Raw genomic sequence first — 144,179 nt, 5'->3', positions numbered from 1 at the left:
GGTCGGTGGCCGCCACGCGCATGACGCAGCAAGAAAAGAGTTCCTAGCTACAGGGTTTTTTTATTTATAGTGCCTGTGATTGCGCAATCGACCCCATTCAAATCGTCATCACGTAAAGGCATCCAGGGGAAGACGTAAGCAGTGTCCGTATACTCATAGGAATAACATTGGCCTTAAAACTGACTCCAGAACAGGGGCCAACATTTCTGAAATCTGACTCCATGTCAGGGAAATTGCTGTAGAATGACTTCTGTTCCACTTAGAGACAAAATTTCAACTCCTATAGAAACTATAGACTGTTTTCTATCCAATAATAATAATAATATGCATATTGTACGATCAAGAATTTTGTAGGAAGCCGTTTCAAAAATTACACGATTTCCATAAATAGTGACAACAGCACCCCCTAGCCTTAACAGGTTTTAACTAGGGATATTGTGTCACTTCTCTTGCGTTCTGTGCAAGCAGAGTCAGGGTATATGCCACAGTTTGGGCTGCCTGGCTTGTTGTGAACTGTGTGAAGAACATTTCTTCCTAACAAAGTGTTCATTTAGTATTGTTGTAATTGTCATTATTACAAATATATACACTGCTCAAAAAAATAAAGGGAACACTTAAACAACACAATGTAACTCCAAGTCAATCACACTTCTGTGAAATCAAACTGTCCACTTAGGAAGCAACACTGATTGACAATAAATTTCACATGCTGTTGTGCAAATGGAATAGACAAAAGGTGAAAATTATAGGCAATTAGCAAGACACCCCCAATAAAGGAGTGATTCTGCAGGTGGTGACCACAGACCACTTCTCAGTTCCTATGCTTCCTGGCTGATGTTTTGGTCACTTTTGAATGCTGGCGGTGCTCTCACTCTAGTGGTAGCATGAGACGGAGTCTACAACCCACACAAGTGGCTCAGGTAGTGCAGCTCATCCAGGATGGCACATCAATGCGAGCTGTGGCAAGAAGGTTTGCTGTGTCTGTCAGCGTAGTGTCCAGAGCATGGAGGCGCTACCAGGAGACATGCCAGTACATCAGGAGACGTGGAGGAGGCTGTAGGAGGGCAACAACCCAGCAGCAGGACCGCTACCTCCGCCTTTGTGCAAGGAGGAGCACTGCCAGAGCCCTGCAAAATGACCTCCAGCAGGCCACAAATGTGCATGTGTCAGCATATGGTCTCACAAGGGGTCTGAGGATCTCATCTCGGTACCTAATGGCAGTCAGGCTACCTCTGGCGAGCCCACGGAGGGCTGTGCAGCCCCACAAAGAAATGCCACCCCACACCATGACTGACCCACCACCAAACCGGTCATGCTGGAGGATGTTGCAGGCAGCAGAACATTCTCCACGGCGTCTCCAGACTCTGTCACGTCTGTCACATGTGCTCATGTGCTCAGTGTGAACCTGCTTTCATCTGTGAAGAGCACAGGGCGCCAGTGGCGAATTTGCCAATCTTGGTGTTCTCTGGCAAATGCCAAACGTCCTGCACGGTGTTGGGCTGTAAGCACAACCCCCACCTGTGGACGTCGGGCCCTCATACCACCCTCATGGAGTCTGTTTCTGACCGTTTGAGCAAACACATGCACATTTGTGGCCTGCTGGAGGTCATTTTGCAGGGCTCTGGCAGTGCTCCTCCTTGCACAAAGGCGGAGGTAGCGGTCCTGCTGCTGGGTTGTTGCCCTCCTACAGCCTCCTCCACGTCTCCTGATGTACTGGCATGTCTCCTGGTAGCGCCTCCATGCTCTGGACACTACGCTGACAGACACAGCAAACCTTCTTGCCACAGCTCGCATTGATGTGCCATCCTGGATGAGCTGCACTACCTGAGCCACTTGTGTGGGTTGTAGACTCCGTCTCATGCTACCACTAGAGTGAGAGCACCGCCAGCATTCAAAAGTGACCAAAACATCAGCCAGGAAGCATAGGAACTGAGAAGTGGTCTGTGGTCACCACCTGCAGAATCACTCCTTTATTGGGGGTGTCTTGCTAATTGCCTATAATTTCCACCTTTTGTCTATTCCATTTGCACAACAGCATGTGAAATTTATTGTCAATCAGTGTTGCTTCCTAAGTGGACAGTTTGATTTCCCAGAAGTGTGATTGACTTGGAGTTACATTGTGTTGTTTAAGTGTTCCCTTTATTTTTTTGAGCAGTGTATGTAAAAATCGACCGATTAATCGGTATCAGCTTTTTTTTGTCCTCCAATAATCGGTATCGGTATGGCATGGAAAAATCATAATTGGTCGACCTCTAGTACACACTATATCAGTCACTCATTCAGAATTTGACAAGCACTTGATAATGGCTAGAATTTCACGGCGGCATCCCCTTTGTCTGACCGTAATGCACCCTAAAAAAATCCATGCCTTTTGCGGCCAGTGGCCGTTGTGCCCTTCTCTCTGAGTGCTGCGCGCTCCACACAGACACATCAGCGACGCAACTGCACGAGTCCTTATCCAATTCCTAGGTGCATATTGAAGATATTGGATAGATAACTGTCCACATTTACTTTTCGTCAGACAACAAGATGAGCAGGCCTAATGAACAGCAAAAGCACGAGCCTATGTCAATCTACTATTCCCCATAGTACAACGGTCGACCTATTCTATTCTGTGCGAGAAATAAATATTCCACAGTTGTGGGATGCGATAGATCCCAAATTAATACAACCACGAGCATTTATAAAACTTTTTTACACAATGTGGTTTACCCAACAGATGAGAACGTTTAGCTTAAAATGTTGATGAACTATTAGGCTATTTCTTCAAATTATAAGCACAGCAATGCACCCATGTTAATAAGCTATAAGCGCTAATGTTCCATTAGCGGAAAACACCATTATTAAAAGTGACTGCAAATGCAATTATGCATGTAATGCTTTTATTATAAAGGTGCATTTTTATGGTGAAAATTATCTTCCCCAAACTTGAAACTCACGTGCTGCTTATGCATGCCAGTTAGGCGCTACACCCCTTGTAAAGCAGATTCATGTGGTTAATTTTAAGAAGTTATTTGGCCACTTTAGTTGTGATACAAACCTTATTAAAACATATAGGCCAATGGGCTAGGCTACATGAGGTGTGCAACTATGATTCGAAAAAGTCACAAAAAAATGCATTGTTTCTTATGCTGGGCATCATTCACAAGTGATAATATATCATTCACAAGTGATAGGCTAATATTGTCACCCATCAGACTATGCTTGATTAATCTTGTCTTTATATATACTAAATAATATATGTGTGAAATTTGTTTTGATTTAGAATGGACCATTATCATGCACCTGTATCGATACAGGGGCAGCGGGAAAAATACATGTCATCTATGCACTTAAAAAAGTGAATGGAGGTCGCTTTTCCCCGTGGTTTATTTTCATGCCAGCCAGGTAGGCTATACTCCTGTTTTTAAATATAAGCAATGTGCTTAATATTAGGAAAGTTGAAAAATAAATATAGTAGGCCTAGCCTATAGAAGCTGATTCTCCTCTTTAATAGAGGCCATCAATCTGTTTTCTCTTGCAATTGCATAGCCTATTGAAATTTTGCACAGCATGAGCTCATGGAGTGTTTGATTAGATTGATTTGCATTTATGTCAGAGTGATTAGAGGGACAACAGAGTTCTGAGTACCAGGCAGTTAGCAAGTTTGGTAGGCTACTAATGACCATCAGCAGCATCAGAGCTTGGAGAAGCCTAATTACCGTGACTAAACAGTCACGTGGAATTTGACTGCCTTCATGACTCGTGAATGCCAGTGTGGCGGTTTTACGGTCACCACAACAGCCCTAAGTGTGTCCCTTGAGAACCCATTTTAAAACCCCACCTGTTTTGTTCTCATTTGTAAGTTCCTGATCTCTGTTTAGTAACAGTATTTTTGGTTTCTTATTGGGAAACGTAACAAGTATACAGAGACCCGTGTGTTCACATAATACACATTTTATGCTGAGTTATTCAGAATGAAGGGGGATCAGTAAGATTTCGGGGTTTGGATGATGGTAAAAAGGACCCACTGACTTTTTCAGCTCTCTCACCTAAGGCACTGGCTCTTTTCCCCAGAGGGATACACAGGTGTCACAGAAGGACACTGACTTGAACTTTACAGATAATGTGAGTATGCTTTGAGGCTTATTAACCAAAAGGGCAGAATGACAGACCTTTCATTCCTCTGGGACAGCACCTTAAGGGAGGCCTGATGACTGTGACCAAGTATTCAACTGGAAGGATCACAGCACAAAATAAATTAGGCTATCTGGTTTATTGGGAGAAATGATGAACAGACATGAAACAAACAGCGAATACAATGTAGGCTATATTGTAAAGTACAGCATATTAATTTATAGTATCATTTTGAATATGCCCCATTACTTTCCTTGGTGACTGCAGATGGAATTTAGCTAGATTTATAACTCAACATACTATACAACACACAAGTTATGCAAATAAAACACAAATAAATAAAATACATGTATTAACAGACAATTTACAACAAGGGACGAAAAGGTATCGTGCATGCAATTTCTAGACCACACATTTTGTATTGGTCCTCAAGTGCCCTATAACGTCAGTCCTTGAAATCCAGAGCTCCCACCCAGACCCTATACAAGCTGCCTGTGCAGATGTCCTGAATCATGACTACTAATTGATACTTAGAATTGGAGTGCCCTTCCTATGATGCTCTGAGAGGAAGGGTGGGAAAGGCTATGGCTGAAAATGGAGAACACTGTTCTGCTGGATATTTTATATTCTGGATTTGGCAACAACAAGGAACATCGATGTGATCAGTCAAAGGGTTCCATCATGTCAATATTAGCCTACTTCATGTCAATATTGTCAATATTCTCTCAAACCTTTCAATATCACCTGTAAAGACTCATGATTTACATATGTTGAAACCAATTGTTGGTGCAAAAATTGTTTTTTTACAGTCTAATGCTATTGTTGTTGCAAAATGGTTTTATTACTGTCACTGGTAATTTTCCACAGTCACTTTTAATTTTCCCTTTGCTGTAGAGTAACCTCTTCATACACCCCACAAATGAGTGATTTGTTATTTATTCTTATCGCTGGGCACTAAAAGCCAGCCAGGTTGAGTTCACCTGTCTGTTTAGGCTCTAAAGATCTTATCACACCCCTATCTTAGACACATAGGTTGTTAGACCTGGTTAGAACCTGCTTTTATTTGTTTTACTGATGTAAGGGAGTAGAGCTAAATACCCCTTATCTCTCATGTAAGCTTGCCTCCCTCTTTGAGGGTTAAGCAGCTCTTTGTGTAGGTGGAGTATATGAAGACTGAGTGACTTGTAATTAATCGAGATCCTCTCCGGTATATTCTGAGAATTCCTTTCCGGTGTGTCCTGAAGGTTACTCTCAGGGTTCATCCTGAAATCGTGATCTTCCTTGCAATTGCTCGAATAAACATCTTATTGCCGGCGCCGACAGAGATGGCCGCCTCGCTTCGCGTTCCTAGGAAACTATGCAGTATTTTGTTTTTTACGTGTTAGTTCTTACATTGGTACCCCAGGTAATCTTAGGTTTCATTACATACAGTCGGGAGGAACTACTGAATATAAGGGCAACGTCAACTCACTATCATTACGACCAGGAATATGACTCTCCCGAAGCGGATCCTGTGTTTTGCCTTCCACCCAGTAAAATGGATCTGATCCCAGCCGGCGACCCTAAACAACGACGTTGTAAAAGGGGCAAACGAAGCGGTCTTCTGGTCAGGCTTCGGAGACGGGCACATCGCGCTCCACTCCCTAGCATACTACTCGCCAATGTCCAGTCTCTTGACAACAAGGTTGATGAAATCCGAGCAAGGGTAGCATTCCAGAGAGACATCAGCGACTGTAACGTTCTTTGCTTCACGGAAACATGGCTCACTCGAGAGACGCTAACGGAGTCGGTGCAGCCAGCTGGTTTCTTCACGCATCGCGCCGACAGAAACAAACATCTTTCTGGTAAGAAGAGAGGTGGGGGGGTATGCCTTATGATCAACGAGACGTGGTGTGATCATAACAACATACAGGAACTCAAGTCATTCTGTTCATAATCAAATGTCGACCGCATTATCTACCAAGGGAATTCTCTTCGATTATAATCACAGCCGTATATATTCCCCCCCAAGCAGACACATCGATGGCCCTGAACGAACTTTATCTGACTCTATGTAAACTGGAAACCACACACCCTGAGGCTGCATTCATCGTAGCTGGGGATTTTAACAAGGCTAATCTGAAAACAAAACTCCTTAAATTCTATCAGCATATCGATTGTGCTACCAGGGCTGGTAAAACCCTGGATCATTGTTATTCTAACTTCCGCGACGCATATAAGGCCCTCCCCCGCCCTCCTTTCGGAAAAGCTGACCACGACTCCATTTTGTTGCTTCCAGCCTACAAACAGAAACTAAAACAAGAAGCTCCAGCGCTCAGGTCTGTTCAACGCTGGTCCGACCAATCTGATTCCACGTTTCAAGACTGCTTCGATCACGTGGATTGGGATATGTTCCGCATTGCGTCCAACAACAACATTGACGAATACGCTGATTCGGTGAGCGAGTTCATTAGAAAGTGCATCAGCGACGTAATACCCACAGCAACGATTAAAACCTTCCCAAACCAGAAACCATGGATTGATGGCAGCATTCGCGTGAAACTGAAAGCGCGAACCACTGCTTTTAACCAGGGCAAGGTGACCGGAAACATGACTGAATACAAACAGTGTAGCTATTCCCTCCGCAAGGCAATCAAACAAGCTAAGTGCCAGTATAGAGACAAAGTAGAGTCGCAATTCAACAGCTCAGACACAAGAGGTATGTGGCAGGGTCTACAGTCAATCACGGATTACAAAAAGAAAACCAGCCCCGTCGCGGACCAGGATGTCTTGCTCCCAGACAGACTAAATAACTTTTTTGCTCGCTTTGAGGACAATACAGTGCCTCTGACACGGCCCGCTACCAAAATCTGCGGGCTCTCCTTCACTGCAGCCGAGGTGAGTAAAACATTTAAACGTGTTAACCCTCGCAAGGCTGCAGGCCCAGATGGCATTCCCAGCCGCGTCCTCAGAGCATGCGCAGACCAGCTGGCTGGTGTGTTTGCGGACATATTCAATCAATCCTTATCCCAGTCTGCTGTTCCCACATGCTTCAAGAGGGCCACCATTGTTCCTGTTCCCAAGAAAGCTAAGGTAACTGAGCTAAACGACTACCGCCCCGTAGCACTCACTTCCGTCATCATGAAGTGCTTTGAGAGACTAGTCAAGGACCATATCACCTCCACCCTACCTGACACCCTAGACCCACTCCAATTTGCTTACCGACCCAATAGGTCCACAGACGACGCAATCGCAACCACACTGCACACTGCCCTAACCCATCTGGACAAGAGGAATACCTATGTGAGAATGCTGTTCATCGACTACAGCTCAGCATTTAACACCATAGTACCATCCAAACTCGTCATCAAGCTCGAGACCCTGGGTCTCGACCCCGCCCTGTGCAACTGGGTACTGGACTTCCTGACGGGCCGCCCCCAGGTGCTGAGGGTAGGTAACAACATCTCCACCCCGCTTATCCTCAACACTGGGGCCCCACAAAGGTGCGTTCTGAGCCCTCTCCTGTACTCCCTGTTCACCCACGACTGCGTGGCCATGCACGCCTCCAACTCAATCATCAAGTTTGCGGACGACACTACAGTGGTAGGCTTGATTACCAACAACGACGAAACGGCCTACAGGGAGGAGGTGAGGGCCCTCGGAGTGTGGTGCCAGGAAAATAACCTCACACTCAACGTCAACAAAACAAAGGAGATGATTGTGGACTTCAGGAAACAGCAGAGGGAGCACCCCCCTATCCACATCGACGGGACAGTAGTGGAGAGGGTAGTAAGTTTTAAGTTCCTCGGTGTACACATCACGGACAAACTGAATTGGTCCACCCACACAGACAGCGTTGTGAAGAAGGCGCAGCAGCGCCTCTTCAACCTCAGGAGGCTGAAGAAATTCAGCTTGTCACCAAAAGCACTCACAAACTTCTACAGATGCACAATCGAGAGCATCCTGTCGGGCTGTATCACCGCCTGGTACGGCAACTGCTCCGCCCACAACCGTAAGGCTCTCCAGAGGGTAGTGAGGTCTGCACAATGCATCACCGGGGGCAAACTACCTGCCCTCCAGGACACCTACACCACCCGATGTCACAGGAAGGCCATAAAGATCATCAAGGACAACAACCACCCGAGCCACTGCCTGTTCACCCCGCTATCATCCAGAAGGCGAGGTCAGTACAGGTGCATCAAAGCAGGGGCCGAGAGACTGAAAAACAGCTTCTATCTCAAGGCCATCAGACTGTTAAACAGCCACCACTAACATTTAGTGACCGCTGCCAACATACTGACTCAACTCCAGCCACTTTATTAATAATGGGAATTGATGGAAATGTATGTAAAAATGTATCACTAGCCACTTTAAACAATGCCACTTAATATAATGTTTACATACCCTACATTACTCATATAATATGTATATGTGTCACGTTCCTGACCTGTTTTCTGTTGTTTTTGTATGTGTTTGACGGTCAGGGCGTGAGTTTGGGTGGGTAGTCTATGTTATGTGTTTCTATGTTGGTTAAAGGGTGACCTGATATGGCTCTCAATTAGAGGCAGGTGGTTTTCATTTCCTCTGATTGAGAGCCATATTAAGGTAGGTGTTTTCACATTGATTGTTGTGGGTGGTTGTCTCCTGTGTCAGTGTATGTTACGCCACGCGGGACTGTTTCGGTTTTGTTTGTTTGTTCGTTTTATGTAGTCAGTTTTCCTGTTCTTGCGTTCTTCGTGTTTCATGTAAGTTCGTCGTCCAGGTCTGTCTACGTCGTTTGTTGTTTTGGTAATTATTCAAGTGTTCGTCGTGTTTTCTGTTTTGTTGATTAAAAATCATGTCTTATCACAACGCTGCATTTTGGTCTAATCCTTGCTACTCCTCTTCGGATGAGGAGAAGGAGGAAGCCCGTTACAGAACCACCCACCAAACCCGGATCAAGCAGCGGGACCACGAACAGTGGTCCACGAAAAAAGGATTGCAGGATTTCTGGAGTTGGGAGGAAATCATAGAGGGAAAAGGACCCTGGGCTAAGGTGGGAGTGAATCGCCGCTTTGAGGAGGAGAAGGAGGCAGCCACAGCCCAAAACCGCAGATATGAAGGTACGCGGCTAGCAAGGAAGCCCGAGAAGAAACCCCAAAAATTTATTGGGGGGGGGGGGCTAAGAGGTAGTGGGCCAAGGGCAGGTAGGAGACCTGCGCCCACTTCTCAGGCTAACCGTGGAGAGCGGGAGTACGGGCAGACACCGTGTTACGCAGTAGAGCGCACGGTGTCTCCTGTACGTGTGCATAGCCCGGTGCGGGTTATTCCACCTCCCCGCACTGGTAGGGCTAGATTGAGCGTTGAGCCGGATGTCATGAAGCCGGCCCTACATACCTGGCCACCAGTACGCCTCCTCGGGCCGGCTTACATGGCACCAGCCTTACGCATGGTGTCCCCGGTTCGCCTACATAGCCCGGTGCGGGTTATTCCACCTCCCCGCACTGGTCGGGCGACGGGGAGTATTCAACCAGGTAAGGTTGGGCAGGCTCAATGCTCAAGGGGGCCAGTACGCCTGCACGGTCCGGTATTTCCGGCGCCACCTTCCCGCCCCAGCCTAGTACTACCAGTGCCTACACCACGCACCAGGCTTCCAGTGCGTTTCCAGAGCCCTGTTCCTCCTCCACGCACTCTCCCTATGGTGCGTGTCTCCAGCCCAGTGCCTCCAGTTCCGGCACCACGCACTAAGCCACCTGTGCGTCTCCAGAGCCCTGTACGCACTGTTCCTTCTCCCCGCACTCGCCCTGAGGTGCGTGCCCTCAGCCCGGTACCTCCAGTTCCGGTACCACGCACCAGGCCTATAGTGCGCTTCGAGAGGTCAGTGTGCCCTGTCCCTGCTCCCCTCACTAGCCTTGAAGTGCGTGTCTCCAGTCCGGTGCCTCCAGTTCCGGCACCACGCACCAGGCCTACAGTGCGCCTCATCCGGCCAGAACCATCCATCTGCCCAGTGCCATCTGAGCCATCCGTCTCCCCAGCGCCGTCTGCGCCATCTGTCTGCCCAGCGCCGTCTGAGCCATCTGTCTGCCCAGCGCCGTCTGAGCCATCTGTCTGCCCAGCGCCGTCTGAGCCATCTGTCTGCCCAGCGCCGTCTGAGCCATCTGTCTGCCCAGCGCCGTCTGAGCCATCTGTCTGCCCAGCGCCGTCTGAGCCATCTGTCTGTCCAGCGCCGTCTGAGCCATCCGTCTGCCCAACGCCGTCTGAGCCATCCGTCTGCCCAACGCCTTCTGAGCCATCCGTCTGCCCAGCGCCTTCTGAGCCATCCGTCTGCCACGAGCCATTAGAGCCGCCCGTCTGTCCCGAGCCATTAGAGCCGTCCGTCAGTCAGGAGCCGCTAGAGCCGTCCGTCAGTCAGGAGCTGCCAGAGCCGCCAGCCAGTCAGGAGCTGCCAGAGCCGCCAGCCAGTCAGGAGCTGCCAGAGCCGCCAGCCAGTCAGGAGCTGCCAGAGCCGCCAGCCAGTCAGGAGCTGCCAGAACCGCCAGCCAGTCAGGAGCTGCCAGAGCTGCCCTACAGTCATGAGCTGCCCTACAGTCATGAGCTGCCCTACAGTCATGAGCTGCCCTCCAGTTATGAGCTGCCCTCCAGTCATGAGCTGCCCTCCAGTCATGAGCTGCCCTCCAGTCATGAGCTGCCCTCCAGTCATGAGCTGCCCTACAGTCATGAGCTGCCACCCAGTCATGAGCTGCCACCCAGTCCGGAGCTGCCACCCAGTCCGGAGCTGCCACCCAGTCCGGAGCTGCCACCCAGTCCGGAGCTGCCACCCAGTCCGGAGCTGCCATTAGTACAGAGTTGTCCCTCTGTCCGGAGCTACCTCTCTGTCCTGAGCTACCTCTCTGTCCTTAGCTACCTCTCTGTCCTGAGCTACCTCTCTGGCCTGAGCTACCTCTCGTTCCTGAGTTGTCTCCTCTATGTAGGAGGGGCCTTAGTGAAGGTTCCTGGACCATGGTCGGGGGCGAGGGTCGCCACTCAAAGGACGCTAAGGAGGGGGACAAAGACAGTGGTGGAGTGGTGTCCTCGTCCACCGCCGGAGCCGCCACCGCGGACAGATGCCCACCCAGACCCTCCCCTTGAGTTTTAGGGGTGCGCCCGGAGTTCGCACCTTGAGGGGGGGGTTCTGTCACGTTCCTGACCTGTTTTCTGTTGTTTTTGTATGTGTTTGACGGTCAGGGCGTGAGTTTGGGTGGGTAGTCTATGTTATGTGTTTCTATGTTGGTTAAAGGGTGACCTGATATGGCTCTCAATTAGAGGCAGGTGGTTTTCATTTCCTCTGATTGAGAGCCATATTAAGGTAGGTGTTTTCACATTGATTGTTGTGGGTGGTTGTCTCCTGTGTCAGTGTATGTTACGCCACGCGGGACTGTTTCGGTTTTGTTTGTTCGTTCGTTTTATGTAGTCAGTTTTCCTGTTCTTGCGTTCTTCGTGTTTCATGTAAGTTCGTCGTCCAGGTCTGTCTACGTCGTTTGTTGTTTTGGTAATTATTCAAGTGTTCGTCGTGTTTTCTGTTTTGTTGATTAAAAATCATGTCTTATCACAACGCTGCATTTTGGTCTAATCCTTGCTACTCCTCTTCGGATGAGGAGAAGGAGGAAGCCCGTTACAATATGTATATACTGTACTCTATATCATCTACTGCATCTTGCCATCTTTATGTAATACATGTATCACTAGCCACTTTAAACTATGCCACTTTATGTTTATATACCCTACATTACTCATCTCATATGTATATACTGTACTCTATACCATCTACTGCATCTTGCCTATGCCGTTCTGTACCATCACTCATTCATATATCTTTATGTACATATTCTTTATCCCTTTACACTTGTGTGTATAAGGTAGTAGTTGTGGAATTGTTAGGTTAGATTACTCGTTGGTTATTACTGCATTGTCGGAACTAGAAGCACAAGCATTTCGCTACACTCGCATTAACATCTGCTAACCATGTGTATGTGACAAATAAAATTTGATTTGATTTGATTTTGAAATGAGTTCTACCTGATTCCTCTAATTAATTTTCCTCAACACAATAATAACCAATCAACCAACCAATCAATTATATCATCAAAGAAAATATAAATGTCCTGTATACATGCAACTTATTGGAAACAATGCTGCCTTCCCTATTCTGTAATCTTCAAATCAAATTGTATTAGTCACATGCGCCAAATACAACAGGTGTAGACCTTACAGTGAAATGCTTACTTACGAGCCCCCAACCAACAATGCAGTTTAAAAAAATAAGGATAAGAATAAGAGAGAAAAGTAACAAGTCATTAAAGAGCAGCACTAAAACAACAATAGCGAGACTATATAGGGGGGGGGGTACCGGTACAGAGTCAATGTGTGGGGGCACCAGTTAGTTGAGGTCCTATGTACATGTAGGTAGATTTATTGAAGTGACTATGCATAGATGACAACAACAGAGTAGCAGCGGTGTAAAGAGGGGGAGGGGGGGGGGGTGCAAATAGTCTGGGTAGCCATTTGATTAGATGTTCAGGAGTCTTATGGCTTGGGGGTAGAAGCTGTTTAGAAGCCTCTTGGACCTAGACTTGGCGCTCCGGTACCACTTGCTGTGCGGTAGCAGAGAGAACAGTCTATGACTAGGGTGGCTGGAGTCTTTATAATGAATGTTGGATGAAGCCAAGCCAGATGGAGTCCATCTGTGCCCAGGCCTGCCTGCCTGCCGCCAGCCAGCCAGCCACCACAGGAGGTTTCAGGCTCTGATATTGTCAAGAGAAGGTTTTCTATAGGTGAAATTAACCTGGCTCAGGTCTGCAGCTGGAAACCAAGAAAGGCCTTGCTGAATCACATGAGACTTATGTAAAGATGAAAGGGGCCATATGATCTGGGATGGCAGGTAGCCTAGTGGTTAGAGTGTTGGGCCAGTAACTGAAAGGTTTCTAGATCAAATCCCTGAGCTGACAAGGTAAAAATCTGTCATTCTGCCCCTGAACAAAGCAGTTAACTCACTGTTCCTAGGCCGTCATTGTAAATAAGAATTTGTTCTTAACTGACATGCCTAGTTAAATTAAACTTTATTTTTTATTTTTAATCTGGCATTGAAAAAAAAAGATAATCTGAAGTACATTTAAGTGTATGACAGTATTTGTGGGCCTACCGATCATTTAGGACTAATTTGAATCCTTGCTCACCCTTGTTTCCTGCTGTCGCTGCAGTCCATATCAACATAATGACATAGGGGAAACATCACCAGGCTGTGTTATCCTTACATAATCATAGTGAAAGAAGGCTGCTGGATAAGTGTAGTAAATGTAAACCTACCCAGGTGAAGGTGTGGACTAATTCATATTCAATAAAATGTAAGTTAGTCAACACTTTCACTGGGGTAAGTTTACACTTTAATCTATACAAGTACAAATAAGGCCTACCTCTGTCTCGAGTCATTTTACCGAACCCACAGTGTTGTGGATTGGCTGGTTTTTATGACTTCTTGCAAATGCTGGTGGAGGCATACGTTATCAGGTTTCCACTAGTTCTTGTATCCACAAAATCTGATTTCACAGCCACAATGTCAGATTCCTCAAACACAAAGTCAGATTCTACCGCCACAAAGTCAGATACTGCAGCCACAAAGTCAGATTTCACAGCCACAAAGTCAGATTCCTCAAACACAGTCAGATTCTACAGCCACAAAGTCAGATACCTTAGCCACAAAGTCAGATTCCACAGCCACAAAGTCAAAATTGCCCATACAGAAAAGTAATATATGGCAATATATTTATATTACGTATATGTATTATATGGGCATATATGGTGGAAACATACATGTATCCACACATATAAGTACATATAGTGCCTTCAGAAAGTATTCATACCCCTTGACTTATTCCACATTTTGTTGTGTTACAGCCTGAATTCAAAATGGATTTTATAGATTTTTTTTCTCACTCATCTACAAGCAATGCCCCATAATGACAAAGTGAAAACATGTTCTTTGGAATTTTTGCTAATGTTTTGAAAATGAAATACAGAAATATCTAATTTACGTAAGTATTCACACCCCTGAGTCAATACTTTATAGAAGCACCTTTTGGCAGCATTTACAGTTATGAGTCTTTCTGGGTAAGTCTCTAAGAGCTTTTCACACCTGGATTGTACAACATTTGCCCATTTATTCTTTTCAAAATTCTTCAAACTCTGTAACATTAGTTATTGATCATTGCTAGACAACCATTTTCAGGTCCTTTTGCCATCGATTTTTTTATGTAGATTTAGGTCAAAACTGTAACTCAGCCACTCAGGAACATTCACTGTCTTCTTGGTAAGCAACTCCAATGTAGATTTGGCCTTATGTTTCAGGTTATTGTCCTGCTGAAAGGTGAATTAATCTCCTAGTGTCTGATTGAAAGCATACTGAACCAGTTTTTCCTCTAGGATTTTGCCTTTGCTCCATTCCATTTCCTTTTTATCCTGAAAAACTTCCCAGTCCTTAACGATTACAAGCATACCCATAACATGATGCAGCCACCACTATGCTTGAAAATATGGAGAGTGCTACTCAGTAATGTGTTGTATTGGACATGCCCCAAACATAACCCTTTGTATTCAGGATGAAAAGGTAATTACTTTGCCATATTTTTTGCAGTATTACTTTAGTGCCTTGTTGCAAACAGGATGCAAGATTTTGAATATTTTCATTCTATACAGGCTTCCTTCTTTTCAATTAGGTTAGTATTGCGTGTAACTACAATGTTGTAGATCCATCCTCAGTTTTCTCCTATCACAGCCTGTGACTATTTTAAAGTCACCATTGGCCTAATGGTGAAATCCCTGAGTAGTTATCATCCTCTCCAGCAACTGAGTAAGGAAGGAGTCGAACGACGCCTGAATCTTTGTAGTGACTGTGTCACGCCCTGATCTGTTTCACCTGTCTTTGTGCTTGTTTCCACCCCCCTCCAGGTGTCGCCCATCTTCCCCATTATCCCCTGTGTATTTATACCTGTGTTCTCCGTTTGTCTGTTGCCAGTTTGTTTTGTTCGTAGAACCTACCAGCGTTTTTCACCTTGCTCCTGTCTTGTCTAAGTTCCTGTTTTTCTAGTTTTCCCGGTTTTGACACTTTTGCCTGTCCTGACCCTGAGCCTGCCTGCCATCCTGTATCTTTGCCCCACTACTCTGGATTACTAACCTCGGCCTGACCTGACCCTGAGCCTGCATGCCGTCCTGTACCTTTGCCCCTGTTGTTGTAATAAACATTGTTACTGGGTCTTACGTGATAGACTGGGTGTATTGATACACCATGCAAAGTGTAACTAATGACTTAATCATGCTCAAAGGGATATTCAATGTCTGCTTTTTTTTTTACCCATCTACCAATAGGTGCCCTTCTTTGGGAAACCTCCTGGTCTTTGTGGTTGATTCTGTGTTTGAAATTCACCGCTCAACTGAGGGACCTTACAAAAAATGATGTAAAACAGAGTGAGGCCATGCAACTTGTGACTTGTTAAGCACATTTTTTAATCCTGAAATAATTTAGGTTTGCCATAACAAAAGGGTTGAATACTTATTGATTCAACACAATGTAGCTTTTCATTTTTTATTAATTTGTACAAATGTTGAAAAACATAATTCCACTTTGACGTTACGGGGTATTGTGTGTAGGCCAGTGACAAAAAAATCTGAATATGTTCTGAAGGCACTGTATATGTCGCATATACAGTACTAGTCAAAAGTTTGAACACACCTACTCATTCAAGGGTTTTTCTTTATTTTTATTATTTTCTACATTGTAAAATAATAGTGAAGACATAGTGAAGACATCAAAACTATGAAATAACACATATGGTATCATGTAGTAACCAAAAAAGTGTTAAACAAATCAAAATGATCCTGTTGAAAAACAAATGATAGTGCCACTAAGCGAAAACCAGATGGGATGGCGTATCGTTGCAGAATGCTATGGTAGCTATGCAGGTTGAGTGTGCCTTGAATTCTAAATAAATCACAGACAGTGTCACCAGCAAAGCACCCCCACACCATCACACCTCTGCCTCCATGCTTCACGGTGGGAACCACACATGCAGAGATCTTACGTTTACCTACTCTGCGTCTCACAAAGACACGGCAGTTGGAACCAAAAATCTCACATTTGGACTCATCAGACCAAAGGACAGATTTCTACCGGTCTAATGTCCATTGATTGTGTTTTTTTGGCCCAAGCAGGTCTCTTCTTATTATTGGTGTCCTTTAGTAGTGTTTTTATTGTTGCAGCAATTACACCATGTAGGCCTGATTCACGCAGTCTCCTCTGAACAGTTGATGTTGAGATGTGTCTGTTACCATTTATTTGGGCTGCAATCTGAGGTGCAGTTAAACTCTAATGAACTTATCCTCCGCAGCAGAGGTAACTCTGGGCCTTCCTTTCTGGTGGCGGTCCTCATGAGAGCCAGTTTCATCATAGCGCTTGATGGTTTTTGCGACTGCACTTGAAGAAACTTTCGAAGTTCTTGAAACTTTCCGCATTGACTGACCTTAACTTCTTAAAGTAATGATGGACTGTCGTTTCTCTTTGCTTATTTGAGCTGTTCTTGCCATAAAATGGACTTGGTCTTTTACCAAATAGAGCTATCTTCTGTATACCACCACTACCTTGTCACAACACAACTGATTGGCTCAAACGCATTAAGAAGGAAAGAAATTACACAAATTAACATTTAACATGGCACACCTGTTAACCTCTCTGGGATATGTGGGACGCTAGCGTCCCAACTGGCCAACATCCAGTGAAAATGCAGAGCGCCAAATTCAAATAAATTACTATAAAAATGTAACTTTGATCACACATTCAATATACAAAATTAAAGCTACACTTGTTGTGAATCCAGCCAACGTGTCAGATTTCAAAAATGCTTTACGGCGAAAGCAAACGATATCTGAGGATAGCGCCCAAGCAAACAAACACAGACCATCATATTTCAACCCTCCAGGCGCGACACAAAACGCAGAAATAAAGATAATTCATGCCTTACCTTTGACGAGCTTCTTCTGTTGGCACTCCAATATGTCCCATAAACATCACAAATGGTCCTTTTGTTCGATTCATTCCGTCGATATATATCCAAAATTTCCATTTATTTGGCGCGTTTGATCCTGAAAAACACTGGTTCCAACTTGCGCAACGTGACTACAAAATATCTCAAAAGTTACCTGTAAGCTTTGTCCAAACATTTCAAGCTACTTTTGTAATACAACTTTAGGTATTTTTTTAACGTAAATAATCAATCAAATTGAAGATGGGATATACATCTGTGTTCAATACCGGAGGAAAACAAAGTGTAGCTAGCTTTCAGGTCACGTGCCTCTAACAAAGAGTACACTTCCCTCGAGCATCATTCTGAACATGGCTACTTCTTCATTTCTCAAAGGAAAAACCTCAACCAATTTCTAAAGACTGTTGACATCCAGTGGAAGCGATAGGAACTGCAAGAAGGTCCCTTAGAAATCTGGATTCCCAATGAAAACCCATTGAAAACAGAGTGACCTAAAAAAAAAAGAATCTGAATGGATTGTCCTAATATGCATATCTTAGGTTTTGGGCCTGAGTAGCAGGGAGTTTACTTTGGACATGCTTTTCATCCGGACGTGAAAATACTGCCACCTATCCCAGAGAAGTTAATTGAAATCGAGGTGACTACCTCATGAAGCTGGTTGAGAGAATGCCAAGACTGTGCAAAGCTGTCATCAAGGCAAAGGGTGGCTATGTTGAAGAATCTCAATTATAAAATATATTTGGATTTGTTTAACACTTTTTTGGTTACTACATGATTCCATATCTATTATTTCATAGTTTTGATGTCTTCACTATTATTTTACAATGTAGAAAATAGTAAAAATAAAGAAAAACCCTTCAATGACTAGGTGTGTTCCAAACTTTTGACTTGTACTTTATGTCCCTTATAGGCCGATGAAACGGGGGGATAGTTTATAGGACTCTACTCGGAGGGGCAGGTCCAGAGTGGAAAGCCATACCCTCTGCCTGAGCCGATAGCGGGGAGCATGGGTCCGGTGGCGATCCACCTGTCACTGATACCTGGATGTGGTCTTCAGAAGAGCAGCCCGGGCTCTCTTCCAGGTATGGCGACAGTGGCAGAGGGTATGCTGACTTCTTCCTCTTGCTCAGGGATGAGCGGGGGCTGATTTCCCAAGGAACACTCGAAGGGCGAGAGACCAGTGACTAAGCAGGGAAGGGTGTTATCCCCCGTGCATCCCACAAAGGCAGAGGTGTTGCTAACATTTACAATAGCAAATTTCAATTTACAAAAAAAAAAAGACGTTTTCGTCTTTTGAGCTTCTAGTCATGAAATCTATGCAGCCTACTCAATCACTTTTTATAGCTACTGTTTACAGGCCTCCTGGACCATATACAGCGTTCCTCACTGAGTTCCCTGAATTCCTATCGGACCTTGTAGTCATAGCAGATAATATTCACATTTTTGGTGATTTTAATATTCACATGGAAAAGTCCACAGACCCACTCCAAAAGGCTTTCGGAGCCATCATCGACTCAGTGGGTTTTGTCCAACATGTCTCTGGACCTACTCACTGTCACAGTCATACTCTGGACCTAGTTTTGTCCCATGGAATAAATGTTGTAGATCTTAATGTTTTTCCTCATAATCCTGGACTATCGGACCACCATTTTATTACGTTTGCAATCGCAACAAATAATCTGTTCAGACCCCAACCAAGGAGCATCAAAAGTCGTGCTATAAATCCTCAGACAACACAAAGATTCCTTGATGCCCTTCCAGACTCCCTCTGCCTACCCAAGGACGTCAGAGGACAAAAATCAGTTAACCGCCTAACTGAGGAACTCAATTTAACCTTGCGCAATACCCTAGATGCAGTCGCACCCCTAAAAACTAAAAACATTTGTCATAAGAAACTAGCTCCCTGGTATACAGAAAATACTCGAGCTCTGAAGCAAGCTTACAGAAAATTGGAACGGAAATGGCGCCACACCAAACTGGAAGTCTTCCGACTAGCTTGGAAAGACAGTACCGTGCAGTATCGAAGAGCCCTCACTCCTGCTCGATCATCCTATTTTTCCAACTTAATTGAGGAAAATAAGAACAATCCGAAATGTCTTTTTGATACTGTCGCAAAGCTAACTAAAAAGCAGCATTCCCCAAGTGAGGATGGCTTTCACTTCAGCAGTAATAAATTCATGAACTTCTTTGAGGAAAAGATCATGATCATTAGAAAGCAACGGACTCCTCTTTAAATCTGCATATTCCTCCAAAGCTCAGCTGTCCTGAGTCTGCACAACTCTGCCAGGACCTAGGATCAAGAGAGACACTTTAGTGTTTTAGTACTATATCTCTTGACACAATGATGAAAATAATAATGGCCTCTAAACCTACAAGCTGCATACTGGACCCTCTTCCAACTAAACTACTGAAAGAGCTGCTTCCTGTGCTCGGCCCTCCTATGTTGAACATAATAAATGGTTCTCTATCCACCGGATGTGTACCAAACTCACTAAAAGTGGCAGTAATAAAGCTTCTCTTGAAAAAGCCAAACCTTGACCCAGAAAATATAAAAAACTATCGGCTTATATCGAATCTTCCATTCCTCTCAAAAAAATTTGAAAAAGCTGTTACCTTTTAATGGCGTCAGACCGAGGCTCTGCATCTGTCCTCGTGCTCCTAGACCTTAGTGCTGCCTTTGATATCATCGTTCACCACATTCTTTTGGAGAGATTGGAAACCCAAATTGGTCTACACGGACAAGTTCTGGCCTGGTTTAGATCTTATCTGTCGGAAAGATATCAGTTTGTCTCTGTGAATGGTTTGTCCTCTGACAAATCAACTGTACATTTCGGTGTTCCTCAAGGTTCCGTTTTGGGAACTCTATTGTTTTCACTATATATTTTACCACTTGTGGATGTCATTCGAAAACATAATGTTAACTTTCACTGCTATGCGGATGACACACAGCTGTACATTTCAATGAAACCTGGTGAAGCCCCAAAATTGCCCTCGCTAGAAGCCTGTATTTCAGACATAAGGAAGTGGATGGCTGCAAACTTTCTACTTTTAAACTCGGACAAAACAGAGATGCTTGTTCTAGGTCCCGAGAAACAAAGAGATCTTCTGTTGATTCTGACAATTAATATTGATGGTTGTAAAGTCATCTCAAATAAAACTGTGAAGGACCTCGGCGTTACTCTGGACCCTGATCTCTCTTTTGACGAACATATCAAGACTGTTTCAAGGACAGCTTTTTTCCATCTACGTAACATTGCAAAAATCAGAAACGTTCTGTCCAAAAATGATGCAGAAAAATTAATCCATGCTTTTGTTACTTCTTGGTTAGACTACTGCAATACTCTACTTTCCGGCTACCCGGATAAAGCACTAAATAAACTTCAGTTAGTGCTAAATACGGCTGCTAGAATCCTGACTAGAACCAAAAAGTTTGATCATATTAATCCAGTGCTAGCCTCCCTACACTGGCTTCCTGTTAAAGCAAGGACTGATTTCAAGGTTTTACTGCTAACCTACAAAGCATTACATGGGCTTGCTCCTACCTATCTTTCCGATTTGGTCCTGCCGTACATACCTACACGTACGCTATGGTCACAAGACGCAGGCCTCGTAATTGTCCCTAGAATTTCTAAGCAAACAGCTGGAGGCAGGGCTTTCTCCTATAGAGCTCCATTTTTATGGAATGGTCTGCCTACCCATGTGAGAGACGCAGACTCGGTCTTGACCTTTAAGTCTTTACTGAAGACTCATCTCTTCAGTGCGTCATATGATTGAGTGTAGTCTGGCCCAGGAGTGTGAAGGTGAACGGAAAGGCTCTGGAGCAACGAACCGCCCTTGCTGTCTCTGCCTGGCCGGTTCCCCTCTCTCCACTGGGATTCTCTGCCTCTAACCCTATTACAGGGGCTGAGTCACTGGCCTACTGGTGCTCTTTCATGCCGTCCCTAGGGGGGGGTGCGTCACTTGAGTGGGTTGAGTCACTGACGTGATCTTCCTGTCTGTGTTGGCGCCCCCCCCCCTTGGGTTGTGCCGTGGCGGAGATCTTTGTGGGCTATACTCGGCCTTGTCTCAGGATGGTAGGTTGGTGTTTGAAGATATCCCTCTAATGGTGTGGGGGCTGTGCTTTGGCAAAGTGGGTGGGGTTATATCCTTCCTGTTTGGCCCTGTCTGGGGGTATCGTCGGATGGGGCCACAGTGTCTCCTGACCCCTCCTGTCTCAGACTCCAGTATTTATGCTGCAGTAGTTTGTGTCGGGGGGCTAGGGTCAGTTTGTTATATCTGGAGTACTTCTCCTGTCTTATCTGGTGTCCTGTGTGAATTTAAGTATGCTCTCTCTAATTCTCTCTTTCTCTCTTTCTTTCTCTCTCTCGGAGGACCTGAGCCCTAGGACCATGCCTCAGGACTACCTGGCATGATGACTCCTTGCTGTCCCCAGTCCACCTGGCCGTGCTGCTGCTCCAGTTTCAACTGTTCTGGCTGCGGCTATGGAACCCTGACCTGTTCACCGGACGTGCTACCTGTCCCAGACCTGCTGTTTTCAACTTTCTAGAGACAGCAGGAGCGGTAGAGATACTCTTAATGATCGGCTATGAAAAGCCAAAAGCCAATGACATTTACTCCTGAGGTGCTGACTTGCTGCACCCTCGACAACTACTGTGATTATTATTATTTGACCATGCTGGTCATTTATGAACATTTGAACATCTTGGCCATGTTCTGTTATAATCTCCACCCGGCACAGCCAGAAGAGGACTGGCCACCCCTCATAGCCTGGTTCCTCTCTAGGTTTCTTCCTAGGTTTTGGCCTTTCTAGGGAGTTTTTCCTAGCCACCGTGCTTCTACATCTGCATTGCTTGCTATTTGGGGTTTTAGGCTGGGTTTCTGTATAGCACTTTGAGATATCAGCTGTTGTAAGAAGGGCTATATAAATACATTTGATTTGATTTGTTATGTTACGGGCGTATTTCACCCACACGAGATGCTGGCTCCAGGTGGTGGAGTTGGTGGAGACGAGGCAACGAAGAGCCGTCTCCAGGTCCTGATTGGCTCGCTCCAACTGGCCGTTAGATTTGGGGTGAAAACCAGAGGACAGGCTGGCCGACGACTCAATGAGGGTGCAGAACGTCTTCCAGAAGCGGGATGAGAATTGAGGACCATGACCAGAGACCATGTCGAACGAAAGTCCAAGGACCCGGAAGATGTGCTGCACCATGAGCTCAGCCGTCTCCTTGTCTGAGGTGTGGTGTTGCTATCTGACGGAGGAAGAACAGTAACAAAGTCCAGGGATATATGGGACCTGTGGCGGTGAGGAGCAAGGAGTGGTTGTAGAAGGCCAGCCGTAGCTTGCCTCTGAGTCTTATTTTGTGCACACGTAGCTTGCCTCTGAGTCTTATTTTGTGCACACACAGTGCAGGCGGCGACGAATGCTGCAACATCAGGAACCATGGAAGGCCACCAAAAGCGTTGTCGGATGAAAGCCAGGGTCCGACCGGAGCCTGGATGGCAGGTCCATCTCGAGGAATGTGCCCATTCCAGGACCAGAGAATGGGCAGACTCTGGGACAAACATTCGGTTAGCCAGAGCCCCCCCTGCGCCTTACGGACCAGGCACTCTACCCCAGAGTGCAGCCGGTAGACAGGATGCAGGGGGGATGGTCTCAGGGTCAGACGGAGTAGCAGCGGGGATATACAAATGTGAGAGTGCATCAGGCTTCACATTCTTAGACGCCGGGCGGTAGGGGAGAGTGAAATTGAACCGGGTGAATAACAAGGCCCAACAAGCCTGCCTAAAGTTGAGGCGTTTTGCGATGTGTAGATATTCCAGGTTCTTATGGTCAGTCCACACTAAGAATTGGTGTTCCACCCCCTCCAACCAGTGCCTCCTCTCCTCCAACGCCATCTTGATGATGAAGTGTTCTCGATTTCCCACATCATAGTTCCCCTCAGCAGGGGTAAGACAATGGGAGTGAAAAGCTCAGGGGTGCAGCTTTGGGTCCTGGGCAGAAAGCTGGGACAGGGCGGCCCCCACGCCGACATCCGAGGCGTCGACCTCCACCACAAACTGAGGGGACGGGTCTGGATGGATTAAGATGGGGGCTGTAGTGAATCGATTTACACCAAGACAGTCGTAAAGCGGGTACAACAAAACCTATTCCCCCTCAGGAGACTGAAAAGATTTGGCATGCGTCCTCAGATCCGCTGCACCATCGAGGGCATCCTGACGGGTTGCATCACTGCCTGGTATGGCAACTGCCCGGGCTCCGACCGCAAGGCACTACAGAGGGTGGTGCATTCGGCCCAGTACATCACCGGGGCCAAGCTTCCTGCCATCCAGGACCTCTATACCAGGCGGTGTCAGAGGAAGGCCCTAAAAATCGTCAAAGACTCCAGCCACCCTAGTCATAGACTGTTCTCCCTGCTACCGCACGGCAAGCGGTTTCGGAGCGCCAAGTCTAGGTCCAAGAGGCTTCTAAACAGCTTCTACCCCGCACGGCAAGCGGTTTCGGAGCGCCAAGTCTAGGTCCAAGAGGCTTCTAAACAGCTTCTACCCCAAAGCCATAAGACTCCTGAACATCTAATCAAATGGCTACCCAGACTATTTGCCCCCCCACGCTGCTACTACTCTCTGTTATTATCTATGCATAGCCAATAACAACCCTACCTGCATGTACATAATTATCTCAATTACCTCGACACCGGTGCCCCCGCACATTGACACATTGACTCTGTACTGGTACCCCCTGTATATAGCCCCGCTATTGTTATTTACTGCTGCTCTTTAATTATTTGTTTTTCTTATCTCTTACTTTTAAAAAACCTTTTTAAAGGTATTTTCTTAAAACTGCATCGTTGGTTAAGGGCTTGTAAGTAAGCATTTCACTGTAAGGTTTACACCTGTTGTATTCGGGGGATGTAACAAACACATTTTGATTTAAATTGATGTTTGAGGTCAGAGAACGCCCGGTCAGCTGCTGGAGACCACGTGAATGGAACCTTTGGAGAGGTGAGTGCTGAGAGGGGGGAGGCCAGTGTTGTGATGTGACTGTCATTAATCTGATGACTGTTATTATATTTTATCAACTAACTATGTTTAATTGTTACTCGATTAAATTAATCATGTAACAATTAACTCATTAGGTATGGGGCACCACGGGAAACAATGGGATCTCCCGACTTAAACTCTAAAGATATATAGATATCTCTTACATCAATAACAGTCACTTATTAATCATTATTACCTCATATCAGTCTCATTCTGAACGTCGCATACTCCTTGATATCTGCAACAACCCTAACCTTATTGATGAATCATCAATACACAAATTGGCTTAATTATTTATTTACTAACTATCAACATAATAACACAGAAAACATAAACGTTGTAGGTTATTGATTACTAACGTAATACAACTTATTTTACCAGGTAAGTTGACTGAGAACCCGTTCTCATTTACAGCAACGACCTGGGGAATAGTTACAGGATAGAGGAGGGGGATGAATGAGCCAATTGTAAGCTGGGGATGATTAGGTGACAAATGATCGTATGATGGACAGCTTGGGAATTTAGCCAGGATACCGGGGTAAACACCCCTACTCTTACGATAAGTGCCATGGGATCTTTAATGACCTCAGAGAGTCAGGACACCCATTTAACGTCCCATCCGAAAGACAGCACCCTAGACAGGGAATTCTTTAGACCAGAGGAAAGAGTGCCTCCTACTGGCCCTCCAACACCACTTCCAGCAGCATCTGGTCTCCCATCCAGGGACTGACCAGGACCAACAATGCTTAGCTTCAGAAGCAAGCCAGCAGTGGGATGCAGGGTGGTATGCTGCTGGCTTACAACGAAACCAGGTCCCTAGTGGACTAACGAAAGCATGACCGTTTGATTATAAAAGATGGAGGGATGGAAATAGAGGGAGTGGGAGAGACAAAGATAGTCAACTATCGTTGTTATATTTGGAAGCTACGCTCACGGAAATATGAATACTTAGCACCCTAACCACCGCTCCATTCGGATTAGAAATGCAATATATATTTCCACGTAGCTGTCTTTCTCTTGAACTCGATGGGTCCTATGGTGAAGTTGTCGAGGGATGTAAGACTCTGATTTGTTTACCAGAGTTCACAATGTCCTTTGTAGAGATTCTCTGGTAGTGGAGTGGTTGTTTGACAGATACTTCAGATGTACCAATGGTTGTCTGAGAGGGATCTGTTCTTCCCCTCGTGTCTTTGTTCAAATGTCCTAGACTACTTTACATGCCAGTTGCAGACTGGTAAATGCTACGGTCTAGTGAGTTTCTTCTTCTTGTGAGAGAGTTTCAGAGTTTCACCATTTCAAACATATGGACTAACGTCTCACGTTTTCTGGTCTGTAGAGTTTAAACCATTTGTCACATTCAGCTCGCGCTGTATGTTGGCTGGTCTCGTAGTGGTCTCAAGGTTGATTATTCAGGTTCAGGCTCCCGACCACTTTACACGCCAGCAGCAACCCGGTATGTTTTGGTCTCGTTGTGGGGGTTATCTCCTCATCTAGTGTTGGTTTTCAGAAGTTCCAACCATTTCGTAACGTAAGGAGGCATTCCGTCATTCTTACACAAACTCTGAGCTCACTTGGGCATGGCTACTGACTGTGCATATGTGAAAAACAATTATCTCATTAGAATACTAAAATCACATTTCTATCTTTTCAAAAATACTCTCATACTTAATAATTTATTTTACACAACATTTAGATGTAAACTTAACAGATAGGAATTCTAACTTGCAGTATTTGTGTTATACAGTTTTTAATGACATCACAAAAGCATAAACAATGTGACAGGATTATTCTTTAGATCCCCAGGACCATTTTTAACATTCCTATCTTATGAATATTGTTCCAAAGTCCATTATCTTGGAGAAAAAGGTTTTGGCAGCAAAAGTCTTTCTGTAACAAATATATTTCAGTCTTCCCATAATAGAGAGCCAGAGGGAGTTTCTGTAAACTCCCTCTGTTAAGTCATAAAACCGTCCCAACTCCCCCCTCTCCTCTCCTGTGGGAGAGAGAGGGGGCGGGGAGGGGGGGGGTCTGGCTATCTGTCAGGCTTTGCCAGCTGATCTGGCACCTTTGATCCTCACCAAGGAGAGAGAGTCAAGACACCAGGGTGCTCTAAAAGTTTGCAAAACCAGGAAACGTTGCAGCTGCATTCTGGATGTGGGTTGAGGCCAATCCCCTACCGCTCTCACCCTGACTGGATCCATTTGTATATGTCTTGCAGCGAGGACGTATCCTAGGAAGGAGATGGTGGAGAGATGGAATTCACACTTCTCTGCTTTAACGAAAAGCTGGTTCTCCAGGAGACGCTGAAGGACCTGTCAAACGTGGAGGACGTGCTCTTGAGCTGAACGGGAAAAGACAAGGATGTTGTCAAGGTAGACAAACAGAAACCGGTTCAGCATGTCCCGGAGCACATCTTTGACCAGGGCCTGGAACACAAAGGGAGCATTGGTCAGTCCGAATGGCATAACCAAGTACTCGTAGTGCCCGCTAACAGTGTTAACCTCTACTTCATCACCATCCCTGATCCGGGAGCATCCTCATCAGTAAAAAAGATGACTAACATAGCCTAGCATAGCGCCACAAGTAAATACTAGCATATAAATATCATGAAATCACAAGTCCAATACAGCAAATGAAAGATACACATCTTGTGAATCCAGCCATCATTTCCGATTTTTAAAATGTTTTACAGCGAAAACACAATATGTATTTCTATTAGCTAACCACAATAGCAAAAGACTCAACCGCATATTTTCACCATTTTTTTACCGCATAGGTAGCTATCACAAAACCGATAAAATAGAGATATAATTAGTCACTAACCAAGAAACAACTTCATCAGATGACAGTCTTATAACATGTTATACAATAAATCTATGTTTTGTTCGAAAAATTTGCATATTTCAGGTATAAATCATAGTTTTACATTGCAGCCACCATCACAAATCTCACCAAAGCAGCTAGAATAACTACAGAGACCAACGTGAAATACCTAAATACTCATCATAAAACATTTATGAAAAATACATGGTGTACAGCAAATGAAAGATAAACATCTTGTGAATCCAGCCAATATTTCAGATGTTTTAAGTGTTTTACAGCGAAAACACAATATAGCATTATATTAGCTTACCACAATAGCCAAACACACAACCGCATTCATTCACCGCAAAGGTAGCGATCGCAAAAAAACATCAAAAGATATCAAATTAATCACTAACCTTGACCAACGTCATCAGATGACAGTCCTATAACATCAGGTTATACAATACACTTATGTTTTGTTCGAAAATGTGCATATTTTGAGCTGAAAACCGTGGTTATACATTGTGAAAATGTAGCAACTTTTTCCCAGAATCTCCGGATATATTTCTGACAGTCACCTAATCTGACCAAATAACTCATCATAAACTTTACTAAAAAATACATGTTGGACAGCAAATGAAAGATACACTAGTTCTTAATGCAATCGCCGTGTTAGATTTTTTAAAATAACTTTACCATAACAAACAGCTTACGTTATAGCGAGACAGCGCCCGCAAAAAGGAAGGAAAATACGACTAAACATTTTCCACAGAAATACGAAATAACATCATAAATGGTTTTTACTTTTGCTGAGCTTCCATCAGAATCTTGTACAAGGAGTCCTTTGTCCAGAATAAATCGTTGTTTGGTTTTAGAATGTCCTCTTCTCCTGTCGAATTAGCAACCTTAGCTAGCCAAGTGGCGCGAAGATGTCCATCTTCACCTAACGCAGAGAACGGAAAACTCCAAAACTCCCGATAAACGTTGAATAATCTGATAAAACTATATTGAAAAAACATACTTTACGATGATATTATCACATGTATCAAATAAAATCAAAGCCGGAGATATTAGCCGTCTATACCGAACGCTTTTCAGAAGCCAATGCTGATGTCCTTCCCGCGCCTTCGAAGACAATGAAATTTTGGTCACGTCATTCCAAGAGCTCTTGTTCGACCTCAGATCAAGCTAGACACCCCATTCCACCTCCCACTGCCTGTTGACATCTAGTGGAAGGCGTATGAAGTGCATGTATATCCATAGATTTCAAGCAAATGAATAGGAAGGCCCTGGAACAGAGCCTCGATTTCAGATTTTTCACTTCCTGTCTGGAAGTTTGCTGCAAAATGAGTTCTGTTTTACTCACAGATATAATTCAAACGGTTTTAGAAACTTGAGAGTGTTTTCTATCCAATAGTAATAATAATATGCATATTGTACGATCTAGAATAGAGTACGAGGCAGTTTAATTTGGCCACGATTTTTTACAAAGTGAAATCAGCGCCCCCATATTGACAAGAAGTTAAAGGCTGTCTTCCACTCGTTTCCTTCCCGTATCCGAACCAGATGGTAGGCATTACAAAGGTCCAACTTTGAGAAGATGGTTGCTCCCTGAAGAGGTTTGAAAGCCGAGGAGATGAGTGGTAGAGGGTAACGGTTTTTAATTAATGCCTGGTAGTCGATACACGGGCACAGGGTTTTGTCCTTCTTCTCCACAAAGAAGAACCCTGCTCCGGCTGAAGAGGCAGATGGACGAACACTCCCTGCAGCAAGAAAGTCCTCAATGTACTCCTCCATAGCCTCGGTTTCCGGACCCGACAGGGAGTAAAGCTGCTCCTGAGGTGATGCAGTGCCCGGGAGAAGGTCAATGGCGCAGTCTTAGGGTCAATGCAGAGGGAGAGACATAGCGCGGGCCTTGTTGAAGACCCACCCGGAGGTCCAGGTACTCTGCGGGAATGGTGGAGAGATTCAAGGCTTCTCCCAAGTCTGCAAGAAGACGTCCCGAGGCAGGTTGTGCCGACTTAAGACACTGCGCATGGCAGAACGCAGTCCAACCCACGATAGAACCAGTAGCCCAGTCGATCAGAGGATTGTGCTTCTGGCTGTGAATATCCCAAAACCGGGGTGGTTTGGAGAGGGGTACGAGTAATGGGAGATTGGAAAATCCTCGAAAATGCTCACCAGAGTACTCGTACCTACACGTGAGCCTGGTCTTTTTAATGGACAGGTAGAAATAAAATGTTGTGTAGTCCCGCAATACAGACAGCTCCTAGTGCTCAACCTGTGTAAACGTTCATCCGGAGACAATCTAGCCCTTCCCAGTAGCTTGGGTTCTGGAGGATGCGAGTCGACCACCCTCTGTGATTCCTGTGGGCACTCGGGTGACCTCGGATTCTCTCGGGAAGGTAGACATCAGGAACTTCCGGGATTCCTTGATAGGTGAGGGGTGAGCAGTGAACGAGCGAGTGTGACCGGGAACAGACCTCCTCTCCCTCCTACGTTCCCGTAGCCGCCCATCGATCCATACGGTCAAGGCGATGAGGGAGTCGAGGTCCATGGGAAGCTCCCGGGCTGCGAGCTCATCGAATCCGTGAAGGAACGTGTTGAAAGGGGCTTCTGGGTGTCTGGCACTCTCAGCCGCCAACGTGCGAAAATCCACTGCTTAGTCTGCCACACTACGGGAGTCTTGACGTAGTTGGAGCAGCTTACGAGCAGCCTCTCTCCCGGACAAAGGAGAATCGAACACTTTTCGTACCTCTGCCACTAACTCCTCGAGACTGAGGCAAACGGTGGACTGTTGCTCCCACAGCACCGTATCCCAGGCATGTGCCCTCCCGGACATAAGCATTATGCGGTACGCTATCATCGAGTGGTATGAGGGGAATGAAGAAGGCTGCATCTCGAAGATGAGGGAGCACTGGGAGAGAAAAGCCCGGCAGGTTCCAGAATCTCCAGCGTAGCTCTCCGGAGGAGGTAAGCGAGGTTCTTGGGACACCGGGGTAGGCTGGGAAGAAGCGCCGCTTGTTTGGCGGGGTGGCTGAGAGTCTGGGGGATTACTGTTGTGGCTTGCTTCCTAGTAGGGAATCCACGGGAATTGCTCAAGCAATGTATTGAATGCATGGTCATGGCGTTCTACCAGGGTATGGAGTCCCTCCCTAAGGCTTTGCAGTAACTCCTCGTCTTCCAATGATGGCTCCTTGGGAGGAGACAGCGTTGTGGAGCTGGTCCAAGTCTGCTGAGCCAGTTCGTACTATCAAGTCTCAGGCTAAGACCCAGATGCAGACACAGGAGGCGGAAAGTACGAGTCTCAGAGTTTATTATAGTACAAGGGGCAGGCAAAAGGTAAGTCAAGCCACGCAAAGAGTCATCGTTTTTTCTTAAGTCCTCAATCTGGATCCCTGCACATTGAAGATCTTGATCACTTTTCTAGCCTCTTTGTACTAAAACCTAATTATGACAAATATACCATATTACGTATTGGATCGTTAAAAAACACAGTGTTTACACTACCTTGTAGTTTACCAATAAAATGGGCGGATGGTGAAGTAGACATACTTCCAAATCAAATCAGACTTTATTTGTCACATGTGCAGAATACAACAAGTGTAGACCTTACCTTGAAATACTTACTTGCAAGCCCTTAACCAACAGTGCAGTTCAAGAAGAGTTAATAAAATATTTACCAAATAAACTAAAGTAAAAAATAATAGGAAGTAACACAATAAAATAACAATAACAAGGCTATATACAGGGGTCAGTGTGCGGGGTACAGGTTAGTTAAGGTAATTTGTACATGTAGGTAGGGGTGAAGTGACTACGCATAGATAATAAACAGCGAGTAGCAGCAGTGCACAAAACAAATGGAGGGGGGTGTAAATGTAAATAGGTGGCCATTTGATTAATTGTTCAGCAGTCTTATGGCTTGGGGGTAGAAGCTGTTAAGGAGCCTTTTGGTCCTAGACTTGGCGCTCCGGTACCATTTGCCGTGCGGTAGCAGAAAAAACAGTCTATGACTTGGGTGACTGGAGTCTCTGACAGTTTTATGGGCTTTCCTCTGTCACTGCCTATTATATAGGTCCTGGAAGGCAGGAAGCTTGGTCCCAGTGATGTACTGGGCTGTACGCACTACCCTCTGTAGCACCTTACGGTCAGATGCCGAGCAGTTGCCATACCAGGCAGTGATGCAACCGGTTAGGATGCTCTCGATGGTGCAGCTGTATAACTTTTTGAGGATCTGGGGACCCTTGCCAAATCTTTTCAGTCTCCTGAGGGGGAAAGGGTTTTGTCGTGCTCTCTTTACGAATGTCTTGGTTGGTGTGTTTGGACCATGATAGTTCGTTGGTGATGTGTACACCAAGGAACTTTAAACTCTCGACCCGCTCCACTACAGCCCTGTCGATGTTAATGAGGGCTTGTTCGGCCCGCAGTTTCCTGTAGTCCACGATCAGCTCCTTTGTCTTGCTCACATTGAGGGAGAGGTTGTTGTCCTGGCACCACACTGCCAGTTCTCTGACCTCCTTGTAGGCTGTCTTGTCGTTGTTGGTGATCAGTCCTGCCACTGTTGTGTCGTCAGCAATCTTAATGATGGTGTTGGAGTCGTGTTTGGCCATGCAGTCGTGGGTGAACAGGGAGTACAGGAGGGGACTAAGTACACACCCCTGAGGGGCCAATGCTTGGTATTCACATCTCAAAAAATATAAATGAACTTACCACAATCAATTTCAAAAGAAAGTTAGCAAAAATAGATAAGATACTGTAACCATGGAGAGGTAAATACTTGTCTATTTATGGAAGAATCGCATTGATTAACTCTTTGATCCTATTACAGTTTATTTACTTTCTAATGGCACTGCCTACTCAAGACGACTCGTTTTTTAAATCATATGAGCAAAAAATATTTCATTCCATATTTGGAATGCTAAGCCAGACAAAATTAAACGTGTCTATTTATATAATGAATATGAGTTTGGGGGGTAAAAATGATTAAATATTAAAGCTTTAAACCTCTCACTAAAAGCTTCACTCATACATAAAGTATACTTAAACCCGAAAGGGCTCTCCAGTAGATTATTAATAAAGGCTCATCCTTTGTTAAAAATGGCCTTTTTGCCTTTATACGGTGTCGTGTCTTTGGCATCATTAAAACTGAAGACTTATCTTTATCAAAAATTCACTGTAATTATTATTACGTGATTAAACTAACTTAATCATGTAACTGTAATTAACTAGGAAGTCGGGGCACCAAGGAAAATATTCAGATTACAAAGTTATAATTTTCCTAATATAACTTTCAGATATTTTAATATCTGATCACTTAGTCTTCTGATTAATGAATTATTATTTACCTCACTTTAGTCTCATTCCAAAACGTCGTAAATTGTTGGTTATCTGCACGAACCCAGTCTTCACTATGAGTCATCCTGTCACGCCCTGGCCTTAGTATTCTTTGTTTTCTTAATTATTTTAGTTAGGTCAGGGTGTGACATGGGGAATTTATGTGGGTTTTGTAGTGTCTAGGGTGGTTGTAAGGTTTAGGGGGTTTATTTAGAGTAGTTGGGTTTATGTTTAGTATAGTTGTCTAGCTGTGTCTATGGTTGAGTGTAGGTGTTTAGGAAAGTCTATGGTTGCCTGAATTGGGTCTCAATTAGAGACAGCTGGTTATTGTTGTCTCTGATTGGGAGCCATATTTAAGGTAACCATAGGCTTTAGCTGTTTGTGGGGAATTGTCTATGTCAGTGTGTAATGGTCAGTGTCAGCACCATTTTGTATTTATAGCTTCACGGTCGTCTGTTTGTTGTTTTGTTTTGTTAGTTTTTGTAAGAGTGTTTCTTTTCGTGTTACGTCTTCGTCATCTTTATTAAAAGGAAGATGTATTTCTCACACGCTGCGCCTTGGTCATCTCTCTCTACCTTTGACGATCGTGACACATCCATACATCAATTGTCTTAAAATCATTTATTTACTAACTAAGTAATTCACAGAAATGCATCACACAAACAAACAAAATAGATATGTTTACAAAGAAATGATAGGGGGATGTGCCCTAGTGGGCTAAACCGGTATGGCGGCTTGATAATTATAAACCGGTATGGCGGAGTGATAATTATAACAATTGAAATGCTAATCCTTTGCACATGAACGCTCACTCATTCGGGAACAATTGCAATCAATATATATATTTACGCTCAGTGTGTCGTCGGGATCTCTGTTGAAAAGTTCATTTCTGTTGGAGAGTCTGTCCTCCCTCTCTCTCTCTCTCTCTCTCTGTCATGGTTAGAATGGATAGTTCAGAGTGACATTCATTCATGTCGTTATAGAATAGATGTTTCGGCAGTTGTCGGTCTTCGCGTTCAAGGATACCGAATTCCTAGCTGCAGACTAGCAATTAATATCAAAGACTTGTTCTTATTCTGTCGGTATCGATAGTCTAAGAGTTTAACCACGTGGTATGGTTAAAAGATTCAGCCATCTACTCCAACCTTGGCCCTCTCGTGGTAAGCTGGTCTGCAACCTTTAGCCATCTCGTAATTGAGGTAAGCTCGGTCTTCTCTCAAACCTTGGCCCTCTCGTTATCGAGGTAAGCTGGTCTGGTGATAGAAAACCCGGGTGGGGGTTTTATTCGGAAGAGCAGAAAATGGCCTGTCCCATGGCGCCAGACCTTAACCTGTACTGCTCTGGCGTTCCGCCAGCGGAACTCCTCCCACATTCCACTGAAAAGGCAGAGCGCGAAATTCAAAATATATTTTTTAGAAATATTTAACTTTCACACATTAACAAGTCCAATACAGCAAATGAAAGGTACACATCTTGTGAATCCAGCCAACATGTCCGATTTTTAAAATGTTTTACAGCGAAAACAGCACGTATATTTATGTTAGCTCACCACCAAATACAAAAAAGGACAGACATTTTTCACAGCACAGGTAGCATGCACAAAGCCAACCTAACTAACCAAGAACCAACCAAACTAACCAACAAACAACTTCATCAGATGACAGTCTTATAACATGTTATTCAATAAATCTATGTTTTGTTTGAAAAATGTGCATATTTCAGGTATAAATCATAGTTTACATTGCAGCTACAATCAGAAATTGCACCGAAAGCAGACAGAATAATTACAGACACCAACGCCAAATACCTAAATACTCATCATAAAACATTTCTGAAAAATACATAGTGTACAGCAAATGAAAGACAGGCATCTTGTGATTCCAGCCAATATTTCCGATTTATTAAGTGTTTTACAGCGAAAACACAATATAGCGTTATATTAGCTTACCACAATAGCCAGAAACACAAGCCATTTCCCAGCAGCAAAAGTTAGCGATCGTAACAAACCAGTAAAATATATATAATTTTTGACTAACCTTGATAAGGTTCATCAGGTGACAGTCCTATAACATCAGGTTATACATACACTTATGTTTGTTCGAAAATGTGCATATTTAGAGCTGAAATCAGTGGTTATACATTGTGCTAACGTAGCTACTTTTTCCCACAACGTCCGGATTTTTTTCTGACACTTTTTCTGACACACATATTCTGACCAAATAGCTATTCATAAACATAACTAAAAAATACATGTTGTATAGGAAATGATAGATACACTAGTTCTTAATGCAATCGCTGTGTTAGAATTCTAAAAATAACTTCATTACCACATAAGGCTTACGTTATGGCGACCGAGTGCCCAAAACCTGGGCGCAAAACTAATAGTACACAGTTCGACAGATATATGAAATAACATCATAAAATGGGTCCTACTTTTGCTGATCTTCCATCAGAATGTTGTACAAGGTGTCCTTTGTCCAGAACAATCGTTGTTTGGATTTATAACGTCCTTTTTCCCTCTTGAATTAGCAAGCGCACTAGCCAAGTGGCGCGAAGCTCTCCTTTCTGAACAAAGGCACACAACGCAACACGCCTAACGTCCCGAATAAATTTCAAAAATCTAATAAAACTATATTGAAAAAACATACTTTACGATGATATTGTCACATGTATCAAATAAAATCAAAGCCGGAGATAGTAGTCGCCTATAACGAAAGCTTTTCAGAAGGCAATTCCAGGTCCAACCTCGCGCCTTCCTGAAAACAGGAAATGGGTGACACGTCATTCCAAGAGGACTTATTCCATCTCAGACCAAGATAAACACTCCATTTCTTCTCTCACCGCCTCTTGACATCCAGGGGAAGGTGTATGACGTGCATGTATACTAATACGTATCATGCCCATTTATAGGCAGGACCTAGAAGAGAGCATCGATTTCAGATTTTCCACTTCCTGGTCAGGAAGTTTGTGCCAAATGAGTTCTGTTTTACTCACAGATATAATTCAAACGGTTTTAGAAACTAGAGAGTGTTTTCTATCCAATAGTAATAATAATATGCATATTGTACGAGCAAGAATTGAGTACGAGGCCGTTTAAATTGGGCACGTTTTTCCCCCAAAGTGAAAACAGCGCCCTCTGTCCTCAACAGGATAACTGTGCTCATGGGCGGTCCTCTGATTTAGTTAAACTACAAAGGGAATTGGAGTTTCCTTCATTAAACAGTCCAAAATCACATTACACAATTTCACAAACAGTATCATCCTCACTCATTCATCTTATACAACAATTAGATGTAAGCCTCATAGCTTAGGCTATTGTATAAACAGCGTTATGGTAATGTGGCCGTATTGTCTCTAATGAGTTTCACAAAATTGTACCAAACGGACCCGTTCGGAGCTGGATTCTTCACCGATCTTTTATACATTCTCCAGAACATAAATATTGTTCGGACCTCAAGTTCTGTGGGGTGGAAGAAATTCCTTTGTTCTCTCTATGAAAACTCACTCTCTCTATATACTGTGGCCATGAGGAGATAATCTCCTCCAGGAATTTATAACCTCTCTGACCACAGCAGCAAGGGTGTAGGAGACAGGGAAGTAGTGGGATGGTGCATAGAAAAGGGCTGGTGCAGAGGGAGGGGGAGTAGTGCTCGCTGTACCCAAAGAGGGCAACATCATGACAACAGATTACGACTTCTCATTTCCGACCAATTGAAAAATAAATGTTGTTTAAGTATCGCCCTTTGTTAACCTTTCTAGGACACACGTTCCACTAGCGGAACCCCCCCCCCACAACATTCCGCTGAAAAGGCAGTGCGGGAAATTCAAAAATATTTTTTTGAAATATGTAACTTTCACACATTAACAAGTGCAATACAGCAAATTAAAGATAAACATCTTGTTAACCTCTTGGCGCACGGATCCCTTTCGCGGGATAATTTTCATCAACAACCGCTGAATTGCAGAGCGCCAAATTCAAAGAAATTGCTAAAAATATTTATATTCATAAAATAACAAGTGCAAAACACAGCTTAGCTTGTTGTTAATCCACCTGTCGTGTCAGATTTTGAAAATATGCTTTACAGCGAAAGCAATCCAAGCGTTTGTGTGAGTTTATCGATCACTAGACAAAACATTACGAACAGCTAGCAGCAATGTAGATTGGTCACGAAAGTCAGAAAAGCAATAAAATGAATCGCTTACCTTTGATGATCTTCGGATGTTTGCACTCACGAGACTCCCAGTTACACAATAAATGTTCCTTTTGTTCGATAAAGATGATTTTTATATCCAAAAACCTCCATTTGGTTTGCGCGTTATGTTCAGTAATCCACAGGCTCGTGCCGGTCATGAAGGGCAGATGAAAATTCCAAATAGTATCAGTAAAGTTCGTAGAAACATGTCAAAGTTTTTTATAATCAATCCTCAGGTTGTTTTTAACATAAATAATCGATAATATTTCAACCGGAGGGTAAACTATTCAATACAAGACAGAAATAAAATGTTGAGGTACCACTTTCGCGCGCAAGAACTAATCAAGGACACTGACGCGATTTGATAAATCTCGCTCATTTTTCAGAATAAAAGCTTGAAACTATGTCTAAAGACTGTTCACACCCTGAGGAAGCCATAGAAAAAGGAAGCTGGTTGATATCCCTTTAAATGAAGGAAAGGCAGGCAATGGAACAGGGATTTTTCAAAATAAGAGGCACTTCAGGGTTGGATTTCCTCAGGTTTTGTCCTGCAAAATCAGTTCTGTTATTCTCACAGACAATATTTTGACAGTTTTGGAAACTTTAGAGTGTTTTCTATCCTAATCTGTCAATTATATGCGTATTCTAGCATATAATTGGGTGGGACGCTAACGTCCCACCAGGCCAACATCCGGTGAAACTGCAGAGAGCTAACATTCTAAATACACCATTCGTTATATTAAACATTCTTGTAAATACATGTATCTTACATCATTTAAAAAATGAACGTCTTATTAATCCAGTCGCTGTGTCAGATTTCAAAAAGGCTTTACTGCGAAAGCAAACCATGCGATTTTCTGAGGACGGCGCCTCGCAAACACAAGTATTACTAGAATTTTCCAACCAAGCATTAGCGTCATGAAAATCAGAAATAACAATAAAATAAATCGCTTACCTTTGAAGATCTTCCTCTGGTGGCAATGCCAAGTGTCCTACCTACACAGTGAATGTTCGTTTTGTTTGATAAAATACATTTTATAGCCTAACACGAAACATTTGTAAACCACTTGCGTCGTGATTTCCGTCTCATTCAACTTTGGACGAAGCGTTCGTGGTAATTACACACACTAAACAAACGTTTATCCAGTCATGGTTAGTTTCATTGCAATCCTCTGGTTGTTACTAACACAACCATACTTGATGGTTCTTTTCCCGGGACGTATTGACCGAAACAAACCGATTTGAAGACACCAATCAATGACCTCATTGCGCACCAATGGTAGGACCGGTCTATCGTTGATTGACTGTATTTTGGCCCAATGACCACTGATCATCTTGAAATCTATCTTGGAAGATAGCCAATGAGCTGAGGTAAACTGCAATATGTAATGGGTATACGTTCGAAGACCAGCCTTTGTCGTAAACTCTGGCGTAAAAGAGGTTCATTCGCCATTGCAAATCCTACTTGACGGAGCCACGAGTGTTATGCATAGCAGTACATAGTCAATAGCATTTTCAACAAGTTTATATATTTAAATTATGGTGAATAAATCAGGAAAAGCTAAAACAAAGTCTAGGTATACAGATTTAACCCAAATTATAGAGGAAATTGATAGAGACAGCGAGACCGAGTTGCTTCAGGAAGATGAATCTTTCAGCGAAGCTAGTTTTGACTCCCAGGCGGAAGACATGTTTCTGCACGGCGAGGATGCCATGCTGGATTGGTGAGTTCTAATGCTAATGTCATTGTTTGAAATAAATAATATCAAATATTATTCATTTGAGATTTTTGTTGTTGATTTTCTTATTTTATTTGCAATATATAAAAATATAATCTGTAATGAAATGTGTAAAGTACACATTGGCTATACTGTGTGTGTGTGTGTGTGTGTGTGTGTGTGTGTGTGTGTGTGTGTGTGTGTGTGTGTGTGTGTGTGTGTGTGTGTGTGTGTGTGTGTGTGTGTGTGTGTGTGTGTGTGATATATATTTTTAATTTATTTTACATAAACATGGAATGGAACAGCACTTCACCATAGTGATTATGTTCCCTTTACTCTATATATATATGTTTATTTTACGTGTTGATACAGGGCTCATACGTGAAAGTTTTGTTACTGATTTTTAAAATCTTTCACAGTGGCAGTGATTCTGATTATGAGCCGCCAATGTCTAGGTGTCCATCTCCCTCTGAAGCTGGTTCATCCAGCCGGACCCCCGCTGTCTCCGGCTTCACACCTACCCGGCCATCTAGAGGTGTGAAGTCAGTGACAAAGAAGCGGAGGTGGGGAAGAGAGAAACCTGCAGTCAGAGGGCCAGAGGGTCGTTGGCACTCTGTGTTAGAAGATGATGTGGAACCAAATCCACCAGTTTTTAGACCCAAAAGGCAGCCAGGACCTCAACTAGACATGACTGCAAAGTACAGCCCCCTTCAACTTTTTCAACTGTTTTTCACCTCGTCAGTTGTTGATTCCCTGGTGTCGAACACCAATAAGTACGGGGCTAAGAAGCAGGCAGGAAAGAAGGAGGCATGGAAGACCATTTCCATGTCAGACCTTTTCTGCTACTTTTCAATGGTCATTTACATGGGGCTGGTGAAGTTGAAAACTCTAAGGGACTACTGGAAATCGTCAGCTCTCTATCAACTGCCTTTCCCCATGACTGTCATGTCTTGTAAAATGTTTCTGACTATCTCACGGGCGCTTCACATCAGTGACCCAGAAGTTGATGGGGAAAATGACAAGAAGAGAGGCACACCAAGGTTTGATAGGCTCTGCAAAATCAAACCTCGCTACCCCAACATCGTTGAGGCCTGCAATACCTATTTTCAGCCTGCCCAGAACCTGTCCATCGATGAGAGGATGGTAGCCTCAAAGGCCAGAATCAGCCTCAAACAATACATGCGTAACAAACCAACCAAATGGGGTTACAAAGTGTTTGTTTTGGCTGATTCTGTGTGTGCCTACACTTGCAATTTTTTTGTTTATGAGGGGAAAAACAGTTTTGCTACTGGTAATGGACTGAGTTATGATTCCGTTATGGAGTTATTGGATTTTCAACTGCTGGGGAAGGGCTACAAACTGTTTGTGGACAACTTCTACACAAGCACTAGCCTGTTTGCAGACCTTAGGAAGCGGGATGTGTGGGCTTGTGGCACCATTCGGACCAACAGAGTGGGCTTTCCAAAAACAAAGGTGAACGACATGCCTAAGCGGGCTGAGCAGGGTACCATGCGATGGATTCGTGAAGATGGCCTGCTCTTTGTAAAGTGGATGGATACCAGAGAGGTGGTCATGTGCACAACTATCCACAAGTCCTTCAGTGGCGATCACGTCGTCAGGCGTGTGAAGGACGGTGCCGGGGCATGGACCACAAAACATTTCGCCATTCCAGCTGCTGTGAAGGACTACAACAAGGGCATGGAAGGTGTGGACCTGTCAGATGCGCTGATAGGATACTACAATGTTCTCCACAAGACCATGAAATGGTACAAGACATTTTTCTATCATTTCATTGACATTGCTGTGGTGAATTCCTTCATCCTCAAGAAGGAAATGGCCAAGAGCTGTGGACAGCCCTCCATCTCACAGCTAGCCTTCAGGGAGCTGCTCATCCAGGAGCTTGCTAGCTACAGCAAGTCCACTGCATCACCTTCTGTCCCTTCTGCTCCAACCAGTGGTGTTCACTGTAATTATCATTGGGTACATTTGTGTGGGACACCTGGGTGACTTCATGCTCAATGTCATGTAGCTCGCTCATTTTTTAAGTTATCTGTCTAAAACTTTGCTCAGCTATTGTTGCCATCTTAAGTTCTTCATTCAAATCATCCACAGCATCCTATCTGTATGTGTCACGCCCTGGCCTTAGTTATCTTTGTTTTCTTTATTATTTTAGTTAGGTCAGGGTGTGACATGGGGGATGTTTGTGTGTTTTTGTCTAGTCAAGGGTGTTTGTATTGTCTAGGGGGTTTTGGTAGAGTTGATGGGGTTGTGTTCAGTGTAGGTGTTTAGGTATGTCTATGGTTGCCTGAGTGGTTCTCAATCAGAGACAGCTGTCTATCGTTGTCTCTGATTGGGAGCCATATTTAAGGCAGCCATAGGCATTAGGCAGGTTGTGGGTAATTGTCTACGTCTAAACGTTAGTAGCTTGTGTCTGCACTTTCGTTTTGTAGCTTCACGGTCGTTTGTTGTTAGTTTGTAAAAGTGTTTCGTTTCGTGTTCATCTTCTCACAATAAAAAGGAAGATGTATTCGTATCACGCTGCGCCTTGGTCCTCTCTTCTACATAAAGACGATCGTGACAGAATTACCCAACACAAAAGGACCAAGCAGCGTGTTAAGCAGCAGCAGGAGCAACATACACAGGATTCATGGACTTGGGAGGAAATACTGGACGGTAAGGGACCTTGGGCACAACCGGGAGAATATCGCCTCCCTCGTGAAGAGCTGGAGGCAGCTAAAGCCGAGAGGAGGCGATATGAGGAGGCAGCACGAAAGCGAGGCTGGAAGCCTGAGAGTCAAACCCAAAACTTTCTTGGGGGGGGGGGGGGGGGGCTTCAAGGGAGTGTGGCGAAGTCAGGTAGGAGACCTGCGCCAACTCCCCGTGCTTACTGTGGGAAGTGAGAGTACGGGCAAACACCGTGTTATGCGGTAGAGCGCACGGTGTCTCCTGTACGTGTGCATAGCCCGGTGCGGTACATTCCAGCTCCTTGTATCGGCCGGGCTAGATTGGGCATTGAGCCAGGTGCCATGAAGCTGGCTCAACGCGTCTGGTCTCCAGTACGTCTCCTCGGGCCGGCATACATGGCACCAGCCTTACGCATGGTGTCCCCGGTTCGCCAACACAGCCCAGTGCGGGTTATTCTACCTCCCCGCACTGGTCGGGCTACGGGGAGCATTCAACCAGGTAAGGTTGGGCAGGCTCGGTGCTCAAGGGAGCCAGTACGCCTGCACGGTCCGGTATATCCGGCGCCACCTCCCCACCCCAGCCCAGTACCACCAGTGCCTACACCACGCACCAGGCTTCCAGTGCGTCTCCAGAGCCCTGTTCCTCCTCCACGCACTCGCCCTATGGTGCGTGTCTCCAGCCCGGTACCACCAGTTCCGGCACCACGCACCAAGCCTCCTGTGCGTCTCCAGAGCCCTGTGCGTCCTGTTGCTGCTCCACGCACTAGCCTTGAGGTACGTGTCCTTAGCCCGGTACCACCAGTTCCGGCACCACGGACCAGGCCTACTGTGCGCCTCAGCCGGCCAGAGTCTGCCGTCTGCCCAGCGCCGTCTGCGCTGTCCGTCTGCCCAGCGTCGCCTGCACTGCCCGTCTGCCCAACGCCGTCTGAGCTGTCCGTCTGCCAAGCGCCGCCTGAACTGCCCGTCTGTCCTGAGCCTTCAAAGCCGCCCGTCTGTCCTGAGCCTTCAGAGCCGTCCGTCAGTCAGGAGCCGCTAGAGCCGTCCGCCAGTCAGGAGCAGCCAGAGCTGCCCCTTACATAAAGACGATCGTGACAGTATGTTTGGCTGTTCTCGGTCATTTGAAAGATGATGCAGCAACAATAAAAAACAGAAAACGTATGTTTATTTCCTTGTATTTTCTTCTACCAGATCTATTGTGTTATATTCTCCGACATTCAATTCACATTTCCACAAAATTCAGAGTGTTTCCTTTCAAATGATACTAAGAATATGCATATCCTTGCTTCTGAGCGACAGGTAATTAGATTAGGGTATGTCTTTAGACGGAAGTTGAGAAGAAGGGGGGGTACCCCAAAGAAGTTTTAAACAAGCCATACAAAACTGGATACAATTACAGTTTTATCCTCCAGAAAAGATAGAACAAATATTACAACAAATGTTATGGTTTAAACTCAAATATACTGATTAATAAAAAAACATTCTTTATGTATTAAAAAAATGGTATTATATGTATTAATGATATTATGAATAGAAACGGATTTGCAACTATCGAAAAAATATGTCAATATCTGCTCAATCCAAACTTACAACCAACTGATTGCAGCAATACCACAAAATTGGAGGAGGCAAGCGGAAAAGGGAGAAGATAGGGAACATGTTTTCCTGCCACATATTAAAGATACAAATTGGCTGAAAGGAATTGGCAAATATACCAGTTTCATTTGAGGACAAAAATGTTGACAGCTGTGCTGGGAAGAGATTTTCGATGTACCGATTCCATGGCACATGGTTTATGAACTGGTATAAAAAAACAACACTTGATTCAATACATATAGTTTTTCTATTTAAATTATTATATACAATTCTTGCCACCAACAGAATGCTATATATATGGGGCATACAACCAATTCAGCTCTGTAGATTTTGCTGCGGAGACAGAATCAACAGATCATTCATTCTGGTATTGCCCCTATGTAGCTTGTTTCTAGTCACAGGTTCAGGAAAGGTAAAAAAAAATCACAACATACGCTTAAAATTAACCTTACAAATATCAATATTGGGCGATTTGGAAAGCCATAGTCAGTCAATAAATAATATAATAATACTGGTAGGAAAGGTTTTCATCTTTAATCAAATCAAATTGAAATCAAATTTTATTGGTCACATACACATGGTTAACAGATGTTAATGCGAGTGTAGCGAAATGCTTGTGCTTCTAGTCCGCAGTAATATCTAACAAGTAATCTAACAAATTCACAACGACTACCTTATACACACAATGTAAGGGGATGGAATAAGAATTTGTACATATAAATATATGGATGCGTAGGAAAGATGCATAGGAAAGATGCAATAGATGGTATAAAATACAGTATATACATATGAGATGAGTAATGTAGGATGTGTAAACATTTTTAAAGTGGCATTATTTAAAGTGACTAGTGATACCATTATTAAATCCATTAATTAAAGTGGCCAGTGATTTGAGTCTGTATGTTGTCAGCAGCCTCTCTATGTTAGTGATTGCTGTTTAACAGTCTGATGGCATTGAGAAAGAAGCTGTTTTTCAGTCTCTCAGTCCCAGCTTTGATGCACCTGTACTGACCTCGCCTTCTGGATGATAGCGGGGTGAACAGGCAGTGGCTCAGGTGGTTGTTGTCCTTGATGATCTTTTTGGCCTTCCTGTGACATCGAGTGCTGTAGGTGTCCTGGAGGGCAGGTAGTTTGCCCCCGGTGATACGTTGTGCAGACCGCACTACCCTCTGGTTGAGGGCGGTGCAGTTGCCGTACCAGGCGGTTATACATCCCGACAGGATGCTCTCGATTGTGCATCTGTAGAAGTTTGTGAGGGTTTTGGTGACAAGCCACATTTCTTCAGCCTCCTGAGGTTGAGTAGGCACTGTTGTGCCTTCTTCACCACGCTGTCTGTGTGGTTGGACCATTTCAGTTTGTCCATGATGTGTACGCCGAGGAACTTAAAACTTTCCACCTTCTCCTCTACTGTCCCGTCAATGTGGATAGGGGGGTGCTCCCTCTGCTATTTCCTGAAGTCCACGACCATCTCCTTTGTTTTGTTGATGTTGAGTGAGAGGTTATTTTCCTGACACCACACTCCGAGGGCCCTCACCTCCTCCCTGTAGGCTGTCTCGTTGTTGTTGGTAATCAAACCTACCACTGTAGTGTTGTCTGCAAACTTGATGATTGAGTTTGGGTGAACAGGGAGTACAGGAGAGGGCTGAGAATGCACCCTTGTGGGGCCCCAGTGTTGAGGATCAGCAGGTGGGGATGTTGTTTTCTACCTTCACCACCTGGGGGTGGCCCATCAGAAAGTCCAGAACCCAGTTGCACAGGGCGGGGTTGAGACCCAGGGTCTCAAGCTTAATGATGAGTTTGAAGGGTACTATGGTGTTGAATGCTGTAGTCAATGAACAGCATTCTTACATAGGGATTCCTCTTATCCAGTTGGGATAGGGCAGTGTGCAGTGTGATGGCAATTGCATCGTCTGTGGACCTATTGGGCCGGTAAGCAAATTGGAGTGGTCTTTGACTAGTCTCTCAAAGCACTTCATGATGACAGAAGTGAGTGCTACGGAGCGATAGTCATTTAGTTCAGTTACCTTAGCTTTCTTGGAAACAGGAACAATGGTGGCCATCTTGAAGCATGTGGGGACAGCAGACTGGGATAGGAATTGATTGAATATGTCCGTAAACACACCAGCCAGCTGGTAAGTGCATGCTCTGAGGACGCGGCCAGGGATGCCGTCTGGGCCGGTAGCCTTGCGAGGGTATAAATTGTCTTTGAGCGAGACTTCGATGTTCGCGACAGGGCTGGTTTTCTTTTTGTAATCTGTGATTGTCTGTAGACCCTGCCACATATGTCTCGTGTTTGAGCCGTTGAATTGTGACTCTACTTTGTCTCTATACTGACGCTTTGCTTGTTTGATTGCCTTGCGGAGGGAATAGCTACACTTTTTGTATCCGGTCATGTTTCCAGTCGCCTTGCCATGATTAAATGCGGTGGTTCGCGCTTTCAGTTTTGCACGAGTGCTGCCATCAATCCACGGTTTCTGGTTAGGGAAGGTTTTAATAGTCACAGTGGGTGCAACATCTCCAATGCACTTCCTAATAAACTCACTCACCGAGTCAATGTATACGTCGATGTTATTGTCTGAGGCTACCCGGAAAACATATCCCAGTCCACGTGATCGAAGCAATCTTGAAGCATGGAATCCGATTGGTCAGACCAGCGTTGGATAGACCTAAGCAGGGTTTTTGTTTCTGCCTATAGAAGGGGAGCAACAAGATGGAGTCATGGTCAGATTTGCCGAAGGGAGGGAGGGCGGGGGAGGGCCTTGTATGCATAGCGGAAGTTGGAGTAGCAGTGGTCCAATGTTTTGCTCGAGCGGGTGCAACAATCAATGTACTGGTAGAATTTGGGTAACCTTGTTCTCAAATTAGTCATGGTATCTGCTTGGGGGGGAATATACACGGCTGTGACTATAACCGAAGAGAATTACAACTACAAGTCCATTCCGAATACCTCTTCTCCGCCGGCGGTGTTTTGTATCAGCCTCTGGAATCAATTCAATTGCCCTGGTACCCAGGTTCGTACCGAACAAAGGATCCAATTCGGGAAAGTCGTATTCCCGGTCGTAATGCTGGTGAGTTACCACAGCTCTGATATCCAAAACTTATTTCCGGCTGTACGTAATAACACAAAAAAATCCTGGGCTAATAATGTAAGAAATAACACACACACAAAAAATACTACAAAGTTGCTTAGGAGCTAGAAGCAGAGCTGCCCTATCTGTCAGCGCCATCTTGCTTGTGGCAACAGTTGGGGAAGGCCATTTCCTGTTTCAGTTTGAGAATGCCCCCGTGCACAAAGCAAAGTCCATACAGAAATGGTTTGTTGAGGTTGGTGTGGAATAACTTGACAGAGCCCTGACCTCAACCCCATCGAAACACCTTCGGGATGAATTGGAACGCCTACTGCGAGCCAGGCCTAATTGCCTAACATCAGTGCCTGACCTCACTAATTCTCTAGTGTCTGAATGGAATCAAGTCCCAGAAGCAATGTTCCAACATCTATTGGAAAGCCGTCCCAGAAGAGTAGGGTTGTTATAGCACCAAAGGGGGACCAACTCCATATTAATACCCATGATTTTGGAATGAGATGTTCGACGAACAGGTGTCCACATTCTCATATATGGCCATATATTACTTACTAATTAAATTGGTCTTAATTTAAGGTTAGAGTTAGTCATAATGTTAGCAGTGTGGTTAAGTTTAGGGATAAGTTTAGGTTTCAAATAAAATGTATGAGTAACTTTCATGAAGAATAAAAGTTCATTTAAAAAAAAAATGTTTTAAGATTAGTTATAGTGAAACACGTCAATTCTGGTCTTAATTTTGACAGTTCGTTGCAAAAGTGATATACACTGAGTGTACAAAACATTAGGAACACCTTCCTAATATTGAGTTGCACCCCCTTTTGCCTTAAGAACAGCCTACATTTGTCGGGGATGGACTCTTCAAGGTGTCAAAAACGTTCCACAGGGATGCTGGTCCATGTTGACTCCAAAGCTTCTCACAGTTGTGTCAAGTTGGCTGGATGTCCTTTGGGTGGTGGACCATTCTTGATACACACGGGAAACTGTTGAGTGTCTTGCCCATTCACCTTCTGAATGGCACACATACACAATTAATGTCTCAAATGTATCAAGGCTTAAAAATCCTTCTTTAACCTGTTTCCTTCCTTTCCTCTAAACCAGTGGTTCCCAAACTTTTTATAGTCCGTACCCCTTCAAACATTCAACCTCCAGCTGTGTAACCCCTCTACCACCAGGGTCAGTGCACTTTCAAATGTTGTTTTTTGCCTGCCACATACACACACTATACAATACATTTATTGAACATAAGAATGAGTGTGAGTTTTTCTATTTATTTTTATTTTATCCCATTTTCTCCCCAATTTTCGTGGTATCCAATCGCTAGTAATTACTATCTTGTCTCATCGCTACAACTCCCGTACGGGCTCGGGAGAGACGAAGGTCGAAAGCCATGCGTCCTCCGAAGCACAACCCAACCAAGCCGCACTGCTTCTTAACACAGCGCGCCTCCAACCCGGAATCTTACATATAAAACCTTATTTGTTCATCAAAAATGGTGAATATCTCACCGCAGGTTAATGAGAAGGGTGTGCTTGAAAGTATGCACATACCTCTGCAATGTTGAATTGTATTGGAGAGAGTCTCAGTCTTAAATCATTTTCCACACACAGTCTGTGCCTGCATTTAGTTTTCATGCTAGTGAGGGCCGAGAATCCACTCTCACATAAGAACATGGTTGCAAAGGGCATCAGTGTCTTAACAGTGTGATTTGCCAATGCAGGATACTCTGAGCGCAGCCCAATCCAGAAATCTGGCAATGGCTTCTGATTAAATTCAATTTTCACAGAAGCGCTTGTTGCAATTTTCATGAGGCTCTCTTGTTCAGATATCGGTAAGTGGACTGGAGGCAGGGCATGAAAGGTATAATGAATCCAGTTGTTTGTGTCATCCGTTTCGGAAAGTACTTGTGTAATTGCGCACCCAACTCACTCAGGTGCTTCGCTATATCATATTTGACATTGTCCATAAGCTTGAGTTAATTTGCACACAAACAATCATACACTGATGGAAAGACCTGTGTGTTGTCCTTGTTAATGCAGACAGAGAAGTGCTTCAACTTCTTAATCATAGCCTCAATTTTGTCCCACACATTGAATATAGTTACGGAGAGTCCCTGTAATCCTAGATTCAGGTCATTCAGGCAAGGAAAAACATCACCCAGGTAGGTCAGTCGTGTGAGAAACTCGTCATCATGCAAGCGGTCAGACAAGTGAAAATTATAGTCAGTAAAGAACACTTTAAGCTCGTCTTTCAATTTAAAAAAACGTGTCAATACTTTGCCCCTTGATAACCAGCGCTTCTGTATGTTGTAAAAGCGTTACATGGTCTCTGCCCATATCATTGCATAGTGCAGAAAATACACGAGAGTTCAGGGACCTTGCTTTAACAAAGTAACCATTTTCACTGTAGTGTCCAAAACGTCTTTCAAGCTGTCAGGCATTCCCTTGGCAGCAAGAGCCTCTCGGTGGATGCTGCAGTGTACCAAGTGGCGACAGGAGCAACTGCTTGCACGCTACATTACCACTCCACTATGTCTCTCTGTCATGGCTTTTGCGCCATCAGTAAAGATACCAACATGAGCAGCAGCGACGTTTGGCTCCATACGGACTGCCAGTGGTATTCCCGTGAGTGAGTAACGGTTAATGTGATTGGATGTTAATTATTTGACTAGGTTACCTGTATTTGACATTGTGTTGTTATTTCGCTGAACACTAGATTAATTATAGACAGTGAAACGAGGCTACTCAGACGAGAAAAAAAACTCACCCAAATGTATAGCCCCATTGGAAATAGAAATGGACTGTTTGAAAATGTGAAGAAAAGTACATTTGGCGTACCCCCGACGGCATTGCGTGTACCCCTGGGGGAACGCGTACCCGTTTGGGAATACCTGCTCTACACTGATTGAAGTGGATTTAACAGGTGACATCAATAAGGGATCATCGCTTTCACCTGGGTAGTTTATGTATGTCATGGAAAGAGCAGGTGTTCTCAGTGTATTTTGGTCTTTTAGTAGTAAATCTAGCTCTTTTTGCCCCTAGCGGTTCAAGACTAGCATTGAAAAGGTGCCTCTATGTCACCTCAAGGGAGGGGTTCGGTATTACCTTCTAGATGTGCTAAGCGGTAACACCACAATGCCTTATCACAGAGTTTCTAAACCCAGAGGCGCAACATCACAAGACTTCTGGGAATATTTGTGACACAGACCAGACCGGGGTTTGGGGTTTGAGAAGTCAATGGGAGAAGTGAAAAATGCATCCCTAAATGTTCATTTTCTCGAAATCTAAAGGCACAACCTAGATTTGAAGCGAACGTCTTAAGTAGTTGAACATGTTATTACTCCAATCTCGTGAAAGTGACAAACTGACACATTTTCATTTAACTAAAAAACAACTTTGCAGTGCATTCGGAAAGTATTCAGACCCGTAGAATTTTTCCACATTTTGTTACGTTACAGCCGTATTCTAAAATTGATTAAATAGATTTTTTTCCTCATCAATCTACACACAATTTCCCATAATGACTAAGCAAAAACTGGTTTGTAGAATTTTTTGCTAATTTATTAAAAATAAAAAAATATCACATTTACTTAAGTATTCAGACCCTTTACTCAAGACTTTGTTGAAACTCCTTTGACAGCGATAACAGCCTCAAGTCTTCTTGGGTATGACGCTACAAGCTTGGCATACCTGTATTTGGGGAGTTTCTCCCATTCTTCTCCGCAGATCCTTTCAAGCTCTGTCAGGTTGGATGGGGAGCGTCGCTGCACAGCTATTTTCAGGTCTCTCCATAGATGTTCGATCGGGTTCAAGTCAAGGCTCTGGCTGGGCCACTCAAGGACATTCAGAGATTTGTCCCGAAGCCACTGCTGTGTTGTCCTGGCTGTGTGCTTAGTGTCGTTGTCCTGTTGGAAGGTGAACCTTCGCCCCAGTCTGAGGTCCTGAGCACTCTGGAGCAGGTTTTCATCAAGGATCTCTCTGTACTTTGCTCCGTTCATCTTTGCCTCGATCCTGACTAGTCTCTCAGTCCCAGCCTCTGAAAAACATCCCCACAGCATGATGCTGCCACCACCATGCTTCACCGCAGGGATGGTGCCAAGTTTCCCCCAGAAGTGACGCTTGGCATTCAGGCCAAAGAGTTAAATCTTGGTTTCATCAGACCAGAGAATCTTGCTTCTCGTGGTCTGAGAGTCTTTAGGTGCCTTTTGGCAAACTCCAAGCGGGCTGTTATGTGCCTTTTACTGAGGAGTGGCTTCCGTCTGGCCACTCTACCATAAAGGCCTGATTAGTGCTGCAGAGATGGTTGTCCTTCTGGAAAGTTCTCCCATCTCCACAGAGGAACTCTGGAGTTCTGTCAGAGTGACCATCGGGTTCTTGGTCACCTCCCTGACCAAGGCCTTCTCCCCCAACTGCTCAGTTTGGCCGGGCGGCCAGCTCTAGGAAGAGTCTTGGCGGTTCCAAACTTCTTCCATTTAAGAATGATGGAGGCCACTGTGTTCTTGGGGACCTTCAATGCTGCAGACATTTTTTGGTACCCTACTCCAGATCTGTGCCTTGGCACAATCCTGTCTTGGAGCTCTACAGACAATTCCTTCTACCTCATGCCCTGGTTTTTGCTCTGACAATCACTTTCAACTGTGGGACCTTATATAGACAGGTGTATGCCTTTTCAAATCATGTCCAATCAATTGAATTTACCACAGGTGGACTCCAATCAAGTTGTAGAAACATTTCAAGGATGATCAATGGAAACAGAATGCACCTGAGTTTAATTTCAAGTCTCATAGCCAATGGTCTGAATACTTATGTAAATAAGTATTTTTTATTTTTTATATATAAATGTGTAAACATTTCTAAAACCCAGTTTTCACTTTGTCATTATGAGGCATTGTGTTTATTTTGATGAGGGGGAAAAGTATTTAATCCATTTTAGAATAAGGCTGTAACATAACAAAATGTGGAAAAGGTCAAGCGGTCTGAATACTTTCCGAATGCACTGTATATCAAAGGAGTGCCTTTGATTTGACGGCCTGTATTTGCGCAGTTCGGCTCAAGACGACCATTAGACCTGATGACGTGTTCCTACGCATGACCTTAGCTAGCTGATTTCTATTGGAGTAGCAGTTTTAGCCTATCTTCATACTGTACTGTCTTTGGCCTTACCTGAGATAGAACAATGAGACAGATATTTCAGCGGATTTATAAATGTGAAGTATCCCGTTGGCGATGATGGTGATGAGAGGAAGCCCAGTGGCTGGCAAGTGGGAGAAGATGGAGTGAGATGGATTTTGGCCAACATTCTGCACATTTTCTCATCAATGGAACAATTGATCTCCATACAGTTTTTTGTTTCCAAAACTAAAAATTTCTAAGAAACAGAGTGGACTGCGTTTTGTAGACTTCACCCTTTGCCAAATTTTCAAAAAATGGTGTGTTTAGAGGAGTGAAAGTGTGAATTGAGTTATTGCACAGCGCACTTTACAGAGTAGGTGTTCCCTAACGGAAATATGCTAATAAATGCTAGAACGCGCCAATAGGATCTCACTTGCTTGTGCTTGGCTCTGCCCACCTTCCTGCTTGTTCTGCCTACTATGAATAATTTGCTCCATTTGGAAAGACATGATCTGGTCTATCTTGGGTTAGTTATAAAAATCTTTGTCCTTTCTATCCACCTAATTTTCTAACGTTGCTATAGGAACAGCCAAACAACAGAAGTGATGGATTCTACTTCCGCTTTATTTCTATACATGCCATGACTTGTTCAACTACAAATATTTGTTTTTTGAGGATACCAGAAAGACCTTTTTTAATTTTTTACTATAACCCATTTTGATTATGTAACAATTAATTTTAACAACAAATTCCAAATGCAAGCTTCATAAGTAAATTATCAATTTCAAGCAATTTTTACACCAAAAGACCAGTACTAGGACTATGCAAGTAATTGTTGATTGAAGCGCCATTGCTGGTGAGTTTGAAAAGTTATCAGTTAATATTCTTGATCACCAACATTTTTGGGGAGCTAGATATTTATTTATGGCAATCCTCTCTCCCTGCAATTTGACGATTGCCCTGCACCCGATGCTATAGATGTACAGCAAATTTGCAATCTGTTCGCAAGTGCTTTCTGGTCACAAATCTTTCAATACGCGCGTTGGCCTTTGCGCGCAAATGCTGCTGACTGGTCATTGGTCAACAATCAAGACAATCAACTTTTTGGATCTGAAGCACAGATGAGATGTTTTTGAGACAAAGGTATATAGATAAAATACAAATGGTAGGCTATATGTAGCCTATTAAAATATCTAAGAAAAACATTAATTTTCACACATGCGACCCCACAAAAGTACCACTACGCTAGCTCACCTGACCTGGGTTGATTGACAGTTTACTGGTCCAATCAGAGGGCCAAGTGTGCGTTTCACTGGCCAATCTGTTGCACATTTTTTTTGCAAGTCGATTCTGCAGCTAGTGTCTGGCTAAGTGGAGAGTAATCATGGAGACTGTTCCAAAAAATGAGTGACAATGTTACAAAACCTAGCCAGATCATTTAAAGTCATCAGTCGTAAGTTAAAGTCGAGTCTCAAGTTTTGAGGCTCCAATTTCAAGTCAAGTCTCAAGTTATTTAATTTTCTATCAAGTTAAGTCTTCATGAATATGCATAGCCATCTTTTTTTATTTAACTAGGCAAGTCAGTTAAGAACGAATTCTTATTTACAATGACGGCCTATCCTGGCCAAAAACCTCGAGACAACTCCTATATTAAAAGTGTTTTTTCTCAAAGTTACCTGGATAGACAGTATATCCGTACACGAATAACAACTGAGGCATTACGAAACTTCTATTTGATCAATAACCCATTTTTTGGTTGACCACTCTCATTGACCTCCATACAAAAAGTCCTTCCTTTGCAAAACAAGGAAAAAACGTCACCTGCTGGAAGGAGACAGATTTTCCGCTGAGTTGGGCTTCTCTCTTCCTCTTTGTCCACACCTCTGCCATTCAGTGCTTTCAGAGTGTTCATTGTCATAGTGACAACTGCAAATAATACTTAAATGTAGGCTACATGTAGGCCTCATGAAAAATAATATAATAACTAATATTTAAAGGTAGCAATTAAACAACAAACGCTGTTTAGTCTGTGCATCTATTACAACATGTCATTGTCTCCTTGCTCAAGTGGTTTACAAGGGATTTCCATTTTTTTAATGGTTGTCAATTCCTATGGGTATTTGTTTTCACTGTGCTCATCTTTCTGTCTGTCCTGTGCAACTATTTGCAATGCATCAGTGCAATAATGTGATCATAACCGGCCAAAAGTGATAACACCAATGCACTTTTTCTCCACAACATTACCGGACATGCATTTTCTATGCTTCTTTCCTCGAATAGGCTATTAGGCCTAGTCTAAAAAAATGGTTGCCTGTTGTGTACGTGAAAAACCGGGAAGAGTGATGTGATAGTGATGTGTAGCAGAAGTAAGAAGCTAAATATTAGTGCGATATTACGCCATTCATTAGCTAAATATTATCGCTGTAGGCTAAATATTTACCTGTCAACGTTTATAGATTATGTAGTTCGTTCCTCCAGGGTGCGCTTTGTGATCCCCGGGCACGCAAAGCTCCACTATTGATTAGGCCTACATTTTTAGACAAGAAAATTATTATCCCTCAGCTACAATAACGCAGTGCAATGAGGAATGTATTATTGTTATCAAGTGAGGTCACCATTATTGTTCATAGGCTGTAAACTGTAGTGATGTAGGGTAATTTGAACAGGGGTGCAACTTTCTATTTATTTTTTGTCCTCCCCCTCCCCAGTTTTATCATTGTACTGTGATACAAAATGTGGTATCCGGGGGCGAGGGGTTCGTGCTGATTGTACGGAGATTGTGCAGCAGTGTGGAAGAGGGAGGTTACTAGGTGTGAGAAGTGTGCAGAAGGGCATGAGACAAAATAATGTGTAGCATTGGGGAAAGAAGTATGTGTTAATTGTAGGGGTGCTCATGGGGCTGGGGATCGGAAATGTTCTATAAGAGGCAGGTTGAGGTTTCCAGGGTTAGAGTAGTGCAGAAGTTGTCATATGCTGAGACAGTGAAGAAAGTAGAGGAAGATGGGTCAAGGGGGAGGGATCCTGAGAGGAATGGTGTGAGTAGTAGATCTGTACCAGTACAGAGATAAACCAGCAAGTGATATATGTTTCAGTAAGATTAGACGTACTGCAGGGAAGGAACATAAGTCGCAAAAATGTTTGATTGTGATGGCAGCTGCAGAGAGGTATTTGGGTGTGTGAGACTTTACGTCAGAAGAGTAGCAGGGTGTGTTAAGTGGTGGTGTCCCATCCTTTCAAGTTGTTGGCCTGAGGTAGGACTGAATAGATGTAAATAGTGGAGTAGGGTGATGTTTATTTATTATTATATATATATTTTGTGAGTGTAGTGTTAAATGGTAGGGTATTTGTTTATTTATTTTTCAAGCAAAGTATAAGGGAGCTATACTCCAGTCTAGTAGGTGGCGGTAATGCAAAATGTATTGGATGCCTATAGCCGTTAAACCTCATCGAATACGAATATTTAGAATCGGTGTGTTTTAGGACCATGCGGACACCTCAGAGCCGTCGGGTAGGCTGTTTGGTGGTTTCAGCTGGCTGGATACAGGGCACTCGGAATCATGAGCCCCACTGTCTGCACACACTTGAAACATGGACAAATATTTTACATTTCTTACAGTGGTTTGCGGACAAATGAACTTAAAGTGTATCTTACATAACCAAGTTTCACATGCGTAGGTAGTTTCTCTAAAACAAAAAACAACAGGACAGACTTATTTTTCTCCATTCACCCAGCGGGTCAGACACCAGGAATTGTCTTCAGGTAGGCTACTCAACCTGAACATCCGTCTTCACCTTTGAGATGACTCCTTTTACGGGTGCTCTACTCCTAAACGGAAAGCACGAAACTTCAGACTACACTTTTCCCAGCTCATCGGCAACTTCACAATTTGACAACTCAAATGGGTCTCCTACATATGCATGCTTACTCAACCAACGCATCCCAACACAAAACAATTATCATCACGTATCCTCCACTCCAGTTTTAGGCAGCTTTCTTTTTGATCCAGTTTTCGACACTACTGTTATCCATTCAGGACATTCATCTAAACCAACTTTGCTCGACGCACTGCTTAATTCGAACTCATCATCTACTTCCACCATCTCTCCCCCGGAAAATGTTGCTATTGCTGCGTACAAAACAAACTGGGAACTCGGAAAGATACAAGGTCAAATCATGACGTCAGCGATCTTCAGGTCGGAGCTCTAGAAAGAGGCCCGATTCAGTTAAGAACAAACTCGTATTTACAATGACGGCCAAAACCTGACGACGCTGAGCCAATTGTGCGCCGCCCTATGGGACTCTCAATCATGGCCGGATGTGATACCGCCTGGATCCGATCCAGGGACTGCAGTTACGCCTCTTGCGCTGAAATTAAGTGCCTTAGACCGCTGCTCCACCCGGGAGTTTCCCAGTCACCTCGTTTTATTTCGAGTTCCAAATTGTTTGTACTTCTGTTTTTAAAGAGGATGAGTCTGAGTCGGTTAGTTTTACACAACTAATTGTACATTTTTAGTTATAAAACGAAGAAAAATATATTGATGATGGGTGTACGGTTCCTTCAAGCGTGTGCTTGCTGTGACTCACGCTGATATTGGCTATTAGATAGCTACTTCCCACGCCATTGCTGGACAGTTGTCACAGATTAACATATTGTAATGACCTGACTAGATCATAAAGGAGCAATTGTCCAGACAGAGGATTGAGTTTACGAATTAACGGTTTATTAACCCAACTTTACACAGGCTACTGATTGGCCTTAGCCCATGCCAAATACATGAAAGATAACCCAAAAGCCAACCGTGACCTTCTCTTGTGAAGGCCAGACATCCCACTTCTGACACCAATGTAATGAAACAGCAGATCTCGAACCCTCGACCTTCTAGCCCTAGGTCCGGCGCACTATCGACTGTGCCGCAAAAGAATGCTCGAACGGCAGAGTCGATCCGCGCTTATAAACCCAGGGTCGTTACAATATTTTGGTATTACTTGTCAAGCGGGGAGCTAAGGGCACTTTGTCCTCGTTGTTGCCGTTCATGCCCTCCCCATTGAGTGGTAGACTGTATGTATGTATCGATGTGTAGGCTGCTATCCTACTTGAAATAAAGTAATGTGAGGGAAAAAATGGCCACGTAACTACAATCGCCGACACGACCATGATATACAGTACGAAGCACTTCAAGTCGGCAGGCACAACAACAGAGGTAATGGTCGTTTACTATCGACCAATAGTGAAGCCCAATCAGTCAAGCGAAACGGTCTTGAGTGGCAAGAAACATACCCAATTAGCTGATTCACTTTACATACACCCATTCTTTTCGACACACCCACTCGCCATTGGGCTGCAGTTACCCATACTTGAACTAGCGCGAGCCAACCAACACTAAATGAAAATGGAGGACTGAACGTGGACCGTGCAAGAACCTAACATATCGTCGAGGTTTACAAGTGGGTCGAATTGTACGTTATTTATCCAAACGATACTTGGTTAGCATTCTTTGTAAATTACTAGCTATGTTTCAATAATGTTTGTTTGAAAGTATTGGATAGCTAACTAGTTGAAAGCTAGCGTCAGCTAGCTAGGCGAAGCGCATGGTTGTGGCCCAGCTTGTTCGCTAATGTTACGCGTTTTGCAATGACGTCAGTTACGGGTGATACAGCACGCTAATTAGTTAACTATATGTTCGTAAATGATTTAGCTTTAAACGAGGCATTGTTTGTGTGTGCATTAATAACGCATGTTGTCTTGTGGCACGAGTTAATGTTGAGGTCACTGGTGATAGTTAGCTAATCCCAGCAAATGTCTAACGGTAACGTTAGGTTAATTTACGGTGTGATTCTGACTAGTTGCTCTATCCAACACGAGTCTCGTCGTTAGTTAACATGGTAACATGCCGTTTGATTTACCCACCGTGACCTAACTATAGTAGCTCGCAATCTATCGTGTCGGAGTTCTGTGCACGCAGACTCCTTGCGACGTATTGGCGTTTCTTCCGTGTGGCAGCCACATTACGACTGTCAGGATTCTGTGCGGCCTGAAGAACTATCCGGCATCTAGTTAGCACAGTCGGAGTGAAATGACGTTAGGTATTTGTTTCAATATCAATTCCCTACGCTTTGGAATAACATTGTAGCTAACCTAACGTTAACTAACTAACCATGTTGCATTGACCACCCCTCCCCCACACGACAACTGGGGTGGTTCTGGGAGTGTTTCCCCCCCTTTCTCACGTGGCTGTGTGCGGTGACCATAGTCAGGGAACAATCCGTGGTGAACCTCTCATTCTCTCATCCCAGCATCGTAGTTCTTAAATAGTTTATGTTGACTCTTCAAATTCACACATTTAAAATTCCATCTATTCTGTGTGTTATTTTTTATGACGATGTTTCCAAATGATATGGAGGGTAGGAATTATATATAGGCCTGAAGTTACCACTCTGCCTTTTGTTTGCGCTCCATCTATTGGTGAGTTGTAATAATGTGGTGGGTCAGTTTGCATTGCGTTTGCAAACCATCAATGTGGTGCTTTGGAGCACAAGATATCGTTTCTATTCAGAGATGAGCAGTGAATAGGAAAACGATCAGACCAATGAATGGGTTATTGAATGTTCGGTGAAAGTAAATGTCAATGTTTCCCTGGATGTGTGTTTGTCTGTCATTGAAACATGAATCAGGGTACCCATTTAAAACTGAAGAACTGTTGTGTATTAGGCTACTTCTATAGAACCAAAGCCATCCCAAGAGCTGTACTAATGTAATCAAGTGGATTTCGACTTGATGTTTTTGGTGTGAAGTGTTTATTTGGTGTGAACAGAGTTCAGTAGGATTTTACAATCTAGTTCACGGTGTCATTGTGCACATTATGGTGCAATGTGTCTTAATGTACTAATTCACAAAATAAAAAATATGACCTACTTGTATTCCAAACAACCCCAACAAAAACTGCAGAAATGGTCTCCATTTCTTGCTATATTTGTATATCCCCAATCTCCCTTTTTCATTGATATTATCATGCTGCATTGATTTATTTGTCACTCTTGCTGTAGAAGGATAGTACCCATGTTTTGGGCATGGATTTTTACAAACATGCTCTTCTCACCACAATTCTACAATTACAACATAGTTGGTTCTATTTATTCTCAGACATGTTTTCAAGTTTGTGGTGTTGTCAGTGGAATTCAGGCCAGACTGCTCTTCTGAAAGTTGTACATGTATAGCGAGCTGCTTTGATCGTGGGCAACATGTTCCACTTTGTTGATCGAATAGGTAAAAAAAATAATGTTCTGGCAAGTTACTTTAGATACACTACTAGGAATGTTTTATTGAGCTGTGGATTGTCACTTTAGCTCATTGTTTATCATGCTACAGAGGTATTGCTCAGGTGCTCAAAATAATAATTGAAATGCTACTGTTAGCTGTTTTCAGTTCAACTGCTCTGATTTTTAGGCAGGCCAGAATTATATAATTTTTGGGCAACATTTGTCACAAATACTGCATTCTGTTACTCAGGGGAAAGAGCAGGCCTTGTTTGTAACATGTAGGTCTACTTGTTGTGTTTTGTGTGATTTGATAGTGTAAACTACAACATGGGATTTAGGTTAGTTGGGATTGGAACACATTTTTTGTTACTCTGAATTAAGTTAGGTGGGGCTGATAATGATTACCTAGCCTCTTGAGTACTCCCAAAATCTTTTCTGACAAGTTGACCTTACATTGAACATAATTTACAGTTGCAACTATTATTTTGCAACCCTTTTATTTAAATGTATCTGATTTGAAGTGAACTATCATGAGACTAAAGGCAGTCAATCTGATGAAGGCAAATTGTCATTGATGACATACTGTTTCGGCAGCTTCTTGAATTTGTAATCGGTGACCTATGATCTGAAATCCCAGACATTGAACAAAGTTAAGAGTTGTCTGGGTGCCAATATGTCGTGATGTATTGTGCTTTTCAAGGCTGCATACTGTTGCAATTTCCATACCCTCAAATACTTAACAGTTTTATTCTGATTTATCTACAGGTCCAAGATCCCACTATCAGGCCTGTGATGATTACTGATCAGAACCTGCTGTGTGCGGAATCTGAAATCATCAGATAAGCCCTCGATCAGTGTCCCACCACTACAGATCAGCAGGTTGGCTCATTTTTTATTCTTTTTATTCTATTTTTATGCCATGTACTCATTTGACTTTTGTAAACAGTATTTGTAGTGTAGAGGTTTCAACAGACTTTTCCAAGTAGTGGTGTTCTATTTTGTTCTTGTAAGAATTTTATGACATTGGAGTATTTTGCCTAATTAGTGAACTTCCTCAGATTTTCTGAGCTTCCAATATCATTTCCAATAGTAAATATTTTGTTAGTGAGTTAAGATGTATCAATGAGCAGCAAAGTGCCAAAATATGGCTTTGCAAAACCTGTGCATTTACAAATATTGTTCTGTGGAGGGGTTTTAGAATATTCATAACTTTGTTACATGAAAATGCTCCTGCTGTGGTTTGGTCATCTGGGGTGGGCAAACTACGGGCCATCTCCTGCCCACCAGCTGATTTGAAATGTGTCCTGCGAGGGATTTTTATTTTATTTTTTAAATAGAACTTGTAATGGACCCATTTCTAAAGAACTGCCCCGCAAATTGATTTTGACGAACAAATCAATAAAAAAAAATCTAAATGTAAAAAATCTTAGTGTCAAAATCCAGATGTGTCCCTCGAGCCAAAATGTATTGCCCACCCTGATCTAGCCTAACAACTGTAGTGTTATCATAACTACAGCATCCAGCCTGCCTGCTGTAGCTAGTTTGTGGAAAGGAAGAAAATTGGTATGAAAGGACTGCACTCGCTGACACAAACAAATCAGGGATTTTTTGGGGAAAGGGTTGTCTATGGATATAAAGAAAGTAGTTGAACATGACAGTGGTGCTCCAACCCCCCTCCCCAAAACAACCACGCACTTCAGTTAAATGGAGTTGAAGAGTAGCTGTCTCACAGTTCGTCTTTTGTGCTCTTCTCTTAATTGTAGATATTCTGTTTGAAAGTAGTGAGTGACTCCATCTATGGAGGAGAATGTGAGTCCTGAGCTCTCTCTAGCTCCTGAGCCAGAGCAGAGCCAGGACCCTATGGATAGCAGCTCTCAAGGTACCTTGGACTAGCTTCTTTTCCCCTTTTCAGTGAGGGGGGGGGGGCATCATGATTGTCTCACTTTAATAGACACAGCACTGCTGGATCCTCTGCAAATCTTTTGTAGGTTAATTAGGGTATAGGGTCAGGATTGCTAGAAGGGATTTCACTATTCACTATTTCACTATCAGCACAAGGGATTTCACTATTCCCTTATACGCTTTGAATACCTAATTAGCTTTCTAGTCTTTTGATTGGCGAAATCTGCTACTTGACGTAAATGTATTGTCCCTTAATGTGTCATTTACATCAACAGCTATTCTAGAGGACTATAAAGCCGTGAAGGAGGACGGAGAAGATAAAGAAGACCAAGAGCACGGTAACAATGATACTGAGGAAAAGCTAGAGAACACAGAGCAATCTGCTAAGACCACAAACGAGTTCAAGAAAACCTGGGGATTCCGACGGACCACCATAGCCAAGAGAGAAATGCCCGGAGACACTGCTGCTGAGAGCCAGGATGGCCACGTAGGGCCTGTGCGTCGCAGTGGGAGGCAGGCAAAACGCACTGACAAGCTGGAGGAGTTCCTGCTCACCACCAAGAGAGCGCGCACAGTAGGGAGGAGGAGTGCACCTGGCAGCATAGAGGCTGGGGATCCTCCCTCCCAGACCCCTACAGATGCAGAGACGGCCTCCGAGGCCAGTTTTGACGGCAACGCAGAGGCCAAGTCTGTGGATGATAAGCCAGATTCTCCAGTGAGGAAGACGAGGAGCAGGAAGAAGACAACTCGGAAGGCTAAAGGCCGTGGCAGAAGTAGAGTTGGCTCTGTCAGTGATGATGGAAGCTCTGACAATGAGAAGTGTAGTGGCGATGCACTCAAAGAGCTCCAGGAGGAGGAGAAGGGTAGTGGAGATGCACCCAAAGAGCTCCAGGAAGAGGAGGGTAGCGGAGATGCACCCAAAGAGCTCCAGGAAGAGGAAGGTAGCGGAAATGCACCGAAAGAGCTCCACGAAGAGGAGGGTAGCGGAGATGCACCCAAAGAGCTCCAGGAAGAGGAGGGTAGCGGAGATGCACCCAAAGAGCTCCACGAAGAGGAGGGTAGCGGAGATGCACCCAAAGAGCTCCACGAAGAGGAGGGTGGCGGAGATGCACCCAAAGAGCTCCACGAAGAGGAGGGTAGTGGAGATGCACCCAAAGAGCTCCATGAAGAGGAGGGTAGCGGAGATGCACCCAAAGAGCCACAGCCCGAGGAGAAGGAGCAGCAGGACAAGAAGACAACCAGCCCTGAGGAGGAAGAGAAGGATGACACAGTGCAGCCAGAGCAGGACTCTGTGAAGAATGAAAAAGAGGAGGAAGAGCAGGAGGAGAAAGAAAAAAGGGGGAGCGTGGAGAAGCCCATAGACGCCAGTGGCGAGCGTGCCTACAGGTCCAGGAGTCCTGCTAAGGCAGCTAGTAGGGGAACCACCCCCAACAAGAGAGACACTAAGTCCAGAGGAGGGATAAAGCCCCGCAATGACCAGGAGGAAGATGAATCCTCATCCTCATCATCCAGTGACTCAGGCGATGATGAAGGATACGACCCTAATGCACTGTATTGCATCTGTCGACAGAAACACAACAAACGGTATGCATTTGGATGTCATTCAATTGGAAATCCAGTGCATCTATTTCTTACAAATGCTCTGTCTGATCCTTCATGGATTACAGAATGTGGTCAAATTAACCTCCGTTGCCCACCTACAAGTGGTTAGTGATTACTTGGCCAGAGTGATGTGCTTGACTTGTATTCTATGCTTTAGCAGCGACTTTGTTCCACATTGTTAACCTGTCTGGCTCTGGCGTTCCGCCAGCGGAACTCCTCCCACATTCCACTGAAAAGGCAGAGTGCGAAATTCAAAAGATATTTTTTAGAAATATTTAACTTTCACACATTAACAAGTCCAATACAGCAAATGAAAGATACACATCTTGTGAATCCAGTCAACATGTCCGATTTTTAAAATGTTTTACAGCGAAAACACCACATATATTTATGTTAGCTCACCACCAAATACAAAAAAGGACAGACATTTTTCACAGCACAGGTAGCATGCACAAAGCCAACCTAACTAACCAAGAACCAACCAAACTAACCAACAAACAACTTCATCAGATGACAGTCTTATAACATGTTATTCAATAAATCTATGTTTTGTTCGAAAAATGTGCATATTTCAGGTATAAATCATAGTTTACATTGCAGCTACAATCAGAAATTGCACCGAAAGCAGCCAGAATAATTAGACACCAACGTCAAATACCTAAATACTCATCATAAAACATTTCTGAAAAATCGATGGTGTACAGCAAATTAAAGACAAACATCTTGTGAATCCAGCCAATATTTCCGATTTTTTAAAAGTGTTTTACAGCGAAAACACAATATAGCATTATATTAGCTTACTACAATAGCCTACCACACTACCGCATTCATTCATCAAGGCACGTTAGCGATAGCAATAGGCACGTTAGCGATAGCGAATAAACCAGCAAGATATATAATTTTTGACTAACCTTGATAAGCATCATCAGATGACAGTCCTATAACATCAGGTTATACATACACTTATGTTTTGTTCGAAAATGTGCATATTTTGAGCTGAAATCAGTGGTTATACATTGTGCTAACGTAGCTACTTTTTCCCACAACGTCCGGATATTTTTCTGACACTTTTTCTGACACATATTCTGACCAAATAACTATTCATAAACATAACTAAAAAATACATGTTGTATAGGAAATGATAGATACACTAGTTCTTAATGCAATCGCCGTGTTAGAATTCTAAAAATAACTTCATTACGACATCCAGCTTAGGTATAGCGAGAGAGTACCCAAAAGCTGGGCGCAAACGACTAGTACAACATGTTCGACAGATATATGAAATAGCATCATAAAATGGGTCTTACTTTTGCTGATCTTTCATCAGAATGTTGTACAAGGGGTCCTTTGTCGGGAACAATCGTTGTTTGGATTTAGAACGGCCTTTTTCCCTCTCGATTTAGCAAGCACACTTGCCAAGTGGCGCGAATCTCTCCATCGTCAACAAACTCAGAGAACGGAACACGGCAAAACTCTCGAAAAAATTTCAATAATCTGATTAAACTATATTGAAAAAACATACTTTACGATGATATTGTCACATGTATCAAATAAAATCAAAGCCGGAGATATTAGTCGTCCATAACGACAGCCTATCAGAAGGCAAATCCAGGTCCCTTCTCGCGCTCTCCAGAAAACAGGAAACTGGTGACACGTCATGCCAAGAGCTATTATTCGAGCCCAGATCAAGTTACACACTCAATTTCTTCTCTCACTGCTTGTCGACATCTAGTGGAAGACGTATGAAGTGCATCTAAACTAATAAATATCAAGGACTTTAATAGGCATCCCCTAGAACAGTGCATCGATTTCAGATCTTCCACTTCCTGTCAGGAAGTTTGCTGCAAAAGGAGTTCTGTTTTACTCACAGATATAATTCAAACGGTTTTAGAAACTAGAGTGTTTTCTATCCAATAGTAATAATAATATGCATATTGTACGAGCAAGAATTGAGTACGAGGCCGTTTAAATTGGGCACGATTTTCCCCCAAAGTGAAAACAGCGCCCTCTGTCCTCAACAGGTTTTAACCCACTTTCTCTGACTACTTGTTTTTGCATATCTGTCTCTGTGCTCTGCTAAGTGTTCTGTGTGCACCCAGGTTCATGATCTGCTGCGACCGCTGTGAGGAGTGGTTCCATGGAGACTGTGTGGGCATCACTGAGGCTCGTGGACGTCTGATGGAGAGGAACGGGGAGGACTACGTCTGCCCCAACTGCACCACCAAGAAGAGCCAGACGGCCAAGCCCAATGGCAAACCCAAAGCAGCTGCCCCCGGTGCCCTCAAGGCCGAGCAGAGCCCCTCTGTGGCGGCTCCCTCACCTACAGCCTCAGCTGGGACGGAAGAAAAGGGTGACGACTTGGGGATCAAAGGGAGGATAGAGAAGACCACCAACCCCAGTGGGAAAAAGAAGATCAAGATCTTTCAGGCGGTAGGTTTCTGTTACTTTTCTCACAACCCCAGTGGATGAACTCAACAAATGACCTATTCCGGTTTATAATGTCATGTCCATAAAAGCTTACTTAAAGATGTCTGAGAGCACCATATTAGGGATGGGCGTGAGTACTCGATTCAAGGTCTGGATTTGATTACTAATAATTGAGTACAAGCACTCAATGTATACGCACAGATGTAGAGAATGTCAAGTGTAGTGAAAATAGGTTGTTTCCTTTTTACTTGTGTATCAGAACAACCAGTAATTGGAACAACCAATGGCGTACCGCAAACTGTATTTCCATCAGCCCCTTAACCTGTCTAGGTTAGCGGAACCCCTCGCCAACAGCCAATGAAATTGCAGGGCGCCAAATACAAATCAACAGAAATCCCATAAATCAAATTTCTCAAACATACAAGTATTAGGCACCATTTTAAAGATAAAATTCTCGTTAATCCAGCCAAAGTGTCTGATTTCAAAAATGCTTTACAGCGAAAGCTCCACAAACGATTATGTTAGGTCACCACCAAGTCACAGAAAACCCCAGCCATTTTTCCCGCCAAAGAGGAGTCACAAAAAGCACAAATAGAGATAAAATGAATCACTAACCTTTGATCTTCATCAGTTGACACTCATAGGACTTCAGTTACACAATACATGTATGTTTTGTTCGGTAAAGTTCATATTTATATCCAAAAATCTCATTTTACATTGGCGTGTTACAATCAGTAGTTCCAAAACATGCAGTGAATTTGCATTGAGCCACATGAATTTACAGAAATACTCATTATAAATGTTGATGAAAATACACGTGTTAAACATGGAAATATAGATACACTTCTCCTTAATGCAACCCCTGTGTTAGATTTCAAAAAAACTTTACAGAAAAAGCATAATCTGAGTACGGCGCTCAGAGCCCAAAACAGCCAAAAGAAATATCCACCATGTTGCGCCATCAACATTAGTCTGAAATAGCATTATAAATATTCACTTACCTTTGATGATCTTCATCAGAATGCACTCCCAGGAATCCCAGTTCGTCAAACGTTTGATTTGGTCCATCAATTATGTCCAAAGGGCTTCTTTTGTTAGGGCGTTTGGTAAACAAATCCAAATGCGCGTTCAGGTCCAGTCGGACGAAAAGTTCAAAAAGTTATATTACAGGTCGTAGAAACTTGTCAAACTAAGTATAGAATCAATCTTTAGGATGTTTTCATCATAAATGTTCAATAATGTTCCAACCGGAGAATTCCATTGTCCGTAGAAAAGCAATGGAATGAGAGCTACCTCATGTGAAATGAGTGTGACTGAGAACGAGGCTGCTGGCAGACCCCTTAGTCAAACAGCTCCCATCCGGCCCCCCTTCACTCTAGAAGCCTGAAACAACGTTCTAAAGACGGTTGACATCTAGTGGAAGCCTTAGGAAGTGCAACATAACCCATATCCCACTGTGAATTTGATAGGGACTGAGTTAAAAACTACAACCCTCAGATTTCCCACTTCCTGTTTGGATTTTTTCTCTGGTTTTTGCCTGCCATATGAGTTCTGTAATACTCGGACATCATTCAAACAGTTTTAGAAACTTCAGTGTTTTCTATCCAATACGAATAATAATATGCATATATTAGCATCTGGGACTGAGTAGGAGGCAGTTCACTCTGGGCACGCTATTCATCCAAAAGTGAAAATGCTGCCCCCTATCCCAAAGAAGTTAAATAATGGAGTATACGAACAGACTTTCTTTGAAATGACCATCCCTACTCCTTATGACAATTTGTATATTGTAATCCCTGACACTTTTGCCTGTACAGGAATCCGTCTGTGGCATTGTCTGTGTTACACTGTGCACCTGTGTGACCTGTTTGAATTTCAACAGGCGGCGGAGGAGTCTAAGCTGCCCAAATGCATCGGGCCAGGCTGTGAGAAGACCGCTCTGAAGGACTCTGTCTACTGCGGCAGCGAGTGCATCCTGAGACACGCCGCCGCAGCCATGGCAGCCAAGTCAATTTCTGAACCCAAGCAGAAAGAGCAAGACAAGGCTAAGGGACAGAAAAAAACACCTGGTGCCAGGGCAACGACCAAGGTAAACAAAGGGTTCATAAGATAACAAAGATGTTTATATTTTCACCTCTTGTTCTGGAGAGTTGAGAAACCTTTCACTGAGCTTATTGGAACCAGTGCTCTGGATATTAATACAATGAGTGGAGCATAAATTAAGCGCAATATGTATTCCAATGTTTTGAAATAAGTTTTCTAAATCTGCCCCAAAATTGTACACCAATTTCTTATATGAAATTCTTATATTTCTTTCTGTGAAATTGTGACTCATTACCAATGACTAACAAGGCCATACACCATACACTATAATTTTTTTCCTGCTTTCTGGGGAAGGGTATAAAACAATTTCTAGATTGTTGAACGTTTCCAAGAGTAGTGGTCTCCATCGTTAGGAAATGGGAAAAATCTGGAACTACCCAGACTCTGCCTAGAGTTGGCCGTCCGACCAAACTGTGCAACCAGGCAAGAAGGACCTTGGTCAAGGAGGTGACCAAGAACCCAATGAACACTGACATGGAGTGCCTTGGCTGAGATGGGATAACCTGGCAGAAGGACAACAGTCTCTGGTGAAGTGCTGTAATCTGGGCTCTATGGGTTAGTGGCCAGACGGAAGCCACTCCTGAGAAATAGGCACATGACTGCATGCCTGGAGTTTGGAAAAAGGCATGAGAAAGACTTGTAACGTAAGGCAAACGAGTCTGGTGTGATGAGACACATTTTACTCTGAATGCAAAGGGCTATATCTGGAGAGGAGCAGGCACAGCTCATCACCTGTCTAACACAATCCCTACTGTGAAGTATGGTGGTGGCAGTTTAGTTACAGTTCATATAAGGAAATCGGTCAATTCAAATAAACTCATTAGGCCCTAATCTATGGATTTCACATGACCTGGGAATACGGATATGCATTGGTTGGTCACATGCAGTGCATTTGGAAAGTATTCAGACCCCTTGACTTTATCCACATTTTGTTACTTTACAGTTTTATTCTAAAATGGATCAAATAGTTTTTTCCCCCATCGATTTACACACAATACCCCCACAATGACGAAGCAGGTTTTAGAAATTTTAGCAAATGTATTACAAATAAACTGCTCACATTTACACCGGTATTCAGACCCTTTACTCAGTACTTTGTTGAAGAACCGTTGACAGCAATTACACCCTCGTGTCTTCGTTACAAGCTTGGCACAGGATGGGGAGCGTCGGTTCCCAGCTATTTTCAGGTCTCTCCAGAGATGTTCGATCGGGTTCAAGTCTGAGTTCTGGCTGGGCCACTCAAGGACATTCAGAGACTTGTCCCGAAGCCACTCCTGCTCCGTTCATCTTTGCCTCGGTCCTGACTAGTCTCCCAGTCCTTGCTGCTGAAAAACAGGCCTTTCATCTTGCCACTCAACCATAAAGGCCCTGACCAAGGCCCTTCTCCCCCGATTGCGCCGTTTGGATGGGCGGCCAGCTTTAGGAAGGGTCTTGGCGGTTCCAAATGATAGAGGCCGCGGTGTTCTTGGGGACCTTCAATGCTGCAGAAATGTTTTGGTACCCTTCCCTAGATCTGTGCATCATCGACACAATCCTGTCTCGGAGCTCTACGGACAGTTCATTCGACCTCGGCTTGGTTTTAGCTCTGACATGCACTGTCAACTGTGGGACCTTTATTTAGACAGGTGTGCCTTTCCAAATGATGTCCCATCATTTGAATTTACCGCAGGTGGACTCCAATCAAGGATAATCAATGGAAACAGGATGCACCCGAGCTCAATTTTGAGTATAATAGCAAAGGGTCTGAATACTTATGTAATTAAGTTCTGTTAATTCATTTCTGTTTTAATTTTTTATAAATGTGCAAACATTTCTAAACATGGTTTCGCTTTGTCATGATGGGCTAGTGTGTGTGTGGATTGAGGAAACATTTATTTAATCCAGTTAAGTATAAGGCTGTAATGTAACAATGTGGATAGGTCTAGGAGTCCAAATACTTTCTGAATGCACTGTGCCTTAAGAAAAAGGGCCGTGGATCAGAACCTGTCAGTATCTGGTGTGACCACCATTTTTGTCATGTAACCCGACACATCTCCTTTGCATAGAGTTGATCAGGCTGCTGATTGTGTTCTGTGGAATGTTTTCCCACTCTTCAATGGCTGTGCGAAGTTGCTGGTAATTGGTGTCAACTTGAACACGCTGTCGTACATGTCAATCCAGAGCATCCCAAACATGCTCAATGGGTGACATGTCTAGTGCGTATGCAGGCCATGGAAGAACTGGGACATTTTCAGCTTCCAGGAATTGTGTACAGATCCTTGGGGGCTGTGCATTATCATGCTGTGAGGTGATGGCAGCAGAGGAATGGCATGACAATGGGTCTCAGGATCTCGTCACGGTATCTTGCGTTCAAATTGCCATCGATAAAATGCAATTGTTCGTTGTTTGTAGCTTATGCCTGCCCATACCATCATCCCGGTAAAGTTGAAACCGGGATTCGTCCTTGAAGAGCACACTTCTCCAGCATACCGGTGAGAATTTGCACTCTGAAGTCAGATCAAAACCCTGGTGAGGACGACGAGCACACAGATGAGCTTCCCTGAGATGATTTCTGGCAGATATTCTTCGTTTGTGCAAACCTATAGTTTCATCAGCTCTCCGGCTGGCTAGTCTCTGACCATCCCGCAGGTGAAGAAGCCGGATGTGGAGGTCCTGGGCTGGCATGGTTACACGTGGTCTGCTGTTGTGAGGCCGGTTGGACGTACTACCAAAGTCTAAACACAATAACGTTTGAGGCGGCTTATGGTAGAGAAATTGCATTTAAATTCTCTGCCAACAGCTCTGGTGGACATTCCTGCAGTCAGCATGCCAATTGCACGCTCCCTCAACTTGAGACATCTGTGGCATTGTGTTCTGTGACAGAACTGCACATTTAGGCGTGGCCTTGTCTCCAGTACAAGGTGCACCTATGTAACAATCATGCTGATATGCCACACCTGTCAGGTGGATGGATTATCTTGGCAAAGGAGATATTTTCACTAATAGGGATGTAAACAAATTTGTCAACAATTTGAGAGAAGTAAAAAAAAAAAAATTGTGCGAATGGGACATTTCTAGGATCTTTTGTTTTAGCTGATGGGACCAACAGTTTAGATATTTTTGTTCAGTATACATCCTGCATTACACAACAAGTTTTGCTATGGAACCTTTCCTGTGCCCTGTTATTGATTGTTGATTGAATGTCTGTTCATGCAGAAGAGTTCCACCTCCGGAAGGAAGACCAGCAAGAAGTCCACAGAGGAGGAGGAGTCTGACAGTGAGGATGACAAGAAGGATGGTGATGAAGAGCAGAATGCGGAGCATCAGCCACCACCACCCACCATGTCGTCCTGGTCCAGCGACCATAATTACAATGCAGTAACGCCAGAAAAGACTACACCCATAGCACCACCAACAGTGTTAAACAAAACGTGTATGTATCTCTTTGAAGGTCTTAATAATCCACTTTTAAACATTTTGTTGTCTCACACTATAGGGGTTGTCAAGTGAGCCATCTGAATGTATTTGCATCGCTCTATTACGGCTTCTTAGAAACAAAACCACATTATTTCCCCATTGATAAATGTAGTTGCTGTCATGGCAACGTAATGCCTAAGATCAGTGATGTCACATTTATTTCATGGAGAGCCTAGCTTTAGTTCATCAATCAAGTACAAGGGAGGAGCGAAAACCCGCAGACACCCGGCCTCCGTGGAATGAGATTGACACACGTGCCTTAGATTAATGACCCAGATCTTTGGGGAAAGCACTAATGAGAATGGGTCCCCAAATGTATGTGGAGTTTGAAAGTGTGTTACACGGTCATGGTTACTTAGTCAGGTATACAGAGTTGCTGAGTGGGTAAGTACACATTGCTATGAATGGATACAAACATGACTATTTTAGGATTTATTTCTAAAGCCGTGTTTTTAAAAACGGTAACCATGAACAAAGCCATGATTGGGGATAATTTATGATAAATGAATCAACGGTTACTTACTGTATGCAGTGCGAATGTGTGTTGGCACCCGTGTGTGTGTTGGCACTCGTGTGGTGCGTGTGAAAATCTCCCATGTGCTCCTCCAAACTGCTGTTCATCTAGAGACAGTCCCTCTCGAGCAGGTAGGTCTCAGCGTTTGTTTTTTTATTCCTGGATTTATACAGGGAACTATACAGAAATACAGCTCACACTGCTGATGAATTGAGCTATAAGTATTCGGTGCAACCAAGGAAGTATTCACGATTAGCTTTGTGAATGGTGTGCTGTTTCTTTATTGAATGTCATGCATCCAAACTCCTTCTGGGGCACTGGCGATAAAATAAAAGGTGTTAAGACAGATTTTTTTGGGATGCCTTGATTGATTATATGAGGGGTCTCGGATTACTTAGGATGTCCTGACCAGTTGCTCTCGGACAGCATGTGCCACAGATCTACACGCCACGAGAGGAAGTGAAAGTCTGAAGCGGATTGACTCGGACAGCTGGAACAGGAAATCTATTACTTCTACTGAGACAAGACCTGCTGAAGACACTGCACAGAAGTCTTCAGCACAGAAGTATTAGATGACTAGGAGAAGTGGAACACCAGAGTCGTCATCAACTAAACATAAAGAGCAGGGTGGCAGACCATTATTACCTAAGCTCTACCACACTTCTGTTTTACTGATATGAAATTACTGAGACATTTAGGGACAATTTAGTATTTTTTGCTATGAACTCTGCTTTGTTTCAAAGCTTTACCCAGGTTTCTAATTTTATGGGGAGTAATTAGACAGGTTGGGATGCAAGTATTTTAAATGTGTGTATTGCATTGGTAGTTCGTGACTTCAGGAATCCGCTTAGCCATGTAATTACAGCTGCCTGTTCTTCAGATGTATTGGGGGGGATGTCATATGTTATTCACTCATGACCTGCTTGCATGTCTATACTCAGATCTCCAATATATTATTTTGTGCACATACATTCTGATAGTTTGCCAAGTGTTTTTGTGAGCAAATCAGTCACATTGAAATTCCTATTGCTGCCCGTTTGAAATCTGTATATGAACATATTGGTGATTTTAAAAGAATCCAAGTGATAATTGTTGTACAGGTAAGACCAGGTTTAGTAGTTAGGGCTGGAGGTGAATGATGTGTGCCTTTGGCTCAATGAGCAATTGTGTAATTGGATATGGCAGTAGCATTTTCTGCTGATGGCACTCACATGTATTTGCCATTTTTAATGTACAGACAGATTTCTCATACTTTGGTAATGAGCAACACCGACGTGGCAAAATATCTGCTTTAACAAAGCTATGACTATCGATATCCAAATTTTTACATATCAAGTCATACAAAAGCAATTGGTACTAGTATACTTGTCACGCACAACCAGTGCCTCTGGGGAAAGATGTTGCATTGATCTTGAATTGTTCAGCTTAATATTCCTTGACAAATATTTTGTCTTTATTGAACGCTCATTAGATGTGTGTACAGCTGAAGCTAGCCGGTATTGTTAGAAGAACCCTGTGCTGGCCTCACAGCAATATGAATTTTCAGTGGTGAAAATATCAGATTTGGTGTGGGATGTATGAAGATATGTAGAAGGAGGTGAACGTTCAGACATTCTTTGCCCAAACATGGTAAGTTCCAAGTTAAGTTGAACTATTGGTTGTTTTCTGGCCATTTGATACAGTGGGTCAACTAGTGGGATCTTCAAAGACCAGACAAAGGGAGATTCACGTCCTAATAGAATCTAATTGTAGTTTTGTGGAGATCCCTGTACCCAGTGACTTTCCAGACATTTATTTTTTTAGGGCTTAATATCTGATGGGTTGTTGATTGGGGTCTAGTTCTGTAGCTCAGGAACGGATGTAAAATGGTATGCAGGAACTATTCATACTGTGTTACTTTTTTTTGTTGCTCATTTAGTACACAGTCAGGCCTAGGAGCTTTTAGTACATCGGTCCCTTCTGATAACACTGAAGTGGTGTCTCGCCTACATTCTTCATGAAGAGGATCACCACCATTTGAACTAATGTTGAGAAGATTGGAATTGCAGCACCCCAAAAATGGGTCCTTTTATACAAATTCATTTTACATCATTTTTAGCCAGAGAATAAAAGAGATTTCCAAATTCTGTTTTATATTTATTTAACCCATTTTATGTGCATGCTTATGGTTGGCTTTCGCCGTGTGTGGGAAGATGTATTTTAAACAGGTTTATTTTGTGTTTGTCAAGGTATTTATCATTAGATCCAACAAAGGGAGGAGGACCCATCTTCAATATTTTGTGTTCTTTGTATGCATTCTGGTCATGTCTGGTAGTCTGTCATTAAGTGAATCTAAGATCACATTACATATGCCATCATTGTAAATAAGAATGTGTTCTTAACTGATTTGCTATTTAAATGTTTTACCTTTTCCCCCCTGAATTCAATTTACCTGTCATATGTTTTCATGATGGGTCATAAACTGTTTCTACTTGTGTTTAATGCAAATTGTTTTACGCTCCACAGCTCCTGTAGAGAAGGAGAGTGAAGAGGACCAGAGTGAGAAGGAATCAACCCCTTCTGAGAAGAAGTCACCTGCTTCTACAGCGCCGCTCAAAGGAGGAAAGAAGTCCCCCGGCCCCAAATTATTAAAGACATACACCAGACGCAATAAACCAGCAACTCCAGGCAGCCGTGCTAAGGCACCAAAGAAACAACCACCCCCCCCTCCTAACAAAACCAAATCCAAGAAACCACCTCCACCGCCTGCTGTCCTGACCCCTTCTGCCCCTGGTTCTTTAGATGCACCACGACATCACGTCACAGGAGCCCTGAGGGTTGGCAAGTCCAGCTTTACCATCCCTAAGAAGCAGGCCCAGCCCCAGCAAAGGGACTCCTCGGGTCGTAGTCCGTCCAGAGTCGCATCCTCAGCCCCTTCTACCCGACACCATGAGCCAGGCGCTTCTGCACCTTCCATGATGTGCCCGACAGCTCCGCCCAACAACCAGATGAGACAGAACATACGCCGCTCACTCACAGACATCCTCTACAAGAGGTGAGTATCCCAGAAGTCTTAGACCTAGACTGATCCACGTTTCTAGAGAATGGCTTACATTGTCTCTTGGACTTCATGCAAGGTCATTCATCTGATTTATGGTTTTAATGTAGATTATTTTTGATAGTACTAAGAAGTTGTTGTAGGCCAATGGAAAATACAGTTGAAGTCGGAAGTTTACATACACTTAGGTTGGAGTCATTAAAACACATTTTTCAACCACGCCACAAATTTCTTGTTAACAAACTATAGTTTTGGCAAGTCGGTTGGGACATCTACTTTGTACGTGACACAAGTAATTTTTTCAACAATTGTTTACAGACAGATTGTTTCACTTATTCACTGTATCACAATTCCAGTGGGTCAAAAGTTTACATCACTAAGTTGACTGTGCCTTTAAATAGCTTGGAAAATTCCAGAAAATGATGGCATGGCTTTAGAAGCTTCTGATCGGCTAATTTACATCATTTGAGTCAATTGGAGATGTACCTGTGGATGTATTTAATGGCCTACTTTCAAACTCAGTGCATCTTTGCTTGACATCATGGAAAAGTCTAAAGAAATCAGCCAATACCTCAGAAAAACAATTGTAGACCTCCACCAGTCTGGTTCATCCTTGGGAGAAATTTCCAAACGCCTGAAGGTACCACATTCATTTGTACAAACAATAGTACGCAAGTATAAACACCATGGGACCACGCAGCCGTCATACCGCTCAGGAAGGAGACGTGTTCTGTCTCCTAGAGATGAACGTACTTTGGTCCAAAAAGTGCAAATCAATCCCAGAACAGCAGCAAAGGACCTTGTGAAGATGCTGGAGGAAACGGGCACAAAAGTATCTATATCCACAGTAAAACGAGTCCTATATCGACATAACCTGAAAGGCCGCTCAGCAAGGAAGAAGCCACTGCTCCAAAACCGCCATAAAAAAGCCAGACTACGATTTGCAACTGCACATGGGGACAAAGGTTGTACTTTTTGGAGGAATGTCCTCTGGTCTGATGAAACAAAAAAAGAACTGTTTGGTCATAATGACCACCGTTATGTTTGGAGGGAGAAGGGGGAGGCTTGCAAGCCGAAAAACACCATCCCAACCGTGAAGCACGGGGGTGGCAGCATCATGTTGTGGTGGTGCTTTGCTGCAGGAGGGACTGGTGCACTTCACAAAATAGATAGCATCATGAGGTAGGAAAATGATGTGGGTATATTGAAGCAACATCTCAAGACATCAGTCAGGAAGTTAAAGCTTTGTCACAAATGGGTCTTCCAAATGGACAATGACCCTAAGCATACTTCCGAAGTTGTGGCAAAATGGCTTAAGGACAACAAAGTCAAGGTATTGGGAGTGGCCATCACAAAGCCCTGACCTCAATCCTATTGAAAATTTGTGGGCAGAACTGAAAAAGCGTGTGTGAGCAAGAAGGCCTACAAACCTTACTCAGTTACACCAGCTCTGTCAGGATGACTGGGCAAAAATTCACCCAACCTATTGTGGAAAGCTTGTGCAAGGATACCTGAAACGTTTGACCCAAGTTAAACAATTTAAAGGCAATACACTCAATTAGTATTGGGTAGCATGTAAACTTCTGACCCACTGGGAATGTGATGAAAGAAATAAAATCTGAAATAAATCACTCTCTATACTATTATTCTGACATTTCACATTCTTAAAATTAAAGTGGTGATCCTAACTGACCTAAGACAGGGAATTTTTAGTTGGATTAAATGTCAGTAATTGTGAAACTGAGTGTAAATGTATTTGGCTAATGTGTATGTAAACTTCTGACTTCAACTGCACATGTTCCCCACATCTTTACAACTACGTTGTCTAGAATGTATAGCTCTAAAATGTGTATGTGACCAATGCGATTTGATTTATTGTCCGACCAGGGTGAGTGACAGTGATGATTTGAACATGTCTGAGAACGAGGTGGGAAAACTGGCGGTCAGCATTGAGAAGGAGATGTTCAACCTGTGCCTTTGCACGGACAGCAAGTACAAGAACAAGTACAGATCCCTCATGTTTAACCTGAAAGACCCCAAAAACAAGGTGAGTCCACAGGTGTCTGCAGAAGTGACTAGTCAAGCGCTAAGTTGTGTAGGCTAAACCAAATATGGTAAATGTTGGAAAGCCATGTACATGTAAATGCCAAAACAACGTAAATACCAACATAAAGTCTCTTGATAGGGCGTTGGGCCACCGTGAGCCAGAACAGCTTCAATGTGCATAGATTCTACAAGCATCTGGAACTCTATTGGTGGGATGCGACACCATTATTTGTTCTACAGGAAATTCCTTTTGGTGTTTTGTTGTTGTTGGTGGAGAACGCTGTCTCAGGCACCACTCCAGAGTCTCCTATAAGTGTTCAATTGGGTTGAGATCTGGTAATTGAGATGGCATATGGTTTACATCGTTTTCATGCTCATCAAACCATTGTGATCACTCGTGCCCTGTGGATGGGGGCATTGTCATTCTGTGGTGGTGTAACCATGGTAGCCAAAATAACTGGGCCTGCCCAACATTTATACATGACTCTAAGCATGATGGGACATTTAATTGCTTAGGAATTGCTCAGGAACCATAACTGTGGAAGCACCTGCTTTCAATATATCACTCAATTGTTTCCTTTTATTTTGGCAGTAACCTGTACATTTGAATTAGTATTTCTTTATTATAGTATTGCGTTGTTGGTATGTGGGTGAATTGATCGTGAGTCATGAATTCAATTTAAATGATATTACTGAAATGTTTTATGTTCACAAGCCATATGTGCCAGGTGAGTAAATGGTATGTTGTGCTTGTCTCAGGGCCTGTTCTACCGCGTGGTCTGGGGAGAGGTCAGTCCCTTCAGGCTGGTGAGGCTGAGTGCAGATGAGCTGCTCTCCAAAGAGATCTCAGAGTGGAGGAAGCCTGACACCACTGAGGTAAGAAGGAACTCCTCTGTTGACCTATTAGAGATCATGATAATGAAACCAATAATTCTATAGACAGAGCAGTACTAGGAATGGTATTTATTGTGCAACTAAATATCACTACTAAAGAGACCATATAATTAGCCTAATTTTCGTATATTGCTAGACACTATATATGTTCAATAAGGCCTACATCCAAGTTGATGACCTCTGTTGTATCTCATAGGCTCCCAGTGCTAGATCCCAGACAGGGCAGTCCAAATCGGGCCGTAGGCTTGATTCTGGCCCCCTTGATGTGGACATGGAGGACGCTCCTCCAATGTCTGATGGAGACGTATGTAACTCTGGCACCTCTCCATCTCCTCGCATGGCTTTTTCTGCAGTAAGTGGTGGCTTTCTCACCCTTTCTTTCACTTCCGCTTGTCTTTCATCTTCATTTTCCTTGCATAAGACAAGAACCATGTTGTCCTGGGTGTTAACATGTGGGTAACATATTGTGGTTTTACAGTTTAATTCTCTTGCCAACCTGTCCCATACCTCTTTAAACTGTCCCTTTGTCCTACTGAAGCTCACTGCCACCCGCCCCGTGCATCACTCAAATCACGTTTCACACCCACTGTGCATCAATGTAGCTATCGTTTTAGAGATGATCTAATGATTCATGTGATCAGAATATTTCCTCCATTCAGGACCTCATCAGATTTGGCTATGGTTTGATGTGCTATTTGAGATTCCATTGTCAGTTTGTAGTGTTGACTGTCTTTCTGTTTTCGTTTTACAATGTGTTCAGGAACTAGAGGAAGCTAGCTCCGCTCCCTCTTCTGGCTCTGTTCAGGTGGGGGTGAAAAGTGGCAGTTCCCTGCCAGACATCTTCAGCATGATGCGGGACACCACAGCCGAACACAGGGCCCACCTCTTTGACCTCAACTGCAAAATCTGCACAGGTAAAAAAAAAAAAAAAAATGATGCAAGAAACGGTGGCATAAAAACTTTGAGCGTACTTGAATTCCCCTCACATATGTCCCTCATATCTTCATTCTTATTACTCCATGCTTAACTTTGATTAGTGGATTTGATGGTTTAGGAGGTTTAAGTAACATCTGTCTCCCCTCTTCCAGGCCAGAAGTCTGCAGATGATGAACCAGCAGCCAAGAAGGCCAAACTCTCCAAGAAGCCTGAAATGAGGCAAGAGGTGAGGCGCTTGTCCAGGTCCTCCTCAGGTGAAGGTGCCCCGGTCTCTTATCCTGGCAGTGAGACACCAGTCCCTGAGCCCCTGCCCTACCAGGAGGACACAAGCATCCATTTTCCTCCGCCCCAGACCCCTGTCACCGCACCAGCCGTCTCCTCTGTCAGCATCACCCGCAGAGATCCCCGCATGGCAAGACACAGCTCTGGAGTGACGGTCACCCACTCTGCCCCAGACACATCCATGGTAGCACCCATCTCAACAGATACCTATTCAAGACCCATTCCAACAGAGTCCTATTCAAGACCTTTCCCAGCAGATACTTATTCAAGACCAGCCGTTTCAGTAGAGCCCGCTCCGGTTGCAGTGATGGAGGTGGTGCCCAAGGGGCCTCTGCCCATGCCCCCGGCTCCTCCACCTTCCATCCCCAGGCCCATCATGCAGAAAGCTGCCTCGTCAGAGCCTCCTCCAGAGGGCGAGACCGCCATCTTCCTCCATGGCCAGGAGATGATGTGGAAAGGATTAGTCAACATGCACACCGTGGCCAAGTTTGTCACTAAGGCATACCTGGTCTCAGGATCTTTTGAGCACCTGAAAGAGGTTGGTTATTAATTTGTTAGAAAAGATTACATCACTGGTAGTTGCAGTTTTTTTTTTACGTGAGCTAAAAAAAAAAACACAACGAAGACAACATAACTGCTAAGATAACTGTTATATTTGATCATAGTGAAAGTCTCACTACATTTTGGCCAGAATACATGTATTACTTACAGTGGCTTCAGAAAGTATTAACACCCCTTGACTTTTCAACATTTTGTTGTGTTACAGCCTCAATTTAAAATGGATTAAATTGAGATTGTGTGTCACTGGCCTACACACAGTACCCCATAATGTCATAGTGGAATTATGTTTTTAGAACTTTTTACAAATTAATTAAAAATGAAGAGCTGAAATGTTTTGAGTAAGTATTCAACCCCTTTGTTATTTGAAGTCTAAGTTCAGGAGTCACATAAATTGCATGGACTCACTCTGTATGCAATAATAGTGTTTAACTAGATTTTTGAATGACTACCTCATCTCTGTATCACACACATACAATTATCTGTAAGGTCCCTCAGCGGAGCAGTGGAATTTCAACCACATAGACCAGGGAGGTTTTCCAATGCCTCGCAAAGAAGGGCACCTATTGGTAGATGGGTCAATTTTTTATAAAAAGCTGACATTGAATAGCCCCTTTTGAACATGGGTGAAGTTACTAATTATACTTAATACACCCAGTCACTACAAAGATACAGGCATCCTTCCTAACTCAGTTGCCGGAGAGGAAGGAAACCGCTCAGGGATTTCACCGTGAGGCCAATGGTGACTTTAATGGCTGTGGTAGGAGAAAACTGAAAATGGATTAAAAAAATATTTAACTTGGCAAGTCAGTTAAGAACAAATTCTTATTTACAATGACGGCCTAGGAACAGTGGGTTAACTGCCTTGTTCAGGGGCAGAATGACAGATTTTTACCTTGTCAGCTCGGGGATTTTATCTAGCAACCTTTCGGTTACTGGCCCAACGCTCTAACCACTAGGCTACCTGCCGCCCCAATAAGGCACTGAAGTAAAACTGCAAGAAATGTGACAAAGAAATTCACTTTATTTCCTGAATACAACGCATTATGGTTGGGGCAAGTCCAACACATCACTGAGTACCACCCTTCATATTTTCAACCATGGTGGTGGCAGCATCATGTTATGGGTATGCTTGTCATTGTCAAGGACTAGGGAGTTTTTTTAGAATAAAAAGAAACAATGGAGCTAAGCACAGGCAAATCCTAGAGGAAAACCTGGTTCAGTTTGCTTTCCAACTAGTGGCCTAGTTACAGTTTTGTCTTAAATCGTCTTAAATCTATGGCAAGACTTGAAAATGGCTGTCTAGCAATGATCAACAATCAACTTGACAGCTTGATGAATTTTGCAAAGAATTATTAGCTCATATTGTACTATCCAGGTGTGCAAAGCTCATAGACTTATTTTCAATAAATTAGCTACAATTTCTACGCATGTTTTCACTTTGGCATATGGGGTATTGTGTGTAGATGAAAATAAAGATTTAATCAATTTTGAATTCAGGCTGTAATAACAAAATGTGGAATAAGTCTAGGGTTATGAATACTTTCCGAAGGCACTGTACTTGTTTGAATTGTTTGTGAATATATGGTAATGTCATCCGAGTTTAACACAAAGGTGACATTGTTAATCCTGTACAGGATCTGCCTGACACCATCCACATTGGAGGCCGAATCTCTCCCAGCACTGTGTGGGACTATGTGGGAAAACTGAAGACATCTCTGTCCAAGGTAAAGCTTCCACCACAATCTAATAATGTGAGGTATTTATACACAACCTACTTCCTGGTTGAGGATCCTAAAGTCACACCCCTCTCTTTGTTTTTGCCTCATCTCCAGGAGCTGTGTCTAATCCGGTTCCATCCAGCCACAGAGGAAGAAGAGGTTGCCTACGTCTCTCTCTTCTCTTATTTCAGCAGTAGGAAGCGTTTTGGAGTGGTCGCCAACAACAACCGCCGCATCAAAGACCTGTACCTCATCCCCCTGAGCTCCAAGGACCCCCTGCCCTCCAAACTGTTACCTTTTGATGGGCCAGGTAAGCATCTGCAGGGAGACGCACAGAGGCCTCCGATAACCCTAACACCCAAACACTGGATTGAATATGATGTGCCAAAGTCTCTATACATCAAGACAATTAAGTTAGGCATAATGTCAGTCGATAGTTTTGTCCAGAGTGGTCACTATGTTCAGGATTTTGTTCATTTACTTAGTTTTCCTCTGTGTGAAAGGAGAGCTTGTTTCATGAAGTTGGTTTATGATATACATTGTAGGGGGCGAGCATGTATTTCTGCTGTTGCCTTCCTCCATAAACATCCCTCTGTACTTGTTCTATGCCCCCAGTGTGTACTCTGTGTGTATATTACCTTGTATCACACGTCTGTCTTAAATAAAGGATGTTGTGCATCACAGGTTGGTGCGGCCTTAGACGTCAGTCTCAGCCTGTTGTTTTTAAGGCTCAGCTTTTATTCTGTAGATACTCGTGTGAAATGTTTGGGTAATGATGGTGTTTCTGAAAATGACAACTGCCACAATGTTACATTTAAATTACTCCTCACTGCAACTTGGTGTACTGTGTTAGTGGATCTACCTGCATCTCCAGTACCCACACATCATAACTGAATGGGCAGCACCTGACCTACACCTAGTCCATCCCATACCACCAACAATGCCTGGAAAGCCATGGTAAGTTATTATGAGAGGTCCAGCTTGGAGAGCCTTGGACAGATGGTTCTACTCATGTTGGGGTTTTAAAGAAGATGGACAAGAGAAGAATCTATGGATCTCAAACACTCACTGAATTGAAGAAACAAACACTTAACCATCCATATAATTAGTTGTCAGCAGAGGTTGGATAAGTAGTGTCATAATTAAAAACATTGCATATAAGTTCAGTGGAATGCACTGTACAACACATATTGTCTGTTTTTATATAGAATAGTAAAGAATATGGAAATGTCCATTAATATTGACATGTCATTAGCATGCATTCTCATGAAGTCACAATCTAGCAAGATGAGAAGCTTAGTGAAAGTGGCGAATGTTGCATTTTTCTGTACCTGCAAAGTGTGATGTTAGATCAACAGAAACATGCAGTCTAATGCAGTGCACAGACAGTCACAGTTCTCAAAGTATCATGGGGAGTTTAAGACTGCTCAGCAGTGTGACTAAGCACTCTTAAAGGTTGTCTGTAGCTTACAATTCTTGTTTGTATTCTTTTGACACATGAATATTTTAATTTAATTGTATACTTGGAAGCTGATTATACAGGTGGCTTTTTGTGCTCATATTTTTTGTTGTTGGAACAATTCGAAATGGAAAGTGAAGACCACAGCTTGTGGCTTTAAATCAACAGACCTTTTTGTGATCAGTTTTGGTTTGTTGTGATCTGTGTGATTCCCGGTCTCTGAAATCCTCTTGTCTGTTGTCGTCCATAGCTTCGGGCGTTTGAAACAAGCTCTCATTTCAGTTTCACTTCAAATAAATTGTATCTCTGGAAATTTTTGTCATTTAGCAGATGAATCTATCGGAGATATACAGTATACAAGTATGTAAGTGGATAAAGGATATGTTCTAGAATGCTTTTTATTCAATTATCACTAATTGTTTTAACTTTGTCTTGTAGGACTTGAACCAGCGCGTCCTAACCTCCTGCTTGGGTTGGTGATTTGCCAGAAGGACAAGAAGCGTGCTGGAGCCTCTTTGGAGACTGAGGAGAAGCGTTCCAAGATCCAAATCAGAGACCTAGATGATACTGGCCTTCCAAAACCAACCACCACCATCAAAGCTGAAGTCAAAGCCGAGAAAGCCTTGCGGTACACCCAGGATCTTCCCTTCAGCACAACCCCGCCAGGTACACCTCCCCCTCTCAGCTCCTCAGAGACCTCCACGTCCATGGCAGCCTTATCAGTGCTGTCCTTCCTGTCCTCTGTCAAAGCCCCTGCTACAGACAAAGAGTCACCTGCCTCAAGCTCTGCTGCATCATCTGCTGCCAATGCCACTCCCCTTCAGACCATCTTGAAGACCTTGTTTGGGAACAAGAGGCAAGACTCTGAGGCCTCCATGTCTCCCTCAGAGCATGGTGCTGTTGACGTCTCAGCCGTGCCTGCTACTCTGCTAGATCCCATTGTTCAGCAATTTGGACAGATTTCTAAGGAGAAGCAGGTGGAGGAAGATGAGGATGACAGACCATACGACCCAGAGGAGGAATATGACCCAGGCATGGGCTATGGAGCACCCCAGAAGTCGGTTAAAGAACCTGAGGTCATCAAGCAGCCAGAGGCTACGGATGTGGATGATGTGGCTTATGACCCGGAGGATGACACCATCTTTGAGGAGGTCAAGACTGAGGTCCCTGGTCAAGCCAAGGCCACCGGGGATCTGACCAAACAGCAGAAAATGGTGGAGGATCTCAACAAACAGATTGAGGAGCAGAAACAGCAGCTGGAGGAGCAGGAGGAATCCATCCACGAAAAAAAGTCAACCACAGGGACATCAGCTGCCTCGTTCTCAGTCACAGACAGTTTGATCTCACAGCCATCCCTACTGGCCAACAGTCGGCTCCTGCAGCTGGGCAAAAAAGTTGAGGAGTTAGTGAAATCTTCTGCTGCTGCTCCTTTGATTAACCAGAGAAGGGACCCAAGGCAGAGTAGGGATCCCAGGAGGCTAACCTCAGACTCAATAGAAAAAGTGGAGATACCTCCTGCCAAAGACACCACGCCACCACCAGAGACTGATGTCCAAGAACCAGAAACACCACTGCCCCAAGAAGAGGTTATAACAGATTCTCTTCCCTTTCTGGAATCAGACGCAACAGAGGTTTCCATTCCCCTGTTAGGTGAGCATGTAGAACCTGCTACGGAGGTCAATTACATGGAGGAACAAACTGTTGAATCTGAGGAAGTCGACCCAACCAAGAGTGACTTGGACAAATACAGTATTTGGCCAAATGCAGACAGCATTTTAAAAACAGGGGAGATCTCTAGTTTTGAGAAGAACCGTCAAGAGCCTACCTCCTCTGGCTACTTCAACATGTCCACAAACAACAACTCCTTAGCTTCACCTACAATTAATGTACTGTCTCAGAATGTCACCCAGGATAGCTCCACCCTGGTGGACACTCAATCCTCCCACATGTCACATATGGAAACATCAAGCTACATGGACTATGGAGCTCCTGACATTCTCCCAACAACCACCTTCCCACCCCAGCTTGTACCACCACCAATGCAGGGTCCGCCCCCAATGCTCGGGCCACCACCCATGTCAGTTCCCCCACCCATGCAGAGTATTCCTTCCTTGTCAGGTCCTCTACCTATGCAGAGACCTCCTCCACCCATTCAAGTTCCTCCACCCATGCAAGTGGAGAGCAACCAGTCTCCGTACTCCCAATATGGGCCGCCTCCTGCTGCTTATCCTCCCTATCAGAACCAATGGGGAGGCTCTCAGCAGCAGTATGAGGCCCCCCCTGGTCCTCCACCCCAGACCATGATGCCACCCAGGGGACCCCCTCCATTCCAGCCGATGGGCCCGAGAGCCCCACCTCCCCAGATGTTCAATGCCCCCATGGGGTCCATGCCTCCCCAGCACATGGGGCAGCAAGGCCTCCCTCCAGGCCAGTTCATGGAGGGCCATGGCCTGCCCAGACCTAATTTTGACGGGCAAAACGGTTTAGCTCCACCAAGGAACAGTGGACCCCCTCCTCCATTCAACTTCCCTGGACCCAGAGCACCCCATCCACCATTCACAGGGCCTCCCCCAGGCCACTTTGGCAACAGAGGACCTCCTCCATCCCACTTCCCTGGGCCCAGAGGTCCACCTTCTCATTTTGGGGATCATGGGTCCCAAGCCCACATGATTGACCCACCAAGAGGCCCTGTAGATCAGTACAACAATGTCAGTGTTGGGTCCTACCAGCAGGGCATGGACCATCACCAGGGTCAGACCCCTCCACACATGTACAAAGACAACCAGGCTCCCCCACAAGGCCCCTCTTACAGAGGACCTCCACACAACCAGTATGAGGGGCGGAGAGGCCCGCCTCCCAGTGGAGATATGGGTGGACAGCGCTTCCATCCACCTAACCAGTTTCGGGGCTCTATAGCACCCTCCCCACCACCACACAGGGGGTCTTATGATGACCAGAGACCCCCTCAGGACCACCGTGGGGCCCCACCACAGCATTTTGGAGGACCTGACCAGTATCACCTTGACAGTCCAGGGGACTTAAGGCCAGTTCGCCACAGTGGGCCTCTGCTCCCGACCCCACCAGAGGGCCCCATACCTCTACCAAACCGCATGGGGGGTCACAGCCCAGAGTCCCACAGGGATGACCACTGGCGACGACACTCGCCTGATATGAGAAGGAGCAGCTCCACCAGAGAGGGCTCAGAACCTAGCGGTGGAGACAGGCCCAGTCGGTTTGAGGGGGGCCACAGAGACCGGGAGCCAATCCCTGGCTCCTCTCGGTTGTCTGAGGAAAGGCAAAGGGACCTGTCTGAGGACCGCAGGAGGGAGCGGGACAGAGAGGGGCCCCATGGAGCCAGGCCATGGGACAGGGGCCAGGGCAAGCCCTGGAGCCGGGAGAGAGAGTGGGACAGAGGAAGGGAGAGAGACAGGGGGGAGAGAGAACGAAGCCGGGAGAGGGAGCGCAGCAGAGGGAGGGAGGGAGAGCGACATGGGGAACCAGAGGGTGACAAACGCAGGGCGCCGGAGGGTGACAAACGCAGGGCGCCGGAGGGTGACAAACGCAGGGCGCCGGAGGGTGACAGACGCAGGGCGCCGGAGGGTGACAGACGCAGGGCGCCGGAGGGAGACAGACACAGGGCGCCGGAGGGGGACAGACACAGGGCGCCGGAGGGGGACAGACACAGGGCGCCGGAGGGGGACAGACACAGGGCGCCGGAGGGGGACAGACACAGGGCGCCGGAGGGGGACAGACACAGGGCGCCGGAGGGGGACAAGAGAAGGGACAGGGAGAGAGACCGAGACAGGGGCAGGGAGAAAGAGCCTGACAGGAGAGACTACGACCGAGACAGACCCAGGATCAGAGACCGGGAGAGAGACCGCGACAGGAGAAGGTCCAGGAGCAGAGACCGGGACAGAGGCAAGGAAAGGGAGCCTGACAGGAGAGACAACGACCGAGACAGAGCACGAGACCGAGATAGAGAGAGGGATAAAGACCGGGACCGGCGCGACAGGAGCAAGAGCAAAGAAAAGAGAGAAGACAAAAAAGAAACAAACAAATCTGATGTCCCAAAGGAGAGCGATAAACCTGCAGAGGTTGAAACTGCTAAAAACACATTGTAATGTCTTACTTTTGAGGACTTTTCACTGTAGTAAATCAATCACCCTGTAACTTTTACTTTCAGCACCATAACTAAATGTAAATAGACATTGGGAATGTGTTTCTACATGGCAAATGATTTCATGGTACAATACTCTTGTAGTTCAAAAGGTCAGATTTTTTCCCCCCACTTCATATTTTATGAATGTTATCACATTTGAAACTAATATTGAGGTCATTTAAGTTCATCTGACTATGATACCATGTCATTTACATACAAGTACCTTTCTCCTGTCAAAGTACCTTTTCTAAGAAACACATGAAAGCAACTGATTAACTCCCTGACCTTTAATGTAAATATGAATGTATTTGTGTATATACCAGTATGTTTTTAATCACATTTTTCTAAGTAGAGAAATTATAAGCCATATATCTGGAATGATAATGTAAGAATTTAGGAAACATTGATTGCTATAGTCTGAAGTCATTGGACAGTATGTGCTTGTATGTTCAGCAGTTACCACTGAATGGATGTACCTATAGTATTGCTAATTACAGTTGACATTAATTTTGTTTAAACTTGGCCAATTAAACCTTCTTTATGGCAATCTTTGTCATTAATGGGTTCTGTCTTTCCATTACTTCTCAGACTTAAAAAATGTCATGTTCAAAGACTGTAATAAACACCACATAGACTCTGTTTATCTATTATTTTATTAAAATCAAATGTATACAAATCATTAGGCACCCCTGGTGCTACATGGTTAGGCACTAAAGATATTTTCAATATTTTAAGCAGTAGAAAGTATTTTGAAATGCCTTCTGAGGCAAGCATAGTCATTCAAAGCTGAACATTTACCCAAAACTCCATATAACAAATTCCCAAAACTAAAAATATGCTATTACAAAATAAACCACTAATATAATCATTGCTGGTTTGAAAACAGTAATCAATAGTATAACATTGGTATTGTTTTGGAAAATGTGGATAACAACCCACTGATATATTATACATGTAATCAGAAGTAAATTGATTCACCAACATTTGTTCATATAAATGGAAATGATTAGAATAGATGGCATACATAATGTTCCTTTATTAGTGCATGACATGGTTGAATACTCTAATCAATCGTCACCATTACGTCAAACACTGAATATTTCCTTTTGGTATCAATTAACTATCACGGGATGTGCTAATATTGCCCTCTGAAACGTCAGGGCATGGTTCGCTCTCTAAATGCTTACTTGCAGCTCCCTTATTCTCCCCAGCACCATCATCTTTGCTTTCTGTGGTTCCCTCAATCTCCACTGTCTCTCTCTGGTTGCTCATCTGTACTCTCATGACCATTGGTGTTAGTCATTCCCTCTGAAACATCATTGCTTGGTTCACTATCTGCTCCCTTATTTTTTCTTTCATCATGATCAACATTAGTCATTCCCTCTGAAACGTTGATACGTTTGGGAAGTTCATGCTCTGTTGGCTTATCTGCAGCTCTCTTTCTCCAATTATTAGTATTTCCCTCTGGATGTTCACTGCTAGGTTGATAATCTGATTGCTTCGGAGAATCGATGGTGGGGTGTTGACTAGGGTTGGGGGTAGTTATAGAGCTACCTCTATCAGAAGCTCCATAACTGGATTGCGCAGTATCGTTTTGCCGATAACTGGCAGTGTTGTCAATGTTAACCTGTTTAAGATCAATTGAGTTTTTATAATCTGGGAATGTCTCTTCCCTAAATATACTCTGGATTGTCTTGGGGCACCACACAAACTCATGTTTGGGCTCATAGTGCGCGTAGGCATACTTAACTAAATTCCTGCGCTCTTGCTTATCAATGACAGCAAAGATGAAGTAGTTGAGGGCACTTTCCTTCACATTGTACAGCTTGTCTTTGACAAGAGTCTGCTCTAGGAAGAAGTGGACCAGTGGGGCCTGGTAGTGGGGGAACCCCAGAGTGCCCAGGCACTTCAGAATGCGGGTGATGCGCAGGTTGTTGTGTGTGTTTCTGCCATGAACAAAAATACAAGGGTACTGTTAACCTCAAAAGCACTGTTATTCTCAGAAGTTTAATTTGAAAACTGAAATCTTAGCTATTATGTATTGCAATCACTAAAATAAAAAGTTAAATATCACTGTAAGATAAAAAGTTAAATAACCAAATGAAGAAATTTCTAACCTTTCCAGGTTGTCAAATCTCTCACGCCAGTTATTCGCAAGTTTCACTTCCCCTGTTATGTCATTTGACAGCTCTATGCCGTAGAAGTCCAGCATGAGCTTGTAGGATGCGACCAGCCTCTGCTTTGCTGTGCCATCTTCAAGGAAAGCCTGAGGAGGAAACGGATTGTCATTCAGAACGATTATGAACACATATTTTCATATGTTTCTATGCCCCCAGTCAATAGATAATGTATGACATATGTAAATGCAATATGCAGAGAACACTTTCCTTGCTCAAAGAAACTACTAGAAGTACCTCAATTTCCTTCTTGGTGAGTTCCTTGGCTTGATAATTCATTCCTGGTTCTTGAAGTGGGAACAACCTAAACAAAATGTTTGTGTATTAAACAAATATTTTAAACAATATTAAACAAATATTTTAAACAATTTAACTTAGAAATGTAAAGGAAACTGACCATTGGATGTATGAGTGAACTTGTTCCAGTTTTGAATATTTCCTGTGCCATTTATTGTGAAAGTCCTCAATGAAGACACCTAATCAGAACAAAGTTTACAGTTAAACATGTCCATGTCTTGTCAAATTGAAACTGCGCTGAAAGAAACAGTAAAGAGATTACCATCAGGGGAGGAGGGTATTTGTCCACGGTAGAACTGTAAATTAGGCATTTCATCCTGGGGGGGAAAGTAATGCAAATTCAGAAATGAGGATATTTCAGAGAGCTGTATTAAAACAGTACAATAATCTCAGAGGAATTGGCCAGTAAAATTATGACTAAAATCATCCCGCTTTTCCATGTACTACATAAAGAGATGAGGACTTGCTTACTTGTTGCCCGCCAAAGTACAACTTTGATCCTTGCCCCTGTGGAAACAAGAACAAAGGTCTAAAGACTATGTACAAACTATTGACTGATTGATAGTCAGCAGCAGTAACATACTATGATTGAGGTGGATATATTTTATAGCAGAAAGATATAAAATATATGTGTAAGATATGTGTAAGATTGTGTGAAGAGAATAATGACTTACTGGATAATCATGCCTGTACTTCTGCATATCCCTTGCTGCACTTCTGAATCTGTTAAACTTGTTTGACTGAAAACACATTCACTCCATGAGATCACAAAATGGCAGATACTGGAAACACCTGATACAATACTGATACGCCCACGTGTCTGAGCTATATAAAGTAAAACAAACTTGGAGGGAAACTTTTACTAGCTGCAAAGGCCGGCTTGTATTCTACTTGGCTACTGACGGGCCTAGCAGACTTTATTAGTCATATCCATTTTATGTATCTGGAAGTTATTAGATCACATAGACAGACGTAATAAAAACATCAGAAGTCTTAAACCCTTGACTAAAGCTTTGCATGGTGGACAGACGCCTCACAAGTCCTCAACTGGCATTAAATAGTACCCACAAAACCACAGTCTCAACGTCAACAGTGAATCCGGGATGCTGGCCTTCTAGGCAGAGTTGCAAAGAAAAAGCCATATCTCAGAATGGCCAATAAAAAGAAAAGATTAAGATGGGCAAAAAAACACAGACCCTGGCCAGAGGAACTCTGCCTAGAAGGCTAGCATCCCGGAGTCACTTCTTCACTGTTGACATTGAGACTGGCGTGTACTATTTAATGAAGCTGCCAGTTGAGGACTTGTGAGGCGTCTGTTTCTCAAACTAGACAATCTAATGTACTTGTCCTCTTGCTCAGTTGTGCACCAGGGCCTCCCACTCCTCTTTCTATTCTGGTTAGAGCCAGTTTGCGCTGTTCTGTGAAGGTAGTAGTGCACAGCGTTGTATGGGATATTCAGTTTCTTGGCAATTTCTCGCATGGAATAGCCTTCATTTCTCAGAACAAGAATAGACATGCGTTTCAGAAGAAAGTTCTTTGTTTCTGGCCATTTTGAGCCTGTAATCGAACCCACAAATGCTGATGCTCCAGATACTCAACTAGTCTAAAGAAGGCCCTATTTATTGCTTCTTCAATCAGAGCAACAGCTTTCAGGTGTGCTAACATAATTGCAAAAGGGTTTTCTAATGATCACTTAGCCTTCCAAAATGATCAACTTGGATTAGCAAACACAACGTGCCATTGGAATACAGATGGTTGCGGATAATGGGCCTCTGTACACCTATGTAGATATTCCATTAAAAATCTATCTGCCGTTTCCAGCTACAATAGTCATTTACAACATTAACAATGTCTACACTGTATTTCTGATAAATTTTATGTTATTTTAATGGACAAAAAAATAGCTTTTCTTTCAAAAACAAGGACTTTTCTTAGTGACCCCAAAAATGTGCACATTATTCTTGAAAAAAATTATTCAAGCCCTGTCATGTTGATCATTGCTAGTCAGCCATTTTTAAGTCTTGCCATTGATTTTGAAGACAATTTAATGCACAACTGTAACTAGGCCACTCAGGAACATTCAATGTCATCTTGGTAAGCATTTCCAGTATATTTGGCCTTGTGTTAAAGGTTATTGTCCTGCTGAAAGATTAATTTGTCTCCCAGTTTCTGTTGGAAAGCAGACTGAACCAGGTTTTCCTCTAGGATTTTGTCTGTGCTTAGCTCTATTACGTTTCTTTTCATCCTAAAACTCCCTAGTCCTAGCCGATGACATGATGCACATGATGCAGCCACCACCATGGTTGAAAATACGAAGAGTGGTACTCAGTGATGTGTTGTGTTGGATTTGCCCCAAACATAAAGCTTTGTATTCTGAACTTAAAGTTTATTTCTCTGGCACATTTTTTTTTCCAGTTTTACTTTAGTCCCTTATTGCAAACAGGATGCATATTTTGTAATATTTTTATGTACAAGCTTCTTTCTTTTCACTCTGTAATTTACTTTCATTTTTTGGAGTAACTAAAATGTTGTTGATCCACCCTCAGTTTTCTCCTATCACAGCCATTAAACTCTAACTGTTTTAAAGTCACCATTGGCCTCAGTGTGAGATCCCTGAGCAGTTTCCTTCCTCTCTGGAAACTGAGTTAGGAATGACGCCTGTGTCTTTGTAGTGGCTGGGTGTATTGATACACCATCCAAAGTGTAATTAATAACTTCACCATGCTCAAAGCACTATTCAATGTCTGGTTCTTTTTTTTGTTTACCCATCTACCAATATGTGCCTCTCTTTGAAAGGCACTGGAAAACCTCCCTGGTTGTTGTGATCCAATCTGTGTTTGAAATCCACTGCTCGACTGAGGGACATTACAGATAATTGTATGTGTGGGGTACAGAGATTAACTTGTCATTAAAAAATCATGTTAAACACTATTATTGCACACATAATGAGTCCATGCAACTTATGTGACTTGTTAAGCAAATGTTGACTCCTGAACTTATTTAGGCTTGGTATAACAAAGGGATTAAATACTTATTGACACAAGAGATTTCAGCTTTTCATTTTTAATTAATTTCTAAACATTTCTAAAAACATAATTCCACTTTGACATTAAGGGGTATTGTGTGTAGGCCAGTGACACAATCTAAATGTAATCTATTTTAACTTCAGGCTGTAACGCAACAAAATGTGGAATAAGTTAAGGGGCGTGAATACTTTCTGAAGGCACTGTATGAGAGAGCAAATGTATGAGCCATTGAAGCAAGCATTGTATATAACACATATCTATCTGAAAATTGTGAAAGATTGAGTTATAGATTGGGGAATTTTGTTTTAAATTGAAATGTTTTGGGGGGAAATGAAATATGCCAGTTGTATTTTATGGTGCCAATAAGAGACGTTTGATGATGAGCTACAGTATTCTGAAACTCATCTGTTGAGAGACCTCACCAAAAACGTTATCAGGGCCCAAGGGCCTGCATAGTGCATACGTACATGTTTGGTCCTTCTTTCACTTGTTTCTTCATTTGGATGATCCTCCCATGTCGAGTCGTACATGCAGGAGTATTCATCGGTGTCTTCAATATCAAATGACCTGAGAACCGGAACCTCCACTTCTCCACTGGGAATGGATTCAGGCTCCACTACTACACTTACTAGAGACTTTTGACTCTCCACTTCATCTCTGGGAAGGGAATCAGAAGGCTCCACTACTACACTTACTTGAGACTCTTGACTCTCCACTTCATCTCTGGGAAGGGAATCAGAAGGCTCCACTACTACACTTACTTGAGACTCTTTACTCTCCACTTCATCTCTGGGAAGGGAATCAGAAGGCTCCACTACTACACTTACTTGAGACTCTTGACTCTCCACTTCATCTCTGGGAAGGGAATTCGGACTAGGATAACTTGGCATGATAAATCTCCAGATGCGTTCCAGCCAAGGCCAACAATTTGGTATGAACGACTTCCAGCGCAGGCCCATGTAGGCGAGAACTGGAACCAGTAATAAAGTGCGTTTGTGCCTAAACCGTTCAATCCCGGGAAACATCCTAGACATGTCGTCTCAATTTAGCAATTTTAGCGCTGCTCGCAGACCTGTTCCTATTATCATTAGAAGCCCACTAACTCCGGAGCGGCGCACAAGATAATGATGTAGGACTACGCCGTAGTCTATACAAAATGTTCCAAGGTAACAAATATAAATTTTATGATTAACTAAATGACGAGAGCAACCACGATATCTTGCATTCGGATTCGAATAATATGTTCACATTTTCACTTTCGTTTCTTCCTGTCACTGGTTTCTATACTCACCGTAAATCGAAACACTGGCGCAACATCGCGAGACTTCCGGGAACGCTTGCGAAACAGACCAAGCAGACCGGGATTTGAATGAGAAGTCAATGAGAGACTCGAAAAATTCTTCCTTAGTTGTTCATTTTCTCGAAATCATAACCTAGATTTGAGTTAATGGGTCCGTATAATTTTTGTCCAATTAATATTTCCTATCAGATGACAAGATAAAAAACTAGTAAAAAAATGTAATTCCTCGTTTATTTGATTTGAATCAGAAATCAAACAACGCATAAACGGTTATGTTTTTGGTTTTTATTGTCTAAAGGAAATATTAAATAACGAGAAATTGAATAATTATTTGATTATTCAAATGTTGTGTTTTTAATTAACGGTTTTGATTCGACCCCAGCACCATTCGTTTTGGTCAATGAATAGTCGTGGTTTCTTGACAACACAGAAAATGATAAATGGGTCTTCATGTTTTTGATCTGCATATGCAATCGAATAAACAATTAAACGTTATTTAGATATTTTTTTAATGTATCATTCCAATGATTTGATGATTGACAGTGCACTGTAGTGGATCATGTGACATGTCCTGAGTCCCCCAAAAATCTCACTTTTTTAAATTGTTCCGCTCTAATGAGGGACTGATTTAGACTTGGGACACCAGGTGTGTGCAATCAATTATCAGGTAGAACAGAAAACCAGCAGGCCCCGGACCTCGTAGGGTAAGAGTTAAGTACCCCCGCTCTATAACATGCCACCGATCACTACAAGATTCAGTGCCTATGAGAATAGACGACATAACCACATGGGCAGTCAGTCCGATGAAATGTGCCCGTCATGACCAATGGAAAACAGTTTTTAGTTTGGTCTATGTCAGGATCTGGCCATTTGTGATGAGCCTATAAGGTACATCAATAACAAGGTATTCTATTTTTTTTAAAGAGCTCTGTCAATTGACCTATAGCATATGACACATAATTTGAAACTCGCTGATGCACAACCATGGGTAAAGACCAAGGCCCTGTTTCCCAAAATCATTTTGGTTCATCGTTGGAACCATATGATCCGATGGTTCTTACGATGAACTTAGCCTTAAGATGCTTTTGGAAAATCGAGCCCTAGGCCTCATTTCCCAGAGCCTTCATATAGTGTAAAAATCACCGTTAGAACCATTTTACGATGTATCTTTAGTAGTCGAGGTGTTTCCCATAGTCTTCGTTACTAATGTGGCTCTGAAACCCTTGTAGATCTATGACTGATCCAGACCACTCATAGAGCAGCCAAAGTGCACCATTAGGCTTATTTTCTGCCTTAACTCACAATATATAATTCTAAAACCATTTATAAGAGTTTTGTGTAAATGGGCATGATCATACAATGATACATGTTTTATTTGGGTAATATATTGGATCAAATGTAATATTTAAAAAATGTAGTTGTAACATCCCAAGCTGAATCTTATCCGGTTCAAATTGGGAACAGTGGAAACGTCAAACCATTGCCAGATGTCAGCGGAACAACAATAATACAACATATGGCTGTTATTCAGCAGATTGTTGCTCTGCGTTTACGCAGTTGGGAGTTTTCGCCAAATCCTTGGATGGATACATCCTCAGATTTTTTTTAATGGAAAAAAACAACGTGTGCAGTAGAGGTTCAGTTAGGCTACTGTATATAGCTGTGGGCTAAAACCAAACTATCTGAGAGTGTAACGTCCTGACCAGAGTTCTTATGTGTTTTGCTTGTTTAGTGTTGGTCAGGACGTGAGCTGGGTGGGAATTCTATGTTGTGTGTCTAGTTCGTCTGTTTCTGTGTTCAGCCTAATATGGTTCTCAATCAGAGACAGCTGTCAATCGTTGTCCCTGATTGAGAATCATATATAGGTGGCTTGTTTTGTGTTGGGGATTGTGGGTGGTTGTTTCCTGTCTCTGTGTTTGTGTATGTCGCACCACACGGGACTGTTTCGTTTGTGTTCGTGTATGTGTTAGTTCCTGTTCGTGCGTTATGTTATCTCGTTCAGGTTTGTTCACATCGTTTCTTGTTTTGTAGCTTATTCAAGTGTATTTCGTGTCAGTGTTCGTCTTGTCAATTTAATTAAATCATTATGTCTACATACCTCGCTGCATGTTGGTCCGATCCTTGCTCCTCCTCGTCTGAGGAGGAGAACGACTTAGACGAACGTTACAGAACCACCCACCAAACCCGGACCAAGCAGCGACAGCAGCAGTGGTACAAGGAGTAATGGACATGGGAGGAGATTCTGGACGGAGAAGGACCCTGGGCAGAGCCAGAGGAGTGTCGCCGCCCCAAAGCGGAGCTGGAGGCAGCGAAAGCGGAGCGGCGGCATTATGAGGCGCTAGCAAGGCAGAGCGGCTGGAAGCCCGAGAGGCTCACCCAAAAATTTCTTGGGGGGGGGGCTAAAGGGTAGTGTGGCGAAGGCAGGTAAGAAACCTGCGCCCACTTCCCATGCTTACCGTGGAGAGCGGGAGTACGGGCAGACACCGTGTTATGCGGAAGAGCGCACGGTGTCTCCTGTACGTGTGCATAGCCCGGTGCGGGTTATTCCACCTCCCCGCACTGGGCGGGCTAGATTGAGCATTGAGCCAAGTGCCATGAAGCCGGCTCAACATATCTGGCCTCCAGTACGTCTCCTCGGGCCGGTGTACATGGCACCAGCCTTACGAATGGTGTCCCCGGTTCGCCTACACAGCCCAGTGCGGGTTATTCCACCTCCCCGCATTGGACGGGCTACGGGGAGCATTCAACCAGGTAAGGTTGGGCAGGCTCAGTGCTCAAGGGAGCCAGTACGCCTGCACGGTCCGGTATATCCGGCGCCACCTTCCCGCCCCAGCCCAGTACCACCAGTGCCTACACCACGCACCAGGCTTCCAGTGTGTCTCCAGAGCCCTGTTCCTCCTCCACGCACTCTCCCTGTGGTGCGTGTCTCCAGCCCAGTACCTCCAGTTCCGGCACCACGCACCAGGGTTCCAGTGCGTCTCCAGAGCCCTGTTCCTCCTCCACGCACTCTCCCTGTGGTGCGTGTCTCCAGCCCGGTACCACCAGTTCCGGCACCACGCACCAAGCCTCCTGTGCGTCTCCAGAGCCCTGTACGCACTGTTCCTTCTCCCCGCACTCGCCCTGAGGTGCGTGCCCTCAGTCCGGTACCACCAGTTCCGGCACCACGCACCAGGCCTATAGTGCGCTTTGAGAAACCAGTGTGCCCTGTTCCTGCTCCCCGCACTAGCCTTGACGTGCGTGTCTCCAGTCCGGTACCACCAGTTCCGGCACCACGCACCAGGCCTACTGTGCGCCTCAGCAGGTCAGAGTCGGCCGTCTGCCCAGCGCCGTCTGGGCCATCCGTCTGCCCAGCGCCGTCTGAGCCATCCGTCTGCCCAGCGCCGTCTGAGCCATCCGTCTGCCCAGCGCCATCTGAGCCATCCGTCTGCCCAGCGCCATCTGAGCCATCCGTCTGCCCAGCGCCATCTGAGCCATCCGTCTGCCCAGCGCCATCTGAGCCATCCGTCTGCCCAGCGCCATCTGAGCCATCCGTCTGCCACGAGCCTTCAGAGCCGCCCGTCAGTCAGGAGCCATTAGAGCCGCCCGTCAGTCAGGAGCCGCTAGAGCCGTCCGTCAGTCAGGAGCCGCTAGAGCCGTCCGTCAGTCAGGAGCCGCCAGAGCCGCCAGCCAGTCAGGAGCCGCCAGAGCCGCCAGCCAGTCAGGAGCCGCCAGAGCCGCCAGCCAGTCAGGAGCCGCCAGAGCCGCCAGCCAGTCAGGAGCCGCCAGAGCCGCCAGCCAGTCAGGAGCCGCCAGAGCCGCCAGCCAGTCAGGAGCCGCCAGAGCCGCCAGCCAGTCAGGAGCTGCCAGGGCCGCCAGCCAAGTCGGGAGCTGCCAGAGCCGCCCTCCAGTCATGAGCTGCCTTCCAGTCATGAGCTGCCCTACAGTCATGAGCTGCCCTACAGTCATGAGCTGCCCTACAGTCATGAGCTGCCACTCAGTCATGAGCTGCCACTCAGTCATGAGCTGCACTCCAGTCATGAGCTGCCTTCCAGTCGTGAGCTGCCTTCCAGTCATGAGCTGCCTTCCAGTCGTGAGCTGCCCTACAGTCGTGAGCTGCCCTACAGTCGTGAGCTGCCCTACAGTCGTGAGCTGCCCTACAGTCGTGAGCTGCCTTCCAGTCGTGAGCTGCCTTCCAGTCGTGAGCTGCCTTCCAGTCATGGGCTGCCCTACAGTCATGAGCTGCCCTACAGTCATGAGCTGCCCTACAGTCATGAGCTGCCCTACAGTCATGAGCTGCCACTCAGTCCGGAGCTGCCACTCAGTCCGGAGCTGCCACTCAGCCCGGAGCTGCCACTCAGTCCGGAGCTGCCATTCAGTCCGGAGCTGCCATTTGTCCTGAGCTACCTCTCTGTCCTGAGCTACCTCCTAAATCATGTGGGGGCCTTGGGGAGGATTCTTAGGCCAAGGTCGTGGGCGAGGGTCGCCACTCAAAGGACGCTAAGGAGGGGGACAAAGACAGTGGTGGAGTGGTGTCCTCGTCCTGCGCCGGAGCCGCCACTGCGGACAGATGCCCACCCAGGCCCTCCTCTTGAGTTTTAGGGGTGCGTTCAAAGTCCGCACCTCAGGAGGGGGGTACTGTAACGTCCTGACCAGAGTTCTTATGTGTTTTGCTTGTTTAGTGTTGGTCAGGACATGAGCTGGGTGGGAATTCTATGTTGTGTGTCTAGTTCGTCTGTTTCTGTGTTCAGCCTAATATGGTTCTCAATCAGAGACAGCTGTCAATCGTTGTCCCTGATTGAGAATCATATATAGGTGGCTTGTTTTGTGTTGGGGATTGTGGGTGGTTGTTTCCTGTCTCTGTGTTTGTGTTCTGCACCAGATAGGACTGTCTCGGCTTTCACGTTTGTTATTTTGTTATTTGTTAATGTTTATCGTCTGATTAAACATGTTGAACAATAACCGCGCTGCATTTTGGTCCTCTCCTTCATCCCAGGAAGAAAGCCGTTACAGAGAGGAGATATTTATTTTATTATTAATTTATTTGTCCGAAACACTGCGCAACAGAAACCAAGGCTAAGTCTCAGATGACTGAGAAAACATGTGTCGCAACAGATTTAGCTAATAGCTCATTTCCATGTGTAATCCCTAAAACATCAAGACACGGGGTGACATCTAGACATGGAAACAATATATACAAAACAGAAACACATCATACAGTTAAACAAAACAACAAAAAACAGATCAGGACGTAACACAGAAGTCTAAACATTGTGATGCAGTGTGCAAATCAAATCAACATTACATGACGAAAATGGTTTGTTTGGAGATTATGGTGTTATTTTCATTCATAAAAACGAGTCTGCGAAATATATAGGCCTAGACTACGTTTCACGTGAAATGTGGGCTATTAAAGGCTCTGCAGTGGCAGAGCTGTTGCAAAGGAAGTTTTCAAGGAAGTGAGATTGTGTTTATACTGGATCTTCCGCCCTTACCTACCGTCAAACAAATCATGTCAATGGGGAGCTATATGGAGCCCCCGCATTGTTACAAAATGTGGGCGGCGCACAATGATGCGGTACAGAGCTCAATTTGGCCTCTGCATGCCTCCAGAGGCTCCGCGATTGCGTCACGCCATCCATACGACGCATCTGACCACATTTTCAGATCAAGCATAAAATTACTTTTAGTGGTGTTTGATTATGACGCAGGCTGCATCGATTTCAACACCAGGGAACTGGACAGCTCCCCCAAAGAATCGTGAAAAAGCAAACATTGTCCTAACAACAACGCTCTTAGCTGACGCTCTTACAGGTTAACTCAACGTGCTTGCTTGGGAAACTATTAAAAAGTTGAATTGTAAATAACGCATATTCTACGACCATGAAATGCTTAATGCGGCAATCAGCAGTATAGCAACAATAACAAAGCGGACTCCTCACCCTTGGTTTGGTAAAAAGCCGAGGGATGGATCTGGAAAAATGATACCACTCTCAAATTCTTAGACATAGCTATGGATGCCAGGACCATCCATGATATAAAAATGATGGTTTTAACCATGTTTTGAGACTATATATGTTTGTTAATTTTTTTCGTTTTCTAACGTTGTAGTAAAACAAGCATATATTTTGGTTTCTGATGGGGTATGACAGTTGAACTAAGCTCATGGTGATTTATAAGTTATATTATTCAATAATCAATGGGTACATATCTTTAATTTATAAGTCCAAAAACTGTATGTTCATTTTTTTCGTTTTCTAACAAGCTTATATTTTGGTTTCTGATGGGGTATGACAGTTGAACTAAGCTCATGGTGATTTATAAGTTATATTTTTCAAGAATCAATGGGTACATATCTTTAATTTATAAGTCCAAAAACTGTATGTACAACTACTGATTGCCCCTTGAAGTTACATCGCAACTGCGATGATCCGTCGGTCTCTCTTGGACTGTCACCTTCAGGACTTGTTTTACTGTGGATATAGATACTTTTGTACCTGTTTCCTCCAGCATCTTCACAAGGTCCTTTGCTGTTGTTCTGGGATTGATTTGCAATTTTCGCACCAAAGTACGTTCATCTCTAGGAGACAGAAGGCGTCTACTTCCTGAGCGGTATGTCGGTTGCGTGGTCCCATGGTGTTTATACTTGCGTACTATTGTTTGTACAGATGAACGTGGTACCTTCAGGCGTTTAGAAATTGCTCCCAAGGATGAACCAGACTTGTGGAGGTTTACAATTGTTTTTCTGAGGTCTTGGCTGATTTCTTTTGATTTTCCCATGATGTTTGAAGGTAGGCCTTGAAATACATCCACAGGTATACCTCCAATTGACTCAAATTATGTCAGAAGCTTCTAAAGCCATGACATAATTTTGGGGAATTTTTCAAGCTGTTTAAAGGCAGTCAACTTAGTGCATGTAAACTTCCGACCCACTGGAATTGTGATTAGTTAAAAAATCTGTAAACAATTGTTGGAAAAATTACTTGTGTCATGCACAAAGTAGATGTCCTAATCGACTTGCCAAAACTATAGTTTGTTAACAAGAAATGTGTGAAGTGGTTGAAAAACGAGTTTTAATGACTTCAACCTAAGTGTTTGTAAACTTCCAACTTCAACTGTGCATGTTTCTGTTCATCATGACTGGGGAAGGCATAGAAGATCCTACATCCATCTTATTAGATCAGAACAGTATGGATCAACAGTGATTCATATTTCTGGTTTACACCCCAAAATATATTTGGATCATCGTCCTCTCTAGGTTTCTTCCTAGGTTTCAGCATTTCTAGGGAGTTTTTCCTAGCCACCGTGCTTCTACCATCTGCATTGCTTGCTGTTTGGGGTTTTAGTCTGAGTTTCTGTATAGCACTTTGTGACATCTGCTGATGTGAAAAGGGCTTTATAAATACATTGGATTGATTATAAATACATTTGATTAGGGAGTCACATGATGACATGATAACCTATGAATAAACCTGCTATTCAACATGTTTGACTTACAGTATTCTTGGCTTGGAGTCTTGCATTGGCAGTCTGGCTGCTGTGGTAATGGCAGTAATACTGGAGGAGGTCCTTGGTAAGGATATAGTGTTAATATGTTGTCAGGCCTTATCTACTCAGATTCGCCAATGTCCCCCATTCTGAGAATATTGAGACACCAACAAAAAGTGAGGTTGAACCTCACAAAGCAATTGGTCTATGAAGGAACAATATATTTTTCTCATGCTATTTTGTTATGAGGGATTCAACAGTCTTAGTCAAGGGTTTAATAAAATTGGTTTTATTTAATCAGGTACTTTTTCATACAGTATATCAACTGTTCTCACACACACATTACGCACGCACACACACATACTTGTTTATATGGTTTATGAGGTCAATCAGTTTATAACATTACATTTACATTTACATTTAAGTCATTTAGCAGACGCTCTTATCCAGAGCGACTTACAAATTGGTGCATTCACCTTATGATATCCAGTGGAACAACCACTTTACAATAGTGCATCTAACTCTTTTAAGGGGGAGGGGGGGGTTAGAAGGATTACTTTATCCTATCCTAGGTATTCCTTAAAGAGGTGGGGTTTCAGGTGTCTCCGGAAGGTGGTGATTGACTCCGCTGACCTGGCGTCGTGAGGGAGTTTGTTCCACCATTGGGGTGCCAGAGCAGCGAACAGTTTTGACTGGGCTGAGCGGGAACTGTACTTCCTCAGAGGTAGGGAGGCGAGCAGGCCAGAGGTGGATGAACGCAGTGCCCTTGTTTGGGTGTAGGGCCTGATCAGAGCCTGAAGGTACGGAGGTGCCGTTCCCCTCACAGCTCCGTAGGCAAGCACCATGGTCTTGTAGCGGATGCGAGCTTCAACTGGAAGCCAGTGGAGAGAGCGGAGGAGCGGGGTGACGTGAGAGAACTTGGGAAGGTTGAACACCAGACGGGCTGCGGCGTTCTGGATGAGTTGTAGGGGTTTAATAGCACAGGCAGGGAGCCCAGCCAACAGCGAGTTGCAGTAATCCAGACGGGAGATGACAAGTGCCTGGATTAGGACCTGCGCCGCTTCCTGTGTGAGGCAGGGTCGTACTCTGCGAATGTTGTAGAGCATGAACCTACAGGAACGGGTCACCGCCTTGATGTGAGTTGAGAACGACAGGGTGTTGTCCAGGATCACGCCAAGGTTCTTAGCACTCTGGGAGGAGGACACAATGGAGTTGTCAACCGTGATGGCGAGATCATGGAACGGGCAGTCCTTCCCCGGGAGGAAGAGCAGCTCCGTCTTGCCGAGGTTCAGCTTGAGGTGGTGATCCGTCATCCACACTGATATGTCTGCCAGACATGCAGAGATGCGATTCGCCACCTGGTTATCAGAGGGGGGAAAGGAGAAGATTAATTGTGTGTCGTCTGCATAGCAATGATAGGAGAGACCATGTGAGGATATGACAGAGCCAAGTGACTTGGTGTATAGCGAGAATAGGAGAGGGCCTAGAACAGAGCCCTGGGGGACACCAGTGGTGAGAGCACGTGGTGCGGAGACAGATTCTCGCCACGCCACCTGGTAGGAGCGACCTGTCAGGTAGGACGCAATCCAAGCGTGGGCCGCGCCGGAGATGCCCAGCTCGGAGAGGGTGGAGAGGAGGATCTGATGGTTCACAGTATCAAAGGCAGCCGATAGGTCTAGAAGGATGAGAGCAGAGGAGAGAGAGTTAGCTTTAGCAGTGCGGAGCGCCTCCGTGACACAGAGAAGAGCAGTCTCAGTTGAATGACTAGTCTTGAAACCTGACTGATTTGGATCAAGAAGGTCATTCTGAGAGAGATAGCAGGAGAGCTGGCCAAGGACGGCACGTTCAAGAGTTTTGGAGAGAAAAGAAAGAAGGGATACTGGTCTGTAGTTGTTGACATCGGAGGGATCGAGTGTAGGTTTTTTCAGAAGGGGTGCAACTCTCGCTCTCTTGAAGACGGAAGGGACGTAGCCAGCGGTCAAGGATGAGTTGATGAGCGAGGTGAGGTAAGGGAGAAGGTCTCCGGAAATGGTCTGGAGAAGAGAGGAGGGGATAGGGTCAAGCGGGCAGGTTGTTGGGCGGCCGGCCGTCACAAGACGCGAGATTTCATCTGGAGAGAGAGGGGAGAAAGAGGTCAAAGCACAGGGTAGGGCAGTGTGAGCAGAACCAGCGGTGTCGTTTGACTTAGCAAACGAGGATCGGATGTCGTCGACCTTTTTTTCAAAATGGTTGACGAAGTCATCTGCAGAGAGGGAGGAGGGGGGAGGAGGGGGAGGAGGATTCAGGAGGGAGGAGAAGGTGGCAAAGAGCTTCCTAGGGTTAGAGGCAGATGCTTGGAATTTAGAGTGGTAGAAAGTGGCTTTAGCAGCAGAGACAGAAGAGGAGAATGTAGAGAGGAGGGAGTGAAAGGATGCCAGGTCCGCAGGGAGGCGAGTTTTCCTCCATTTCCGCTCGGCTGCCCGGAGCCCTGTTCTGTGAGCTCGCAGTGAGTCGTCGAGCCACGGAGCAGGAGGGGAGGACCGAGCCGGCCTGGAGGATAGGGGACATAGAGAGTCAAAGGATGCAGAAAGGGAGGAGAGGAGGGTTGAGGAGGCAGAATCAGGAGATAGGTTGGAGAAGGTTTGAGCAGAGGGAAGAGATGATAGGATGGAAGAGGAGAGAGTAGCGGGGGAGAGAGAGCGAAGGTTGGGACGGCGCGATACCATCCGAGTAGGGGCAGTGTGGGAAGTGTTGGATGAGAGCGAGAGGGAAAAGGATACAAGGTAGTGGTCGGAGACTTGGAGGGGAGTTGCAGTGAGATTAGTGGAAGAACAGCATCTAGTAAAGATGAGGTCAAGCGTATTGCCTGCCTTGTGAGTAGGGGGGGAAGGTGAGAGGGTGAGGTCAAAAGAGGAGAGGAGTGGAAAGAAGGAGGCAGAGAGGAATGAGTCAAAGGTAGACGTGGGGAGGTTAAAGTCACCCAGAACTGTGAGAGGTGAGCCATCCTCAGGAAAGGAACTTATCAGGGCGTCAAGCTCATCGATGAACTCTCCAAGGGAACCTGGAGGGCGATAAATGATAAGGATGTTAAGCTTGAAAGGGCTGGTAACTGTGACAGCATGGAATTCAAAGGAGGCGATAGACAGATGGGTCAGGGGAGGAAGAGAGAATGTCCACTTGGGAGAGATGAGGATCCCAGTGCCACCACCCCGCTGACCAGAAGCTCTCGGGGTGTGCGAGAACACGTGGGCAGACGAGGAGAGAGCAGTAGGAGTAGCAGTGTTATCAGTGGTAATCCATGTTTCCGTCAGTGCCAAGAAGTCGAGGGACTGGAGGGACGCATAGGCTGAGATGAACTCTGCCTTGTTGGCCGCAGATCGGCAGTTCCAGAGGCTGCCGGAGACCTGGAACTCCACGTGGGTCGTGCGCGCTGGGACCACCAGGTTAGAGTAGCGGCGGCCACGCGGTGTGAAGCGTTTGTATGGTCTGTGCAGAGAGGAGAGAAGAGGGATAGACAGACACATAGTTGACAGGCTACAGAAGAGGCTACGCTAATGCAAAGGAGATTAGAATGACAAGTGGACTACACGTCTCGAATGTTCAGAAAGTTAAGCTTACGTTGCAAAAAAAAATAAAATCTTATTGACTAAAATGATATAGTACTGCTGGCTGGTGAAGTAGGCTGGCTAGCAGTGGCTGCGACTTTGTTTGAAAGTGTAGCTGGCTAGGTAACCTCTAACTGGCTAGGTAACCTCGACAATTTCTCTAAATTTCTCTAAACTACACAATTATCTTGGATACAAGGACAGCAAAGACAACTATGTAGCTAGCTAACACTACGCTAATCAAGTCGTTCCGTTGTAATGTAAGTTTCTACAGTGCTGCTATTCGGTAGAAGTTGGCTAGCTAGCAGTGTTAGCTAGCAGTGTTGACTAGGTAGGAGAACGGCAGCGCGGCGGACGAAAATAGCTGGCTAGCTAACCGATAATTACTCAAAACTACACAATTATCTTAGATACAAAGATAGCAAAGACAACTATGTAGCTAGCTAACACTACACTAATCAAGTCGTTCCGTTGTAATGTAATCGTTTCTACAGTGCTGCTATTCGGTGGCTAGCTGGCTAGCTAGCAGTGTTGACTACGTTACGTTACGTTAGGACGAAAATAGCTGGCTAGCGAACCTCAATAACTACACAATTATCTTTGATACAAAGACGGCTATGTAGCTAGCTAAGATCAAACAAATCAAACCGTTGTACTGTAATGAAAATGAAAATGAAATGGTAATACTACCTGTGGAGCGAAGCGGAATGCGGAATGCGACTACTCGCTCCAACCCGGAAGTTGGAGCGACATGGTTTTTGGGGACCCACCTTTCCCATGGTCCTATCAATGTAATGTGATTTTATATGTAGAAGACATCTCTGACTTCAGATTTGTTGATAGGATCATATTGAAATAACATGCCTGTAAACCCATACACACACCAGTGGAGACTGCTCACGAGAGGACAGCTCATAATAATGGCTGGAACAGAGCGAATGGAAAGGCATCAAACAAATGGAAACCAGGTGTTAGATGTACTTGATACCATTCCACTGATTCCGCTCCAGTCATTACCATGAGCCCATCCTCCCCAAATAAGGTGCCACCAACCTCCTGTGGCACACACACACTTGATTTAATATCATTCTCCTCACTCCTACTCTTGAGGAGGGCTGGATGGAGGCCAACTTCAACCTGAAAAACACATATTGTCCACATACTTTCTCAGGTTGTACAATGCATTTAACACATTTGTCTGGCAGAAAATATTTACACAACTGTTGTGTCAAATGCTTTGTATATCAGTTGTACAACCTGAGCGTGTACGGGGACATTAAGGGGAAAAAAGACACTGAGTATTCAAACTGTAATTTCAATAAGCTGGAGATTTGTAAAGTCATGTATTGGTTGGTGGTGAGATATGACTTACTTCTCTTTTAGCTCCTAGTGGAGCATAGGGCCTCAGCAGCATTTAGGGTTCAGCCAACAGGGTCATGGAGACACGTGATGCATGCTGCCCTACCACCACTGCGGACAGTCAGGTCCAAATATTGGCACCCTTGATAAAGATGTGCTCAACAGCATCATGAACTTTACCAAGGACTAGGACATTTTAGCCAAAAACCTGGTTGCCTCTGCCAGGAGGCTGACACTTGGTCGCAAGTGGATCTTCCAGCAAGAAAATAACCCTACATCAAAATCCACAAAGAAATTTAATTGACCACAAAATCAACATTTTGCAATGGCCATCTCAGTCTTTGGACTTGAACCCCATTGAAAACCTGTGGTTTGAAGTGAAGAGGGCAGTCCATAAGTGCAAACGAAGGGCATCAAGGATCTGTAAAGATTCTGTATGGATGAATGGTCTAAGATCCCTCCCAATTTGTTCTCCAATGTCATAAAACATTTTAGGAAAAGTCTCAGTTCCGGTATTTTCGCAAAGTGATGTATTGAAAACAGGGGTGCCTTGTTAAACAAAATATTTTTCTCTAAGCAATTGTATTAATATAAAATAATATCATTTTTCCCATACTTTGGAGCATACAATATACTATTTGTATTATTTATTTTATACAATATTTTTTGCTCATCTTTATCATTCATTTTGAACCTGACTGCAACTCCAGCTCCAGCAGGGTTACATTGGTTTTGTGCCTGGGGTGTGGATAAACTTTATAGAGATTGTTGAGCTTGGATGAGGCAGTCATAGCAGATAAGCACAGTCTTTTCTGGTTGCAGAACACCCTTATCAGGTCGCTCTTCCTCTTGCAAGTCCAGAAATATTGCAAGCATTCTGTACCTGGTGAGATGGTTTGGGGTAGAAAGCAAAATCATAACATTTTGCAAAAAAGGTTGTGGAATGAGAACAACTCAACAAGCCCAGGGACATCAAAGATAAATGTTGTCGTATTTTGTCCATTATTACACCATAAACCCCCAACAATCATCATGCCTTCATTTGGAGAAAAAAATGAAATGTGTGAATGCTATTCCTTTCTATATGACCAAAAAGGGTCACATTTTTACTTCAAAGACCCTGTTTATCATGAACAATGTCTAGATTAACAAAATAACATGAACAGATAGAACATTGTAGTAAGAACAACTGCAAAACAGTCATTTCACATAGAAAGAAAATCACATTTATTACAGGAAATATTTGGTTTAAAAGTATGCTATTTGGGCAAAGTATTACTACGTTATGTAGACTTGATTGTTATTGAAATACCTGCATGCCTCCATGTGGATTCAATCCCTTTTGTAGAGAAATTAAGCTAAGTGGCATTCACAAGAGGTGAATGGCCATACCTCTCCTCACTCTCCATACACCATGCAGTTATCTAGGTAACACACAGTACATGGCACTGCTCAGTGAACCACATGATATCCTGTCCTTTTATTGATATGATCTAAATACACTGATCTAATCATCCCCAGCTTACAATTGGCTCATTCATCCCCCCTCCTCTCCCCTGTAACTATTCCCCAGGTTGTTGCTGTACATGAGAATGTGTTCTCAGTCAACTTACCTGGTAAAATGAGGATAAAATAAAAATAAATACATATAAAGTCACAAATATAGGCTATATTCTATTTGAACACACCATATTGCCAAAAGTATGTGGACACAAGCTTGTTGAACATCTCATTCCAAAATCATGGGCATTGATAAGGAGTTGGTCCCCCTTTTGCTGTTATAACAGCCTCCACTCTTCTGGGAAGGCTTTCCACTAGATGTTGGAACATTACTGCAGGGACTTGCTTCCATTCAGCCACAAGAGCATTAGTGAGGTCTGGCACTGATATTGGGCGATTAGACTGGAACCTCCTGCGATATTGGGCGATTAGACTGGAACGGTCCGGAACCTCCTGCGACGGTTCACGGTCCGGAACCTCCTGCGACGGTCCACGGTCCGGAACCTCCTGCGACGGTCCACGGTCTGGAACCTCCTGCGACGGTCCACGGTCTGGAACCTCCTGCGACGGTCCACGGTCTGGGACCTCCTGCGACGGTCCACGGTCCGGAGCTTCCAGGCAAGGCGTCCAGTCCAGCTCGAGGGCAGGAGCCTTCCTCTGCGCCGGTGTCCAGACCAGGCATGGTGTCCAGTCCCGCTCCAAGGCCGGAGCCTTCCTCTGCGCCGGTGCCCAGTCCAGGCACGGCGTCCAGTCCAGCTCCAGGGCAGGAGCCTTCCTCTGCGCCGGTGTCCAGTCCAGGCACGGCGTCCAGTCCCGCTCCATGGCAGGAGCCTTCTTCTGCGGCGAGCCGCCACCAACGCTAGATGCCCACCCAGACCCTCCCCCAGAGTCAGGTTTTGCGGCCGGAGTCCGCACCTTTGGGGGGGGGGGGGGGTACTGTCACGCCCTGACCATAGAGACCCTTTTTATTCTCTATGTTGGTTAGGTCAGGGTGTGACTAGGGTAGGTAATCTAGGTAGTTTTTTTCTATGTTGGCCTGGTATGGTTCCCAATCAGAGGCAGCTGTTTATCGTTGTCTCTGATTGGGGATCATATTTAGGCAGCCATTTCCCCACTGTTTTGTGGGATCTTGTTTTTGTGTTGTTGCCTGTGAGCACTCCAGAGCTTCACGTATCGTTTGCTGTTTTTTTTATTGTTTTGTGCGTTTCACGAATAAATAGATGTGGAACCCATATCACGCTGCGCCTTGGTCTGAATGTTATTTCGACAATCGTGACAGTTGGAAAGGTGGCATCATATGATGGTGCTACATTGAAAGTCACTGAGCTCTTCAGTAAGGCCATTCTACTGCCAATGTTTGTCTATGGAGATTGCATGGTGGTGTGCTAGATTTTATACACCTGTCAGCAATGGGTGTGGCTGAAATAGCGGAATCCGAATAGTTATGAATATAGTGTATGTTCCTTTTTATTGAATTTTTTTCATGCATATCAGAGTTCAATTGTCTTCTGCCATGTGAATGAATTTGTACTGAAAAATAAGGACAAAGCACTCGTCATGTCTAATAGATATGTCACTGTGTAATTTTAGCAATGAATTTGCCACAAGCCACAGCATCCCGATAAGTTTTGTAGATTGCTTGTCATCCGCACGCCGTATGTGGCTGACAAGGCTCCTTTGCTATAACAATATGACAGGGTAAACAACATTAGCAGAATGGCCTTTATCTTCTCCCAATGTATTTACAGCTATCGTACACACTGAAGGAAGGGATAGAAGGAAGAGGCTCAAGACTATACAATCAGCTTGTGAAATTGCCCAGTGTGAAGGCTACTTACTATAAGGCAAGGTTGTGCTTTGAATTTGAAGTGGAGATCTAATTGTATTGTGTGATATTTTGCCACCATTTCAGATTGGTGAAATTGTACTTAACATGCATCTTTCTCTCCATGGCCCTCCTCTCCACAGCCCTCCTCTCCATGCGCATACTCTCTCCTTGGCTCCTGAACTAGAGAGAGAAATATGAATAGATACATGCGTAATTGATCAGATACATCATGAAACATATTTACAAAAACATTTCAGGTTTTAATAGTTATTAACTCTAACACACACTGAGGAAATATTCTTAACTTACGATGATGCAGATATTGCCATCCCCTTAAAGCCAAGGCCCTGTGATAGACTAGCATCCTGTGCAGGGGGTGTACTTGTACATCAAGATGCCTCACACTACAGAAACCGGAAATAGGCTCCTGCTCCTATGAGTCGTTCCAGCTCGCACAAGCCAAGGCTACTTTACTTTAAAGCCAAGGTAACGTATGACCTGCCCTGTGGGTGCTAAGTGATCATCATCCAACCCTGCCTATAATAAGTAGTCCTAGTCAACTTACCATGCCTACTCTTATACCTGTAGCTATGTTGTAGAGTAATTATATAGCTTGCCTACCTGCAACAGGACATTAGACACTAATCAACCATGTGGAGCTGTGGGGTAAGCAGTGGAGTCAAGCCCAACACTTACAAACCCTCCAGTGTATTAGTCCTCATACTGTTAGCTGGGACAGAAGCCTGCACACCCCGTGGAGTTCCAGGAACAGGGTTGGTGACCAATGCCCTACATGCCATGCCCGGAAAGCCTGATCCCTACTAACCCTTGTATAGGCAGCCCTACTATACCTAATAGCACCGATAGTCTCTTGTTATTGTGGTGTTGGCCATCAGACCACATGAATGCAGTGTTGATCTGGGTCTGGACTCAGAGCCCAGGGTCTTGGTCCATTGGTATTAATCTCTGGAACACAAATAAACCCATAGCCCTTAGAAACTTGTTGTGTAGATCTGGAAGTATTGGATATGTGTAAGCAATTTGCTGGTAGCTCCATCTTGACCTCTAATAGGCCAGGTGGACACTGCTTATATCTGCAATATAGTTACAGGCAGGTAGCTAGGAATACATGCAGGTGAATGTAATATTAAACCACTTCTAACACTCTTTGCCCAGTTTATTAACACCTTAAATATGCATCACCCATCTAGCTAGCTACAGCTGCTAGCTATTTGCAGCTAAACAATCTAAACAAAGCTGATCATTTTGTGAATATAACTGGTGTGCATCACATTCAGGTTTACTTTGTTATAAAAAATAAAAACGTGAAATATTTTTGTTGCTAAGTAGCTACATTATCTAGCTATCTATCTGTCTGTACTCATTACTGATGATCCATTAACCTCATCCTTGTGTCTTCTGTTAAGGTCCAAACACTTAAAAGACACACCCTATCCCCTTAGCCCTCAAATTAAGTGGACACTTCTGATGACGTCTCATGACGTTTGACGAAAATACACTTGCAGGGCAAGAGGCAAGGGAGGAAGGAATCATTTTTTTTAAATGGGCCACCCTTGGCCGGAAATTCGTCACACGATAATTATGTTTTCAGCCACGGGTAGCTTGTGGGTGCTTTATATTCGCTACAGTCAATTATGAGTGCATGTCTACTTATTATATTAAATATATAATTGTTAATATACGCCTATTGTATGATAGCTAGCAAATTAATTAGCTAACTAACGTTAGCCTGCCTAGCTGGAACATCTGAAGAAGGATTTTTTTTCTACAATTTCCTAAAGATAACCAAACAAAAACATATTTACTTTTTACGAGACGTGTTTGTGCATTAGTAGCACAAATTCGAACCAATTTGCATTCGTTTTAATTACACTTGTATAAATGATGTTCACTTCAGGGCCTGAAACTCCCCATAATTCATATAACTTCTCCATTGATGTTGTTTTTAAGTTTTCGCGGACTTTTCTTAGCGGATGTACAGTCGTCGCGAATTGAGTTATGGGGAGTTTCAGGCCCTGGAGTGAACATAATTGTACACTCGCAAAGCCGGCCAAAAACGAGGGCTGAGGGGATTGCGATGGCGATTCTCCCAATGGCATAACGCGAGGGTAAATGGACGAGGGAGTGTATTTTAAGTGTTTGGACCGCACATTTAATCTACTGTACAGGGCTATGAATCCATGATGTCTTCACGGCTAAATCGCAAACTAGACTCAAAAAACCTAAACAAATTCGGACCAATTAAATAGAGCCGAAGATTTGTATAACTAACCCAAGATAGACCACTGCCCTTCGTTTCAAATGGAAGCAAATTAATCATAGTGGACAGAACAAGCAAGGAGGTGGGCAGTCAGGCACACCTATTGGTGCGTTATAGCATATATTTGCATTTTTCCTCTAGGGAAAGCCACTCTGAAGTATATTCGCCCTTGCCATTTTTTAAAAACTTTGGCAAATGGTAAAGTCTACAAAAATTTATCCACTCTGTTCGTAACATATTCTAGTTTTAGAAACGAAACTGTATTGAGATCAAATGTTTCATCGATGAGAAAATTAGCAGAATGTCGGCCAAAATCCATCTCGCTCCATCTTCTCCCACTGCTGGCCACTGGGCTTCCTCTCACCACCATATTTGATAGTGAGTGGAAACACTAACCGGATGCTTCACATTTATACATCCGATGAAATATCTGTCTCATTGTTCTATCTGTGCTAGAGCTACTTAGTTTGGACTTCACATACACATGTCCAAATATGGCAACGCGTTGGCAGCCTTTCTTATCCAGTGATGTCCCTGGAAAAGGGACCGCATTATACCTCCAGAATGTTGCAGACTATTTGTCAGATAAAGGAGAGCTGGAAGGTATGTGGCTATATTGCTCCGTTGTTACCACAGCACTAATGAAGGCCAGGAGTGGAAAGATTCTGATTCCAAAACAAACCACAGGGAAGCCAGGGTATTGCCATATGCCATATGTTGGTGAATATTTTTGTAGGCACACTGGTGATTCCAAATCAAAATTCCAGGTCACACAGCAACATATTTGAGGGCATATGCGACTGAAATGGTGGTACATTAGAGCCATGCACAGTTTTAGAACAACACACCTTATTTATTTACAGAATGTAAACAAACATGAAATACAACAGAGTTCCTTTAGTCTCTTCTCTATACCGGGACAGGGAGGAATGACTCCATTACAGTATGCTGTAGGAGAATAATTTGAAAATCAAATAGGGTTTCCTGCAGATGAGTGAATAAATTGTAGTAGAGCGTTCAAACCTGACATACAAAGACGTGTTCAGTTCACCGTAGCCGATCATTTTCAACCAAATACATTTATGTTTTTGTATCATCATGTGGGAGACACATAGAAAATGCAAGGGCTTTCAAAAACTAGTGTTGTATTCTGTTCCCTCTCAGGGCCTGTGTTTGCCATAAATATGGTTTATTTCTCAGTGACAACAATACAAGATGAAAGAGTATGAACACAGAAATATGAATACAGGACAAATGTGGGTTGCATTATGATGAACGTTAGTCCTAAGGGAGGAAAGAAAAACATTCTGAAATGGAAAAGCTTCATATAATTATCTCTGTACCATATCTTAATTCAACAGGCAGTCCATCGAACATTATCTCCTCAATAAAACTGTAGGCAACATTCCAGCATAAATAATGAATAAATTAACATACAAGATGGCGGATGAAAATAATTTGTATCAACAATAATCTGAAGCCATGTTCCATTCTGGTCCATTCACATTACGTTTGGTCATCTGGGTGATCATTGACCAAACTGTCCAATTCTTTCACACAGTACCAAAACGTATTATGCACTCCCAATACAGTTTTATTAATATTACGTATAACAATAGATACACTTTCTGTACATCTGCCTCACACACCCAACCCTCAAATTTGGCCATGAAAAGCTGCTTCTCTATGAGCTTGCAAAGCGTGTGTAATGCAAGGTGATGGTGATTAAGAGAACAGGTGGCGCTCTCTAGTGGTTACTTGTCCTATAGTACTTTGGGCATAAAGTACATCTGGACTTGAGATGGAGAAGGATGATTATAGCGTTTGGGAAAGACGAAATTCTGGTCATTATCACTTAAAATAAAAAAGTATTTTGATACCTTCAGAGCAGCAGCTTGAAAAGACTAATGCTAACAAAACGTGTCCATGTACAGTAGCTAAGAAGGTGTCGGTATTTTATGTTACAGGTTCAAGTGTGATAACTCAATGCCAGGGCAGGGGCTCAGTGTTAGGACAGACTGACAGTGACATTGTCCTTGCTTTTCTCCATGTTAGAGTCTTTATCTGTGGGGGCAGATGCTGTCGTTTCTCTGGGAGAAGTTTGACCACTGTTGGACTGTCCTGAGGCTTTGTTTGGGCCGTCTACCGTGGACCCTGACTCAGGCTCTTGCTGTGAGGCTGTCGCTACAAAATGAGAACAGGAATATATAACTATACAGTTGTAAGACAATTAGTACCTGTATTCAGATGGAATCAATGTTCTTTAACTAGTATAAATTCAGCTTTGAATATGGCTGGTGTGTGTTACCTGATTGTGTGCAGGACTTCATGTGTTCTGGCCAGTGGGCTTGCTGGCAGGGGTAGTCACAGTAGCTGGTGTTCCAGCAGCAGTAGAAGATGGCCTCCTTCCTGCAGTTGGCACACCACTGTTTCTTTTTGGTCTCATCCACCACCTGCTGTTTCTCCACTTCTGTCTGCTTCTTTACCTCCGCCATCAGACGCTCCCTCTCCTGCTCCAGACTCTGCCTCATCTCAGCCATGGTTAACTCTGCACATGTACACACATCAGACAATAACATAACCTTTTCCATAGAATAATGTGATTAATTCTCCTCAGTCAATGACATCCATTGTTACAGACGGGTTGGCTGACAACCTCGTGAAAATCGCAGTTGTGGAAAAAGTACCCAACTGTCGTACTTGAGTAAAAGTAAAGATACCTTAATAGAAAATGACTCAAGTAAAAGTCACCCAGTAAAATACTACTTGAGTAGAAGTATTTGGTATTAAATATACTTAAGTATCAAAAGTAAATGTAATTGCTAAAATATACTTACAGTTGAAGTCGGAAGTTTACATACACCTTAGCCAAATACATTTAAACTCAGTTTTTCACAAATCCTAGTAAAAATTCCCTGTCTTAGGTCAGTTAGGATCACCACTTTATTTTAAGAATGTAAAATGTCAGAATAATAGTATAGAGAATTATTTATTTCAGCTTTTATTTCTTTCATCACATTCCCAGTGGGTCAGAAGTTTACATACACTCAATCAGTATTTGGTAGCATTGCCTTTAAATTGTTTAACTAGGATCAAATGTTTCGGGTAGCCTTCCACAAGCTTCCCACAATAGGTTGGGTGAATTTTGGCCCATTCCTCCTGACAAAGCTAGTGTAACTGAGTCAGGTTTGTAGGCCTCCTTGTTCGCACACGCTTTTTTAGTTCTGCCCACAAATTTTCTATAGGTTTGAGGTCAGGGCTTTGTGATGGCCATTCCAATACCTTGACTTTGTTGTCCTTAGGCCATTTTGCCTCAACTTTGGAAGTATGCTTGGGGTCATTGTCCATTTGGAAGACCCATTTGCAACCAAGCTTTAACTTCCTGATTGATGTCTTGTGATGTTGCTTCAATATATCCACATAATTTTCCTGCCTCATGATGCCATCTATTTTGTGAAGTGCAGCAAAGCACTCCCACAATATGATGCTGCCACCCCCGTGCTTGACGGTTGGGATGGTGTTTTTCGCCTTGCAAGCCTCCCCCTTTTTCCTCCAAAAACAACGATGGTCATTATGGCCAAACAGTTCTATGTTTGTTTCATCAGACCAGAGGACATTTCTCCAAAAAGTATGATCTTTGTCCCCATGTGCAGTTGCAAACCGTAGTCTGGCTTTTTATGCCGGTTTTGGAGCAGTGGCTTCTTCCTTGTTGAGCGGCCTTTCAGGTTATGTCGATATAGGACTCGTTTTACTGTGGATATAGATACTTTTGTACCTGTTTCCTCCAGCATCTTCACAAGGTCCTTTGCTGTTGTTCTGGGATTGATTTGCACTTTTCGCACCAAAGTACGTTCATCTCTAGGAGACAGAACGCGTCTCCTTCCTGAGCGGTATGATGGCTGCGTGGTCCCATGGTCTTTATACTTGTGGACTATTGTTTGTACAGATTAACGTGGTACCTTCAGGTGTTTGGAAATTCAACCAGACTTGTGGAGGTCTACATTTTTTATTCTGAGGTCTTGGCTGATTTATTTTGATTTTCCCATGATGTCAAGCAAAGAGGCACTGAGTTTGAAGGTAGGCCATAAAATACATCCACAGGTACACCTCCAATTGACTCAAATGATGGCAGTTAGCCTATCAGAAGCTTCTAAAGCCATGACATAATTTTCTGGAATTTTCCAAGCTGTTTAAAGGCACAGTCATCTTAGTGTATGTAAACTTCTGACCCACTGTAATTGTGATACAGTGAATTATAAGTGAAATAATCTGTCTGTAAAAAATTTACTTGTGTCATGCACAAAGTAGATGTCCTAACCGACTTGCCAAAACTATAGTTTGTTAACAAGAAATTTGTGGAGTGGTTGAAAAACAGGTTTTAATGATTCCAACCTAAGTGTATGTAAACTTCCGACTTCAACTGTAGTATCAAAAGTAAAAGTATGAATAATTTCAAATTCCTTATATTAAGCAAACCAGTAGGCACAATTTTCTTGTTTTTTTATTTTCTGCTAGCCAGGGGCACACTCAAACACTCAGACATTATTTACAAACGAGGCATTTGTGTTTAGTGAGTCCGCCAGATCAGAGGCAATAAGAATGACCAGGGATGTTCTCTTGATAAGTGTGTGAACTAGACCATTTTCTGCTCAGCTAAGCATTCAAAATGTAACGAGCACTTTTGGGTGTCAGGGAAAATGTATGGAGTAAAAAGTACATTATTTTCTTTAGGAATGTAGTTAAGTAAAAGTAAAAGTAGTCAAAAATATCAATAGTAAAGTACAGATACCACAAACAACTACTTAAGTAAAAATACTTTAAAATACTTTTTAAGTACTTTACACCACTGTGAAAATGATGTATGTGCATCATGATTCTGAATGGTCAGATAGCTAGCAACAAGAAGCTGCCATGTGGGGAATTGTAGGTGGCTCGTTTCAGCTCATTGTATCTTGTTATTGATACCGTGTCTTGTTTTGAGGTGTTTTGGCTGATTTCATGTCAATGCTAATATGGCGAAATTCGCTAGCCAGCTAACCAACAACTGTAACAATGCATTTGAGAAACAACAAGTGCTTATTGTGCAAATGCATTTATGATTTCAATACATATTGAAAACGAAATATAGGTTACGTGTTGTCAACAATCATGTCAATGCTAATATGGCAAAAATTTGCTATCTAGCTACAACAATAGCAATGTATTTGAGAGACAAGTGCTAATTGTGCAATTGTATTTATGATTTCAATAAACATTGGAGGTGAATATTGTTTACGTGTTGTCAACAATCTAAGCCAACCCCATCTGTTTTGGCCCATAGTTGCGCACATGTCGGTTTTGTTGCTAAATAACCAACCCGTCTATACTGAGAGACAGTCCTTTGACCCAGAAATGACTGGGTCATCTGCAGTGGAAGCTTGAGTAATGCAAAGGTCCTTACCTAGATTGTGCTTCATTTCTGAAAGCTCCTGTTGATGAAGCCACTGCAGTTTTTCTATTTCAATTCTCAATCGTCTTATCTGTGTGGGAGAGACAAGGACATACATTCACTCCCCAGAGTCATACAGCTAACTATTATATGCAGGGTGTTATTCGGTGCCTCTGAGAGAGACCAGCAGATAGATACATACCTCTGCTATTGTGTTCCCTGAAGTGCTTTTGGAAAGCTCGGTGTACAGCTCAGTCATCGTCCCTTTGATTGCATCCACTATCTGAGGAAAAAGGAGAAATGAAGCAAAACTGTCCAAAGTACCCAAGAGACCGCTGACTAGTAATAACTTCATTAAATAATAACTCGTATTTGATTGGTTGAGAATCTTTATCACACTGCCATGCAATCTCCATAGACAAACATTGGCAGTAGAATGGCCTTACTGAAGAACTCAGTGACTTTCAATGTGGCACCGTCATAGGATGCCACCTTTCCAACAAGTCAGTTTGTCAAATTCCTGCCCTGTTAGAGATGCCCCGGTCAACTGTAAGTGCGGTTATTTTGAAGTGGAAACGTCTAGGAGCACCAACGACTCAGCCTCGAAGTGGTAGGCAGCACAAGCTCACAGAACGGGGCTGCCGAGTGCTGAAGCACGAAGCTTGTCTGTCCTCGGTTGCAACACTCACTACTGAGTTCCAAACTGCCTTTGGAAGCAACGTCAGCACAAGAACTGCTCGTTGAGAGCTTCATGAAATGTGTTTCCATGGCCGAGCAGCCGCACACAAGCCTAAGATCACCATGCTCAATACCAAGCTTCGGCTGGAGTGGTGTTAAGCTCCCCACCATTGGACTCTGGAGTAGTGGAAATGCGTTCTCTGGAGTGATCAATCACGCTTCACCATCTGGCAGTCCAATGGACAAATCTGGGTTTGGCGGATGCCAGGAGAACACTACCTGCCCCAATGCATAGTCCCTACTGTAAAGTTTGGTGTAGGAGGTATAATGGTCTGGGGCTGTTTTTCACGGTTCTGGCTAGGCCCCTTAGTTCCAGTGAAGGGAAATCTTAATGCTACAGCATACAATGACATTCTAAACGATTCTGTGCTTCCAACTTCGTGGCAACAGTTTGGGGAAGGCCCTTTCCTGTTTCATTATGACAATGCCCCCGTGCACCAATCGAGGTCCATACAGAAATGGTTTGTTGATATCGGTGTGGAAGAACTTGATTGGCCTGCACAGAGCCCTGACCTCAATTCACCTTTGGTATGAATTGGATCGCCGACTGCGAGCCAGGCCTAATCTCCCAACATCAGTGCCCGACCTCATGAATACTCTTGTGGCAAGTGAAGCAAGTCCCCGCAGCAATGTTCCAACATCTAGTGGAAAACCTTCCCAGAAGAGTGGAGGCTGTTTATAGCAGCAAAGGGGGGACCAACTTCATATTAATGGAATTAAAAGTTTGACGAGCAGGTGTCCACGTACTTTTGGTCATGTAGTGCATGTAAAATTTTCCCCCAAAAGTCTGTATGCTTCAATAAGCTCTGCTCCAAGCCCCAAACTATCGTAATATACTGATAGTGAGTGTAGTGTACATCCTTCAGCTTGTTTACTCTTTGGCCATCAGTCCAAGTCTTGCATACTCACTTTATTAGTGTACTTGGCGATGTCAGCTGCTACGTCTGCTGATGCGGTAGGGATCTGGAAGTCCCCTGCCATGGAGGTGGAGGGGCCACTGCCTACTCCGGGAGCTGCCATCATGGCCACAGAGGCTGGGATACTGGTCACCAGGGTAACAGCCGACGTGGACGTACTGAGTGGGGGGTCTTTCTGCTGGACAGCTACAGTAAACAACAACAATCAAAACTAATCATTGACATCACAGTCATGGTATTTAGGCCTGCGGTTGCACTCAAATAGTTTTTTAGCTGTCTCCACTTTCTCTGTAGTGTGCTAATTTTTAATTATCAACTAATACTGTGGTGTACCTTTGACAGATTGCCTGGTCTGGTACCGCGTGCTTTGGGAAGGTTGCTCTGGCGATAATGAGGATGAAGATGTTGCAGATGCCGGCGTTTGGGGCAATTTTTGTGTCTGTGGCTGGCCAGGTGATGCTGTCTGCAGCTGAGGCGTATCTGGCTGCGGATTCTGCTGCTGCCGCTGCACCTTCTGCATGTGCCACTTCTGGGAGGAAGTCTGGAACTTGTTGGTGGGGTTCCACACCACTGCCCGCTGCACCACCGGGACAGTCTCCCTGGGCAGCAGAGGGCGCTGTTTCTTCACTGCTGTGGTGGCGGAGGAGGCTGTGATGGAGGCTGTTGATGTGGCACTGGCCAGGGTGGTGGGGCCAATGGTGGTGGGAGCAGCAGTAGTGAAGGGCACCATGTTTAGAGGGATGGCTAGTGGAGACTGTGATGAATCTTTCACACTGGGGGTTAAGGAAGGGGCTGTGTTGTTTTGAGATGGAGTAAGGCCACTTGATGGGGTGGGGGCTTTACCTAGAATGGAAAGAAATTAATTAATAACAGCAACTATTATTTTTGTCAAATAGTGGTAGAGAATAGGAGGACTCTCACCGTCTGTCTTATTGGTTGGTGGATCTTTGGTGGCGTGTGCATCTTTCCTAGTCCTCTTCCGGTCTCTGCCCCCCTGGTCCTCCCCCAGGTCAATCACCAGCTCCCTCTCAGAGTCAGAGTCATCCACCAGAGAGGTCTGCCTGGCCTCCTGCTTCACCTGGGGCTTCTCTCTGGGGGCTGGGGACGCAGGGACTGCTTTGGCTTTCTCTGGGGGCTCTTTGTCTGACTCTACACCCTGCTTCTCTTTCGACAAGGATTCAGAGAGGGTAGATGGTACCCCTGCATCTCCCATGGTTGCCGTTGCAGTTGCTGGCCCCGGCCCCTCTGTTTTGCCCTCCTTGTTTTGGATGGGGGGCAGGGGGTCTTTGGACCCCCTCTTGGAAGGGTCCTTCTCGCCCTTGTCATTGGCCTCAGTGTGCTGGCCCACTTTAGGTTTCTGTTCCTCATCGCTGGCATACTCACTGTCACTCGAATCGGATTTATCAGAGTCCTCGGAGTCGCTGTGTTCCACTCCCTTATACACATCCTCAGAGATCTCATCTATACCTGTAAGCAGAGAGGGGAAATTGGGGTAAATGTATAACATCAAAGGTTTCAGCAGTGGTTTGCATGGTTGTTATCATACAAGTAAAAAAAAATTGTCCTGGTATCTTAAAACGGTTATTTTCTAGCAGTGCGGTTAGGTCACTCACCCAGCTGGGCCTTGCAGCTCTTGATGGTTCTGTCCAGGTTGAGCTGGAAGCGGCTCCTGATCTGTCTTTTGGGTGAGGTGAGGACTGGTGGCACCCCCTGCTGTTGCTGCTGCTGCTGCTGCACAGTCTCACTCAACTCCTTTAAGTCCATCTCGGCTTTGCTTCGGTCTGAAAGGCCAGCACAAGAAACCACAAACAATGTTATGAGCTGGTTGAAATCAGCCACAATCACTAGACCATCAAGTAGAACTGCCTCTACATGTGGTTAAGGTTTCTAAGGTTTATGGATAGTGTTTTGCTGTCATGAAGCCTTACACAGGTCAGGTGTGCTAAATAGCTGAACTTTGATGATGATTGAGGTTTTGATGACAGGTTTTGTGGCAGCTCACCCAGGTTGAGATTAAGGATGCTCCCTGTGGGTGTTGCTTTCTCCTGCTTGGGAACGAGAGGCAGGGCAGGGCCCTGGGAGTGGAATGGTTTAGGGCTGTCCTTGGCACCAGAGACAAGATCAGGTCGAGTGGAAGCCGGTGATGCTGTGGGGAGTTTTCAGATATACAGTATCTATCAATGTCATGCTCTTCCTTGGATCTGCATTTAAGAGGTAGGTTTTATTAAAATAACTTATGGCAATTGTGCATTGAAGAAGAACTCAACATGCACTTCGTTTACAGTGCTTGATTTAAAACAAAAACCAGAGTCTAGGTTGCTGTTACAGTATATTCCGTAGTCCCAGGACTCTCCAGACCGTTAGAGAGGCAGTGTGCAGTACCTACCTGTGCAGTCCATGGACTCCTCCCCAGCACTGTAGTGGCTAGCTGGGGCTCTAGCCTGGACCTTGTCTGGTGTCTCCTGCTCTCCATCAGAGCCTGTGTGACCAGAGGAGTTAGTGCTCATGGGCGAGCGGGGCATATCTGTCAGGGAGATCCTCCGGCCTGCACTCCCTCCAACCCCGCCCATGCCCCCGCCCCCTCCTGTCACCACGCTCCTGGACAAGGGCATCTTGGGAGATGCAGTCATGTCGAAGTTGAACTTGATCTTTTCATGCTTCTCCGGCCGGACCGAGCCGGATGAGGGGTTGGCGGGGTCCAGCAGCATCTGGTACTGGTTGTCAGGGGTATAGGGCGTCCTGAAGGGTGCGTAGGTGAACACTCCAAACTTCTTCCTCATGTTCTCCACGTAGACCTCCATTTCCTGCATGGCGCTGTTGAAGATGCTCTTAGTCTTCTTCACAGAGAAGGGAATCTCCTTGGACATGAGGTAGCAGTTGTTTAAGGGGACCCACGCCCTGGAAGGTGAAGAAACATAACACAACTAAACAGCTGGCTAGAGACAGAGGCTAGAGACAGAGAGTTGAGAAATGCAAATGCACTGATGAGTATAATTGACATAGGTAGGTACCAAAGCGGAATTACCTGTCGTGTTGCCCAAAGAAGCGAGCATCCACCTGCCCATCTTTGTCCCGCAATGCTTTGGCAGGCCAGAATGGAAACCCCTTCAGCTTGGCCCACACCAGAGGGTGAGGATCACTCTGAGCAAAGCAAGCAGGAAGACTAGTTATAATACTGAGACCATTATATAGGCAGCATTTGGTATACACAAGGCACTACAATTCCAATGTATGACTCGTTTAGCACAAGCTTTGATACAAGTAAATAAGAGAGTTTAAGTAACTGAACTCACACATGGCTCACAGAACCAGTTGTCTCTCTTTTGGCAGGCTGACAGATAGCATTCCGGACAGACTTCAATCTCATTCATCTGAAAGAGAAGAATCATTGTAGGTGTAACAATTGTAGGTGTCTTCTGAAGGCCTGAAAAAATTATTGAACGCCTTCCCATACTCACCTCATGTTCACAGATTTTCACTATGACTTTAGCTGTGGCAGTAAGCTTATGATTTCCTGGAATAAGAAGGTCACCATTAGAAATAACTACAAACCAGTTATTGAAACCAGTGAAAATCCATTGCAATCTAAACACGGACACTGACCTCCATTATAAATTATGCAGTTGTGTAAAATCCATTTCACATCTGCCAAGAAAGCTTCGGTACAGCCATACATTTTCTTCTTTGTATTCTGGAAAAATAAAATAGAAAAGGTCAGTGATCAACAACTGGTAAGGTTTGGGATTGTAGTTCTAACCACAAAGAAATAAGCACGGAACATTAACCTTCTCTAATGTACAGAGGTCCATGGCGTGAAAAATATACTCTGCGTAGTCCGGATGCTGTTCAAGAGATACTGGCTTCTGGAAGGGTTCCGTCTGGAGAAGATATAAAAGAGACGTGCACAGTGAATTAACCTTCATATTCCAAATACAGGCCACACTTAGGCCAAATCCTAACTTGAGACACAAGCACAGCTACAACTTTCATGTAAATATATAAAATTGGCATCAATTCAAAATTTTGGTCAAGATTTAAAATGGCTTGCCTTGCACGCATCTCAATTTAGGATTCAACTGCATGACCTCCTTAACACACACACAGACACACACACCTTACCACCCAGACTCTACCACCCCAGGACAGACAACAGCAACTAAAAACAGACACACAAAACAAAAAGAACACTCCAAACAGGAGGGGAAAAAAACGAACGGAAAATATGATGGGGTCTTTTTTTAGTGTGTTTGATTGATTACCCAATTAAAAGCCTTTCTCTGCGTGGCGGCTGCATGGGGGGAGTGAGATGACGAGCGTGGTTGGTCCTGAAAAAGAGTAAGAGGGGCAACTGTATCCTCACCACACCACGCTTTACAAACTGCACCCTTGGTTCAATGGTCCCTTTCCTCTTTATGCCATTGTAGAGGAGGAGACTGGCCAAAACAGGCTTGGGGTGCTTTAGTGTTGTTAGAGAGCTTCCTTACTTATGACATAGGTAACCACTTTGTAATCAGAACACCAAAAGATACTTCAGACTCTGAGTATAGGAAATCATTTGGCAGGGTGCAGTTCTCTGTGTATAAGGGCAGGGGCAATGGACATCATCACTGATGGAAAATAAAACCATGAGAAAGCATTAAGCAGTCTTAGAATCAGACCATATCAACAAGCGCAAGACCATTCCATTGTGTTTGTGTGAGAGCTCTGTTCACTCGCATTGGAATTACTAATACATCTATCTCTATTCTTCAATAGTCCAATATATCTACTGTCAAAACAATTAGTCAATGACAGTTAGAAAAGGTAGAAATTAAATAGAGTTCTTCCATGACAATGTGGGGAGGGTGAAAGCAGAAGCACAAGCCATTGCAATATGCACTATATCCAGTTGATTTCCCAACAGACCTGATATTTGTTTATAGTGTTACTGGGACTAATCAGCCAGGTAGAGGAGGGAGGTCAGTGCACTTACACCTGGCTGTTTCATCTTCTGGAGTGCAAACTTTAGCAGGTAAGACAGCTGGTCTAGTGTTAGCATCGTCATTGCTTTACTCTGAGTCTCTATGCACTCAGCAACTGTTATTTTCTGAAAGAAAAGAGGTAGAGAGAAAGATGTTAGCTTCAAAGGAATTTTGCCATCTCAAAGGATATTCTCAGTATCAAGCCTCATTTTACTACCTTGACAACATCGTAAACCAACATGATCAGAATTTATTTTAGCTCCAAGATTTTGCTCAACTCTGTAACTTCCAATAAATAGGGATGTCTTTCATCATAGTCAGGGCTCAACCCCCAGCCTAAAACCTCCCACGCATTTTAAAGTTGTCTTCCTAGTAGACAACTGGTTTCCAGTCCCACCCACAAGCGAGTACCTCACACTCAGGGCAGAACCAGTCACCCTCGGGCTCTGCGGGCAGTTTGAGGCACTTGGCGTGGTACACCCTCGGGCAGAGCTCACAGCAGAGCACCTGGCCCTCGCGGTGGCACAGCCAGCAGTAAAAGTCATTCCTGCCGTCCTGCGGTACAACATCAACAGGGTCTGTGGTGAGTGCTGGCTGCTTCACATAGTAAAAGGGACCATGTCTTAGTTCTGACTGAAATGCAGGCAAGAGAAGGAGAAAGTTGGAGGGGTTCAACATTTAATTTAGGAGTGAGTTTACATGAGCAGCACAGACATGCAATAAAAAAATAATAATCAACAGAAGTTACATAGTAACGGTCCAAAGCACAGACTGCTTAGAACCCTGTGTTGCAACATAAGGCATTCAAAAATGTATTAATTGATCATTTCTGTTATCAAACTGGAAGAGAATCACTGTAGATTATATTGCAAATCCCTTTTCAAAGGTCAAAGACAGTGAAAAGGATCAGTTTGAGAAACTAGCCTTTAGTATCACTTAATGATTGGATCTGAGAAACTGTGTTTTGGTCCACACGCATTACTGTTTTGCATTGAGACAAGCTTTGATCCATGGCTTATAAACCAATGTTGCTATTATAATTGACCATTTATAAAGCTGATAAAAGTGTTAAACATTACTTGCATCAGTTTTTCTTTGAGCAATATCCAAAAACTCAATCAAATTCTTGATTTCAGTAGGCAAAATTAAGCATGCAAACACACATTAACGAAACAATAATCATTTAGATAACAATTGTATTAGGACATATAGGCTAACTGTAACACTATAAGAAAATATAAACCCTTGGTCTCACAAACATCAAATAGTCCCATGGCATACCAAAAGACTAAATTGGAACCGAAAGTTAGTTTTTTTAGTAGGATATATTGCAGTGTAACAGAAACCCAGCAGCCTCTGAAAGCCCCACAGTGTGAGCACAGAGGAGAGTGGAGGGGGAGGTCGCACCTGGTCTTTACTGCTGCTGACTGCTCCTGGTTTCTTCTTCTTTTTGACCGGGCTGGAGGAGGTCTCAGCAGGGGAGTGACCGTTGGATGAGTGAGAGGGGCTGGGCACCTTTCGTTTCTGCGCTGCTCGCTCCACTGACCCAGGGACTGAAACTGCAGAGAGGGGTCAAAGGTCAGACAAGCCAACATGACAGATGCAATATTTCTAAGAAGAAGGTGCATGTACTAGCCATAGAACAGTAGATGTTCATTGTTTTATACTGTACAGCAGATAAAACCAGTTGCCATAGCGATAAGACATGACAGCGATATGAACAGAAGCAGCACATTAGCCTCCATCTTGTACCTTGTATTGTTCAGCTGTACCAGACACACACATGCATGCACACATACAGTACACTCAACATGGGAGCAATAAAATAAACCCTTTCACCACCACCACATACTCCACACAGGCATAGGCAATCATAAGTAATAGTATAGCTCAGCTTTGTTTTTTTCTCACCTTTGGATCGTGTAGAGATCTCCATCCCCTCTACTGCATCCGACTCAGTCTTCACCTCCTCCTCAGCCACACTGACGCAGGGAAAAGAGGCACTATTAATGCCCTGTTATGACAACACCTACAGAAAAAGACTCCCAACATAGATCATTTCATCCAATGCGTTCTACAGTTTGACTCACTATGCTTCCACCAGACATGGCTTCCTCCACAGTATGTTCAGTATGCACTTGGTAACAATCATAAAATCACACTGTATAAGAGCATCTGCTGAAGTCTTACAAATCTTATTTGTGTGGATCTAGTATCATTTTCAGGGGAAAGACATAATCCCGTCTGGCTGTAAAGGTCTGCTTTAACACAGGCTCACTTGGCAGTGAGACTCACTCTCTGTCTCACTACAATGGGGTTATTCTTAGAGCGAGAGTCCATTTGGCCCAGAAGCAAACTCTGTCTCAACCAATTCTGACTGGACACAGACACACGCTGTTCATTTGGGTGCCGGCTATGGCCAGTAAGAGTCCCTCTCTTATTGGGAGAAGGAAAATGTTTAGTAAAGCAATTTCAAAACAGGAAATGCCACGTATTCATTTTTTAACCATTTATTAGAAAAAGATTCCAACATGTAATACATTAGTCTTGGCGTTAGGCTCTGATCCTTTGGGGTAGCTCACTACGTGTGTCATGTTAAGATAATAATGATAATTACAGGCAGGGCGCAAGTTACGCTATACCAATCCCACTGCAAGAAGGAAACACAGAACCAAAAAGGTGGAGGATGGGGTGGGTGCTAGAAAATGCAACCGCATACTATCAAGCAACCAACAGAAATACAGGTAGCAGAGAATGAGTGAGTAAAACTGATCAGCTAAATAGACCACCATATTAAAGGTAGGAAGTGTTTGTAGAATATGATGCGACGTCAGTTGATGCATCAGCTAATGCATTGCAGAAGCCAACACTCGGGTTCCCTGTATGAATTAGCGCTGCCCTTAATGTCTAGTAAAGCAGTGTTCCAATGTGAAGAGTTCCAGAGTGTCAAACTGACAGAATGTGATTGGACTAGGTCAAATGATTAGTTTAGTTAATTAGGATCCCCATTAGATACTGCACATTGAGCAGCTACTCTTCCTGGGGTCCACACAAAACGTACAAATACATGACAGAGTACAGAATAGTTCAAGACAAGAACAACATAAGATATTACACAAAATAAAAACATTAAATAAGAGTTATATATAGGAAAGACATCAAGGCACAACAATAAAATGTACATACAGTTGAATTCAGAAGTTTACATACACTTAGGTTGGAGTCATTAAAACTTGTTTTTCAACCACACCACAAATTTCTTGTTAACAAACTATTGTCAAGTCGGTTAGGACATCTACTTTGTGCATGACACAAGTAATTTTTCCAATAATTGTTTACAGACAGATTATTTCACTTATAACTCACTGTGTCACAATTCCAGTGGGTCAGAAGTTTACATACACTAAGTTGACTGTGCCTTTAAATAGCTTGGAAAATTCTAGAAAATGATGCCATGGCTTTAGAAGCTTCTGATAGGCTAATTGACATAATTTGAGTCAATTGAAGGTGTACCTGTGGATGTATTTCAAGGCCTATCTTCAAACTTTGCTTGACATCATGGGAAAATCAAATTAAATCAGCCAAGACTTCAGAATAAAAATTGTAGACCTCCACAAGTCTGGTTCATCCTTGGGAGCAATTTCCAAACACCTGAAGGTACCATTTTCATCTATACAAACAATAGTACGCAAGCATAAACACCATGTGACCACGCAGCCGTCATACCTCAGAAAGGTGACGCGTTCTGTCTCCTAGAGATGAACGTACTTTGGTGCGGAAAGTGCAAATCAATCCCAGAACAACAGCAAAGGACCTTGTGAAGATGCTGGAGGAAACAGGTACAAAAGTATTTATCTCCGCAGTAAAACGAGTCTTATATCGACATAACCTGAAAGGCCGCTCAGCAAAGAAGAAGCCACTGCTGGTTTGCAACTGCACATGGGGACAAAGATCGTACTTTTTGGAGAAATGTCCTCTGGTCTGATGAAACATAACATAATAAAAAACATAATAAAACTGTTTGGCCATAATGACCAACGATATGTTTGAAGGAAAAAGGGGGATGCTTGCAAGCCAAAGAACACCATCCCAACCGTGAAGCAAGGGGATGGCAGCATCATGTTGTGGGGGTGCTTTGCTGCAGGAGGGACTGGTGCACTTCACAAAATAGATGGCATCATGAGGCAGGAATATTATGTGGATATATTGTAGCAACATCTCAAGACATCAGTCAGGAAGTTAAAGCTTGGTCGCAAATGGGTTTTCCAAATGGACAATGACCCCAAGCATGCTTCCAAAGTTGTGGCAAAATGGCTTAAGGACAACAAAGTCAAGGTGCTGGAGTGGCCATCACAAAGCCCTGACCTCAATCCTATAGAAAATGTGTGGGCAGAACTGAAAAAGCGTGTGCGAGCAAGAAGGCCTACAAACCTGACTCACTTACACCAGCTCTGTCAGGAGGAATGGGCCAAAAGTCACCCAACTTATTGTGGGAAGCTTGTGGAAGGATACCCGAAATGTTTGACCCAAGTTAAACAATTTTAAGGCAATGCTACCAAATACTAATTGAGTGAATGTAAATGTCTAACCCACTGTGATGAAAGGTTGCAAAATGATGTGATGAAAGAAATAAAATGTGAAATATATCATTCTCTCTACTATTATTCTGACATGTCACATTCTTAAAATAAAGTGGTGATCCTAACTGACCTAAGACAGGGAATTTGTACTCGGATTAAATGTCAGGAATTGTGAAAAACTGAGTTTAAATGTATTTGGCTAAGGTGTATGTAAACTTCCGACTTCAACCGTACCTATTCATATTCTTAAATACAGTACAGTTAAATTAGATGTTATTTTTTAAAGAAGAGAGGCACTGTGATGCAATATGTTTTTTTATCTGTTTTTTAAGCTAAACTTGCTTTTTGCCTGAGTAACCTCTGGTGGCCGAGCATTCCACGATGATATGGCTCTATAGATAACTGAGTGACACATTCAAATCGGTTTTTGGTTTGGGTATCGTGAAGAAACCCATAGTGGCATGTCTGGTTTTATGTATGTCTGTTTGAAGTGTATGCAAATAGATTATACAAGTGGTTAGGCATTTTCAATACACAAATGTTTCTTAAAAAGACAAAGAGAAGTAGTAAATTTGTCGTCAACCATGAAAGACTATCATGTACAGTATGTTGTTGATGTTAGTTCTATGTGAACAGTTTATGGGCAAGGTGTGCTGCTTTGTTTTGAGCCAACTGCAGCTTTGCTACAGTAGGTCTTTCTTTGCTGCACCTGACCATATTACCAGACAGTAATCAAGATGGGACAAGATCAAAGCCTCAACAACTAGTACAGTTGATCTGTGTGTCAAAAAACGCAGAACCTTTTTGTATAACAGACATACAGTGCATTCGAAAAGTATTCAGACCCCTTGACTTGACATATTGTTACGTTACAGCCTTGTTCTAAAATGAATTAAATCGTTTTTTTTGCTAATTTATTGGGGGAAAAAACTGAAACATGACATTTACATAAGTATTCAGACCCTTTAACTCAGTACTTTGTTAAAGCACATTTGGCAGCGATTACAGCCTCGCATCTTCTTGGGTATGATGCTACAAGCTTGGCACACCTGTATTTGGGGAGTTTCTCCCATTCTTCTCTGCAGATCCTCTCAAACTCTGTCAGGTTGGATGGGAAGTGTTACTGTACAGCTATTTTCAGGTCTCTCCAGAGATGTTCGATCGGGTTCAAGTCCGGGCTTTGGCTGGGCCACTCAAGGACATTTAGAAACTTGTCCCGAAACCACCACTGCATTGTCTTGGCTGCGTGCTTAGGGTCATTGTCCTGTTGGAAGGTGAACCTTCGCCCCCTTCTGAGGTCCTGAGCACTCCGGAGCAGGTTTTCATCAAGAATCTCTCTGTATTTTGCTCCGTTCATCTTTCCCTCGATCCTGACTAGTCTCCCAGTCCCTACCACTGAAAAACATCCCCACAGCATAATGCTGCCACCACCATGCTTCACCGTTGGGATGGTGCCCGGTTTCCAGGCGTGATGCTTGGCATTCAGGCCAAGAGTTCAATCTTGGTTTCATTAGACCAGAGAATCTTGTTTTCATGGTCAGAGTCCTTTAGGTGCCTTTTGGCAAACTCCAAGCGGGCTGTCATGTGCCTTTTACTGAGGAGTGGCTTCCATCTGACCACTCTACCATAAAGGCCTGATTGGTGGAGTGCTGCAGAGATGGTTGTCCTTCTGGAAGGTTCTCCCAAGTCTTGGTGGTTCCAAACTTTTTCCATTTAAGAATGATAGAGGCCACTGTGTTCTTCGGGACCTTCAATGCTGCAGAAATGTTTTGGTACCCTTCCCCAGATCTGTGCCTTGACACAATCCTGTCTTGGAGCTCTACGGACAATTCCTTTGACCTCATGGCTTGGTTTTTGCTCTGACATGCACTGTCAACTGAAGGACCTTATATAGACAGGACCTTTCCAAATCATGTCCAATCAATTTAATTTACCGCAGGTGGACTCCAATCAAGTTGTAGAAACATCTCAAGGATGATCAATGGAAACAGGATGCGCCTGAGCTCAATTTTGAGTCTCATAGGAAAGGGTCTGAATGCTTATGTAAATAAGGTATTTGTTTTTTTATTTGTTTTTAACTGTTTTTGCTTTGTCGTTATGGGGTATTGTGTGTATTTAATCAATTTTAGAATAAGGCTGTAATGTAACAAAATGTGGAAAAGGGGAAGGGGTCTGAATACTTTCCGAATGCACTGTACTTCTCCCCATCTTCAAAACAACTTCTGGTCAAAAAAAGGTACCAATCATCTATCATTGTCTCATTAGAACAATTTCTCAGGGATTAGACATGCTTTTGTGAAGCCATGTATTTCATAAAATCGTGTTGAATCCTATTTACATGTGAACTCACACTTGTGCATTGATGTCCAACCTGGACTCAGGGGTAGACGTAACATAGTAAATGTAAATCCGGGACACTCAAATTGATATATGATATGCTACATTCCGTATGGTATGTATTAATTTATGGATGTCCATTTTTTTATTGTTTTATTTAACCAGGCAAGTCATTTAAGAACAAATTATTATTTACAATGACGGCCTAGGAACAGTGGGTTAACTGCCTTGTTCAGGGGAAGAACGACAGATGTTTACCTTGTCAGCTTGGGGATTTGATCTAGAAACCTTTCGGTTAATGGCCCAACACTCTAACCATTAGGCTACCTGCCGCCCCAAGACTCATCCATTTTGTATGATATGTTACGAATTACAATTCCTCCAATATGTTACGAATTGCAATTCGTATAATATGTTATGAATTTGCAAAACATATGATATGTTACGAATTCCAATTAGTTGTGGCTAACATTAGCTAGGTGGCTTGGTGTAGGGGTTAAGGTTAGGGTTAGCTAACATACTAAGTAGTTGCAAAGTAGTTAAAATTGTAATGTTGTCTGATGAGATTCGAACACGCAACCTTTGGGTTGCTAGACATTCACGTTATACACCCACCCACCCTGGCCAGCCTTAAAGATGCACTATGCAGAAATCGCTGCGCCATTGCCTGGTTGCTAAAATTCTAATAGTTTGCCTAATTTCAGTTTGTGACAAAACTAGCAAGTATCGTATACAGAATCAATGTATCATCTAAACCACTGTGAAATATATTTTCCATAACCAATGTTTGAATCTGGTGTACAAAAGACGCAAAAATGAAACTTAAGCACGGGAAGCATAGATATAGCGTACATAGAACAGATCTACCACTTCTTTAATTTGCTTTCAATGAGAATGACATATCTATAACTCACCTTTCTATGTGAATTTGGTCAGGTTGCACAAAAAGTTACATATTGCAGCTTTAACTTCTCTAGAGTAGGGGGCAGCATTCGGAATTTTGGATGAAAAGCATGCCCAAATTAAACTGCCTGCTTCTCGGGCCCAGAAGATATGATATGCATATAACTGGTAGATTTGGATAGAAAACACTCTAAAGTTTCCAAAACTGTTAAAATAGTGTCTGTGAGTATAACAGAACTAATTTGGCAGGCAAAAACCTGAGAAAAATCCATTCGGGAAGTAGTTTTTTTTTTGGTTTTGTAGTTTTCTATTCAATGCCATTACAGTATCCATTGACTTAGGACTCAAATTGCAGTTCCTATGCCTTCCACTAGATGTCAACCGTCTTTAGAAATTGTTTCAGGCTTCTATTCTGAAAAATTAGGAAGTAAGAGCAAGAGTCTGAATGAGTGGACCCTAAAGTGTCACAGAGCTTTTTCATGCGCGAGACCGAGAGAGTGCCTTTCTTGTTTACATTTTATATTGACGACGTTATTGTCCGGTTGAAATATTATCGATTATTTAGGCTAAAAACAACCTGACGATGGAATATAAACATCGTTTGACATGTTTCTATGAACTTTACGGATACAATTTAGATTTTTTGTCTGCCTGTTTTGACTGCGTTTGAGCCTGTGGATTACTGAAGAAAACGTGCGAACAAAACGGAGGTTTTTGGATATAAAGAGACGTTATCGAACAAGAGGAACATGTATTGAGTAAATTAATGTCTGCTGAGTGCAACCATATGAAGATCATCAAAGGTAAGGGATTAATTTTATCTCTATTTCTGACTTGTGTAAGTCTTCTACTTGGCTGGTTACTGTTTGTAATGATTTGTCTGCTGGGCTATGTTCTCAAATAATCGTAAGGTATGCTTTCGCCTTAAAGCATTTTTTAAATCTGACACTGTGGTTGGATTCACAAGAAGTTAATCATTAAACCTATGTAAAATATGTTTTGTTTTCTGAATTTTTATAATGAGTATTTCTGTATTTGAATTTGTCGCGCAGCAGTTTCACTGGCTGTTGAAGAGGTGGGACGCTAACGTCTCACGTACCCAAGAGAGGTTAAGTAACCTTCTGTCTTATGTAACCATACCATATCATACTAATTTGAGTGTCAAGAGGTTTATGTTTATTATGTTACGTCTAGTCTATGAGACCAGGCTGTGATGTCAAAAGGGGATTTCTCAGATTAACAAATTATACAGACATCTCATCTACTGTAAATGACTGGGCATGGATGGGACTGTATGTAACTAACTGGTTTGTAACCAACAGCTAAATGTGTCCTAGTTTCAACATGACTTGAAAAACAATCATGCATTAAACTCAATATATCTTCTCCTTCCTGTCACCCATGAATCCTGAGCCTACCACCCTTGGGTTCCATGACTGAGACTTCTGAGAGAGACAGGTCAAGGCTGAACTGAGGCAGGGGCAATGGAGAACCATCCGCTCTACAACTGCATGGTGACTACAATGCCCTCTATAATGGAACTATCCCCAGTCCCAAAACCCCCTAAATGCAACATCACACTCATGCGCATCATATCCCTCAAGAGAGAAGCAACTCAAACATTCCTGTTTCTTTGTCTTGCACAAACACAGCCCCAGCCCTATGCATGTGCATCATTTAAATGCACACTTCCTTGAATTTAAACAGTACTTTCTTGTGGGAAAGCCACTGTTTTACTCAGTATCAGCTGAACATCAACCTCCTTGTTATTCAGACACCAAATGTGTCGATCCCCTTATTTCAGCCATTTTCTTTGACGCCAAGGCACAAGCTACTGTCTCACAGCTCAGATGGGTTCTATTTCACAAGCTTTTTATTTAGCTCTAGGGGAGAGCAGCATAATTAGAATGCGAGAGTGCGGGATACCAAGATAGCAGCTCCCTGTTAGAGCAGCAAATGTAGTCCCTTTTCCACCACCTCTCTATCCCCCTCTCTGTCTTAGTTCTCCTCTCCATCTCGGGTAGAAAATGACAGCTACATCTGCAGTGACAGAGCATTGGCTTTACTGGCCTCCACCTCTGACATAACCTGTCAGCAAAGACAGAGATAGTCTCACTCAGCTACATCCCCTCCTCCCCAGGCCAGGAGAGCAGAGGGAGAGAACAGTGAAAACACAATAAATCAATGCCTCCCAATCTTCCAACAACACCCCTTCCTGTTGTTAAAGCATTGCAGAAAATACATTATTTTCATGAATATAGTGATATCACCCCTCCCATACCCTCTCTTGACACAAAACCCATGCTTCAATGTAGGAAATTGACAGCATACCTTTTTTGCTCTTTACGCAGAGAATTCTTCAGGCTTTTTTTTTTTTTCAATTAGTGAGGCCGGTGGGGGATGAGACAAAGCAGAATTTTCCAGAAGGGCCTTGCTCTTCCTGCTGCTCTCTCTGCGATTGTCAATCTTTAACCTCAGCTGTGGGCTTCTGATTGGTTTGTGCGCCACACGGAGGAGTTGCCTGATTGGGCGCCCGGCTTAGTGTGCCACACAGGCTATCTTCTCCCCTCTTTCCTCAGACACAGTGCTGCAATGCAGAGAGGATTTCTCCTCACTCTCACAAAACCTCTGCAACCAAGTCCCTCAAAGTCCATATAGCCCTCACTGGCTGTGTGCATGTTCTAAAACATGGGGGATGCAGTTACACAGGCTTAGAGGGAGCGTATCAGATTCCCTCCCTCTTCCTCCACGGCTCTGAGGCAGTGTGTATGGCGTCCATTTTGAAGACATTCCCTCCCTGCCTGCTGAGCACACTGCACACACACGGCTCCAGCTGAGGCGAGCTGCTGTAGAAAGCACACACAGCTTACCAGTAGACCGGCTCACAGGAATGCAGGAAGGGCCTTACAAAGACAGGGCTGAAAATGTCACAGGCCTCGGAATCAAAATGGACGGCTGTGGTTTAGACTGAAGAACATGCAGCCAGTGCCAACACCCTTTTCCCTGTCCAATACTTTCCTACTGGCATTACCTATGGTCAAATAAATCCTTAAGGGCTTGGACCTTTTGCTATTGCTATTACTTATTTTATTCTGCCAGTACCAGAACCAGATCTCTATTTGTAGTTAAATAAATACTAATGCTGCCATTAAGATCATAATGGACAAAAACAATGATGGTTTAACATGGAGAATAAATCTGAACAAGGTGAAGGTCGTTAGGAAAGGTCAGACTACTCAGGTATGGTGAATAATTAAAAATGAGTGCCAGAATGACATGGTTTTCTTGTTTCGTGTGAAACCGAAAGTGTCCAGTGGTTTAAAGTCTCTATAACATGGGACAGCTGCATTGGCTGTGTGTGTGAGTAGGCTTTGCTGCATGCGTTTGTGAGTATGAGGTGTGTGTTTTGTGTTAGTGAGTGTGTATCACCTGGTAGATGGCTAGTGATGGCTGTTAAACAGTTTGATGGCCTGGTAATAGAAGCTGTTTTTCAGGCAATTCAATTTGAGGCAGTTGACGTTACATGCCAGACATTAAAGCATTTTGCATGGTTGTTGTCATAACATCTGCCGACATACAGCATTCGTCTATGTGTGCAAATTCTATGAGTTCCACTAGAGATGTAGAGATTCTCATATCCTTTTGGGATAATTATATACTTTTGTCCAAGGCTCTGTCTGAAGCAGCCTTGCTTCCCTTCATCAGGCTTCACATACAAACACCCAGAGTGTCTAGACCCGAGGCACAGAAAGGGGAAGCTCTCTGGAATGGATGCCACTCCACAGCAAAGAGAAAGCTGTGAACTGAAAAATAACATTAGGCAGATTTTCTCACCAGATACTAAACTGTTGAGGCATATAATCTAACATCCAGAGACATTTTATTTCAGCTAGTTGTTAAAAAAACGGTACTGTATATGTTGGTTTAAACCCAGACGAAACATGTTCAATGATTCAACATGCTAAAACAAGAATGTGAATACTACCCATTGTTATAAACAGTAGTCTGGAAAAACACCCTGACTGTACAGCCATCATAGTTCATCTTGATTGACTACTTCCTGCTTGGAAGGTGTAAGATTAAAAGTAGTGCCATGCACTAATACCACTCTGAGGCCTAAATCATTCTTGCTGTGCTGTCATTGCTGAGCTGTCTCTTTACCATCTGTTAAATCCACTGGGATCCCCTAATGAATGTTCTCTCTCCCTGCTACGGCCCTCACCCCTCCCCACACCTTCCATTTTGAATGTACAGGCCTGTGACACAGTCATAAACCCTTACAACCCAACCACAACCTAGCCAAACTGATCAATCCTGTGCCTTATTCCAAAAGGGATATATTCCTCTTGCCATGGTATATTCTGTACAAAGGTATGAAGACAGGCTGATCCCCTATGTGACCAGAGACATATACAGTCAGCAGAGGAGAGGCAGGCAGCCTGCTGTGCTCTGCTCTCCTGCCAGGCTCCACTCCTGTGTTCTAGGGACTAGCAGGCTCTCTCCCCCCTTCTCTCTCCATGAGACAAACCTGTATTCCTGAGGCACATAACATACACAGTAGCTGGTAGCTTATTAAAGAGGAAGTGAAATAATAAAAATCAAGCTTACCTCTGTGGATGCATGGCTAACAAACTCAGTGTGTTATATGTCAATGCTTGTTAAAACATGGAGGACAAACAGCCCTCTAAGTCCTCACCCTGCTCAGAGCATAGCCACGGCTCTCCAGGCTGGCTGATCGACTGCTAGGATAGAAGCCAGGCTGTGAGTGGCCTGCTCTCACTGGCATGATGTAAGGCTGCAGCTGATTGGCTGGGGCATTTCCTGGCTGCTAATCTTTTGTTCCACACAGGCAGGCAGGAGAAGCGCTTGTGGACAGAGGAAGAAACAAGGCCCAAATCACAAGATAAACCATTTCACAGCACAAATCAGCCAAGAAAACCACATGGAGCTGTAATCCATGTCTGACCCGTCTATATTACATGGACATTTGGTTGTATTTGACAAAGTACAGCAACAGCAGCATGAATACAGGACAGGCCCAAGGCCCTCATGATTCAGGAAAAGCCTTTGTCTCAGAGATTACGCCGCAGTGAAAAACCATCCGCTGTGAAAAAAGTGTTGCACAAATACAAGAGAGCAAACAGCGAGAGACCGTCAGAGGGCTCGATCTGCAAGGTTTCCTCCTCTTGTAAATGAGATGAACTCGTGCAAATGCCTACTGGACATCAACACATTACTTAACAGTGCAAACATAGTTTAACAGAACATAGATGAGTTACTATGTTACCCTTTTTGGAGACAGAAGTTGGCACCAAGTTCTCCTGCGGCCTCAAATTATAATGTGGTCACAAAAATTTACTTTTTATGAACAGATGTGATGTGTTTTATTTCATCAAATAAAGAGAATTGCAGGAATATTTTTTTATGTGATGCTATGGGTATTTAACAAAGTATGTTTCCTTGGCAAGTAAGATTTAACAGGGTTTCAAACCTGTAGACTACTTAAGCCAATGCGCCAATGTTATTATTACTTCACTAACGTAATACTAGAATTGGGATTTCTCTGCCTTCCTAAAGGACCTTTTCTTAAGAAAACAGACTAACCTGTGGCCTATACCAGAACGGAGAGATTAAATATGTGGCTAATAAAACATTTAAAAGTCTGGTATTCCTCTCAGAATTCTGCAGATTGACAATGTACAGTAGTCCCTTCAGAGCCGTGAGAGTTGGGCCAATGCGGTTTCTGCATTATGAAGCATTTACATGACACTTCAACATTCTATGGCAGCCGTGTAAGCTCCCCATTATTATTACATGGAGAATACAATGCTATGTAACTGAATGTCTAGAATTTGAAAAATACAAACAATTCAAAAAGTTGGGCTAACTCTCTTAATATATGGCTCTGAGTCCCTCTATTGCCTATGACAGATTCTATTTTTGCCCCTTATCTGTTGCCTGGCTACCCAAACTCATTTCTCCGGCCAAACGCTACACCACGCCCATGGACATTCGTTTCTTCTCCACAATGGTCAAGTTTGTTTTGCATGACCCGTGCCCCGGGTGAGCGGAGTTAACTCATTTTATACAATGCCATTCCGGACTCAAACAATGAGTCTGGATCTGAGTCGCTGCAAGGCAGTTAACCCCCTCAACAACTGCGCCATTGGACGTTGATTAAAGCAGCCCCCCACAGCTCTCTGATTCAGAGGGGTTGTGTTAAATGCGTTGTGCAACTGAATAGATATCCCCTTTCCCTTTGGGCTGTGTTCAGTATGTTTGTACGTTCTGGGACATTCAATTGAACGGAAACGGTGTTGTACTGAACTATCAGTTGAAAATCGGAGAGGTTGGGGAACTGTCAGCATGGCTACTGCCCCTTAAATACGTCACTCATTGCTGCAAGCCACACCCACCAAATGGGAGCAAACATACCTCAAAGTCTGTTCAAGAATTTACAAGAACGTTTTGAGAACATTTCACTTAGTACAAACCGTTCCGCACGTAGCAAACATTCAAGCGAACTGCACGCACCTCAGGTAAAACGACAGTTTGAAAATTCGTCATTGGCTTTGATACTCGGTTAGAGATGGTTAGAGATTGGTTAGAGATGATTCAATCGCTAATTACTTTATTTTGTCCAACACCCCTCATTTTGACATCACCACAAATTGACTTCAACAATTGCAGTCTCAGACTGAAGTATGTAGCCAGTGGTGTAAAAATACTTAAGTAGTTTTTTGGGGTATCTGTACTTTACTACTTATATTTTTGACAATTTTTACTTCACTACATTCCTAAAGAAAATGTGGTACTTTTTACTCCATACATTTTCCCTGACACCCAAAATAACTTGTTACATTTTGAATGCTTAGCAGGACAGAAAATGATCCAATTTGCACACTTATCAAGAGAACATCCCTGGTCATCTCTACTGCCTCTGATCTGGCGGACTCACTAAATACAAATGCTTTGTTTGTAAATGATGTAGGAGTGTTGGAGTGTGACCCTGGCTATACATAAATATAAAACATATAAATAAAATTGTGCTGTCTGGTTTGCTTAAATATAATGAATTTTAAATTATTGTTACTTTTACTTTTGATACTTACATATTTTAGCAACTAGATTTACTTTTGATACTTATACTTTTAGACTTTTACTCAAGTAGTATTTTACTGGGTGACTTTCACGTTTACTAATTTTCTATTAAGGTATCTTTACTTTTACTCAAGTATGAGATCAATAAAAAAGTGGTCAGATGAAGCAGATGCTAAGCTACAGGACTGTTTTGCTAGCACAGACTGAAATATGTTCTGGGATTCTTCATTGGCTTCATCAATAAGTGCATCGCTGACGTCGTCCCCACAGTGACCGTACGTACATACCCCAACCAGAAGCCATGGATTACAGGCAACATCCGCACTGAGCTAAAGGCTAGAGCTGCCACTTTCAAGGACTCTAACCCGAAGCTTATAAGAAATCCCGCTATGCCCTCCGACGAACCAACAAACAAGCAAAGCGTCAATACAGGACTAAGATCGAATCATACTACACTGGTTTCGATGCTCGTCGGATGTGGCAGGGCTTGCAAACCATTACAGACTACAAAGGGAAGCACAGCTGAGAGCTGCCCAGTGACACGAGCCTACCAGACGAGCTAAACTACTTCTATGCTCGCTTCGAGGGAAATAACACTGAAACATGCATGAGCGCACCAGCTGTTCCGGACGACTGTGTGATCACGCTCTCCGCAGCCGATGTGAGTAAGACCTTTAAACAGGTCAACATTCACAAGGCCGCACGGCCAGACGGATTACCAGGACGTGTACTGCAAGCAAGAACTGACAAACTGGCAAGTGTCTTCACTAACATTTTCAACCTCTCCCTGTCCGAGTCTGTAATGGCAACATGTTTTAAGCAGACCACCATAGTCCCTGTGCCCAAGAACACTAAGGTTACCTGCCTAAATGACTACCAACCCGTAGCACTCACATCTGTAGCCATGAAGTGCTTTGAAATGTTGGTCATGGCTCTTATCAACACCATTATCCCAGAAACCATAGACCCATTCCAATTTTCAATACCGCCCTAACAGATCCACAGATTATGCAATCTCTATTGCACTCCACACTGCCCTTTCCCACCTGGACAAAAGGAACACCTATGTGAGAACGCTATTCATTGAGTACAGCTCAGCGTTCAACACCATAGTGCCCTCAAAGCTCATCAATAAGCTAAAGACCCTGGGACTAAACACCTCCCTCTGCAACTGGATCCTGGACTTCCTGACGGGCCGCCCCCAGGTGGTAAGGCTAGGTAACAACACATTCACCACGCTGATCCTCAACACAGGGACCCCTCAGGGGTGTGTGCTCAGTCCCCTACTGTACTCCCTGTTCACTCATGACTGCACGGCCAGGCACGACACCAACAGCATCATTAAATTGGCCGATGACACAACAGCGGTATGCCTGATCACTGACAACGACAAGACAGCCTATAGGGAGGAGGTCAGCGACCTGGCCGTGTGGTGCCAGGACAATAACATCTCCCTCAACGTGATCAAGACTAAGGAGATGATTGTGGACTACTGGAAAAGGAGGACTGAGCACGCCCCTATTCTCATCGAAGGGGCTATAGTGGAGCAGGTTGAGAGCTTCAAGTTCCTTGGTGTCCACATCACCAACAGACTAACATGGTCCAAGCACACCAAGACAGTCGTGAAGAGGGCACGATAACACCTATTCCCCCTCAGGAGACTGAAAAGATTTGGCATGGATCCTCAGATCCTCAAAAGGTTCTACAGCCGCACCATCGAGAGCATCCTGACTGGTTGCATCACTGCCTCGTATAGCAACTGCTCGGCCTCTGACCGCAAGGCACTACAGAGGGTGGTGCGTATGGCCCGGTACATCACCGGGGCCAAGCTTCCTGCCATCCAGGACCTCTATACCAGGCGGTGTCAGAGGAAGGCCCTAAAAATTGTCAAAGACTCCAGCCACCCTGGTTATAGACTGTTCTCTCTGCTACCGCATGGCAAGCGGTACCGGAGTGCCAAGTCTAGGTCCAAGAGGCTTCTTAACAGCTTCTACCCCCAAGCCATAAGACTCCTGAACATCTAATCAAATGGCTACCCAGACTATTTGCATGCCCCCCCCCTTTTACGCCGCTTCTACTCTCTGTTATTATCTATGCATAGTCACTTTAATAACTCTACCTACATGTACGTATTACCTCAATTACCTCGGCTAACCGTTGCCCCGCACATTGACTCTGTACCGGTACCCCTTGTATATAGTCTCGCTATTGTTCTTTTACTGCTGCTCTTTAAATACTTGTTCCTTTAATTTCTTATTCTTATTCGTTTTTTTTAAACTGCATTGTTGGTTATGGGCTTGTAATTAAGCATTTCACTATAAGGTTTACACCTGTTGTATTCGGCGCATGTGACTAATAAAATTTGATTTGATTTAGTCCTTTTTCCACAACTGTATGTAGTAGAACATCGGAAGAATTCTGTTTGAGTCGTCAGGCAACTTTATCTGTGCACTGAATGACACATTGCCTTTTGTCCATAAGTACACAGGGCATTACTCAGACACCAGTTTATCAACCCTGAGACATTTTTCTGCTCTTGAATAAGTTTGCCGTCATTAGTCACACCTCTGCAATATTATCCAATTATAAACCCAGTAAAAATCCAAATAACTTCACAGATTTTCATTGTAAAGGGTTTAACCTTTCTAGGACACACGTTCCGCTAGCGGAACCCCTCGACAACATTCCGCTGAAAAGGCAGCGCGGGAAATTCAAAAATATTTTTTTTAAATATGTAACTTTCACACATTAACAGAAAATGAAAGATAAACATCTTGTTAATCTACCCATCGTTTCCGATTTAAAAAATGCTTTACAGCAAAAACACAACATATGATTATGTTAGACCACCGCCAAGTCCAGAAAACACATAGCCATTTTCCCAGCCAAAGATAGGAGTCACAAAAAGCAGAAATAGAGATCAAATTAATCACTAACCTTTGATGATCTTCATCAGATGACACTCATAGGACATCATGTTACACAATAAATGTATGTTTTGTTCTATAATGTGCATATTTATATCCAAAAATCTCAGTTTATATTGGTGCCATGTTCAGAAATGCCTCCAAAATATCCGGAGAAATTGCAGAGAGCCACATCAAATAACAGAAATACTCATCATAAACTTTGATGAAAGATATGTTTTACATATAATTAAAGATACACTGGTTCTTAATGCAACCGCTGTGTCAGATCTAAAAAAAACTTTAGTAAAAAGCACACCATGCAATAATCTGAGACGGCGCTCAAATATAAATAACATTTCTCCGCCATGTTGGAGTCAACAGAAATACGAAATTACATCATAAATATTCCCTTACCTTTGATGATCTTCATCAGAATGCACTCCCAGGAATCCTAGTTCCACAATAAATTGTTGTTTAGTTCGATAATGACAATTATTTATGACCAAGTAGCTACTTTTGTTAGCACGTTTAGTACACATATCCAAACGCTCGTGCAGGTCCAGGCGAACTTCGGATGAAAACTTCAAAAAGTTATATTACAGGTCGAATAAACTTGTCAAACTAAGTATAGAATCAATCTTTAGGATGTTGTTATCATAAATATTCAATAACGTTCCAACCGGAGAATTCCTTTGTGTCTATAGAAGTAATGGAACGCAAGTCGATATCATGTGGAATGCGCATGACCAGGACCTGGCTCTCTGCCAGACCACTGACTCAAACAGCTCCCATCCGGCTCAACATCACAGTAGAAGCTTCATTCAACGTTCTACAGACTGTTGACATCTAGTGGAAACCGTAGGAAGTGCAAACAGATCCATATCCCACTGGAATTTCAATAGGCGATGAGTTGAAAATCGACCAGCCTCAGAATTACCACTTCCTGTTTGGATTTTTTCTCAGGTTTTTGCCTGCCATATGAGTTTTGTTATACTCACAGACATCATTCAAACAGTTTTACAAACTTCATAGTGTTTTCTATCCAATAGTAATAATAATATGCATATATTAGCACCCGGGACAGAGTAGGAGGCAGTTCACTCTGGGCACACTATTCATCCAAAGTGAAAATGCTGCCCCCTATCCCTAAAAAGTTTTAAACACTGTTTCCCATGCTTGTTCAATGAACCATAAACAATTAATGAACATGCACCAGTGGAACGGTCATTAAGACACTAACAGCTTACAGATGGTAGGCAATTAAGGTCACAGTTATGAAAACGTAGGACTCTAAAGAGGCCTTTCTACTGACTCTGGAAAACACCAAAAGAAAGATGCCCAGGGTCCCTGCTCATCTGCGTGAACGTGCCTTAGGCATGCTGCAAGGAGGCATGAGGACTGCAGATGTGGCCAGCACAATAAATTGCAATGTCCGTACAGTGAGACACCTAAGACAGCGCTACAGGGAGACAGGACGCACAGCTGATCGTCCTCGCAGTGGCAGACCACGTGTAACAACACCTGTACAGGATCGGTACATCCGAACATCACACCTGCGGGACAGGTCCAGGACGGCAACAACAACTGCCCGAGTTACACCAGGAACGCACAATCCCTCCATCAGTGCTCAGACTGTCCGCAATAGGCTGAGAGAGGCTGGACTGAGGGCTTGTAGGCCTGTTGTAAGGCAGGTCCTCACCAGACATCACCGGCAACAACGTTGCCTATGGGCAGAAACCCACCGTCGCTGGACCAGACAGGACTGGCAAAAAGTGCTCTTCTCTGACGAGTCGCGGTTTTGTCTCACCAGGGGTGATGGTCGGAATCGCGGATCGATTTGGAGGTGGAGGGTCCGTCATGGTCTGGGGCAGTGTGTCCCACCGTCATCGACTGAGCTTGTTGTCATTGCAGGTAATCTCCACGCTGTGCGTTACAGGGAAGACATCCTTCTCCCTCATGTGGTACCCTTCCTGCAGGCTCATCCTGACATGACACTCCAGCATGACAATGCCACCAGCCATACTGCTCGTTCTGTGTGTGATTTCCTGCAAGACAGGAATGTCAGTGTTCTGCCATGGCCAGCGAAGAGGCAGCATCTCAATCCCATTGAGCACGTCTGGCACCTGTTGGATTGGAGGGTGAGGGCTAGGGCCATTCCCCCCAGAAATGTCCAGGAACTTGCAGGTGCCTTGGTGGAAGAGTGGGGTAACATATCACAGCAAGAACTGGCAAATCTGGTGCAGGCCATGAGGAGGAGATGCACTGCAGTACTTAATGCAGCTGGTGGCCACACCAGATACTGACGGTTACTTTTGATTTTGACCCCCCCCCCCCTTTGTTCAGATACACATTATTCCATTTCCATCTGTGGAACTTGTTCAGTTTATGTCTCAGTTGTTGAATCTTGTTATGTTCATACAAATATTTACACATGTTACGTTTGCTGATAAACGCAGTTGACAGTGAGAGGACGTTTCTTTTTTTGCTGAGTTTAGTATCCAATAATATAGCTCGTGTTGTCAATGTGAGCAAAAATATGTCATCATATGTCATCTTCTGTCCTGAAGTTGAGTTGAACTGAGATCTTTTGAGGACACATTTTTTATGAGGTAAGTGTATAAGTCCCTTTTGCCTGAATAGACTGTGCCATAGATGGGTTAGCTGACAACATCACGAAAACGATGAGCATGCTTCAATGGGGCAGAAGTTTGTGAGTTGTTGTGATTCTGGATGACCAGATAGCTACCAACAATGACAAGAAACTGTCTTGTGTGGAATCATAAGTGCCTCGTTTGAACTAGTTTCATCTTGTTCTTGATACCATATCTTGTTGTGAGGTGTTTTTACTGATTTCATATTATTGCTAATATAGCTAAAATTCATTAGCTAGCTAACCAACAACTGTAAAAATGTATTTGAGAGACAACAGGTGCTAACTGTGCAAATGTATTTGTTTTCAATAAACATTGGAGAGAAATATAGTTTACATGTTGTCAACAATCTAAGCCAACCCCATCTGTTTTGCCCCATACTGTAGTTGCGAAAGTGTCGATTTTCTTGCTTAACAACCAACCCTTCAATATAGAGCTCGCCAGCTTGTAGTCACAGATAGTAGAACATCTTTGGTGTAGTCCTAAAACCCGGAAATGTGTTACCTCCGACTGGTTCAGCCATCCCAATAGGGAAAATGAACGGGGAAAGAGTTAGGTTTGGGATAAACGCAGAAAATAAGGTCTGAGGTTAACACAGGCTTAGGAGATCTTACATTTTGTTCTATTAGATAATACCAGTCAGTTAAGATTACCTTTCTGAATTATGAAGCTTTTGGTGCTTTGTGTTTTTTGTTTATTACATAAATGCTTCAAAATTCACAAATTGACATTAGCTGATGAAGATTCTCAGAAAACAAAACATATGATCTATGCCTGTATTTACCACATACCTTATTTTTGGCGTTTATCCAAAAACCCAACAATAACTCCATTAATTTCCCCATAGGCTTTGTCCAATGAACCATGCCGGAGTTGGTACCTACAAAAATACACCATTACTATTTCTAGTTTGTACAGTTTTGCCTAACCTGAAGGTGAATAGCGACCTCTTGTGGAGCCATATGCTAAAGCACTGCATGTCAACCCTCTCTGACCTCTTGGCAAGTTGGGTAAATCTTTTTTCTTTGCTGTTTTCATTTAGTTTTATATTTCTTTAAAAAGACCATGGCATGCACAATTTTGTCACAGTAGGCTATCTGCCAGGTGGTTCCAGGTGCGAAATAAATAGCTGAAATCTTACTAGGCGATGAGAATTCTTTAATTTGCTAAAAAGCTAGCTATTAATAAGTATACCTGACTATATGAGAAGAATTCTCACCAAACGTCTGGCTGTATGTAGTTAGTGAGTTGGCAGACTAGTAGTCTAACGGGGATGTAAACAAATTTGTGCCCAAAATTTGAGAGAAATAAGATTTTTGTGCGTATGGAACATTTCAGGGATATTTTATTTCAGCTCATTAAACATGGGACCAACGCTTAACATGTTGCATTTATATTTTTGCTCAGTGTATTATGCTAAATTGATTCCAGATATGCTTCTCTTGGCTGAGGTCCATATCCGAATCTTAATATGCTCTTTGATAGGCTGAAAATAAGGACGATTTCTGATGCATTTCTGAGTTTTCGGCACATGCTTAATAATTGGACAAATATGAAATCCATATTTTTCTTTCATGCACAAATCATTTTGGGATTTCCTCTGGATATCATACATGGTATGGTCAGATATTGACTCATTAGATATCCTGAGATGGGCCTATGTGGACATCTTACTTTTTCTATTTGATGTCAAATACGTGTGTTTTTTTCATCCATAACAAACAGGGGTATTGAGGGTGTGCAAGTTTTATTTTCTGTAAAAGAAAACAATTTTTTTTTAGAAAACA

General features: G+C 43.7%; 3 protein-coding genes across 16 annotated transcripts; 1 reads left to right on the top strand and 2 right to left on the bottom strand.

Annotated features, from left to right (window-relative positions):
• Positions 1 to 54,264: 54,264 nt before the first annotated feature.
• On the top strand, positions 54,265 to 85,682 carry LOC120065076 (death-inducer obliterator 1-like). 6 transcript variants are annotated; one of them, XM_039015776.1, is made up of 16 exons: positions 54,265 to 54,457; positions 58,721 to 58,834; positions 59,719 to 59,834; positions 60,133 to 61,441; positions 63,559 to 63,889; positions 65,769 to 65,975; positions 69,185 to 69,401; positions 72,465 to 72,993; positions 74,884 to 75,043; positions 75,802 to 75,918; positions 76,133 to 76,288; positions 76,697 to 76,850; positions 77,025 to 77,692; positions 79,350 to 79,439; positions 79,548 to 79,743; positions 81,331 to 85,682. In XM_039015776.1, exons 3-16 carry the CDS (start codon positions 59,753 to 59,755, stop codon positions 85,011 to 85,013), a joined length of 7,899 nt encoding a protein of 2,632 aa, XP_038871704.1. In that variant the 5' UTR covers positions 54,265 to 54,457; positions 58,721 to 58,834; positions 59,719 to 59,752; the 3' UTR covers positions 85,014 to 85,682. The 6 variants fall into 6 exon arrangements, with proteins under 6 accessions (XP_038871704.1, XP_038871703.1, XP_038871705.1 ...); XM_039015775.1 differs by lacking the exon at positions 54,265 to 54,457 and adding an exon at positions 56,043 to 56,143; XM_039015777.1 differs by lacking the exon at positions 54,265 to 54,457 and adding an exon at positions 56,047 to 56,155 and having other exon boundaries at positions 76,133 to 76,240.
• Positions 85,683 to 85,685: 3 nt separating this feature from the next.
• LOC120065077 (opioid growth factor receptor-like protein 1) lies at positions 85,686 to 91,848 on the bottom strand. 5 transcript variants are annotated; one of them, XM_039015781.1, is made up of 9 exons: positions 91,379 to 91,848; positions 91,019 to 91,312; positions 88,200 to 88,265; positions 87,997 to 88,032; positions 87,788 to 87,842; positions 87,626 to 87,704; positions 87,466 to 87,532; positions 87,169 to 87,317; positions 85,686 to 86,997 (listed from the first exon to the last, which is right to left on the bottom strand). In XM_039015781.1, exons 1-9 carry the CDS (start codon positions 91,583 to 91,585, stop codon positions 86,292 to 86,294), a joined length of 1,659 nt encoding a protein of 552 aa, XP_038871709.1. In that variant the 5' UTR covers positions 91,586 to 91,848; the 3' UTR covers positions 85,686 to 86,291. The 5 variants fall into 5 exon arrangements, with proteins under 5 accessions (XP_038871709.1, XP_038871710.1, XP_038871708.1 ...); XM_039015782.1 differs by having other exon boundaries at positions 91,019 to 91,272; positions 91,405 to 91,847; XM_039015780.1 differs by having other exon boundaries at positions 91,019 to 91,848.
• A 19,157-nt stretch (positions 91,849 to 111,005) lies between these two features.
• On the bottom strand, positions 111,006 to 134,467 carry LOC120065075 (protein kinase C-binding protein 1-like). 5 transcript variants are annotated; one of them, XM_039015768.1, is made up of 21 exons: positions 134,340 to 134,467; positions 123,823 to 123,893; positions 123,319 to 123,470; positions 122,323 to 122,544; positions 121,923 to 122,036; positions 121,210 to 121,275; positions 120,736 to 120,828; positions 120,554 to 120,641; positions 120,409 to 120,464; positions 120,244 to 120,321; positions 119,976 to 120,091; positions 119,337 to 119,848; positions 118,953 to 119,096; positions 118,564 to 118,731; positions 117,872 to 118,417; positions 117,284 to 117,793; positions 116,943 to 117,136; positions 115,498 to 115,578; positions 115,308 to 115,386; positions 112,176 to 112,415; positions 111,006 to 112,051 (listed from the first exon to the last, which is right to left on the bottom strand). In XM_039015768.1, the coding sequence occupies exons 1-21, from the start codon at positions 134,351 to 134,353 to the stop codon at positions 111,876 to 111,878; spliced, it is 3,720 nt and encodes a 1,239-aa protein (XP_038871696.1). In that variant the 5' UTR covers positions 134,354 to 134,467; the 3' UTR covers positions 111,006 to 111,875. The 5 variants fall into 5 exon arrangements, with proteins under 5 accessions (XP_038871696.1, XP_038871699.1, XP_038871697.1 ...); XM_039015771.1 differs by having other exon boundaries at positions 122,323 to 122,466; XM_039015769.1 differs by lacking the exon at positions 134,340 to 134,467 and adding an exon at positions 132,063 to 132,132.
• Positions 134,468 to 144,179: the final 9,712 nt, after the last annotated feature.

Source organism: Salvelinus namaycush, chromosome 20 (assembly GCF_016432855.1).
Source record: "Salvelinus namaycush isolate Seneca chromosome 20, SaNama_1.0, whole genome shotgun sequence".
NCBI classification, from domain to species: Eukaryota; Metazoa; Chordata; class Actinopteri; order Salmoniformes; family Salmonidae; genus Salvelinus; species Salvelinus namaycush.
This window is presented reverse-complemented; position numbering and strand designations above follow the sequence as displayed.

Bases quoted from the DNA above. Each gene is read 5' to 3' on its own strand.
- LOC120065075 (XM_039015768.1), bottom strand. The intron at 117,794-117,871 runs GTGAGAGTCCTC...TTTCCATTCTAG, and splicing joins ACCAACCAATAAGACAGACG to GTAAAGCCCCCACCCCATCA. The intron at 117,137-117,283 runs GTACACCACAGT...TGTTTACTGTAG, and splicing joins GACCAGGCAATCTGTCAAAG to CTGTCCAGCAGAAAGACCCC.
- LOC120065077 (XM_039015780.1), bottom strand. From the start codon at position 91,585: ATGTCTAGGATGTTTCCCGGGATTGAACGGTTTAGGCACAAACGCACT. The intron at 88,266-91,018 runs GTACGTATGCAC...ATGTGTTTTCAG, and splicing joins GTGAAAGAAGGACCAAACAT to TCAAACAAGTTTAACAGATT. The intron at 87,318-87,465 runs GTACTTCTAGTA...TTTCCTCCTCAG, and splicing joins TCACCAAGAAGGAAATTGAG to GCTTTCCTTGAAGATGGCAC.
- LOC120065076 (XM_039015776.1), top strand. From the start codon at position 59,753: ATGGAGGAGAATGTGAGTCCTGAGCTCTCTCTAGCTCCTGAGCCAGAG. The intron at 75,044-75,801 runs GTGAGTCCACAG...TGCTTGTCTCAG, and splicing joins TGAAAGACCCCAAAAACAAG to GGCCTGTTCTACCGCGTGGT. The intron at 76,851-77,024 runs GTAAAAAAAAAA...CCCCTCTTCCAG, and splicing joins CAACTGCAAAATCTGCACAG to GCCAGAAGTCTGCAGATGAT.